Genomic DNA, 114,787 nt, shown 5'->3' with positions numbered 1-114,787 from the left:
AAAGAAATTCACACTCCAGCAGTGTTAAACACTGTCATTGGCATCTGAGAGAGACAGTGAGGGAAGGTGTCATTTTCCACATCACGTTACAATCTGTGATTAATTTGAGTTACTTGCTTCAAATTGTTACGTGGCGCCCCTGTAGGACAAAAACTTCACCCCCACCATCACCACCCGAGCAGCCACGGCCACACAAACTGGCCTCATGTTGGAAGTGAAATAGATCCCCTCCATGTTGACATGTTAATGTGTCCCTCGTCCTCTTGAAAGGAATCTTCAGGAAGCAGTAAGAGAACCATAGCTGCGCATCACAAGCACCATTTATAGAGGGCCCCTATTTTTAGCGAACAGATCTTTCTGCAGTGTCGCCACATTGTATCAGCACGGAGTGAGGCTCGGGACTGTACCGCTGCAACCCCAAAAACAGGCTGTGTGATGATAGATGAGAAGCTGCTCTCATGGGACAGTGAGTGTCCTCCAACACAAATTGAAAGGAAAAAAAAAAAACTTTGTTAGAGCTGGGTGATACATTCTGGTCTATATGAAGGGATGCATATGACAATAACCAGACTATAACAGATATGTCTCTGTCGCCCCTCTATGTTAGTCATCTAAGGCATAAATCCAAACTGACACCTACAATCCTGCTTAGGAAAGTGCAAATGTTACACAAAAGAAAGTTATAAAATAGTCTGAGGGCTCTTTAAAGTCTCCTTTAGCTGATGTTTAACTAAGAGGAACTCAGGTTAGGATGTGAATCGACTTTTAGAGTCATACATAAAAGGGCAGTCGACTCTTAATACACCAGCAGAGAATAAAATAGCACAAACCTTGAAGGGGACTGTAACGTAATGAATTTGTCAGGGATATAGTGGCCGCTCTTCCTTCGCTCCGAATATCTCTTCCTCTCAGCCTCCACTCACAGGAAAACAGCATGAAATCTCTCAGTTTGAAATCCAATGCCCCTTTCCTGGTCTTTGAAAAACCAGATCCGCCTCTGAAGGCCTTTCGCCTCGCAGCTCACCGCGATCTGAATCCTAATACCCCAATGAAAAAATCGATGATCTGTTTCGCATATCAAATATACACGACGTCACAGCGTGGCCCGGACTGGCCTGGCCCCCGTGGCGACCTTGCCGACCTATCCCACAGACCACCTGAACGTGCCACTCCACTTTCCCTCACAGATCAATAGCCTCAGATCCTGGCCCTGTTATAGACGGTCGATAACCAACATCCTCCTCTTGGATGCAAGTAACATTAAATCTTCAATCAAAAAGAAAACTCACTGCCACCGCTAGCCGCCCTCAATTACCCGGCAGGGTGCCTGCAGGCCTCGCATTTCCCACAACAGCTTCTTCGGATGAGACAGGTCTGACAGCATAATTACAAGCCCTTGTATTAGAAAATTGCTTCAAAAGCCTGTGGATTCTAGAGTGGGGAGAATTACCCCTGCTATATCATATTAGGGAGACCAGAAAGACTGTTATTCACACATGGAATAATAGAGGCATGATGTAAAACCAGGCAAACAGGATTTAATTCTCTCATACAATACATACAATATAAGGATTAGGTTCTGTTTTATACAAGGTTTGGAAGAGACCGTAATTCACTTCCCCCCTAACAGTATAAAATCCGAGGTGGTAACTGGCGTTGTTGCAATGTGAGAAGATGTCTGGATTTAGGCGCCGGATTATTTCTGCCAAGCCTGACGTCTGAGATGTAAAAATGAAATATGGACTTTATGTCTCTGACCCAAACTCTTACAGGGAGAGAGCACGTCTCCATGAATATCCAAGACCAACATGTTTTGTTTCTGCTCACTCATCTAATTTTAGATGGCTGACTGACTGAGGGTTTCATAAACGCCGGGGAAGTGAGCGGAGACGTGGCTGACTAACTGGGAGACTTAAGATCTTTCTCCTCAGGTTCACCACTTTGCGATTTGCATATTTGTTCATCGTGACAGCAAAAAAAAAAAAAGGTTCACTGAAAAGGTGTGAGGATAACTTATATGTTCAAACATCAATTTCATCGACTTTTATTACTGCTAACAGGGTTATTTTGCTCCCCTTTAAGCCACATTGTGCTCTGAGCTGTGGTTATGTTAAACCTGCACACTGTGTGCTCTTTCATGGGACGCCTGCGGGACGTAGTTAGAGAAATGGGAGCCAATTTACAGCCTTGGAGCACATTCGTGGGTCTTACTCTGGCCTGATTCTGCCAAGCACAATGTGTGGAAATACCAATGGAGCAGATTACAAATGTATCCGCAGGGAGGAATGACAAAACTCACGGTGAATGTCGTCACCGTTACCCCCCTGCAGGAAAATTGGGAGTCTAAGATGGGACTTCCCCTCAACAATGCAGGTATATTAAGACTGTAGGACCCTTGTCTGCTTTCAGCTCATCCCCAAGTCACTATTTTTGTGCTTTTGAGTGACAATTAATGACTACCAAAACACACATCCAAGCATTTGCTTAGTGGATTTGTCCCTTTATGTCATTGTCTTAGTAATCACTCAATGTCCATGCTGAAATCTACTTCAAATGCTAAACCACAAAAAAAGAGGAAAATTCTCACTTGCCTCCATTGCTGTCATGTCACACAAGTTTTATTTGTCCTGGTTTTTGAGATACCCATCCTGAGATTCCTGCTGTCACCCCCAACAGAGATGAATACACTTTTTGTTTTTGTTTGCTCAAAACTCCAAAGATTATATTTAAAAAATGCAACGGAACTTCTCCTTCCACAAACCAGTGTCCTAGTTCCTCTGGAGAATCGACAGGCTCTGCCGCGAACAGGTTTCTTTCCGCAGCTGCTTTCTACCGAGCAAGAAACAATCCCTGTAAGAACAGTTGACAGTTTGGTCTGTGGATTATTGAAGATATTCAAGGGAATGACTTCTGAATAGTGATTGATTTTCGGTGCAGTGTGCACAACAAACAAAACTGCACACGCTTCCATTGTATGGAGCTGGTGCCGGAAATCTCATCCATGGAGATCTTAACGCATCCGCATGGTGAGAAAATACTAACTTTGGGGTGAGATGGTGGTTAAAGCTGCTGTAAGTGATATTCTTCTGTTTTAATAAGTGTTAAATCCTGCCTTCATGGAGGGTCATATGTTTTTTGTTGAAACGGTTTCACCGAGTTGATTCAACTTTATTTTCTAGGCTGCAGTTTGTGGTGCCCTCGCGCTGAGTCGCACTATTGTGATTGTGGTGTTTCTGGCATTTTGTCCACCCCATCTACTATATATCATTGAGGGTAAACAAAAAATAAGATGTACCTGACAGTATAATGAAATTTAATTCAGGAAGGTGAAGATTTATTGCATGCCTGGCAACGGAGTATATTCATTTATTTATGAATACACACTCGAGGTCCCAAAACTGTGGGAGCCTTCCCTCAAACTGGATGCTGGGGAGTCAGAGGTGAAGTTACTCTCATCACTGCAGGTACACACACACACACACACACACACACACACACACACACACACACACACACACACACACAGTCCCTGTAGTGACAGGTGTCAGTCAATAGTGCTGACATCAGCAATGCATTGAGTCCACAGTGAGTCTACACTCCTTTGGCGCCCTACCTCCCCCCTCCGCTCGCTGCTCTGGCGCCAGCACCGAGGCACAACCAACACTAAATCATTCACCTCATCCTCAGACAGCCACTGTCAGCATTACGGCTAGTTATTTGTATCATCCGTGCATCTCCAGCCATTCTTGGACATTAGTCTGATTCCTGTGGGATGCATTCAGCTTCCTGTGCTGCACAAAAACACGTTCTTGAATCCAGGTGCGAGGCTCCTAATTGGACAAAATATCAGAGCACATCTCCTGAGCACCGAGTGGAGGAGAGTGGAGATAAGAGCGAGTCGGTTGCCTACCCTGCGTGGGCGCCCCTTGGGATAAAGCGTCCACCGGTGGGGGAAAGAAAGGGAGGGAAATGAGGGGGCAATAGAGAAGCCACTCCACTGCCTTGTTATGAGGTCAGGGAGGTGAACTTGAAGCTTCGCAGCATTTGCGCAGGTGCTCATAATGTTTTTTCTTTTAAACATTTCCTCTTGGCAGCTGAAAGGAGGCTGATTTACAGCCAAAGTGTCTTCCACTCGTCATTTTCCCCCTCATTACCTTATCCCATTCTCAAGGACTGCTCTGGAGAATATACAGGCTCAATTAAGCTGTTCTGACCGGAAATCCCATTGCTCATAAATCACCTCCAAGGGCTACTGATCAGCTCACAGAGCAAAGGAGCTCACAGTGGTGTGTGCTGCTGAGCAGGACAGCGGCTATTATAAATCAAAGGAAGAGTGCAGACTATATTGCAGGGGATAAAATATTGTAGGACACCGCATCATAAATCTGTAAAATAATCACTGATTGTCTGTGAGCTGTGATATCAGACAATGAGTACAGCAGGACAGGTAAACAGTTATGATGTTATGGACGAGGACTTATTCTCCTGCTTATATCCAGCCGGCCTGCAAGGAGGAGGAAATTACGTCGAGAAACCTTTCATGCTTTGTGTTTTCACGATGGAGTTTGTCAGGATGTTATTAAGATTGAAGAGTTCACTTTTGAGCCCCAGTCAAAATGTGCTGCACTCAGCTAATGTGTCGGCCTATGAAATAATCAGCAGTGGAGCGTTCGTCTTAATTCCTCCCAACATTTTTCCCAGCGCGGAGCAATTAGGATTGCATCCCCGAAACCATACCTTGAGGTGTCGTAGCTTTATAAACATCCCCAAATAGCTTCCGAGCACTTTTCCTTATGTGCAGGCCCTTTTTAGCATATGAGCGAGATAAAGACTTTGCTCGCTGTTAATTTCTTTCATGCCGTTTAACTAGGGCCTGGGGAGACACCCGGCGCTGAATGCATTACAGAGCTATCACTGCATTAGGAAATAATCTCTGTATTAAATTTAAGCATTCAATTTGACGTTGGAGGGGGAGCAGGTTTAATAAAACAAATCCTTCCCACGACATGTGTGATGTGAGTTCTAAAACTCACTGACGGAGCAAAAAAAAATAATTGTTGGGAGATCTTTTCACAGAAATCTGCAAAATTGTCAGTAATTGAAATCAGTTTCACACAGGAGCGACTCAGTCATCAGGCCTGGGAGGCGACACAAGATTCCCTCTCAATCTGCCACAATTCTTTGAATGTAATCCAATCTATTTTCAGTGGTAATCTGTTGTTTTTGAAGGGAGGAGGGGTACAGTACGACACAACAGAAGCCGCATATTAATGCCAAATATATTTATTTTCCCAGCCACACTCATTAAACAGCATTCTTCTCTCTGGAGGAGTAATTATCTTATTGTCACCACCCAGTGCAGGACAGCAGGATGTGTTTTTTTTTCGGGAGTCCTTTTTACAAAACCGAATGCATTATGCATGTAAAATGCCCCTCATATTACCCATGGAGCAGCAGATTAATCCTCCGAGAGATTAAATGTTGCACACAGATGGTGTTCATGTTGCATCCACATCGGCTGACCTGCTGCCATTTCTCTGTGATTATCAACAGTGCACTGTACATATCTGCACAGATTACTTCTCAGGAGTATCAGGCCTGAAAATAAGAAATCCAGGGAAGACGTTCTGCACACGAATATTCCAGTGTTCGCAGTGGTGAGTTAAAATAATGCACCGAGCTTCTTGGGTCATTTTGTAACAAATAACAAAGATGACGTTGGCTACACAAAGATAGATGATAGATAGATAGATGATGATGCCACAACAAAGAGAGTCTATAGAAAATGTGGCTTTTTTTTTTTTTTTTCAAAGAAACAGCTGGCTAGAGGTAATGCCAATTTGTGGACTTAAAACTTACACATGGTGGGTGTTTTACAGATTTCCTTGTTTTAGTTTTTTATTCCTGGAAAATCAGGGATGAAAATTAATTTAGACTGTCATGTTGTATGTAATTCAGTAATTAACTGAAACAAGACTTATACTCAGTCCAGTCACTGGGATAAAATGTTGGCAGTTAACATTTCTGCAAATCACAAATACGTTCAAATTTGTACGTGTCACAGACTTGACATTTTCACAAAACGTGACATATCACCTGACTTCATGTCGGCTGCAGATGGTGGTGGCGTTGTAGGCTTCAAGACTGCCAGTTCGGGACAGTGTTTCAACATTCGTAGGTGTGAAACCGATGGATTTCTTTGACAAAGGACCGTAGCTTTTCAACATTTGTAAACATTACACATCTGGATATTGTATTGAAGAAATCGGGACATCTCCAGCAGTGCTCTTGCCCGCACCACCATACTGGAATGAGATCTGGTATGGACTGTGGGATTCTGCATCCAGCGGACCTCCTTTCATAGGAAGTGTGTGAAAACTTTAACTTGTTGGTGGCAGGACTGTAAAGTCAGCGGTCGCCAAAGTCGGTAGGATCCCTCAACTACGGATGACGAACGCCTGGAAAACATCTCCTGACAAGCGAAAGATGAAAAGGTTTTAATGGGGGACGTGGACTCATGACCCTTGTATTTCTAAAATCCTGGCATATGTACTCTGTTCTTTTTCATCAGGACTTGTGCAGAGTTGATGCTAATACAGTGCAACAAAGTCGAGCAAGTAAATGGCTGGGAGGACGTGTAAACAACACAGAGCCGAGCAGAAGCTGTTTCCCTTGTAGCTATGAAAGTGTTAAGACCCCTGCTCTCTCATTAATCTCTATTGGCCTGTGTCACTGCTCAGAAAGAAAGGCGAGATTACTCCCATCCCCAGCCTCAGACTCTCATTTAGCCACATACTTCAAGCCATTATTCAGCCATCATAGGAAAGCCACAAAACAAATGGTATTTACCTCAAAGGCCATATTACCTCTGGGGGAGGGAGGGATGTAGGGAAGGAGGGAGGGAGGGAGGGAGGGAGGGAGAGGGAGCGAGGAGGCCAGGAGACTGGAAAAGGAAGTGGGATATAAACAAGAGTTTGAACTTCATCATGGAGCTGCAGCACATTCACTTCCTCTGCCAGTGTCAGGCTGTCATCTGTCATCTAAGAACATGACAAATGGCTGAAATGAGCTGGAGACAGATTTGACACAGATGTCTGACATCACCATCTAATCCTTCACCACGCTCTGGAAAACGCCACGATGGGACGGACTTGATTGCCATGGCAACAAACTCAAAAATAATCCTGCAGACCCTGAAAGCCTGGGTGATTGGGTTTGATTTTGATTGTGGCATTAAATCACAGCCTGCTCCCCGCACCAAAGAATGACTGATTTTCCAAATTAGGGCGCTGTTAATTAGTCACCCTCGCGGAGACGGCCCACAGTCTATCACAGTCCACAATCAGAGAGCTTACTCGTGTGGCTTTAACCTACAAGCTTCTTACACAGCTGAACCAAAGCTTAGCCTCAGAAGTAATGCTGATTAAATCTGCTGCTGCAGCTCCGTCTATCGTTTGTGTCAAAGGCTGAAGTCTCATTTTCCTGGGCGACATATCAACATCTGGCCAGTTGTTTTTGAAGTCACGAGAGGTTGTGTGCTAGTAAGAGGAGTCAAGGTGAAAGAGGAGGAAAGGCGAGTGCGGGTTGGTGATACTGAGCTGCCCTGCCAGTGTGTGTGTGTGTGTGTGTGTGTGTGTGTGTGTGTGTGTGTGTGTGTGTGTGTGTTTGTGTGTGTGTGTGTGTGTGTGTGATAAATCCTCAGTTTGGGTGCCAGCCATAAGTCAGGGATAGGTCTGCTATGTGATTAACTTTAGATAAAGGAGACTTCAGACCTGGCCAAGCAGGATCAGAGCACATAGAGACGAGACTTACATACAGGATGAAGTACGCCTCACTCTCTGCAGGATCATGATACACACACACAGATTAGAAATCTACATTTTTTTTGTCACATGGTGCTGCTAATGCACAGTGAGAAAAGACTCGAAACCATGACAGAAAGTGAGTATGACACACCAGCGTTCAGTTGCTGCTGCTGTGTGATTATGTGTGTGTGTGTGTGTGTGTGGAGGAGCCTTGAGCAAATGCACAAACTCCTCCAAGGGACCGGTGGCATTTCTCGGTTTTGTGCGGCATACAGATTATATCCACGGTTTAACAGGAGTCGTGATCTGGCCTCTAGATGACATTCAGTGTCACCTTAATCACTCCTGACACACTTCTCATCCCCGCCATGACCTCACCCGCCACTTATCTAAAAATGTCACAGCATAGTGAAGCTTGACTGACAGAAGAGCTCTAATAGCATTTTAATATTGTCAACGTTTTCCACATATGCACTCACCTTTTTCTTGTATCTTTAACCTTCATTTCCCCAGCAGTGATTTTAAACGGAGCGCCTGCATCACAAATGTGTTTTTGCAATGGACGTACGTGAAAAAACGATGAGGCAGAGGGAGAAAGGGAGAGGTTGCATAACCTATTTTGAATGCTCCGAGTCTTTTTCTCCAAAACTGATACCAAGCAAACAGTGTGACACATGTATCTGCCTACTGAATGGGAATTAGACACACACAAAAGCACATCAAAGGGTGTGATTGAGGGGGTTTTGTTCCACGGGAGATGAGTGAGTGAAACTCGGCCAGTCGTTTCAGCTGCAAATTACTTTCATCACCCGCACACATACGGCAGGCCATAATAATCATGTTACCGCGTTTACTTTGTGAGAGAGAATTTTCCTGTTCACACAGTCTTGAGGGACAATAAATAGAGGCCGACTCGTTTCTTATTCATAGGCCAGGCAGCGTACATGTGTACAGGCCTGCCTGGATTTTTGTCCTTCGTGGAAAAGAGCCAAGTCTTTGTCTGCAAGGCTGCATCACCTTTGAATCGAAGCTCTGCAGAAAGCATTTTTCAAATGTTGCTCTACTTAAAAGATGAATCTGGCATTATTTCCTCTTTTCCTTACTGTCAACAAATACAATGAAATGACAATGAAAAAACAACAGCGGGTTAGTCTCCAATACTTTCACATTTCTCCAACTCATCTGGGCCATTCAGTCCCCAGCCCATTTGTTCCTGACATAAATCTTTTAAAACGGGTCACAAAGGCACAGTTTCATTTGTAAAATGGTTTAGTCATTTCCTAAAAACAGCTTGGTGCTGTAGGTCTGGAACACTATGTGCTTAAAGTGTGCCTGATCTATCAGAGAAGGACTCTGCTACAATCTAAAGTGCCTAAATATTTAGTATAAAAGGAATTAGCTGAGTTACCCAACGAATTGCATCGACCATGGATGATTCTGACATCAAAAACCAAAAGTTTCTGTAGTAGTGTTCCCTTTTTAATTCTTAATGTTTATGTTTTATTAACCCTAAACATGATCTTTTCTTAACCTCAGTGGTTTAGTTTCTAACCACCAAACATACCGTAACCATATTTCACCACAATCTTTCACAGTCTTTATCAGTGTTTTTCAGTCCTGTTCCCAGGGGCCGCCTGCCCTGCATATTTTACATGTTTCTCTGCTCAGACATACAGTACCTGATAATGATCAGGTTGCCATCAAGCTCACACTGAAGTCTGATAACGACCCATTCATTTGACTCAGGCGTGCTGGGGCAGGGAAACCTGTAACGGTACATGTACACTGGCTTCAATGTTTCTGTGCTTCACAATTATCTACTATGCAAGCAGCCATGCAATGCATGCTGTTAGTGTATGCTGCATTTCAAGAGGTGGGGCAACGCATTGCATGCTCTGCATTTGCATTATTTTGAAAAACACTACTTTATGCAAATGAGGCGCGTGCAGTGTGATGAACAGCTTTAAAACACACTGTTAAATCGTCAAAATAAAGACAGACTCTGCAACATTGTGGCTCATTCCTGCATAAAATGTTCAAAACAACTAATTTCAGTAAAATAAGATAAAGTTTCCAAATCAGTGCCATGTCGGACACTGAGCAGACATCCCATGAGTGGCGTTCTTCCAGTCAAGTTCAGCCAGAACTGTATGTAAGCATCCAGTGTTAGGAAGCATCAGGTGCACTTGTGTCCTGTGGACATGTACCTTAAAACATGTAGGACACGGGGCCCCGAGACCCAGGATTAAAAAACACTGCCCTGTATTAACCATGCTGTTAATCATGTGCAATATTTCAAAAAGCAGAAATCGTCCATTATTGATGTACTTAAATGCACAGTATGTATTGTCTGCCACTAGAGGTCTCTCAATCAAAATGATGAAAACATCATGGGAGATGTTGTCTTCATTGGTAAAAACCCTACATGGCAGTTGAAAATCTGTCTGATGTGACTCGGGAGGCAGAAACCAGGTTCACAGGTGAAGGAATTTAATTATGTTTTATGTTTGTTGACATTCATGACTACCTTTCACTGTGTGACGTATCATCTTGAGTTAACTGGAAGTTGTAACAGCAAACGACCAAATAAAACGCACTTCAGTCACCTCTGGTAAACTTGTGGATTTCTCTGGGTTTGAACAATGTTGGAAACACTTGGGATAATTTAAGTGCAAAACTCTAAAGATCAAACTATATCAATCAAAACTATAAAACAAATGTACTTTTCAGATGTCTTAATGCAGAAATGTTACATGTTAATCTCTAACTGGCAATATGACTTAAAGGGACACCTCTCCAGATCACTGACGCAGCAATGGTGAATAGGTTTTGGACAACAGAGGAAAAAGCTCAGGCTGGAGATGCACAACACTAACTGGAAAAACAAAAATGAATTGTTGGTTTTCGAGTATTTTTTTCTTGCACTGGCGAAAAAACATTATATGCGGAGAATGGCAAAATGACCATTGTCAGATCTTAGATGAGAAGTTTGCGTGTTGAGATGGAAAGAGGCTTTTTTTTAAAATAAACAAGCAGGAAAAGAGTACAAAGACAAAACTCCAACTGCACCGGGCCATGCTTGATGTCCCCCCAACCTTGGAAAACAAAAATGTTTGGCTTTTTTTTCTAGGATCATTTTCTGACGTTAATATCCTTTTTTTTACCACCACATCTCCTTTATTTGGGATTGGATTTAAACTTCTTTGTGCTTCTCAAATAATTGGATCCAAGGCTCATGGGACGAAAGGAGACATTTTCAGTACTGTGCCACGGTGTTCTACTTTCCCATCAGGTTGGATAATGGACCACAGAGAGGAGAAGCGGTGTCCTGTTTCAGCTCTTTCATGCCAGCAAAGGACTGGCCAGACACACACGGCCTGATTCAGGGACTAAGAAAAGTAGGAAAACAGAGAGATAGGGGGCAAACAACAACAGGGCGGAGAGCAAGAGGGGAGGAGAGAAGGGGGAGACGCAAAGGCAGTCCCACAGGCAGTGAAGAGGCAGCTGGCACAGAGGTGTACGCGTCCTATTTTTAGTTTCCCCTCATGCACATCTCCAACTCAAACAGCTGCTGGAGCATTTGCACACCCAAAGACTTCGGCATCATCGTTCCCGCAGACAACGAAAAAAAAACCCACGCATCAGGTAAGAGCTTCAACTTCAGGCCCAGGTGTTCCAGCTGTAATTGGCTCAGAGGGGAAGACCCGCCCCTCAGGCCCACTTCCTTCCCTCAGGTTGTGTTTTAAGTGAGGGTGACTAGGTTTTTGACACAGAACGCAAAGGTGAGGTGTACCGTAAAGTCACACGACCCAGAGAGCTGCTGATGCACGCCGCCTGAAGTCTGACAAGCTGTAAATAGCTTGTGTCCCATGTGTGTAACATATGGAGGGGCGCAACAGTCAAAAGAGGTCAACGACATGATGGGCCAAGATGTCACTCCTGTGTCTTCTGGCAAGGCTGACGGGCATGTTGCTTCTTCTTTAGGCTGCTCGAAAAAGGCATATACACGTATACACTTTGACTCTGATGTAAAATATTGAAATATACCTCAGTAATGGCTCCAAACCGAACAGGAGAACCCCACAATTCAAAACAATTTTTGCTGTTCCCAGCCGAAAAATAAATGAAAACGTCCCTGAGCCAAACCTCATTTAGGCAATGACTGAAACAATGTCAGAGCAGCCATAATAAGCTCCTGCATACGTAGGTAGGGGAGCAACTTAGAGAGCTACCCAGAAGTAAGAAAAGAGGTTGTTTCATTTATTTATCAAATATGAAATATTTATAGGATTCAATCTGCTGGCAGAGGAGGACCCGGCAGAACAAACTGTGGGTGGAAGGACCGCAAAGTTGCTTCATGGATGGATGTTAATTAAAGCATCTGGTGGAGGACTGCCTGCTGCCCTGCATACATTTTTCCTCCTAAATTGCATTCCCAGGCTCTTAGGCGGGCATGTCTGAGTCAGCTGACACTGCGGGCCATTAACATATCGCCCTGGACCTTGTCTGTGAGATGTTGGGAGTGGACTGCTCACCTGCACAAAAGGTGAGGTGTCTGCATACACCCACACACACACGCACACACACACACACACACACACACACACACACACACACACACACACACTGCAGGCGTTTATCCAAAAACACTGCAGATGTTCCGGTTGGAGCGGTCTGACTGGAGTGCTGTGTTTCTCCTCCAAACACACACCTCACATGTTGATTTTGTGTGAGAAAGCTGCCATTTACGGATGTCAGTCAATACATGATTCAGAAAAAGAAAACAACTAAAGTGAGTCACCTGATCAGCACCTGGGACCTGCTGCAAACCACGACGGCGACAAAGTTTTGGCCGCAGGATTAGTTCCATCTGAAAGGGAGAAGTTAATTACGTGGCTGTGATGCACCCAAAGTGCTGTTCGATTTGTGCTTAATCCTCATCAAACCGCTGCACAAGGATTATGCATCTTGACTGGCACCTTGTTCAAATTAAACTGCTGAAACACTTCAGCATACACTGTGAGGAACATCTGCACATACACCACAGTCAAGTGATCAAACAAAGCCGCAGAAGACAGACAAGGGGGAGAAAGGGACCCACAAAAAACAAAACCAGAGGGAAAAGGCAATGCTGAGACGGATCACATTCAATGAGTTAGCAGCCCTCTCTGAGTAAGACAGCATATTAAATAAAACATGAAAGCGGGAGGAGAAGGCACTCCTCCTTATACAGCAACTTGTGACAAGCCATGATATTCTGAGAGACAGCACACCAAGCTCAGAGCCATCCCCGGGGACACCCTTCCCTCTCCATCAGATAGACTATACATCAGAACCATCAAACATGGGCCCACTTCCCACAACATCTCCTCAGTCGAGGCCAGACTGACCGTCGGGCTGTAAGCAGCTGACAAGCACTTATGCACTGACTTCCTCTGAGCAGCAAAGCAAACTGTCTCCTCGCAAGACAGAAGATCCATCACTCACAGATTGGAGCCAACATGGAGTCTCAATCCAGAAAACACAACACAGTCCAAAATCAAGTCCTGTTTAGGCTCCGCTTCACCCCCGCCAGAGCCATTACACTGAGAGAGGGCCTGAGAGGAAGGGCCTGTATCAACTTTGATATGAAGATGTAAATAAGTCATGGCTAATCTCCCCTCTCTTCCCCCCCTCTCTCTCTCTGCCTCTCTTTTCTGTTGCTCTCACTCTCTCTGTAAAAGCCTTATGCACATTTTTAGAATTCCCGAGTTCTGCTGACGTGAAGAAAGAGATGAAAGATTCATGCTTGTTTAAAAAATTCAAACAGATGTCCTGAACTTTCGCTACACAGCCAATGTGGATACATTATTTAGCCTCGTAAAGGGAATTTGTGCAATTTGGACAGTGCAAATAAAATAATAAATGAAGACTCTCATTATGACTTATCATCTCCGGCAATAACTGTGACTGCTCTGCACGACCAGGAATACAATCACAAATATCCAAGGAGGATGTTTTTTTACTTGATTTTCTCTTCCTCGGTTCTTCTGCAGCTGGACTGATGTGTGGACTGTGCTGGCTTCTTGTAGGAGAAGCTGCAGAGCTGGTCAGTGAATGCACCAGCAGAGGGAGACCATGTCACATGACAGTGCTGTAAACACCTCTGTGGTTTTATTTTCCCCCCTTGTTCCCCCACACGTTTTAATCAGCAAAAGTGATAATAATTATAGAAATAAAGAGACAAATAAATATCCCTAAACCTTCATTGGGCTGCATTCAGGAGCACGATGGAACAGTTTTAATGTATTTTTAAAAAATATTTATACTTAACTGTTGTATTAAAATGCACAACATTTTATTATTGTTTGACTCGCGTGTGTTATTTATTTATTTTTTTAATGAATTTACTGGATCTTCCGGTCATTAAGGTAACGAGGCTGTACGTGTGAGAGCTGATCAGCTGTGAAGGGTTAAACTCCGACATGACACTGAAACCCGACACATTTCCTGATGAATCGTCCCTGTTGAGCTGGAGACTTTGCTTTATACTTCATGTCGACAGGTGATCTTCATGTCGTCACAACATCTTTATTTTTTTTTTTTTGGCACGAGCTGTCCAGTGACACCAACGTAGTGCACGCGCACTGCCCTGCTCTCGCTGCTTCGCACCTTCCCGTCCTCAGCGCACTGCGTCATGGCGGCAGCGGCCGCGAAGTTACGCGTTCCCTAACCGGAGTTTGAGGACTATCACCCCGGCAGTCAGCACATGTAAGTGTTTTTATGCCTCTGCACTTTGTGTTACTGGGATAAATGTGGGAAGATTTCGAGTTCCGCGGATATTTCGTGTCGCTGTCTTACCTGTTCAGCCAGGTGAGCTGACATGACACCTGTAAGCAGCGTTTACCACAAAGCGCCTGTTCTTAGTCGTTCCACGTCATGAAACTCTCCGAAGTCTTGACTGTGTAGGGAGTCTTGTTGTTATACAGTAGAGGAGGACTTTGGTGAGTAGTGTTGTAACTCTTTCATTGTTTGATTTCACTGAATCAGCTTCTCATTGTTTTCCCTCCCAGTATGGTGGATTACAGCGTCTCAGGTGTGCCAGAGGCCCTGCTCCCTAACCGAGCTGGCCCCGTTCACATGAAGGAGCAGGCTCTCATGGCCTTGCTGGAGTGTCCTCTGTGCTCCAAGCGGCTGGATGCGTCGGCCAAGGTCCTGCCCTGCCAGCACACTTTCTGTATGTCCTGCCTGCAGAGACAGGAGGCAGCCCTGTCCCAGCTGCTGTGCCCAGAGTGTCGCACCCCCGTCCCAGCCAGGACTGTGGAGGAGCTTCCTACGAACCCCTTGCTGGTGCGGCTCCTGGAGGGGATCCAGAGCTCGCCGAGGCCCAGCAGGGACAGACAGACAGCCCGCTACTCACTGCCCTTGGCCAGAGGCGACTTGACAGTTTGGGAGGGCCAGCAGCAGCAGGAGGGTCAATACAGGGAGAAGCAAGGGTACTATGAGGTCAGTGCACAACCGGGGCCTAATCCTCTGCATCCATGAGAAGCAGTACTGGACTTTATTGCTTAATTTTTGGGGCTTATGACATCTTTTGTCAAACGGCAGCCGGGTGAACAGACTATGGCTGGGTTGGTGTTGTCTGTAGTCTCCTTTGGTCTTTGTGCAGACATCTCACTGATGCTCTGTAGATGGCCACCGTGAACCTCTGTAGATAATTGTGCATAATCTGGCAAATTTAATTAAAAAAAACCTCCAATATCTTTATCACACTGAAGCAAAAGCCATATAAAATGCAATCTGGGCGTAAATCAGTCCTGCTCGTTGATTTGTAACATTGCCCACAATGGTCACATGTTAAAGGGGACCTATGATAGTTTCACTGTTATCAACAGAATAAATGACACAAGTACAAGCAGTAAATTTGCAACAGTTGATGAATTTGCATGCCTCATGGTATTTATTATCTTCTCACCTACGATGTGTCACTGATTTTTCTCCTTATCACTACTGAAAAACTTACTCACCACTGTTTTTTCACAAAATTTAGGTGGGATTTTTTTCAACTGTGCGTGTGCGTCAGTGATGAGATCTCAGACCTGTGTGAGTGGCGCCTGTCGTTGCTCCGCAGAGGCAGCGGATGATTTGCTTTTCACATCATAGACAGCAAATGAGAGCTCGATAGTTCTTCAACCTGACGTTACCTGAGTGAGGAGAGCTCTGTCATAACTTTAAACTCCTACTATACATGTAGGACATATAAAGATAGATTATGTTATGCAGAGGATGAATATCTCAAACTGATACAGGAGTGTAGCAGATAATTTGATGGTAACGGATGATGAAGTTTAATTGATGGCAACGGACAGGATTAAAGGACCTATTTGTTAGAAAAAATGTGTCATTCGAACTGTCCTTCAAGCTCAAAGCGTCAGTTTTCGACAAGTTTTGAAACCCAGGGCGTCACAAATGTGAAGTTGTAATCATGACCTGCCAGGGGACTGCAGATGTAAATAACCTCTAAGGTAACTCTGGCACAGTGCATCAAATAGCAACATTTATGTTTAATATTGTGCACGATCTCTCTACAAATAAAATGAATTAAATCAATTTTTTAGTGTGTTGGGAATGAGACTCAAAAATCAACTTTTGTTACAAACAGACCTTTTAAAACAAACCAAATTGTTAATTTATAACATAAGAGACTCACAGATTTGAAAAATGCTCCTGTATTTGATGTCTTTACACTGAATCATACCATGACTAAGGCTTATTATTACTGTTCAGTATTAGTGTTTGAGCCTGCTCGTACCTGCCATTAAAATAAGTCTTGGGTGCTCCGAACACAAGTTAACAGCTCCAAGTCTGTCAGTTCAGGACTGGCATTAGAGTGCATCTCGATGCTTCTCGAGTGACAACTCATCATCAGATCTCACTTCCCTCTTTGCAGAATGTAGAAAAAGGCCCAGATAATTAAGAGTTTGTCAAAGGCAGTGATTCACAGTGACAAGAAGGCACAGTGAATGATGAAACTGCGAGATTGACTAGAGTTACTAGTTTAATGGCGAAAATCAGTTGCAGTGATCAAACACAGTCACAAAGACATAAAGTGGAGGCAGGACATTTTACAGTTCAACAATAAACTTTATTGTCTAACATGATCGCAGTGAACTGAAAGAGTAAGCTTCACTCTGGATATAATAATTATACATTACCCCAAGCATCTTTTTCTGCATTATAATCTGCAAAAAGAGAGTTTTCATATGAGCGCATATCGGACACCATCTATGCCGATGCCAATGTGTCTGGGACAGACCGATACCCGCATTAAGATAAAATCGGCCAACTGAAACATCGGTTAGGCCTCTCATACATGTGCTGATCAGATCACCATTGTGGTCACTCGGGGGTTGATTTCACTTGTATTCAGAGCCGATTAAACAGGGTTTTAATAGCCCAAGGGTTATGTTAATGTCAAGTACAGACAGGCTCAGTGTTTCACATTTGTTTATTTGTTTTTAAAATTGGCTAAAGGTCAAATGAGACACAGTTTTTATATTTAAAACGTTAAGACTGTTCTGTAAAATGTATTTTAAAAAACAAACAATGGTTGTATTCTCGTTTTTATTTTCAGGATGTAAAGGAGTTACAGTAGTGAGTGCGTGCTGCATGATTAAAAACCGTCCGTCTGTACAAAGCATGTCTGTTTAACACATCTGTTAGCTAATTCAAACTCAACAGAGATCTGAGATCACAAGTCAGCAAGTCATCAGATTTCATTTGATGCTGATCATTTAATTCTCAGAGGAGATGAGAAAACACAAAGATCTGCCTTCTCAGAAGTCCTGTGTTCGAACCCTTCAGAGCGTCTCAGGGTTCACTTGAGATCTGGAGCTCGAGTTCAGCCAGAGTTCGAATTGCTCAGCCAAGATCATGAGCTTGAGTTTCTGATCATTTTTAACACGGAGTTCAGAAACCTTCAGTTCAGACAATGTAAGATGCTTAAATTCTTCCACCATCGTCCTTTCACGAAGGCCGCGTGTCTCAGTAGTTAAATTCAGTGTTTTTATCTCAAAAGGAGCAAGCACATAGTTTGTCTGCAGATATGTTTATGTGGAGGAACCTGATAAAAATCCAGTGTAGAAATGATTTACTGCGCAGGAAATTCACTCCAAGAGACACTTATCTGCAAAATGATTGGTGTCCTGTAACTATGAGATAAATTACATATGAATTTTTGTTTTGTGTTTTTTTTTTTTAATTACAACTGTCCCAATCTAGTATGGTAATGACTGCATTTACAGATTGTCAACTTCATGATGAAATTATAAAAGTTTTTACTAATGCTGTATTAGACATAAAGCCTGATAATCACTGAAAAAGTGTAACTGAAAAAAAAAGACATTTACGGTAAAGCTTGAGTCGTTACTTGATATCATCTTAAAATGGAAAAAGGAAGTCTCTTATGAAACATATCTTCATATCGTGATAAGAAAATCACACCACATCATCTGTGTCTGCTCAGCAAAAAAATCGGATGAAAAGCAGAGGTTTGTAACTTTGCTCACTCGTCAACAAATGTCCTGACACCAGAATGTGTTGGGCTACTTGTGCCTGTATGATATGTCGAAGTGGGGCCTTTTACAGCTGTTATTTCCTGTCTTGTTAACCAGCGACAACTGCAAAGTGCCTGGTCACAGTTTGTCACAGGACAAAATAAATAGCTTCAGTGCAGCCTAGATGGTTTTTTATGCCCCCAGATTGTTAAAGACATTGATTTTACCATCATCATGTCAATTAAATCTATATTTTCTTCGGGCTGATATGTGATTTTCCTTCCCTTCAGCTTGCTCTCAGAGCTGCGATGCGCAACCAAAAAGGTGATTCGTCAGGAGAGCTGTTGCACAAGAGTGGGAACGGTATCGCCCTGAAACACAAAGCGGATGAGAGCTGGCACCACGGAAACGCCGGTGACGGTAGCGGTACGTCTGTCACTGCCAGCACGCTGCAGGCCGTCAGCCAGATGCCTCATTTGCAGCCCCTCCAGCAGTCCCAACCTTCGGCTCTCTGCAGGGCCCTGTACGACTTCAACCCCGAAGAGATGAATCTAGAAGACAGCAAATGTTGTCTCAGCTTCCTCAAGGTCTGACTGTCAAACTACTGACTTAACACAGCAGGAAAAGCTTATCACACTTGATCGTTTTCCTACTCTGAAATGAATGTACTCTTAAGAGTAACCCTTAGGAAATAAAACATTCACATTCAGGGGGAGAGGACCTCCTTAAAGGTCCCATATGTAGAAAGTGAGATATCCATGTCTTTATTTAAATGTACTACATAAATACTTTGAAAATACCAAAATGCTCAATCCACAGAGAAAGCCTGTATTCAGAAACTGTGCCTTTTAAACAAGCTGTCATGACTTCTGTAAGGTTGTGATGTCACAGCTATACAGTCACTGTCCTGAGCCACGCCCCCAACAAGTCCGTGGTTACAAAAACAAAAGCACCGGCAGAGCTGAGATATGTGGAAACACAATCAGCAGGGCTGCTCAGGCTTGTTAGAGCTGACCAATCAGAACAGACTCTTCTGGGGGGGGGGGGGGGGGGGGGGATTAAACAGATGAGAGCTAAACCAGAGCATTCAGACAGAAGGTGATTAGAGGACATAAATTGACATGTTTTTGAATGAGACAGACTTCAACACAAGTTTAACTTCATTTTGTTTTCTCAGTTCTGGTCACTTCTTTGATTTAGATATTTTTTCTCAAATATTTAATGGCCATTTCAGACTTTATTACAAAACGTTTTATTTATTTGTTGTTGTAAATGACCTTCACGACGTTCATGGGATTCACTGATTAAAGGAAAAATAGCGAATATTTAATTTCTCTCACTATCGATTATTCAACCAGTCTGTGTTAGCACAGATTTTTGTGAAAAACATCTATTCCAAATAACCAGAGACAAAAATCAAAATTGTTGCAGATTATTTTCCTGTCAATTGACTAAACAATTAATCGACTGATTGTTGGAACTCTAAGATATTTACTCTTTTACTGATTGGCAGTTTAATGCATTCTAGTTCTTCTAGTTTCTGTTAATTTCATCATAAATTATGACTTTCTGGATGCTGTCCGACCAGTTGGAGAATGTTAAGACATCACTTTAGATATAAATAACGTAGGTATTCACTGAAACATACTTGATACATCCCTCACTTCTGAAAACAACCCTTGGCTGCCTTTTTAATGATATTAATCAAATATCTGACATCCTCTTCAGTTCAGCGCATTAGCTTGACTGCTCCCATGTTAGAAAGACGTCGACTTGACACATTCAGCATCACACTGGTGTAGCTTTTTGGACATGAACTTGTAATAGTCCGTGATTATGTCTTGCAGAGGTAGCTCCTACGGATACATAATGGTCATTGCTTTTTGTTACTTTCACTGCTTTGAGAGACCTTTTGTAGCCTGAGGCTCAGACCTCTGCTGCACTGCTTGTTACTTGCCCTGAAGGATTTCTGAGGCAGTTATATAAGGGCCTCAGTACTTGTGTGTTGTCCATTAAAGCACACTTGCGCTTGACGTTCTTTTTTTTTAATGCAGATGGTCAAATGGTTTTTAGAGCAGGGGCTGGCCGCTGAAAGGACGCGGCCCGCAGACACAAATGGAGTTGAAGTCACATGCTGCAGGAGAAACTCAGAGCTCGGAGAGTTTCTGAGCTGAGTGCTCAGTCTCCAGGGCGAACACACTCCGGCACCCTGGCATCCTGTGTTATTCCTTATGTGCCGCTTATCTTTTCACCACTTCCATTAAGTACAGTTACTTATTCCTGGTTTACAGGGAGACATCCTCACTGTCCTCAGACGCGTGGATGAACACTGGATCGAAGCCAGGCTAGGGGAGAAAGTTGGAGTTTGCCCTCTGCAGTTTACAGAGGTGAGTTCTTCTCAGTCCTCTCCTTCTATCTTCGCTTCCTTCATTTTTTTGAATGTGGGTCGTGGCCTTTTCAGCGTGATCAAGGTTGACACCTGCCGTTTGGCACTTTGGTCTGATGGAGTAGCTTGTGTAATGAATTGAACCATAGATGTCGTCGCTGGATGTCATTAATTCCAGGTCACTGCCCGGGCGCTACCTTGATTTTCATTCAAATCTTTGATTCATCCGTAAATGTCACTCCTGCGCTGCAATGTGCTGAGGCAGAGGGCTAATCTGTGGAGCCCTGCTGTGTCTGCAGCTGCTCATTAGTGTGTGACTATGTGGCTTACTCAGGTTTGCAGTCCCTGCTTGGCTCGCTGACTGTCATTTGTTTTCGTCTGTACTTTCTGCCTCCAGGAATTAACTTCATCCATGCCGGGGGAGAATGTTTTTTGTCCCCGCAGTGGGGTTAATGTGGTGCCTCAGTCAGTTCTTGTTTACTTCCCTTACTTGTCATCTGTATTTTCTGCAGTTTTCCCTAAATATTTGTCTTGCGTCTCCTGTCCACCCATGTCCTCTCCTCGAGCCCCGCCTCAGCTGTGCTCTTCATCTTTCTCTACCTCTGTACTCTGTTCGTTCATCATCCTCTTTTCTCCTCTCCCCTCTCCTTTCCGAGCCTGCCTCTCCTCGTGTCGTGCAGCCAGGCGTAAAGACACAGTAATGCTTTCTCTGCTTGGGTGGCATAACGGCACATCACTGTGGGGAGTGAAAGCATTAACCCTGCCATGTCTGTCTGTCTGCCTGCTGTCTGTGCAGCTCCTCTCTCAGCACCAGTCAACTCTGGCCGGCTTATTGGCTGGTGCTTATGCTCCTGTCTGCCTGCCACCCTGCCTGCCTGTCCAACAAGTTGTAGGGGTGAGCGGAGTAGTGATAAGTGGGTGTATTTAGACAGCCGTTTCGCTGATCAGCAGGAGCAGAGGTTGACAGGCGTTAGTAGCAGGTAGGAGCCAGTTTGCAGAGGATTTTTCTTGACTGAGGATTGACTGTTCTTTGTGTTGGGACTTATCCCGATTTCCTCTGTGGTTTCTCTTTCATGTTTTCATCTGTTTCAGCCAAACACAGTGGCTGCCAAACTGCTAGAGGGGAAGAATCGGAAGGGGAGTGACTCAGCAGAATCTCACCATCGGACAGGGAGTGGGGACAAAGACAAGGCCACTGACGCATCCGGCAGGACAACCCATTTCGGAGTCCCTCAAGTCCCAACAAAGACACCCACCACCAATGCTTTGCCCCTTTCTAGCCAGCGAAAACAGCCGGCAGCCAGCAGCAACAACTTTTATCAGATTGCCAAAGGAGACACAACCAACATCCGCACCATCAACAGTTTCAACCATCAGGGTCCGTCACACCGCCTCACTGCGCCTCCTGCCGCCCGTGGCCTCTCTCACTCCTCCAGAGTGAACTCCCAGCGAGTTAAACGCCACTCTGATACCATACACAGACACCTGTTACAGGTGAGTCACGTGCCAACAGATCTGCCTTTACGCATGCTGCACTGATATTTAAAGTGCATTTATTTGCAATGCCAAAAGGAAATGCAAGTTGTTGTCACTTTATGCTAAGAAAAATATTTATTAAGTGCAGTGTTGAGGAGAAGCCCAGGATTCCCAGTGCCCGAGGAGAGAAGGGGCTTTGTAGTCTGGTGGCACGGCTGGGTGAACAGATCGTGGCAGAAAGTTATCCGAGTCTCCTTTCTCATAATCTTAGAGCATGTTTTGTTTTTTTGTGCCTGGTGCTTTGTTTTGATAGAAAACATGTGGCTAATGTGAGATAATTGATGTTTTTGTTTGAGTCACGGAGGGATCAGGTTGTTCTCAGGGGTACAGGGAGTAAACCATGACACCAAGCTTAAGGAATGAATGAGAGCAAGGCGTCGCCCTTGTTGTTTGACGATATGTGATTAAGTGGCTCTAATTAAGACAACGCAGATGTGGAAACAGCCGAGATTTGAAAGGTGGTGAGTGGACCGAAAGTCTGAAAATCTTGAGTCCTGGGACAAACGCCAGCATCTCTTACCCGATGGGAATAACAGTCTAACTGTGTGTGTGGGTGTGTGTCCTTGTTCTTTGTGCAGCTTGAGTTGTGTAAATGTCTTATTATTCCTGAAAAGCAAAATAGAATAGCCGGAGAGAAAAGAGGAAGTCTTTTGGATTTGAATTTAACGTTTCATAGAATGACACCGCTGAAAAACCGAGCTCACCGTTACTTCATTGTTTAAGTGCAATGGTCACAAGACAGCAGCCCGTTGTTTCTTGAGGCAACATTTAAGTTTTAAGCCATCAGGAAGAATTGCTCTTCCACTCATTTTATGTGACCATCGTGATATCTGCTGCGTATTTTATACCGCCTGTATCTCACGGATGGACGATGAGCATCCCTGTGAGACAATTTTGGATTATTTTGAGGCATTTTATATCTTTGAAGATGTCTTTAAATAACCATCAAAAGCAGCATGACAGAAACGAATGGCAAAAAAATACCTTTACCTGAAGGTTTTGATGGATACATTTAATATCTGCAATTTTATATATATATATATATATATATATATATATATATATATATATATATATATATATATATATATATATATTTACACACACACAGCTGGACACGATGTCATTCATTTGCATCAGAAACAATGTAAGACTGCTGTGACTACCGGTCAGTGCCTAAAAGCAGTGCCAACATAAAAGCTTGCAGTGTTTAATAATATAACCTGCTGCCAAGTGCTCTGCCCCCCCCCACGACAATGATTTCCTTTGATTTCTCTACCCTGCAATTATACACGTTGGAGCATAAAAATGCGAAACCCACATGCAGGTTGAAGAAAAACCGGGAGAGGAAGGGAGGAGATGTGAGAACAAGATCCAAAAAACAGGAAATAAGGTGAGGTAGGAAGAGGAAAAGGGTGAGTGGAAATACTGGAAAACTAAAAGAAAGAAAGAACCAGAAAACAAAATGTATGAGCTGCGAAAAGGCTAAAGCACAAGACGTAGGAAGAAGGAGGAGGAAAAATGAGAGATGGATGTAGAGAGTGGGAGGCTTGGATAGTCCCTCAGTGTGTCTGCTTATCTCTCTCATGCTGATGATGATGAGTCACTGGCGAAGTTGGTTACATAACAGACCCCTCTCTCCCCCTGCCTTCAAACTCCTTCCTCTTCACTAAGCAGGTAACACTCATTCTCACATCGGTGGGCCAGTAATAGCAGACAGGCCACGCACTTCCCTTTTTTTAAAGGAGCGCAGGGGCTCCGTCCCTCAAGCCGCGGCTGAGCTCCCGGCTGACCGAGCCAGCATGTGAGCTATTCTAAGTGCTGCATCCCATCAGCCCTCACCTCTGGCTCCGCTGCCTCGCAGAGAGATGCCGCTTCCCACCAACTGTGGATGAAATAATGCATATTACTGTGAATATTGGCATCATTATGTAAGAGAGGTGATGGAGATGAGCCAAAAGCAAAAAACCCCACCTTAGAATAAAACAAAGAAAAGGTTCGATTCCATATCATACTTCACTGGTACACTGCAACACTTGATGTCAGTGTTATGAAAAGCTTGAAGGTCCAATATGTAGGATTTTAAAAGGATCTGTTGTCAGAAATTGAATGTGATATTCATAATTGTGTTTTTGTGACTGTGAAACTAAGAATCATTGTTATCTTGTTAGAATGAGTTTTATATCCACCTTATTCCAAGCAGCCATAATACCTTGTTTGAATTATGGGCACGACTTCCGGTGTGTCCCGTCCCGTAGCCACTCGGTGACAGAATACTAATCCTTGTTCTTCGACCAGTTAGTGCGGCGTATCATTCATGGTGGAAGATCTAGGTTAGCGACTATTTTGAGTGAATAACGCTATTATTGCTTAGCCCACTAAGTTAACTCTTCTAAAGACGACTTTGTAATTAACGTTAATTCCGTGAAACACAGCCTTCCCAGAAGTCAAACCAAGATAAACCAAACACGGGCTGGAGAGACAGTCTTTTGGGTCTTTCAAGTTTATTGCCCACTGTAGGGGGGAAGGTGCGATGAGGGGTACACAGTTGTGTTCAATCTGCAATCTCAAGACCAGATGACACTAAATCCTACGCACTGGTCCTTTAATCATTATTATTAACCTTTAAAACCTGTGAAGTGACTAAATTCGAGCGGGAATTATAAGATGATTAATTGATAAGTCAATTTTCAGAAAATGAATCAGCGGTTATTCTGATAATTAGTCAGTAAGTCAGCAGGTTTATTTAAATTGCAAATCACAAGAAACACAATGTGTTTTCCAGTAAGAGAAAACAACAAGGCAACAAACCAAAAATAAAACAACTTGAGGATAAAAGTACAGTAAAGCATAGAAATTAATACAAACAAAAACACATCTAAACAGGTGGCTCTTGTGAAGCCTTTAAAAGGTGCATAGTATTTTGGCAGAGCACATTACAACCAACTGAAGATCCCGTGTCTCTTACAACTGCTGCTGCATAACTCTATTGTAGTCAGGTGCCTGACCATGCACAGCAGAAAAAGTCTTGGAGATCACAATAATCTGGAATTAAATTGTGGATCAGATGAGGAGCCAGTGAAGAGAAATCAACACTGGTGACACGAGGACCTGGTCTAAAGCTTAACAGCAGCCTATTGGATCACTCATAAGTAGTCCAGGGATCATAGAGGCTGCGGAAGAGGGCGGGAGGAAATCACGAGTTAATCATTTTTAGTTATTTAATTTAAAAATGCCTTTTGTTCCAGCTTGTCAGCTTTTCAAGCAAATTAAAGATGTCACCTTGGGCTATGGGAAATTGTTCAGGTATTTTCCACAGTTTTCCTTCATTTTACAGGACCAAATGATTAATTGACCGAAATGAAAATGATCCTTGGTTGCAGCCCTATCATATAATTAACTCAGTTTAAACTTTTGAAGTGCCGCTGTCCACCTACACGGGTGTTTCCACCTGCAGTGCCTGATTAGACCTTGGTCAGCCTGTGTGGCAATGTGCAGACTGTGTTTGATCATTTCCTGTTATATAAGATCCTCACCCCAAATAAAATGTTGATCAATCGTCCAATCTATTCAGCTTTTATTTACTCAGCAAAAAGTGTTTCTTTTAAAATGCAGCCCATCTGTGATACTGACAGGACAGCATTTATATGTGAGCCTCAATTTTTTATTAATTTTATGTAAAACAAAACAAAAATATGCAAAGATTCTTTCATGTCAAACTTCTTCACAACCCAAAATAGAGACGCTGAAGAGGTATCTCCACGATTATGCACACGCACAGGGAGAGGAAAAAGGAATACAAGCCATATACCTTTCCTTTGTTGACAGGACATAATTAGACCATCATGGCTTGACATCACTCTTTGCAGGTGTTAATTCATCACGTCACTTGTTACAATTAAGACAAAAGTTAAAGAAACACAAGTTGGTTTTCTTGTATCTCGAGTATTTAGAATATTTGTTAGGCTTGTGAGTGAGTCAGGATCAGGTTGGACAGAAATCTAACCATTGTGTATTGTGTGGTCGATCCTGCACATCTCAACAAGTCTAATGTTTACTACCTAAAGTGGTTTGGCGACTCCAGCAAATTCCAGCCCATCTCCACCCTGCTCCACCCTGACTAAAGATCTAATTAACCAGAGTAACTGAGAAACAGCTGTGAGGGTGTACAGAACTGATGTTGGTAAATAAATTTGGCACTTTTTGGCACAACAGTGTTGTCTTTCTGTGTCCACAACCGTATTTTATATTATTTTCTCAAACACGGAGTTTGGGAGATTTTTTTTATCATGAAATATTGTTGGTTGATTCTTTGTGATGAGTTACAGTGATGGTTACTATAGTTTTCTGATTGTAGGGGGTGTTTTTTTGTGTTTATGCAGGAGTACAACAAGCCGTCTTTGAGCTCTGTACACAGTTTAGACATTTGTTATGGTTACACTCAAGGGGACTTTTGTTCTGATTACTCAGGAACCTGGTCAACAGCTGATGCGTGAAGAGGCTCAGTTTCCTTGGTTTAACCAAACCTGTGGAGACTCGAAATCTTCAAGATTCAAAAAATAAACATTGTGAAAAAAAGATATCTATTACAGCTGCTCTTTTCCCAGCAGCCTATTGCAGGGGATTGTTTTTGATCAATCAGACTGAAGAGGCTGATGATCTGTTTAGATTAGAATAAACAGCCAGTCACATTACTGGTTCTGCACCTTTTGTCTTTATTCACAGACACCGACTGCAGTTATACAATAAAGCAGAGACTGAAATGAAGGAAAAACTGGACTTAAAAGATAACCTGTTAGCAATTATTTTATTTTGAAAAGATGTGGGATAAAATGTGACAATAAACTAGAGACTTATTTTCTAAGAAATAGCCAAAGATGTCTGGATCTGCACCAGAAGGTGATGGGGTCTATTCTGGGCTGGAGCTCATCCTGCATCCAAGTTTTATGGAAATCTGTTAAGTAGTTTTTTGTGTGATCCTGGTGATTAACAACCAAACAGACACGGATGAAAACATTATTTACATCAAACAGTTTTATTTATTTATTTTTTATGTTTTATTGATGTTTTTCATTTTTTAACTCTTTGAGCCTCCATACAAAAACTGCCTTCTTTTTATTATGTGAGACAAAAGGTTGCCGGTAAGCACTCTTGCTGGCAAAAGGCTGCCAAAAAGTGAACATTTTATATTCTGTAAGCTGATTTTATTTACAGCAGCAGAGATTCTGGCTGCAGAAGCCGAGAGACCAACAGTGGACTTTGTCTCTCCATGTAAATATAGCCACTGCTGGGTCACTGCAGCTGGCCATTGCGTGACTGCGGCGCAAGTGAAGCAGGCTCTTTGTATCAGATAAAACCTCAAACCCAGAATAGAAAAAGGGACACAGAGTAATGAAAATGAACTAAATAATATATGAGAAAAAGGTAGATGTCGGGCTTTCTTCTTGTTGCGATGTCGACCATTTTTAATCCAATGGGCATGGCTGCTTTTAGTGTGAATGTCATTTAAATGTCACAAAAGACACAGTCGGAAAGAAACTCTAGATGACGGTGATGCTCGGGCTGTTGTGTCTTCAGGACATTATATCACATCTTCATCTGGCTTTACTTCTGCCTCACAGCACCGCCTTTGACAAGCGAGGCTTGAGTTACAGCAACGGCTGCCTCTTAATTATGACTTCTTTTGTGTTTCTGTAAAGTACAGTGTGAAAGCGTTGCAGCCTAATGGTGAGAGAGCTGTAGGATCCAGGCACATGCTGTATAGAGGGAACCCTAGGCCAACAGGCAGCAATAACACTTCAGTTGAGTGGTAGTGCTGTAAATAGCAGCGAGCCTCTTAAGACGTCACTGGAGAGATAACAGACACTGTGGGGAAAGTGTAACAAAAAGAAAACATTATATGTGGATGATTTGTTTTGTTGGAGGAGAAAATGAAAAGGTAGAGCTCACTGAAAGGCTTTCTTCAGTATTTCTTCAGGATAATTAGGTAATTAGGGATAAATCTTCCCTCTGTGTCATTAGCAGTTGAGAGACACACCTCAGTGTCACTCCCCGTCTCCCAGTCTGTGTCAAGCCTGACTCATTACAAGCCTCTCAGAGTGAAAGAGGTCTGCCAGGTTATTATATTTTTACTGTTGCTGTATTAAACAAAACCAAACATGTATATGCATTGGGGATTTCAGCATTTCAAAAGAAAGTCCTACAGATTATATCTTAAATACAGAAGGGTGACAAATGGATGATGAGTGGATGAATATATCATGTAATTTTCTGTACAGAACACAAGGTTGACGATCGGTTTGATGACTATTAAATCATATTCTATAGGCTTTGCATTCACCAGATCTCAATCTAATTAAACACCAGTGGGGGAGTTTGGAGCGTCATGTTAGACAGCGCTCTCCACCTCCTTCATCAAAAGCACCAAATTGGGATGATTTAGTTTTGATTTAGTTTAGTTTATTTGACATAATGAGAGGGTAGGTTTCCATCTTTTTTAAGTACATCCTTCCCCAGACAATACACAAAGTTCTCAAATCCAAAATACAAAAGTGTATCTGAAGTAAATATATACGGCCTCTAAAATAATTTTTACTTAAGATGACCTGGTAGATCCAGGACTAGATCCCGATCAATATATGCGTTTGCTGATATTGGACAACCACAGATATATTGGTTTCCTAATATATGGTGTCTTAAATGTCCCGGTACAAAACATGTCCTTTTATAGTGATTATAATGCAGATAATCAGATTTGGGTGATTTATAATCATTACATTCCCACTGAAGTTTACTGTTTCAGCGCACTGGTGTCATTTTATACAATAAGGTTTGTTAGTTACATATCTTTGTCATTAGCGTTTGAGAATCACACTGGAGGTATCACTGCAAAAATGTGTTTATCAGCCTGTAAATCAAAATCAGAATCTTTAACTCCTTCATATCTGAATCGGCCTCGGCCACAAAAAACGAGTATCGGTCGACTCTAGTCTCGCCTGAAATATCTCTGTAACAATGAGGTGGATTAACCTGAAATTCTGACAGGATGAATGCTAAGATCTTTGCTAAATTTTTTTCTAGCACCACCAACATCTTCAGTGAATTGCTATGAAATCTGGTAAAACACTCATGTCTCACACATTAATTACAATAACTTTGATGATCCTGACTTTTCATCATCGTCTGGTCTCATTTTTAGTTTGTCCAGTACTTTTGGTGTACAAGCAAAGAACCAATGACATTCCCACCAACCTTGGCTGTACTTTGTTTTGTGCTAATCAGCAAGTGTTAGCTTGCTTACATGCTTCACTAAGACAGCAAACAGGGTAAACATTATACCCATTAATCAGCACGTTAGCATTGTCTTTGTGAGCATGTTAGCTTGCCAACATTAGCATTGCGCTCAAAGCAATCATGTGCAGAATTCTTGAATTTATTTCCGTTCAAAAACACTCTACTTACGCCTCAGGGGGCATTTTGAGACAAGAAAGTTTGCAAAGAGAAATGACACAGACAATAAATTTACACACACATAAAAAAAAATGTAAGTTTGAAAAATGTAAATGTAAAACTTTAAATACACAAGGATTAAATGTGGTGGTGAGTCCATAGCTGGCTGACAACATCCAACACCACAGAGCCACATCATGTCATCAGTGTCCAAAAATGTCAGAAGTTAATTTAGTCATAGAGGATGTGATGAGTCATTGTTAATCTTCTATGCTTACTAATAATGGAAGTTGGTGGTATTGGTTGGCAGTCTAAAGAGGAATTCAAGGAACAAATTCTTAGTCATGTCTACACCAACTCAGATAGACGTCTTTTTAAAAAAAAAAAAAAAAAAAAGTTTGTTCAATCTTATCTGCTTTTTGATGTTCTCAGTATTAAGCTGTACTTTGAATATAAGTTGTTTTGACAATATGACAATAACACCTTGACTTTGGTTGTTGTCCTTTTTTACAAGCAACGTAAGCCATGAAATATATATATATTTTTTTAAAACTAAGAGGAGTAAAAGGACAGTATGCACTGATCTACTCCACAGGGGTTTATGTAGGCTATACAGACACCGCTGAGCCTTTTTAACAATAATCTCTCTATTTTCACTAAATATCAACCTGTCACCAAACACAGTTCCCAAGTATTTGCAGGTCTGCACATATTCAACACGTATGCCATGAATGAGTGTTGGGAAAACAGAGCTGCTTGCATGTCTGTAGACTCTTAAAACATTTGCTTTGCATCGCCATTTGCGTTTCATGTGATGATCATTGTGAATCCATCCCTTTACAGAGTGAGAAGACGATGACCAGTGAGACTCCACCCACCATCTCCATGGCCCTGGTGAACCCCCAGATGTCTTCTGCCTCTGCAGACGGCAAAAACTCCTCCACACAGCAGCTCTCCATCAGCGTGTGAGTCACTGTTTTAAACATTATATTAAGGGTATAATGTTAATGTTGGATCACAGGTGCAACATATGAATAGAAAGGAAAAAGAAAAAGACAAAACATTTAACAATCGTTAAAAACGCAGCATCATCTGGAGGTATGTTAGAGAAAGTGTGGTGGTAACATAGGCAAACGCTCTGCGTGTCTCAGGTGTGCCGTGCTGTACTCCTACAAACCACGAAGGCCGGAGGAGCTGGAGCTGAGGAAAGGAGAGATGGTGGGAGTGTACGGAAAGTTCAAAGAAGGCTGGCTGCGTGGGTTATCGCTCAGAACGGGCAAAGTGGGCATTCTGCCCAGCAACTACATCTCGCCTGTGCTCAGGTAAGAAGCTGTGATGCCTGACTGCAGAAAGTGGGAGCAAACTGACATTTGGATTTAGACAGTAATTTCATGTGGGCAGGACAACATGTCAGCATGCGCACATTTAAATAATTCCTGAAATATAACACAGAGGCTGGTGCTTGGTTCAAATAAACTTTTAACTACAGTATAACAAGTAATGTACAACAGGTGCTTCAGCTCGCACTTAAGTGTCTTATTGCCTCACTGCAGAACCTCGGCCAGACTCCTGGAGACCAAGGCAGCTAGTGCGTCCTCACAGTACAACACAGTGACTGCAAAGAAACCCACAGCTGCCAAGAATCCTTCTGTGGTCCTTGCTCTTGATAGGGTAAATGCTGATGGAACGATACACTCAACAGGACACGTCCCATCTGTGCCAAATGGAGCACAGCACACAATGTCATCCACTGGTGCTGGAAAACCGTCCCTCTATGGGGGCGCACAAGGTTGGGACACAGTCAGACGCATCTTCAACCCTCATAGAGGTGAGAGTGAAACATCGACAGCTACCCTCTAACTGTTTGAGTACATTAGAGATGTTGCCGGGTTGTAAGAGAATGTTTTTTTATAAATGTTTTTTCAGGCTCAAACAATTTCTCCCACACGTCCAACATGAACGCCCCGTCCAACTCGCAACATTTTGCACAAGTGCAGGCGTCCGGATACTCACCTGCCCTGCAGAGGAAGAAGAACAGCGGCAGCATCATGTCCAAATCTGGCAGACCACTGGGCTGGATGACTGAGCCAGCAGCGCCCTCTGCTGCTGCAATCTTGAATAACAGGGACTTCACTGTTTCACAGGAGGCAACATTTCAGCATGACAGACAGCCGTCCAATGGGCCTCAATCAATCCTAGTCCGACCTGACTCACACAAGAACAATATAGACAAGGTAATGTCATACACCTGATGTCTTGTGGGAGGCGTGTCTGAAGTTAAGTCTTCTGTGTGCATTGTTGTTTTAAGTCCAGTGTGTAGGACTTGGAAGGATCCATCGGCAGAAATGGAATATTCTATCTATAATTATGTTTCATTGGTGTATAATCATCTGAAAGTACAAATCATTGTGTTTTCATTACCTTAGAATGAGCCCTGTATGTCCACAGAGGGAACGAGTCCTCTTCCACGGAGTCTGCCATGTTGCATCGCCATGTTTTGTGTGTTTTTAGTGCTTACTGTATCGGAGGTTGAGATTAGGGATATTTTGTTGGTTGCGATCTGCTAACTCATCACTAGATGCCACTAAATCCTACACACTTGACCTTTAAAGGGAGAGGTCACCCCGAAATCTAACCTGTAGTGCTATTTATCCATCCAGATTGTTTACGGTGTGCGTTGCCTAGTTTGCCATGGAGATGCCGTCTGTATTCTCTTAAATATAATGGAACTAGATGGCATCTGGTGCTTGAAGTGCCAAAAAATACATTTGAAAAAGTCAACAGCAACGTCTCTTTGTAGAAATCATGACCTGGTTACTCAAATTATGATCAATTGACCTGAAACTCAGCAGCCAACACCAAAACAATCTAAATGGATAAATAGCACCTTCCTGTGATCACTGTTATGCACGTGCCTAACGTTACATATTTTACTTCCCTAGCCAGCAAAGTCAGTGCGGTTCCTCACAGATGAGGACACTCCTCCTCTGAGACCTCGGACCTCTTCCTGGTCATCAGGAAGTCAGGTTCCCTCCAACCACCGCCCTGGCCCCCCGCTGTTAGAGGTGTGGGCCCCATCGCTGACCCTTGGAAGAGACGGACCAGGGATCATACTCAAAGAAGGAAAAGTTCCTATTCTCAGGAAAGGCCCGGAAACAGCCACCATGGATCTGAATTCCAACCCGCAGAAACAGATGCCATCACAGCCATCCCTGTCAGCCATGTCGGCTCAGTTCAGCCCCAGCAGGTACACTTGATTTGTAAGACTCGTTTATCGTTGAGAATGAAGAGCAGATTAATTAACAACTTGAACTTGATTTTTAACAGTCTGGACAAAAATCTGTGGCCTCTTTTCTTTTGCCCCCCCCCCCCCCCCCCCCCAGACACAGGGTGGCCTCCACACATTTAGCCCAGACAGACTCGGAGCTCAGTCTGCTTCAAGGAGAGCTCGTCCTCGTCCATAGACCTCGACCTGACGGACGGGTTCTGGTTACTCAGGAGAGCAGTGGGCAGACGGGCTTATTTCACTGCAGTGTTCTTCAAGCCCTCGAGAGGCTCAGCTGACTGTGTAGTGTGACTGTAGTAGTGTATATTTCTCTATGCCATGTGTTCAAACTGCCAAATGACTTGACTAACCTGCTGAACAACAACGATGCTTGTTGAGGTCCAAAAGGTTAATACTGCCAAATGACAATCCAATGAAGGAAGTGTTTATTTTTTTTCGTCCTGAGTGCATATGAGACTGCGGTTACATTCTCCAGAGGCATATTGTGTGTCCTTTAATGTGTGTGCATGTTTGTTACACATGTACTACTGTAAGACTTTGCACAAAAACCCATCTAATGACTGTTCCTTGTTTAATACCCTTGTTACATGCATTGGTTAGTGCCTTTGTCAAAACCCACAAAGAAAACAAACTATATTAAAGATATTTAGAGAATATACGAGATAAAATATCTGTTCTGCTTATGTGGTAATAAACTATACTTCCAGAATATTAGTAGTTTCGTGTTTTGTTTTAACTAACAACAGTGGTGATGGAGTATGCACATCATTTTCTTGACTCAAAGTAATTATCAGCAACATTTACTTACGAGTATCAAAATTGAAAGTGCTCATGACGCAGGAAATGGTTTTGGATTAATATCACTGTTGCATCAATGTGTGTGTTGCATTTTACTGCTGTAGTTGTCTATGGCTGAGCTTATTTCGACCTATTTAAATATTGTGCGTAGTTTAATCTACAGCAATGCTTTATATTCTGTGACATGATATGTTCGTTGTGCCCCTGTTCATTGAGAGCCGCACATTTCTATACAGCCACCTTAGCTCAGAAAAACAGCCTAGTGACGGTGAATTTTGCAGCTACTCAAATCATATTTTTGAACGTTTATCTATCTAAGAAGTAAGAGAATTTTCTCAACACGTTGGAACGCTTGATCCTTTGGTTTTTCCAGAAAAAAAATAATCCAAATCATCGCATTTAGAGATGCGTGGTTTTCACTTGACAGGAAGGTAATGGCAAATAAAAAATAATCACTTCATATTATGTTATGTCCTGCATGTGAAAACCTATTCTGGGGCTTCAGCCAGCATCAAAACTGGATTAGCTACAACCCCACCCAAAGCCACACTACTCCACTTGACTTGCGGTCAATCTGTGATCTACATAACCTCAAGTATTTCTTTGAGACTTCTCTATTGCAATGAGTTGCTACTTGTCTGGCGGCATATAATCTACACCAGATATATCTGCAATAAACTAATACCTGCTCGGCCATAGGTGTCGTAGTGACACATCCTCCTCACTGTTGTCAGAAATAGATTTTTTTTCAAAAGCACAATTTGTTGAAAACAGTTCTGAAACTAATCTCACACTGAGTAACGTTAACTAACAAAAAAGAACACTCTGCTCTCCATTAGTGCCGGTTAAAACTGGCTGCTGCTGATTCTGGTGCAAAATAATGGCAACATTTTAAATTCAGGATCTATATGTTCAGTATATTTTAAGGCTAAGCAACTGCCTACAACATGTGCAGGCAAACTCTTACTGTTCATTAGATGATAATGTGATCATACCCTGTCAAATCAGAATATATTACATTATGTGCACTGATGGCTACATAGCCAAAATAGCCAGATATTGTCTTACAGTACAGTGCTGCTCGCTGTATTTTCTAGTAAGTCCTCAGTTTTTCCTCTTGGACATTGTGCAGTTTGGGTTGCTACAAATCAGGCTACTAAATGACTACTAAATTAGGTTTTTTCTCTCATTACCCTGTAGCAGCTCCTGATGGAGGAAATTGACATGGGTGGTATTTGAGTTGGTGTGAAATAAAAGTATACAGGACAGTTTAACTTAACTTATAGAGGTAAGCTTGGTGTACTTTAGTCAACACTGTTTACATTAATCCTTCAGTTGTTTCTTTTATTGTCATATTTTAAGGCATTGATATTGGATACTGATATAACTTGGCTGACTGACATGCTGTAAATGTGGTACTTGGGTTTCAGCTGTGCGGTCAAGTATTATCTTACTGTCACTGTCACTTTCTTTACCGCTGCCGTTATCTTCTGTAAACCACATTTGATTCGTCCACCACGTTGCCTAAAATCACATATATTGAAGACCGTTTAGCATTTAGGGTTAGGGTTAGGGTTAGTGATCCACAGTGATCATAGAGGACATTTCAGTATGGGCCTTATGTGCCAATTAATGTGTGCATAATCAAACTGCAAGGATGGATGCCAGCAATGGAATGTCACAGAGAGAGGGGGAGTGTGGGCTTAATGGGGGCCCAGCAGCTAATTTTTTTTCTCTGGGGCCCTATAGCAGGTTAATCCCGACATGTCTGTCAGATGGACATTCAGTGGAGTTGTGCAACTTCAACACTCCCTGCCTCTTTACATACAGTACGAGCTACAGTATATATGTGTTGAATCATCCGGCCTCTGCTTCTGTACGCCCCCTGACCCTGACAAACACAGAAACACAATGATGCCGTCATGCATGTGTGCAGCGGTTAGCTGAAGACCACCGTCACCTTCCTCTGCCGCGCATGCGCACCCTGACCCAGACCTGACAACAAGCTATCGGATGTGAGCCTCTGATGTTATGGGAACTGCGCTGGCATTTAAATTCCTCGGATAAACTAGAGTCAAATGAACAAGGCTTTACAAACATTTCATTGTCATTACGCTTAGACTATAATCGCCTTTCCGCGTTCTCGCCATGCCGGTAAGTCGCCTCGCCTGTTTGCATTATTTGTTTTGTTTGCAGTCGGGTTCCTCCCTTCCTCCGACCTCACCGATGTGATGCTAACCGGTTAGCTTACCAGTTGGCGTTCCTGCAGTATACAAGGAAATGGCATTCTGTCCCCAACGTTGGGTTTTACAAGTCACAATAAATCAATTAACATGAAGTTTGAACAATACGGAGCTCTTCAGAAAATGCATTTATAAATGAGCTAGCTGTTTCCCGTCAGCGAGCGAGCTAACTAACGCTATCATCAACGTTAGTAACATTAGCGTGTACCTGCATAGCAACCGAGCAAACGGCCGAACCATTACGTTAGCAGATAGCGGTCAAGCTAGCTTTTGACAACGATAAACCTCATTTACAACAAACGTGCTGCACACAGACCACTTAGTGTTATTTACTGTTAACCTCTCGGCAGCTAGCTTTGCTTTTATGTCCATGTTGGTTAACTGAAAGTGCAGGTTGCTAAATTAATTGTCACTTTATATTAGCTTACATTCCTATGACGTAACTGTCTCTTATCACTCCCCCTTTTTAGAGCAATAAGCTTGACAAACCTGACAAGCAGGAGGTCAATGATAATGTGAAGGTGGTGGTGAGATGTCGTCCCCTCAACCAGAAAGAGAAGATGATGGGCAACAGACAGGCCGTCACGGTGGACGAGATCCGTGGGACCATCACAGTTAACAAACTGGAGACACCGCAGGAGCCTCCCAAGACCTTCACATTTGACACTGTGTTTGGACCAGACAGCAAACAGCTGGATGTCTACAATCTCACAGCCCGCCCCATTGTTGACTCTGTGTTAGAGGGATACAATGGTAAAATTAACGTGACATCACGTTTATTGATAACCCACTGCTGTAAAATCCGCATCATCATGAGTTCATCAACTGTGACATTATTTTGATACACACACATTCAAACAAGCACTTTATAGCCTTGTATCAATCAATTCCACAATGTTCTGTTCCCATTTTTAACCAGCGGCTATGATTTGTATTATTTTTTTGTGAGTTTATGTTCTGCTGTCAATTTCAGGCACCATTTTTGCATATGGGCAAACTGGCACAGGAAAAACATTCACCATGGAGGGTGTGAGAGCAGTGCCAGAACTCAGAGGGATAATCCCAAACTCCTTTGCTCACATTTTTGGTCATATTGCTAAGGCAGAGGGTGACACAAGGTAAGAAAGCAGTCAGTCAGCAAACGATATTGGGTATACACAACAAATGAGACACTTGTCTTTTCCTTCCATACACTCATCAGTCGACCAGAAGCAACTTTATTGTAACCTAGTTCTACTTTAAACTCCTATAAAAATGGAAAAACGATGGCGTAGTTGAAAAATATATACAGGACAAATACCTTTTAATTACCCCAACCTCCACAATGCAGCAGAGCAAATATTTACAATAGTGAAAATAACAAACATACTGTACAAAAAGAAACAAAACAAAAGCTGAGAAATACTCTCTGTCAGTTGTTACCTTCTCTGTAACCATGGCAAAACTGCCATACCAAGCCAAAATGGCCTTCTTTTAAACCAGGAGCCCCTCCCCTGGGCAATTACACTTTTACAGGATTTAATCAATTAACGATATTAATGGGCACATGAAACCTCTACAGGCCGTTTAAACATGAGTGTGTTTTACACACTCATTTTACCCTGTCCTCCAAACATTTCCCCATACACAAATTAAGTTATTTGGCCACACAATCAGCATTAAAATACTAAAACATTTTATTAATGGTGACATGACCCGTCCCACTGTTTTTAAGGGTGGAAATGATTTCACCCCCGTTTTGCCTGCATGGGCGTGGACAAGGTGAGTGTGAGCTGATTGTGTAAATATGCTGTGTGCATACGGCTGCCCACAGTTAGTGACGGAGCTGCTCTGTCACATTTATGAAACAATCCGGGGACAGATTTTGACACTATTATTGAGAATTTGCCTTGGTTTCTTACTGAAGCAACTGTTGCGTCTGAATGTACTGTCCCAGGTTTTTCCAAATTAAAGGGAAGCCCTTTGTTAATCAAGTACCACTTCAAAGATTATTATTTTTTAATAGAAGAATTTGTTAATAAGAGGAAATAAATACAAAGTTGGGCAAAGAACGTAAAAATGTGTGTCATTTAGACAGATGGTATTATTTTCGTTTTCTGATCACAGTTTTGCATTTTAGCGTTTAGCTCTGACTTTGAATCAACATTCAACTTCTACAGGTTTCTGGTCCGTGTTTCCTACCTGGAGATTTACAATGAGGAAGTTCGGGACTTGTTGGGCAAGGACCAGATGCAGAGGCTGGAGGTAAAATGATAACACTAAAACATGGAGTGTAGTGATTGGTAACTGCCTTTTAATATCTGTTGGAAAGGAAGATGGAAGATGACTAAATAGATTTGCTTATTTTAACTGTTTGATGCTGACAATAGTTTTCCATACTGAAGGTCTACTTTTCCATTACAGGTGAAAGAAAGACCAGATGTTGGCGTGTATATCAAAGACCTTTCTGGTTATGTTGTGAACAATGCTGACGACATGGACAGAATTATGACACTAGGCCACAAAAACCGTAAGCACAAACCACCCTCATTAACAGGGGAATGGAGCAATCAAACATTGATCTTTAGTTATCACCAAAATGTTTACCTGTGAATTTAAATGGTAAACCCACATGAAGAAATTTTGTGCAAAGATAATGATTTCATAACATCTTATTTTAGCTCAAATATTAAAGTTAATCACAGTCATTTTGCCTGCCTCTGTTTAGGGTCTGTCGGTGCCACAAACATGAATGAACACAGCTCCCGTTCTCATGCAATCTTCACCATCACCATTGAATGTAGTGAGAAAGGTGTGGACGGAAACCAACACGTACGCATGGGAAAACTTCATCTGGTTGATCTTGCGGTATGTATATCACTACAGAATTATCTGAGTAAAGACACTACTTCTTAGAAAACAAGATCATGCATGTAACTAGAATAAATGCCTTATCACCCACAAGTCATCTGCCCACCACAAATTAATTTGCGACCCCTCCCTTACAGGGTTCAGAGAGACAGGGCAAGACTGGAGCCACAGGTCAGCGTTTAAAGGAAGCCACAAAGATCAATCTGTCTCTGTCCACTCTGGGTAACGTTATCTCTGCCTTGGTGGATGGTAAGAGTACACACGTGCCCTACAGGAACTCTAAACTAACCCGTCTGCTGCAGGATTCACTAGGAGGGAACTCCAAGACCATGATGGTACAGTTGAAATTTAAAAAGAGTTCTGGAAGCATGTGTGCATGAAAAAAAACTATAAATGTGCAAATGGTTATTTTTTGTAAGCATTTTAAATTATATTCCCCCCCCCACATGCAGTGTGCAAATATAGGCCCTGCAGACTACAACTATGATGAGACCATCAGTACCCTGCGCTACGCTAATAGAGCTAAAAACATCAAGAACAAAGCCAGGATCAATGAGGACCCTAAGGATGCCCTATTGCGCCAGTTTCAGAAGGAGATTGAGGAGCTGAAGAAGAAACTGGTGGAAGGTAATGAGCCAGAAAGCAAGAAATTATCATGGGGTTTGGATAATTGTTTGAATACTGAATGTGTCTTTTCCAAATGTTTTGTGTGATTCCAGGTGAAGAGATCTCTGGCTCTGATTGCAGCGGATCAGAAGAGATGGATGAAGGGGATGATGAAGGTGCGGAGGCAGGAGAGGGCCACAGGAGAAGAAGAGGTAAGAATTTGTGATAAAGGCACACATAAATTCAAGTGTGAAATAAAACAAATGACTGAAATCTGCTGATGCAATCTTTGTGAGCCCTTTCATGCAGTTTTAATGCGTTTTGGTAAATGGATAGATAAACATCTGTAAATTGTGTATATCTAGTGTAATTCTTTCTCAGAATGTTATTTCTAATATGAGTCAGCATTCAGTTCCTCATAACTATGAAGTTGGTTCTACTCTTTGTTAACATGCTTCCATAAACAACACTATACTCACTCAGGAGTTTCCCTTGTATTCACACTTAGACCATTTCCCCTTAAATACGTTTCAATGCTGACACTAATTCTAATGAGATGCCATATTCTGTCCAGCGGATAGTGTTAGGTTACTCCTGAATTAATATTAACCAAATCATGTAGCCACTGAGTATGGGTATGCTGCTGTATCTGCAATTTGAATGTGTGAGCCCACAGCTCCCTCTTTTGTTAAATAAAGCACACATATTTTGCTTAAAGCTCATCAAGCCAGTGGCTCCTAGAGCGGTCCATTTAACCCTCTAACTATTTGTGACTGCGTACTCCTTTTCCAGACAGTGGCAGCAGCAACAGCAGCAGCAATAGCTCAGAGTTTGCCTGCTTCTCCTCAGTACCACCTTCCACTGAGGACATACCTCAGAATAGTGAGTTGGAGCAGCACTCTGCTCTACCAACCCACCTGCCCAAAAACCTAAGCCCTTTTCACACAAAGAACCTGTAAGATGGCAGCTTTGAGAGATGTGTGTGTGTGTGTGTGTGTGTGTATATATATATATATATATATATATATATATATATATATATATATATATATATATATATATATATATATATATATATATATATATATATATATATCACATATTACACACACACACAAGGCAGGGTTTTTGACATTTACACTCTTTACATGGAATATTCCATGCATTGTCATGACAAATCATGTTTTTTTTTTTCCCTTTAATGGTGAAAATTATTGACAGGATATCAAGTTGAAAAACCATATCACCAAGGATGAGTAGTGTATCTATTCTCTTGATGCACAGGCTATCTAGATGATTAGAAAGCATACTTTGCGGCTGATCGGCTATTTATCTCCATTACTTCATTGCTGATCACAAGCAGTGCTTTGGGTGGCTTGGGAGGCCCCTAGAGAGATGTTTCTTATCAATTTAATCATTAATTAAATATGATGGAGTCTACTTTACACTTTCTGCCACAAACTGTTTTAGTTAATAAATTAATTTCAACGTTTATTTTCCATTGTCTTTAATTCCTGATTTGCCTGCGTGCTGTTTGTTGCTTTTACAGCCTTTAGTTGATATCGTGTGAACATTTAGCTTTGATGCAAGGTAAAAGTTCAGAGGCACTTGACTGACTTGTTTAATGCGTGTGTTTTTTTTTCATGCTGTGTATGTAGGTGGTTTTCATAGGGGGATTTCCTGATGACTTTGATGTCTCATCCACAGCTTGAGTCATTCGTAATATTTCCTTTCTAAACTGTCTTGTTATCCTTGGGCTTAATATATGTTATCAGCTGTCTGAAGAGGGGTACACATGATTCATATTATAATACAGCATGCCTTCTTGATTTTTATTGAACTTTACATCAGAATGGAACAAAAAAGAACTTTTTGGTGAAATAATCTCTTCCAGGACAAGTCAAGGTACTTACGAAAGCGATAGAGTGGGATTCGGTATTAAAAGTTCTGTTGGACATTTAAAGGTAGAGGTATTTAATATTTGGTGCAGGCCCAGATCTGGGTGTGGAATCTTGAGTTGCTCTATAATGATTTATTTATATAATATATTTATATTAGGCCTTGGATCAGATTGACAAAAGTGGAGAAATGACAGGAAATGAGAGAAAAGTGAGATGGTTTATAACATGCAACAAAGTTCCCCAGTTGGGTGTGACTTGGCTCAGTACCTTAACCGCTAACCACCCATTTAAATGATTTCCTAACATCCTTTCTATATAGAAGTAGTGCTGTTGTGTAATAGTGTGTAGCAGCCCACTTCAAGCACTGCAGGTGTCTGTCGCTCTCTGTCACCATTTGTAATAATACATATCTTTTTCCAAATGATGGTAAAAACTGCTGTTATTAACATGAAACATTTTAATACTAACAACTTCAGAGTGTTGTGAAGCCTAGGTAGAAGAAGAATATTGTTAACTCAGATTTCACAGAAGCATATCTTTTTTTAAGAACAAACAACCTTGTCTGTTAATGTTGTCAATTTATTTGACGTACAAATTGTTTAAGGTCCTCAATAGGCAAATTGCCAGAGTACATTTTCAAAGAGCATTTTTGAATTTCTTGCATGTGTGAAAGGGGCTTTATTCCTTCCTGTGTCACTACCATTCCTGTTGGCTCACAGCCCCGATCCCCCACCACTGCTACTGACCACACCCATTAAATTGTATATCCCAAATATTAACATTAACATGAAAATGATTGTGAAGGTTCCTGGTGTGCATGGTTGACAAAAATGTGTTAGAACTGAGTTAAAATGAGAATGTTGAAGTGATTCATCCAAATGTTGGACACAATTTAAAAGTAAATTTGCTTCTACTTTTTTTTTTTTCAAGCATGACCTAATTGGCGACACTTTTCAAATAGTAAACTGTTTCTGCACGACAATTTCAGTTTCAGATTACACCTCTGCCAGGCTATAGTGCATACTCGGTTACTCCCGGCGCTCAAAGATGCGATTAACCCGCATCATGTGTCATTATATGAAGTCAGTTTTTTTTTTAGTTTTTTTTTTATTTGTTGCCTCATGTCCATTCACCTCTCCTATGACATTTTGTTGATATAACAGAAATGTCTCATTCTCCTTTGAGCTCCCACTCCTTGTGTCGTATGTGGTGTTCCATTCTGTAGAGTCATAAGACTTTCAAAATCACTCTGTAATGTGTTGCTCTTTGTCTCTCTCTTCTCCTCCTGGTGCAAATGCCGCCTGTCTGGCTTGCTTTACACCTCTTATTTCAAGAAGAAAGAGGTTGGTGTAAGAATATACGTGGTCCCACTGTCTTTTAGCAATCCTACTCGCATTAATTCTTGAGATGGCCGCCATGTGTTTCGGTTGCTATTTCACTGTGTGTCCTTACGTTGCTGCTACCCACAGGTTTCACATTGTCCATCCTCATAACCACCATGCCATTAGGGGAATCGTGCACTTAATATAGCTTGTCTTATTTTCATCAATTGCTTATTCTAACAATAATTATTTAATACTGTGCATTAGCATTCCTGAACTTTGTGCACCTGAATCTCACTGGCAGGACTGAGGTTCCTTTTTAAACAATCTATAAATTTGACTTCAGTGTGTACTAAAACTGCACATATTAAATAATACTAATGCTAATAAAAAACCATAGCTTAAAATGACTTAATCTGCACTTAAAGCATTCTAACCTATACACAGATGAGTGCTTTGTCTGGGAAGATGCATCTAAAACAACCTACCTATCTAAGACACTACGTTTCCCTGTGTGTCTCGCTAAAGGGAGGAAGAAGGTTTCCCCCGACAAGATGGTGGAGATGCAGGCAAAGATTGAAGAGGAGAGAAAGGCCTTGGAGGCCAAACTGGATATGGAAGAGGAGGAGAGGAACAAGGCAAGGGCAGAGCTGGAGAAGAGGGAGAAGGACCTTCTTAAAGCCCAGTGAGTTCATGAAAGCAAAAAATACTTTTACTTTCCATAACTTCATCAATGCAGTATTTGTGACGATACAGATTAAATACTCTTATGTTTTCTTTAATTGTTAGTGGACATGCTAGTGTGGTAACCACTAATTTGAAACTTTATCTAACTTTTATCACTTAGGCAGGAACATCACCTCCTGCTGGAGAAATTGTCAGCCTTAGAGAAGAAGGTGATTGTGGGCGGGGTTGACCTCCTGGCCAAGGCAGAGGAGCAGGAGAAACTTTTACAGGAGTCCAACAATGAACTGGAAGAACGTCGCAGGAGAGCGGAGCAGCTGCGGAAGGAGCTGGAGGAGAAGGAGGTAAGGATAGATGACAGTTAGCATAATTGGATCCTCCCAAAAAACATTCGGACTTCCAAATACTTCACAAATACCACTTTTATACAAAAATTTGCATGTACATGCAGGCTTTTTAAACACGTATAAACCTGCTCAACTTATGCGATTGATTCCTTACCTATGATCAGGAGACAAGTTTGTCTTTCTTTCTTTTTTTCTTTTGTGTTTGTATTGCGGCTTTAGTCTCTTGTGTCTGTAGTACAGACTTCAATGAACAATTTGACACTTCCAAAATAAGAATAGTAACATCTTCCGCCTTTCATGCAACATCAGCCATCTACACCTCTGCCGCATGCCACAGTGGGTGAGGAAATATGACATCAGATACCACAAAGTCTATATAGAGTGGGAATATGGCTGCATCACTGATGTCAGACAAGTATGGTTAGATGCTTTTAGTCGCTCTCTCACTTTCTTTGTGTTAATGTCAATAAGCACTGTTCAAAGAAAAGCTGTCTACTTTCGGTTTGGAGGGATGCAAACGTCAGAATTAAGAGTTTGTTTTTAACTCTGCACCACATGACTCACAATCACTGATCACTCTCCCTCTTTAAACAGCAAGAACGTCTGGACATAGAAGAGAAGTACACAAGCCTGCAGGAGGAAGCTCAAGGAAAGACCAAGAAGCTGAAGAAAGTATGGACCATGCTGATGGCTGCCAAATCAGAAGTAAGCATGAAAGTAACACTCTGAGAGATTATACATTTAAATGCCCACATAAGGGCAACAGGGTGGTGTAGTGAGTAAAGATAAACATACTTGATGTAGGCTAATTTTTTAATTCCTAATGAGAGCTTTCCAACAGATATTTATTTACAGGATAGATTATCATCTCTGGGAAGCAGTAAGGTCCAAAAATGCACCTGCAATTGCCGCTTCCAAAAATCTTTGAGATTGCCACTTTAAACTAATAAGTTAAAAAACTTGATCTGTGTGTAGTTCAATTTGATAGACCAAGGGATGAAAACAAATTGATCCACTTGATCCATCCATACACTGTGGTCTTCATGTCCATTCTGTTAGATGGCAGATTTGCAGCAAGAGCATCACAGAGAGATTGAGGGCCTTCTGGAGAACATCCGCCAGCTGAGCCGAGAGCTGCGGCTCCAGATGCTCATCATAGACAACTTTATTCCCCAGGAGTACCAGGTGTGTATGTGGATGCACATTTATGCAACCACTGTCTTGATTTTACAGTGCATTGTCTCTGCTCAATACGTATGACTTGTATTGTACTCTCACATCTGTGCACACAAAAAAAACAGCATTCAACAAAAAAAAACTGCCTTGGTCCCCAGCTATATTTTACTTTATTTAGGTTACTGTTTTTTCTATTTAGTGCCTTGCTCAAAGGCACATTAGTGGTGGTAACAAGAAGGGGCAAGTGCTGTCTTTCATTTATTCCACTGGTCCAGGAGATTGAACCACTATCACAAGCTCCATTCTCTAACCGTTAGACCACCACTGACATAAGGAAATTATTGCATTATGAGATCCCCATAGTAAAATAATCTTTTTAAAATGTTTTTTTGGCCTTGCATTAGTGACATTGCTTATATTTATCCATGTTTCCCTGTGTAGGAGATGATAGAGAATTACGTGCACTGGAATGAAGACATTGGAGAATGGCAGCTGGTGAGTTCAATTTGCAAGACTCATGCACACACTGTGGTTTGATTGACATGATTTGAAAGATGAAAAGCAAGCTTTAGACCACATCTTAGTAATGTGCGCCTTTGTACTTTTATGTTCCGTTTTTCAGAAATGTGTGGCATACACTGGCAACAACATGAGAAAACAGACCCCCGCACCTGACAAAAAAGAAAAAGATGTAAGTTCTTTGTACTTTGTTGTTCATGCTTGAGTTTGTTTTTGTGTAATATTTCTCTCTCCCTCAGTTATAAAGTATTGTTGACCTTGCTCTTCTTCTGTCCACGCCTCCTGTAGCCATTTGAGGTGGATCTGTCCCACGTGTATCTGGCGTACACAGAGGAGAGCATGCGGCAGTCACTGATGAAACTAGAGCGACCCAGAACATCTAAAAGTGGCAAGAGTGGCCGTCCCAAGACAGGGCGAAGGTAATCTATGTTTCAAACAGACCACAGATAAACAACATCCTGTTGAGCATCACTGATATACCGCTGTATCGTGTAGTTTCTCACAACTCGTTTCTTCTGTCAGTCTAACCCTTTGTCATACGAAGAACCTCTCATGCGGATGTGATTTAATACACTTTCATTTACACTCAGCTGCAAATATGCATCTCTGTTGCTCAGATTACAACTCCGATCAAATCGTTCTTGTGTCCCCAGGGTTATGTGCAAATCTACTTCAGCCTCAGCCTAGTTATGCACCTGAAGCTGTTTTGTAACTTGAAGAAATGCAGGAAAAACAGTAATTTACACAGTTTAGCCGGCTAGTTAGTAATTATCTATTGACTAATACCACGTGTGATGCACATGAGTTCACTACAAGTGAGTCTTCTGTCATTGATATCTCCCCCTCATACAGACTATTCATTGGTTATGCTGAACACGGATAAGATTAATGCTACAACAGCACTTTTAACGCCTTTGTTTTGACTTATAACGTTGAAATTGAGAGGTGTTTTCTGCTGCTGTGATCTCTCTCCCTGTCACATGATATGCTTATCGTGTGAGAGATTGCTGATTGCAGCATAATTTCAACATGGTTTGGCTTCCATTATCACAAGGAAGTGTCCACTTCCACAGACCTTTCACTGGTGCAATTACACTTGTGATGGTTGTTAATGGATCGGTCTCTCCAAGAGACACACACATCATCACACACACACCTTTTTCACATCTGGCTAGAGCATGTCTCTACTACCCTCTGTGGCGTTTAAATGATCTGATTGCAGTTATATCTAATGTTTCTGTGTTGCATTTCTACTCAGGTTTTTTTTGTATCAGATCTTTATCTGGTTTGCTGAGGTAGCCTAAGGTGACTCCTAGTCTGAAGAGCAAAAACCTGATTCTGGAGTAATCTTCTCTCACTTTTAGCTGCTTATCTGCAACTTAACTTGCTGGTAAAATTTTAGCCTCTCACCATTCCAACTTATGGTTCAACACAGTTGTGCATCTGTATTTTAGACTACATCAAATACTCCTATGAAGAAACAGTTGTTAGTTGTGGATGTTTGGCTTCGCTATATGATTGAGTTTATTTATAGCGTGTTGATATGAAGCGTTAGCATTATGGTATTTGCTGTTATCATGATACACTGTCATTCTGAGAAATGTAGAGACTGAAAGCTTCCTGAAGTTGTCGATAACAATTAATCGCGTGCTCATCTCCACACAGGAAAAGATCTGCAAAGCCAGACGCTGTGATCGAATCCCTTCTGCAGTGAAGACAGCAAAGAAATGAGCTTCGTATAACTGCAACTCCTATGTTACTTTAGGGAAAGAAGTCATTAGTCCAGTCTGAAGAATTTATTGTTAAACATAATTTAAAACATTATCTGAAAACACTGTAGAGCTGGTAAGGTTTTAAATGTGAATGAGCTGCACCTATTAAGACCTCTTGGCCAAGAGGACCTGTTATTTGTATTACTGTGTATGACTTCTTTGAGGACGTCCAACATTTTAATGTTGCTTGAGAACACATTTCAGTGGCATCTGCCTCTGTTTAGATTAAGAGCTTTTACATAAGCACTTCTAGCATTAAGCAGCAATTTACCATGAATTTATCTCACTTGAAACATCATCGTTATGTGACCAACAGCCTGAGTTATAGATTTGACAGTATGTTGAAAATGGAATTGAGGACATGAACTGGACACTGTATTCATATGTTTTGAAATATTGCTAGTGTATTTAACACTCAGACTGTTTTGCAATGAACACCACAGATTAAGTGTATTGCGGATTTCCTGCTATGTGACAAATGATTGATTGAAAGGGCCCCACGCTGATATTTTTTTGATATCATTTCAATTTTATCCTGATTAAGGCTGCATTTTCGCTGAAATTCAAGCAAACTTTGCTACACCTAGTACAAGCTGCAGCTTCAGTGTTTCTTACAATTGAATACATAGAAGCATTAACATTGAAAGAAACAAAATTAACACTAATGTTGAGAGTATGTAGTATCATAATGTAACTGAAAGGTGCGGCTAATACTTCATCCGTTAGATCAGAATCATAGGGACATGCATGCCAGCCAGCTCTTATGTTAGTGCCATTTGCTAAACTAAGCAAGTCATCTTTTTATTTATTTTCAAATGTCAGAACACTCTGTCTTATATTGAAATACCCTATACATACTGTATGCCTTAGTATAATGCACTAGTTTGAGGTTTTTGTGGAGATTATTTCATTTTACAGTGTTCTGTAGTGGAGGCAAACTGGCTTTTATTTTGTATTATAATGTATGTCAAATGTTTACATCCACCAAACCCCTGGATATTTTATTTATTAAATTATTTTCCATGTTCTATCTCGCATTTCTGCTGCATTTACCTGTTTCATTATTTAATCAGTGATTTTCCCAAATGTTTGATGCTTTCAAAGAAGTTGTAATGACACAAACCAGACATTAACAGCTTGTCAGTAATCACATGTTGGAGAACCTTTAAACCCAGAACGTAATGGGTATCTTTGAAAAAGCACTCCTGTATTCAAAACTCTCGTTCTTTAGCTGTTACTGGTTGACTGAACAGATACCTTGAACATTGTGAACAGGTGTTGAATAAGAATCTTGAACAACAAATCCACTGTCACATTATAATTTATTGAGGTATAAATACAAATGCTACAAAAATAAGAATTAGAGAATAAATTAGACAATTTACAATAAATAGAAATAACTTATGTATATGATACTTAAGTGATACATATGATCACTTCTAATAACTCTTGATTGATCCTGTTTTCCGGGAATGTTCACGGCGTGGCACATTTCTTGATCCATCTCAGAAGTTTTATTATAGAAAATGTGCCGTCAAATGCTGGGTCACAGGTGATATTCATATGCTAAAAGAAAAACAGAAATTGAAAATTTTAAGTGCACAAAGATCTCACTGGTTGCAGAACATGTGTGACTTTAAAGCAACAGTATGTAACTTTCTTCTTTTAAGAAATATTTTTTAAGAATATATTAGTCGATCTTCAGTTAAAGGACAGATAAACAGCTCAACAACCCACACACAATGGCTCAGTTATACACATATTATTCAACACATGAAAGACTAAATAAAAATAATACATAAATAAATACACAACAGTATGACCTTTCAGGAAATCCTTTTAACATAATGGCAGAGACGTTGTGGTCCAAGTAAATCAAATAAGGTTACCAAACTTGATAAAATTGTTTGGATTTTGAGTGAACTATACATGTCAAGTATTCCAGAGGCACTAAATCGAATGGCATCTTATGCCAGCACTTAAGAGTTGGCCCTTTATCACTTATCCGCTAAAATAAAATATTCTTCCTAGTTGCATATGTGAGAATACAGTACAGTCTTTAATTTGTTAATATAACGTATCTACCAGGAAGGCCTAGAAAAAGAGACATTGGATCTGTCTCTAACATCAAATCGTAGTAATATGTAACTTTCTGGAGAAATATAGCTTCTGGTTGAGTCGTGTCCCCAGACGGTCAAACTTTTGACCTTTTGATATGGTGGCCCGGATCCGATGCCAACCGTATGACAGTCTGGGGATGACAGCCAACTATCAGCTATCTTTCTCCAGAAAGTTACATATTGTTGATTTCAAGAGCAAATTCATAGTTAGCAGACATTTTTTCTGAGACATTGTAAGACATTTAAAATGTTGTTTTTTCCTCTTTACCTTGTTGTACCGACACAAGTGACGAGTAAGGTTTGATGTGTCCGAAGTATTGTGTGCTTCCAGGGACTTCTCAGCAAAACAGAAGAACTCCTTCTGTGAAGAAAAATGCACAGTTAGTGATGGAGTCCAACAAATTGGAGTTGGGACAGAACAAGTCTAGAGAAACCTGCAAAACGTAATCTTCCATGAAACATGTGGAAATTAAATTTACTATGTCTGACAAATGTGAAAAGCAGTTGTATCCAAAAATCACAGAGTATAAAATCCTTCCAACGTACCACACATGTTGTCTCGTCCAGTCCTGGTGGCCTTTTAACTTGGAAATGCAAATTCTCAAAGAGAAAAAATGAAGGTCAGTAAATTGTATCATACAAACAAACAAGCAGACCAGGTGTGTTTTTGTTGTCGTCTTACCCCTTTGTCCAACAGTTTTTTTGCGTCGTCACGAATGTGCCCCAGCAGAGTTTCATTGTAAAGCTTGGTTGGTGCTGTGTAGACCATCACAATCACTGCTGTGAGCACAAGACATAAAATATTGAAGTTATTCATGTCGTTGGAAGAGACTGTGAGCCAGCACTGTCAGGGTTGAGCAGAAAATGTGAATACCCTAAACACTTTAAACTGTTGTACTTTTATATCGTCATCGCGGTAACACTCAGAGACCACATATAGAAACGTCAGCGAAGGAAGACACCATATAAGGACTCAGGATGATGGTTATCTCTCTACTATCAAATGTTCCACTAGTTGCTTAGCTATCTACTATGAAGGAATTACCTAACCCTTATCTACATAAACTCTCACCAAGAACTGCCGGTCATCATCTTGTTTTAACATCTTATGGAGGTTGGTCTAGTGGAGAAAAGATGGCAAAAATTAGAGACAATAAAAAGAACATGATGACCAAATAGTATGATTTCGCTGTGGGAAACTGTCACATTCAGACAGCTGTGAAACTGAGATGCTAATGGCACTTTTTCACACAGTTTTGAGTTTTTGCAGCAGATCAAAGGGGAATTTTATTGATGACCCCCGTCCTATTAAAAAGTGTGACAGTGAGCCAGCATGTGGTCTTTATTAATGTAATTCATATCACTAGTAACACCTGCTCCTTTACGGTTATGACATGTCAAGCTGTCACGCTGAGTAGGCACATTGGAAATATTTTGAGTCAAGCTTCAAACCATATCCCACACATCAGGAAAAGGAAACTGTGACTGACAGAAAAAAGAGCTATAGTTTAAGAAATAAAGAGGCTAAATATTATGAAAACACATTTTTAATAAAGTTATTTCGGTTGACTGATAAAAGAGTCAACAGTCAAGGTTCACTTTAAATACAGAGTGTTGACAAGACAGGCAGTGTGCAAAAGTGACTGTTTTATCTGATGAAGTTTTCGCTCACATCTCTAACACATACACATCTCCACATTTTACATCTTTTGATCTATGCTGCACTATTGCACCACCAGTTGACAACATTTGAGTAAGAGCCCCATCTTCAGGTAATATTTATAACATAATGTAGGAGTCACACAATATTCACTAAGGTGCATTTAATTTAGAGGCACCCCAGTTTATTTACTTTGGTTACATTTTCTCCGTCAAAGTGTTTCAACTTATGAATGAGTTAAGACAGTGGTTCCTAATTTTAATGCTCAATAAATAACTGTGTTTTTTTTGTTTATATTTATTAACTATTTGGCATTATTACAGGTTCATAAAGACAAGTGTCACTAATTTGCTGTCCCGATTCAGCATCATTATAATATAATAATATAATTTTTTGAAGCTGTTCTTTTAATATGAAAAGGTTACATAATGTTCCTTTAAAACAAAGTCAGACAAAGCTAAATTTAAAATTAACAGTCATCATATATACATATATGTATATATATATATATGTATATATATATATATATATATATATATAGGTATATATAGAGAGAGATAGAGAGAGAGGATAGAGAGGAGAGGAGAGAGAGAGAGAGGAGAGATAGAGAGAGAGGGAGAGAGAGATAGAGATAGGAGAGAGAGAGAGATATTATAGATATAGATAGAGAGATATATATATATATATATATATATATATATATATATATATATATATATATATATATATATATATATATATATATATATATATATATATATATATATATATATATGCATCTCAGTTCAACATTTTGGGATGGTCGGTTTGTTTGAGTTCCCTGTCTGACGATGAGAGGAGGTGGCGAGTCACTGAGGTTGGATTTAAACAGCTTTGTTGCAAAGCCAAGACACAGTTGATATCTATCTATCTATCTATCTATCTATCTATCCACTGAGACATTGGTCTGTAAAATGACAATGTAGTATAGTGTGTTACATACGTGTCTTTGTATAAATTTGAATCGCCAGGATAACTTATATCAAATAGTTATCAACAAAAATGTGTAACACTTTGAAAACAGAAGAAAGCATATGTGAAGACAACATACCGTACTATACGTCAAAGTAGCCACACCAACTGCGGTCGACAACAGAAAGCAGATGCAGAGGAATTCCCCAGACTCCCTTATAAGATTCCTCAATTTTGTGTGTAGTTGTGTTGGGAGACACTTTATTACTTTGAATGACGTTTACTATGATGAATTCTTAACTTTTTTGTCCTTCTTGTAAATAAAAAGTGTTATACATGAATATAGACATCACATAGTGGAGAGAAGCATATGTAACACGGCTCTGCCTGTTTGTGACGGGTAACAGAGACCTCAGACTGCAGTGTAGTTCACACACTTAGATTAACTATCAAGTAACATTAAGCTCCAATATCAAAAGGAAGTTTTTCATACCATGTGGATATTCAATTAAATGTTTTTTAAGGCATTTTTCAGGGGGGTGCTGCAGCCCCCTCAGCACCACTTCTTCCCGTGTCCATGCATCCATCCATCTTGCTACATCAAGTTGAGAGAAGGGGGCTTGGATGGAGAAACAAAACAGCGCGCCTCTCTCTGTATCAACAAATGAATGAAATGGAAATACAGCCAGCAGCACTTCACTTCCCAGAGAAAATAATTCTGTCCTCGGTTAAACGAATCAATAAGCTCCGGTGAGCCTGGACCACTCAGAGCGGGTGAGCTTCTGAAGCGGTCGGCCAATGGGAATGCTCGCAGGATTTAGTCTAGATGCGCCATTTTACTGCGTCCAAAGCCATCCGGCAAGATGGTCCCCTTGCTTTGTCTCCCCTGACCGGAGTTGTTTCGGTATTCTGTGTCCATTCTTGCTTCCGTATCAAAAAAAACCTGCACATTGGATCGATCTGGGTCTCCTGTACCACAAACGAAACGTATCTCTGTCAGTCGAGAAATGACGTCGGCGAAAAGCAGGTAGGAACACTGTTTATCCGGTTTGTTTAGACAAGTGAATATTGCATTGATTACTATGCTACCTCCGCTAGCGGCGAGCCGGGCCATGAGTGCCTGTACTGCTAGTTAGCAAGCTAGGCTAGCTGAGTTGTAGCTGTTAGCTGCGCAGCCGGCAATTTTTAAGTTCGCACGCACGCAGACGCGGGTTTGCATATGCGTATTCCAGGATGCTTGTCCATGTAATCAGGATTCAAAAATGCGCTTGTTTGTAAATATGCAATGACCTGGTTTGTATTGAAGCTCTTGAATGTGGCATTGCTAGTTGGGATGCTACTAGGTAGTGCCAGGGTGCCGTTAGCGCGATGTGGTTCGTGCCCTGTTATCGTCAGAGAAAGGAAAGGCCCGCAGATGCATTCTCCGGTGCATGTCCATGCACTGGAGCTTTATGCACCGCCGAGATTGCAATGTTGCCAGGGCAACGTGGGGCAATGTGAGGAAGTAGTTCTGCACCAACGGCGACGGTTGAAGCTGCCAATGTTAGCAGGCATTAACTTGGCATCCCCGATAGTCAGGAGTTCCCGTCGTGTCAAAACACAAGAAAGGCTGCCTTGCGGATAGAGGAAACTGCAAATGCAGTAGCGTGCGCTGCTTGTCAGTCGAAGTGGGCTCTTTTTATTCGACTGACACGGGATTTGGGGTGTATTTTAGGCCTGGTTGCTTGCTGGCGGCACTGAGTGACATCTCGACTCGGCTCTTGCGATCTAATCAGCACATTATGATGACGCAAAAGGGCAAAATAAACAGCGGTGCCTCTGTCTCAGGAGTGATGTGCTCCAGATACATGCACCTTAAAGCATTGTAGGTAACGAACAGATTTGATATAATACAGTCACATCAGGCTTTAACCGTGCTCTTTGTGATCTAGTCATTAAATATTCAGTGAATTTATTTATTTATTTGTTTGTTTTTTCCAGTATACAAAAAACGCAAACATTGTCTGTAACCTTTGACATTGCCAGTAACTGTCTGGAGGAAACACTTGCTTTCACATCCTGAGGAATAAAATTCAGTGTAAACATACTTATGAACCGGTCTTTAAACTTATTAAATGATTATAACAACTGTTCATATAGCACTGCTTTGTTTATATACTTGTCATTTATAATGAAAACAAAAAATAGGTATGTGAATTTGAAGAAGGAAAAAACAAGATGATTTAATCTACTGCTGCTGTTTATTTCCTTAATGATTCTCCTGGGCTGGTTGTTTTGCTGCCTAAACAATGTGTGTAATTTCTAGCTTATTCAGCTTCAGCATAAGACTTCAGCCTTGTGTTTCAGAAAGTCTTCTGCTTTTAAAGAAACACAATCTATGAATATACAGACACTTACCAGTATGCTAATCAGGAAACTCGTCTCCAAATGTCTCCCCAGGTAAAATGAGTCTGGCCTCCTCTGAATCAAACTTAGACCAAATGGCAGACAAAGCAGAAGAGGTAAGTGTGCCGCCTCTGAACGCTTCAGCACTGAAAAATACGTAACTAATCCAAAAAAGAACATAGTTGACTGCTATTTTTATTTTGTTAAGCTTTTAAAATAAATCTTTTGTTCTCCTCAGCCTGGTAGCTCATCAGAAACTATGAAGCCCTCGTCTTCTCGCAACAAGAGGTGAGGTTCAGTTTTCCTAAGTGTGGCTGTTATTGTTTTGTTTGTAGTATTCCTGTTCTTAGGAGTTCTTTCATGACTCAGCTTAAAATAGCAAGCTATGTGCTAACTCATTTCAGGAAGTCCGCTACTGTAGCTAAGCACACTGGACCGAATGAATCCGACGCCTCTGCCGACAGTGAAAATGAAGGTGCCACTTCTGACAATCCTTCAGACAGTAACACAGGCAGCGCATCTAAAGGTAAGAAGTATGGAGGTACTTGAGCTTTATCAATATATTGCTGATGCTGAATGAGGTACGGATTTCTCGTAATATTTCCTCTGATTAGGCACTTTAGTGATGAGGCCAGCTGGGAACGAAAATAAAGGCGCCATGAAGCTCAGAGTGGATTTCAAACTGAAAAGTTCAGGTGATTTAATTTTGTTATTTGAGACTATGTATGTGTTTGGTATGTTATTGTTCATAAGTGAACTATATATATATATATATATATATATATATATATATATATATATATATATATATATATATATATATATATATATATATATATATATATATATATATATATATATATATAACTCATCTCCAAATGTCTTTGGTTTGACTGAAAGTGAGAAGATTTGACCAAAAGTGAAAAAATATGAAAGACAGAAAGGGACAATTATTGATTCATATTCTCTTTATTTCAGATGATACCCTGCAGAAGAAGGTGAGCTGCACTGCCTGTGGAAAACAAGTAAACCAGTTTCAGCGCAACTCTGTGTATGAGCATCCTGCGCTCAAAGTACTTATTTGCAAGGTATGACCAGTGAAGTTCCAAAAAGATGTTCTATTCTTTCCATTCTTGACATATTGGTGATCACAGTGCTTCTTCCTCCTCTAGTCGTGCTACAAGTATTACACGAGTGATGACATCAACAGAGACTCTGATGGGATGGATGAGCAGTGCAGGTACGATATTGCACACGAAGACCATCTAAACATTATTGTTCATTTGTTAAAGTAGAGAGACAAAACATACACCATGTAAGTATTAATTTGGGAATTTTTGCATTAAAGGCATCTCAAAAGAACATGACATGACTTTGATTCAGCACGGTGGTTTTTGTATGACACTGGGTTCACGAAACAGCTTGTTATTTTGTTACTGTTGTGGTTGTGTTTAAAATGTATGATGTATACAGCTAACAATGTCAATGTCTGGTAGAAAACAACATTACATGAAATATTGAGAGTATTTCTGAAAACTTTTCACTGTTCTTTTTTTTTTCAAGACAATTTGAAATTTAAGATATTTTTTAGTGTTTAGGTATATTTTGGCTCAATCCTTACCCAAGTGCCAGTAATTTTAGAAACCTTATTCGATTGTATGTGCGTCTTCAAAATCTAAAGCTCAGCTTCTCCTCCTCAGGTGGTGTGCCGAAGGTGGTAAGCTCATCTGCTGTGACTACTGCAACAACGCCTTCTGTAAGAAGTGCATCCTGCGCAACCTGGGAAGGAAGGAGCTGTCTGCCATTACTGATGAGAACTCGAAGTGGCACTGCTATGTCTGCAGGTCAGAGCCCCTCCAGGATCTGGTCTCCAAATGCCACAGTGTCATTCAAAAACAACTAATTCAACAAAATAAGGATAAAACAGAGGGACGAGAGAGCAAGAGACACAAGAACAAAGCAGTCAAAGAGCACAAAGCAATTGTCAATGGAAAAGAACACAATGAAGGCTCAGGGACCATGACATTCTCCTACAAAAAACTGCAGGTACCCAAAGAACTCATAAAGAAAACAAAAAAGCTTGTTGAAACTACAACCGGTCTGAACAATACGTTCGTCCAGTTCATCCAGCAGGCAGCAGAGGAGCAGGGAGATAAGTCTATCAGGTATCGCCATTTGAAAGCCTTCAAGGCCGTGCTTGCCGATTTGAAAAAAGCCCACAGTGCTCTGGAAGAGGCTCTCGGCCCAGAATTTAAAAACATGGAGATGCAGAATGGTAACGAGAGGCAACATATTGTGAGAAAGAGCACTGATGTTTTGGCGCCTGTAGAGAACGAACACGTGGATAATGTGGAGGATGTAGTTGATGAGGCTGACGGAGCAGAGGAGGAGGATGAGCCGCAGGACGAGGAACAGGCAGAGGAGCAGCATGTTGAGCAGCATGCTGAGCAGGCTGTGGACAATGATCAAGTGTCAGGTGACACTGAAATGAAAGATGACCAAACAGAAACTGATGACACCAAAAAAGACATTAAAACTGACGTCTGTGAGGATGGGCTGGTCTCAGCCGGTGAAATGTCCCTAGATCATGACATTATGTCTGTGCCTCCCTCAGTCCCGGAAGAGCTTTTTCAGATGGTGGAGAGTCTTGCAGATTCCACCATGCTGTCACAGACTGAGAATGATTCGGTCACAGACGCTGAAAAAGACACTGAAAATAAAAAGTCAAATGGTAACACAACAGACGCTAAACGCCCCCAACCGAAGGTGAAGAACCTGATAGTGAAACTGACTCCTGTGCCAGTCGTGACAACGTGTGGGTCAAGGTCCTCTCGGTCCAAAAACAAAGAAAAAGATGAAGGGACACAGAAAAAGCCTAAAGAAGAACCAGAAGATCAAGGAGAAGAACAGAAGGACGTTGCTTCTGATACAGTAGATGGAACAAATAGTCCACCACCTAGCCGTCGATCTAGTAGAGTGAAGACCACTCCCTTGAGGAAGCAGGCTGAGAATAAGAGCAAGGAGGATTCCTCTGAGTCTGAGTCTGAGGACAATAGTAAGGACAAGGCTAAATCCTCAAAGAAATTGAGTAACACCAAGAAAGAGGATGAGAAGCAGAGCAGGGCTTCAGTGAAAAAGACCGTGGACTCTGACTCCGATGAAGTTCCTAGCGCACTGCTGGAGAAAGCTGCAGCTGGCCACAGCACAGACGAGGAACCGGAAAGCACAAGTGCTAAAAAACGTTTATTTAAACTAAACAACACATCCACAGACAGTGCGTCCAAGCGCAAAAGGAAGTCTGAAAGCTCCGATTCAGACTTGGAGAACAAAAGTAAAAAGACGTCTAAGAAGAAGAAACGGAAAGGCTCAGATTCCTCTAACTCGGATTCTGACCAGGAGAAGGAGACAAAGAGGAAAGGGGGCACAGCTAAGAGGAGGTCCAGCCGCGTGAAGAAACAAGATGGAGCTAAAGAAGACGGCTCACCTGAGAAGAAGGCAGCAGACCGGAAAAGGTCTTATGAAAAGAAGCGCAAGGGAAGGAGCTCCAAATCAGCCTCAAAACTGCAGTCGTCCTCCAGCGAGGATGAGGAGGAGCAGCAGGCTGACTCTGGGGAGGACAGTGATGCACAAAAGATCAAACCCATTGTGGAGGATAACGTGATGGAAGGAGGTGGACCTTTCCATCAATCCTCAGGTAATCTGATCTAGAAGGAGGATTGTTTGGTGGTGAGCAGCTGGGCAATTGTCTAATTATTACGCAACTGAGCCAACCTGGCTTTTCCATGAGTTATAGGACAAGTTCCACAATGTATGAGCTGTCCTCATTCACCTTCTTGTCACAGGCTGATAAGAGGACTGATACCACTCTCATGTTTATCTACAGTTCATATCAGAATCAGAAATACTTTATTATGGATATGTAACTAGAGCCAGCAGCAGACTACCTTAACTTAGCATAAAGCTAGCCTGGCTCTGTCCAAGTAACACAATCTTACCAGCACCTTAAAAGCTGTTGTAAACGTGTTATATGATTTGTTTTGGCTGTACAAAAGCTGCCGTGTAAACAGTAACTCCTGGCAAAAATGTACTTTTAATGGCTTGAAATGCTCTTTCATTAACATGTGCACTATTTTGTTGTTTAGGAGACGAAGTGGATGATAAAGAGAAAGTCTCTCGTGTTTGTGAAGATGATGACGACGATGATCCTGAAAACAGGTACATAGAACATAACAAATTGCGAAGATACTCTTAATTAAAGATAATTGATCAAGAAAAACATCTGCATCATTCAGGGTCAACAATGAATACAGTGGTTAAATTTTGACTGTGTTTTAGTCAAAGCTAAAAGCATTTGATGTGTCGATTAGGCACAGCTGTTTGATATGTCAGTTGGGTTCTAGTACAAAGCTCAATGAGGCTACCCTTGCTGAAGAATTTTATTTGATCAATTTTGTATTGTATATTTTTTTTAATGCTTCGGAAACTGTTCTCAGGGCAGTATTCTCTAGTTTATCCCAGTGAATTTTGCCCAGTAGCTCCCATAGCAATGCCATAGTATCATGGTGTTTCTATAGGCTGCCTTTGTTTCCACCTGTTACCTATTCTCAAGCTGCAAGGACAAATTCATATCGTGATCCTTTAATATTTCAGTGTAAATTGCGATGTAGAGATGATAAATGGTAAAAGGAGCCGAAATTAATATCAAAGTTTTGTTATAAGCAACATGATTCTAGCAAGAAATATTATATTAAACAGGTTTTCACTGATTTCTTTATTTCCCCCCATCATTTTCAATACATTTGTAGAACACATTTTTATTATGTGATTGATGTGACCCCTCTGTGTTTTTCTTTTTTCCCTTTTCCTAAAGGATTGCAAAGAAAATGCTTCTTGCCCAAATAAAATCAAATTATTCTTCAGGAGCAGAGAGCTCCTCTGATAATGAAGGAGCAGATAAAGCTAAAAATTCCTCCAAGAAAGTTAAAAGCGAGGATGAGGATGAAGATGAAGATGAAGATGAAGAAGAGCAAGGTAGGATACATTTGCTAAATATACCCAGATTTATGTTTTTTTCCCCAATAAGCCTCTTTATTTTGTATTGTCTCCTAATATTTGGTTTTCTCTTTGAAGACGAGGATTCAGAAGACTCAAGTTCTGATGTCGAAGTTAAGAAGCGTGGCAGAGGCCACAAATTGCTTCGTCATAAACTCTCGCTGAGTGAGGGCGAATCAGGAGAGGAGAAAGCTGAAAAGAAGAAGGGGGGCAAGAAGAAGTCACAGAAGAAAGGTTAATTCTGAATCTTTTATTTGCCCTGTGTGTGAAGTGAAACAATATGGACTTAAAGTTAAACTCTCGCCATAAAGCAACTGAGGCTTTATTTGTGAATGTATACTAGTCAAATCTTAGTGTAAAAGCATAATTACGACAAAAGAGGCACAAAAGAGATTTACCATACTTTCTTTTTCGGGCAAGCTAATTTTCGGGGGCACTTTTACGCTAGCATCAAAATCGCTAAAAAGAAGGTTTTTGAACAACTCACGTTAGCAGTAGTATCTCCGGAGCGCCGATGTCACGGCAGACAAAAAGTGTCGATCCCAGAGTGCGACCTAACAGGAAGGCTTGAGGAGCGGTCCACCATTACTCTCCTGCCTGTTAGGTCGCACTCGGGGATCGACACTTTTTGTCTGCCATGACGGCGGCGTGCCGGAGATGCTACTGCTAACGTGAGTTGTCCAAAAACCTTCTTTTTAGTTAACACTGTGTACACAAACAATGTTCTCAATGCTCGTGTTGTAGAGACCCTGGTGATACTACAAGCAAAGTTTCATGTTGTGTCGAGCCTTCTTAGTGTTTTAAAAATTGCGATTTTGATGCTAGCATAAAGGTGCCCCTGCACTCCATTGAAAATGAGCTTGCCCGAAAACGAAACTATGGTAAATCTTAAAAGTGCCTCTTTCATCATAATTATGCTTTTACACAAAGGTTTGACTCATATTTAATCACAAATAAAGCCTTGGTTGCTTTTTGGTGAGAGATTCACTTTAAATATTCTGAACTTTGAGAGAAAAGAGACCTTTGTTTCTTTATTTGTCTTCTTCACAGTGGACAGCGATGACTCTGAAGATTCCGACTTTGAGAAATCAGAGTCCAGCGCCGAGTCGGGGATAAGTGAGGAGCTTAGTGAGTCAGAGAATGAGGGGAAGCGTCGAAAGACCAGGTGAAAAGAAAGAACTCCAGCCAATCAATGGCATTAATGTATCACTGCCACTGGATTTGCATTAGTCTCTTGCTGCTCTTGCTTATGTGAGGGCTTGTTTGGTGTCTGTAGATCTTCGAAGAAGAAGGATGAGGAGAAACAGAGAAGTTACAATCAGAAGAAGAAACGACGCAGGATCAAAGTTCAGGAGTCCTCTTCCAGCAATGAGAAGGTTTTTAAAATTCAGAGCACTTGGTAGTAGTCTTGAAATGTTTTTTTTTTCTCATGGCAGGATTTGCCAGGTGGAGGAGATGGACCCATGTAACGCTTACTAGTCAAGTCAGGCATGGCACATAAAATGTTATTTGAACTTTCCCCTGGAGTGTGGTTGTGGGGATTATTGAGGGCACAAATTAATCATAGGATTGCTTGGCTGCTGATCATAGGAAGTGAATTTTTTTTACCTAAGGGCTGAAGATCAGAGGGCTGAACTTAATGTTCATTTCCACAGAGCGGAGAGGAGGGTGATGAGGAAGATCGCAAAGGACGCAAAAAGCTTCGCAAAATTCTGAAGGACGACAAACTGCGGACAGAGACGAGAGACGCACTGAAAGAAGAGGAGGAGAGGAGGAAACGTATAGCGGAGAGAGAGGAACTCAGGAAGAAACTTCGTGAGGTAAAAAAAAATAGTGTTTGAAGCCTCGGGCTGTTACATTCTCAACAGTAGTCTTGGGGAGTGTCCTGATAATACTACACGCCAGGCAAAATTGTAAAATTAGAAGAGGTAGTGACTGGCTGAGCAGGGTTGTATCATGTATAAGCTAAACCAAATAATGGACACATATGGATGAGATATGAAAACAGTGAGGTTGATAGACTGAAATGAGTCCTGCACGATGCTTTACTCTGATTTTTACTTGAAACTGGCAGATATTTGATTAGAATCCATTGTCCTAGGCTTTGGTTCAGTACGTGCATTACAGTTCTCTATAAGTTTGTAAAATGACAATTTTTTTGTGTTTTCAAGTAAAAAGTTCAAATGTGTGACGTATTTGGATTGATTTTGTTAAATTAAAAGCGTCTTCTTCACCTTTTAAATCCCGAAAATTTGTGACCTAAATATATAAATGTATCTGGCAAGAAGGATAAGAAGTCAGATATTTAGCTGGCAGCCAGTCCTAAGATTGAGTCAGGCTAAACAATTGTCCAATGTTTGAACATGGGTTTTATTCAACAAAAATTTTACCATTAGCTTCTTCACAACAAATAAATTTGGAAAGCATGCATGTAAAAAATAATGGAAATTTAATCTACTTTTTGTGTGCGTGTAAAATTCCTATCATACTATTGGCTTCTCTGCATGTATAACACTGTAGATTTGCTTATCGGAGTTGAGCACTGGCATTTGTTCTTTGCATAATAATTCTGTTCAATATGAAGCCTGCTATTGTGCTCATTAGAAGAGATTAAATCATACAGTGTAATCATACACTTCTATAGATAGATTTAAGGTGACCAGTTATATTACACTTGCTGAATTATGGTTGTTTGATAGTGTGTATCACACAAAAAGACACTGATTTATATATAAATATATTTTTTTCTTTCAGGTGATAGAGGTGGAAGAGTCTCCCCAGGTGACCTGTCCCATCACCACCAAGCTGGTGCTGGATGAGGATGAGGAGACCAAGGAGCCGTTGGTGCAGGTGCACAGGAATCTTGTCACAAAGCTTAAACCTCACCAGGTGGATGGTAAGGACAAAGTAAATGACTGTAGCTGAAGAGCTAGATCATGTGTGTGAGAGCACTGAGATGTTGTGAACTAATGCCGACCACTCTATGATAATGTTTGGTTTCAGGAGTGCAGTTCATGTGGGACTGCTGCTGTGAATCTGTGAAGAAGATCGAGAAGTCTGCTGGCTCTGGTTGTATCCTCGCCCACTGTATGGGGCTGGGAAAAACTCTGCAGGTACTGAGGGGAGAGCAACATAAAAATCTCACTTAAGCTCTGCAACAAGAGAAAATGAATCTTAAACTGTTCATATGTATCCATCCCCCTCAGACAATTTGGTACTTATCTGCCATATTTACATGGAATGTGTTATTTAATCATAGATTCATTACAGCTACTAACTTGTTAAGATACAGAAATTAAAAACATTTTTCTTTATAGCACTAAATTAGAAATACTTAAAGTGTAAGTTGTCAAAAAACGAAATAATAAATAATATAAAATATATTTTATATACTGTGCCCTTAAAATGATATGACGTCTCTAAATTACACATGTAGTAGTAGGATTTATAATATTTAAAGTAGGAAAGCTATGAAAAATAGATCGACAGTCAGATTTTTAACGCAAGGCTACACAGATATTAATGCTATCACAAATGTTATGGTATGTGTTGAGTGAGTAGCAGCGCTGCGTGAGATTTGTTTATGTTAAAAAATACAACAGATACATCCTATTTTGTGTGGCTTTTTTGTTTTTTTTTGCTTCTTTTCCCATGGTATCAAAACGGGTATCAAGTATTGTTTTTTTCTCTCCCGTTTATATCAAACTGTAATTCTGGTATTTTGACAACCTTATTGTTCCCTGCTAATGCTAAATTTACTGCCGATCATTTACAAACTGGCAACTGAAGCTTCATGCAACATTTTTAGGTGCCACAAACCTGCAATCGTGCATGAAAGAACTGTGAGAATTTCATAAAGTGCCACTTGGAGCCTCTTAAACCCAGATGAGTGAGTAGACCTGTGTGTGCGTGTGTTTATCATACTATGTTTAACTGTAGTTCTGCTTTTGCTCTGTAGGTGGTGACATTCCTTCACACTTTGTTGCTCTGTGACAAGCTCGACTTCAGCACAGCCCTGGTGGTTTGTCCCCTGAACACTGTCCTTAATTGGCTGAATGAGTTTGAGAAGTGGCAGGTGGGAATGAAGGATGAGGAGAGTTTAGAGGTACGGGGATGCTTTTGTAACCTTGATGGTTGTTCCTATTTGTCAGTGGTAATGCTGTTTTATTTAGTTTTCTTGTGCATGTGTCAACCTCCCAACTTATGGCTTCTTTTTATTAATTGCTATCTGTCTTGTGTTTACCAGGTAACTGAGCTTGCCACAGTAAAGAGGCCTCAGGAGCGAGCATACGCCCTCCAGCAGTGGCAAGAGAATGGCGGAGTTATGATCATCGGCTATGAGATGTACAGAAATCTTACGCAGGGCAGGAACATTAAGAGCAAGAAGCTCAAGGAGACCTTTCAGAAGACACTGGTAGATCCAGGTACAGTGTTGTGTGTTAACTGAAAGTTAAATTATGTAGTCCTTATTAACTGTGAGTGTGAACAGAAAATGTGTAATTGATGTTTTAAATTGATTCTCACCTTCTCTAACTGAACTCTCATATATTCTAATTAATGCCAATTTGAATCTCTCCTAGATTATACTGATTAGCTTTTTGGTCCAGCATGCTTTAGTATTGGTGGAACTTGTTTAGGGAAAAAAAGGATGGCTTTGATGGGACATAACAAAGTTTTTACATGATGATTTATCAACGCATGACTGGTCAGTGTCAGAAAACCATGTCATGCAACTTCACAGCTGGCATCAATTATGCATTCAAGTGCAAACTGACCAACATGTGATGCTAGTCGTATCAGTCACCACCAGCTCATAGCATTAAATTGGCATTTCTTTTTTTCACATGTGTCCAGTTGTACTCCAACATGTGCAAAGCTTTTATCTTTTGCTTTCACCAGGTCCAGACTTGGTGATCTGCGATGAAGGGCACATCCTGAAGAACGAGGCGTCCGCCGTGTCCAAAGCGATGAACTCTGTCAGGACGAGGAGGAGGGTTATACTAACTGGAACTCCTCTGCAAAACAACCTCATTGAATGTGAGTCTACCTGCTTTTACAGAGGATGTTCGTGTGTGGAAGATTTTGTGTGGTCTTTGTTGTATGTATCTAAAACTTGTGATCTGTCTACTTATCAGACCATTGCATGGTGAACTTCATCAAGGAGAACCTGCTTGGTTCAGTCAAGGAGTTCAGAAACCGCTTCATAAACCCAATACAGAACGGTCAGTGTGCCGACTCCACATTACACGATGTCCGGATTATGAAGAAGAGGGCTCACATCCTCTATGAGATGCTGGCCGGCTGTGTCCAGGTAATAAATACACAAATGGCTAAAACAACTTCAGTGGCCTTTGTTGTTTTACTTTTTGCATGGTTAACAGACTGATTTCTGCTTCTCAGAGGAAAGATTATACAGCGCTCACCAAGTTCCTGCCTCCCAAGCACGAATATGTGTTGTCGGTGAGAGTCACTCCAATCCAGTGCAAACTCTACAGATACTACCTGGAGCACTTCACAGGTGAGAACGCGGCTTGCTTGCTTGGTAAAAACTTCTCAGAACTTTTCAGGTGTCTGGAGCAGCAGAGCCTCTAGGGGATGCCAACAGGGTTTTAACGGTGTCAGGTCTGATTGCCCAGACAGGGATTTAGCCTAGTCGTAAGCTAAAACGAAATTCCGTTGAGACTTCCACTGGGATACATGCGCAGTATAGGACTAGGCTAAATCCTGCTACAGGAGTCTTGTTTCTCCTGAAAGTGCACTCCTGACTGGATGTCATTTACTCAGACAAGGTTTTTAGATAAATGGAAGGCCTCTCTGGTCTCTCACTTTTTTGTGCTGCTTTTTTAAGTCCTTTAGTGGACTTTCCTCTCAGAATGTGGCCCAGGACTTAACGTGTGTGTGTGTGTGTGTGTGTGTGTGTGTGTGTAAGAGTGGCAGCTGGCAGAGTGCCGCAGGCAGGGTTTAAGCCCAGTTTCCCACGTCTCCCTAATGAAGAGCTCTGGGAGAGAGGGAACAGAGGGTGGGGGTTTAAAAAGGGGGGAATGTGGGGGCATAAAGGAAAGGGAAAGAAATTTAGAGGGAGGAGGGGGCCAGAGGTTTTACACCAAAAGCGAAAACAAAGAACAGGAGAGCCGGTATGTAAGAAGAGGAGTGATGGGAGGAGGGGGTTTGTGGTGGTATGTGCTGTGGCTCATTAGGCCGGGTTGTCCACAGGGCACAGGGCTGATGTTGTGACTGTGGCTCTGGACCTCCACAGTGGTGTCTTTGGATCCAAGACCACCAAACAGTCTAAGCATGTTGCTTATGTAAAATCTACCGTAACTTCTGACCTCCCTGGTCAATGCAAGCCAACACACAGAGGAGTTACAAAATTAACATTTCAGCAGCTGTCACTCACTTCTGTTCATAAATCTACTGATTACACAGATCAGACCACACAAGTTATAATCTGGATATTGCTGCTGAATGGCTTATGTCTGCTAGATATGATTTGTTTCGTATAAATAATATTTATTATTATTTTATACATGCATTTTCCATAGGATCCTGTATGTATGACGAGATTGAGGGCACGCTGACAACTAAATAATGCAAACACACATCCATCTTCCTCCTCACACTCTTTCCCTTGTGTGCAGGTGTGGGGAATGCTATGGAAGGGGGCCGGGGCCGCGCCGGGACCAAACTCTTCCAGGATTTCCAGATGCTAAGCAGAATCTGGACCCATCCATGGTGCCTTCAGCTGGACTACATCAGTAAAGAAAACAGGGTAGGGCTGTGGAAGACGGGTTGAAACCACACTAAACACCAACTGAAAAGTGGGAATACATTAGCACAAATCGCACACACTGTGGGAAAACAATAGAAATGTAGTGCTGACAGGTCGTGCACCAGGGGAGAACAACACACACATTGCCACTGCAGCAACATTTTCCCTTATGCATCATTTCTGCTACCCACGATCCAGCTCTGGGTGTTTGGTTGACCTATATCATCACATAGTCGGGACTCACATGAGCACACTCTCTTGCAGGGCTTCTTTGACGAAGACAGTATGGATGAGTTCATCGCTTCAGAAACAGAAGAATCATCCATGAGTATGACCTCTGAAGACGAAAGGACGAAAAAGTAAAATATCTTGCCTCCATTTGTCCTTTTTGTACTCCCTTTGTGTCTCTTGCATCTGCTACTCTTGCTGACCCTGTTTTCTTCACCATCCCTTCTTCCTAATAGGAAAAAGAAGCAAGGGAAGGGGAAAAAGAAGGGATCTGATGACTCGGACAGTGATGACGTGGAGGTCATCAAGGAGTGGAACACCAGCTCTCGGGGTAGAAACGGAGAGGGTCGAAAGAGAGAACCGCCTGTAGAGGAACGTAAGTTCAGTCGGCTATCTTTCTCCAGGATTGATTTTTGCATACAAAATTAGTTTTGTTTTTTTACTTTTTTACTGAAGTCTCTCTGTCAAACAAAAGCAACACAACTCCAATTGAAGCATGTCTCAGAGCTTCATCAAAGAACATGGATGAAAAAGTATTTTTTCCTGTAATGTTCTGAGCCTGAGCATATCACCAGTGTAACTGCTAACTTCTGCTAACCGTGTTGCGGTTCACGACTTAGCTTGATTAGCTGTGCGTCTAGAGGTCCAGCAGCAGGGGAGTGGTGGTGTTTACACCACTAGCATAGGACCGTTGGACCGGAACTGGCTGTTGCTGGCTGGGTAGCATGCCCTTTCCTCTAACAAATTAGCTGGTTTTAAAGGTCACTGTGTCCTCCAAGTCTTGTATCATTACATATATAATGATGTCAAAGCTGGTTTTCTAATTCAACAAATTTAAATGCTTGAATAAGCCCAAAAATAAATTAAAATAACGACAGCAAGCACATGAAACACAAAATACAAAGGAAATGACACTCAGCTTTGACTACCAATATCAGCACACAGTTGTAAAGTAACGTTGAAACTTTCTCTTTGTTCCAGTTTGTTGTTGTGAAATCATCCTGCCTACATGTAGACTAATCTGTTACTTTCTGCAACCAGCACCTCCACCCCCTAGCTCGACACCAGGAAGTCCCACTCCTGACTGGCACAAGGAGTTTGTGACGGAGGCCGACGCTGAAATCCTCGAGCACTCTGGAAAGATGGTGCTCCTCTTTGAGATCCTGCGCATGGCCGAAGAAGTAGGAGATAAAGTGTAAGTGTGTCTGTTCTTGACATGCAAATAAAATCTTTTCTGGGATGCAGTTTGTACAAATCAATTGCAGAGTGACATTTAGCTGAAACCTCTGTCTTCAGGTTGGTGTTCAGTCAGTCTCTCATCTCTCTGGACCTGATTGAGGATTTCCTGGAGCTGTCTACAAGAGCTAAAGATGATGAGGAAAAAATCTCTCCGTACAAAGGTATGTTTTTAGTGCAGTCTCGCATCTATTCAAGAAGACCTAAATGATCTCACAGTTGCCTCCCTTTTAATTTTACATTTTGAAAAGCTGCTCTTATTTTCATGATGTGCAAAAATCACAGAACATTGTTGAACATTTTAAGCCAGCTTCTGACTTATGGGGCTTGAGGAGCCCAGTTTTCTGTCCCGGTGTTGATTTTTGTGGTTTTACACTGTGGTCTTTGAACTGATTAAACTGTGTGTGAGTTATATAAAAAGCAAAAAAAAGCTAACATTCGTGCTGGAGAAGGCTGAAGTATTTTCATATGGAGATGCAGGTTTCACACTTGTAAGGCAGCCCACATGCAACATGTATTCTTGTACACGCTGGTGTGCTTATTATCCTTAAACACACACAGACACACACATGCATACCGCCGCTGGTGTAAGGTCATGTTCCTAATTAAACTTCAGCAGCTGTTTTTACTTTCATTTTGAAAATGATTAGACCTTGACTTTTTATTCCACAAAAAAAATGTTTGCTCAAGGGTTTGTAATTTGTAATGAAAAGATCACAGTGCCGTAATTGGAAACATGCTGAAATGCTGGTTATGAAGGTTGGTTACGGTGGTGGGGGGTTGTCATCTTGAAGGCTAAACACGGCTGGCCTCCAACCAACACAACCGTCTATCTGCTGTCTGCTAATACCCAAACTAAATCCTTTTGACAAGGAAAAAGGCCTCTGTGATGGAGACACTTGTTTTTATTTTGTTGAATAGTCATAGTCATAGCAGATTTCTTAGCTGTAACATGTCTGTGAAGGTGACGGAATCTGGTACAGGAACATCGACTACTATCGCCTGGACGGCTCCACTGGTGCCACCACCAGGAAAAAGTGGGCTGAAGACTTTAATGACACCAGTAACACAAGGTAGTTTATTTTTATTTCAAAATCACATTTTTCAATGATGCCTAAAATCTAAATAGTGCATTTCAATATACTAACTTAACACCCTCTCCTGCTCTCTTGACTTTCCCAGAGGTCGTTTGTTCCTCATTTCAACACGAGCTGGCTCACTTGGCATCAACCTGGTGGCCTCCAACAGAGTCATCATCTTTGACGCCTCGTGGAACCCTTCCTACGACGTCCAGAGTATCTTCAGGGTCTACCGCTTCGGTCAGCTAAAGACCGTCTATGTGTACAGGTTCCTGGCCCAGGTGAGCTGATAAAACCACCAATCATCAACCAAAGGGGATCAAACGTCATGGCTGACAACTTTTTCTGCTGCTTGATCTTGATCCTTATAAACTTTAGTGTGAAAAGATTTTGATGGCTCAATGATAATCTCCTGTGTTTTTTGACAGTTCATGAGTTGATTTAAATTATTAAACTTATTAAATTTTCTTCCTTCAGGGTACAATGGAGGAGAAGATTTATGACCGGCAGGTAACCAAACAGTCTCTGTCATTCCGGGTGGTGGACCAGCAGCAGATTGAGCGGCACTTTACGACAAACGAGCTGGCCGAGCTCTACACCTTTGAGCCGGACATGCTGGATGATCCTTCAGAGAGGAAGAGCAAGAAAGCCACGCCCTTGCTCCCTAAGGTAACCATGCATACCAGGGTTCTCCCCAGAAATTTGTAGTGTTGCGGCGCACCGTCTGTCGGGGGTGGGGGGGGGGGGGGGGGTGCGAAGGCTCGTCAACATCAGTCCGGGGGGGGGGGGGGGGGGGGGGGGGGGGGAAGACACGGACAGACGGTCATTAACTCCGTCAGCCGGGGGACGGACGGACACTCGTAGCCGTCAGCCGGGGGACGGACGGACACTCGTAGCCGTCAACCGGGGACGGACGGACGCTTGTCAACGTCACGCGCGGAGTATAGAGGCGCTGATCTAGGGGTAGCGCCGCTGTTCCACCGTCTGGGGAGAAACCTGCTTAGGCGGGAGGCAAAAATGCTTGGGCGCCACGCCTAAGCCGTATAATGGCAGGGAAAACCCTGCATACATGTATGCCATGCATGTACTTGGATTGTTCTTATATGCTTCTACGACTGACCAAGAATATTTTTGTAAATTCAGTTCAGAATAAATCGTACGCGTTATTGTGATTTGACAAACCATTGACAGAGATTTCATGGTTTTCTTTTGACTGATCCTCAAAGGAAATGAGCAAAAGCAGCCTGAAACCAATTAACAGTAGTGCAATAGCTTTTCATTCCTTCAACAAACATGGCACAGAATGCCATTTTAAATGCCAAGCTTGTTTTTCCAAACTTGCCCAAGTAGTATGTTCTTCCTTTTGAAGTTTAGCACTTCAGTGATAAACTGTTATTGAGACTTGGTTCCAGCTTATATCCTGCTTGGCCTTTCCGGGATCTTTCTGTTTCTTCTCATTTCCTTTCATAATCATGCGCTTGCCTCTTCTCCCCTTAATGCAGGTGCTCTGTCACTATTTGGGCCCCCTGGGGTTTAATAAGAACACACAGCCCTTACATGGGCCATCCAACCCCGCACAGCTGCACAGATTTGTCTGTTTACTGCTATTTACTAAATAGTCTTCTCATTGCAACACTGCTGCTGCCCAGCTATAAACCTGCACTCCTCTTTTTTCTTTTTTATTCGTTCCCTCTCTGCTGATCTTTGATTTACTCCCATCTTTTCCCACTCCTTCCCTTTTTGCGGGCTCTGGGTTTATTCAGATCATCTTAAGTGGTTTTAACTCTTTGTTTTGGTTTGACCTGGGTTACTCTGCAGATATCTGTAAACAGAATGGATAAAAGAAACACTGTATATCCAACCCGCTTGCTCTTTGACCGGACAGTCAAGAGACTTTTAGGGGACCTTAATGGAAAATCTGTTTTCCATTTACACCGTCGAAAGATCTATCTCGCTATTCCCTTCATGGGTATTAACAGGTAGCACTGCATGAGTCCACTCAGCCGGCAGCTGATATCATTGCTCTCACCTTCCATATTCCTCTAAGCTGGGACTAGTGGACTTACATTGCAGCAGAGCACAGTTGGAGATTTGAAGAGGAAAGATGTGTTCATTGAGCCGCAGCCTGTTAGATGTGTATGATCTTTAACGAGCCCAGTGACATTTATGTGACACAGTATTAAAGACGGAGAGGCTGACAAGCTCTTTAACAAGCCGACCTGTTTTGGCCAGGGGGTTAACTGTGATGTGGCAGCAGGACTTGCAGTATTATGGAAGGAATTTGCCGTCTGGAATGATGTGAAGATGAGTCAGACGCCCTCCATCAGTTTGAGCCAACATCGCTCTGCACAGAAGGAGAGAGTGATTCGAGCCACGGCACAGGGAGTTTTGTACTTATTCTCCTCAACTCTTTATGCTGGGAAGTGCTGTATTTTCAGCCAGAGGGTATAGGGTTTAAAATGTGGGTCAGACAGGCCACAGAGGTACTGGTTATTTCAGCTGAAAGCGAAAGTTTGCATATGTTTACCAGATTTGTATAATTACAAATGTAGTAACTGTAGTAAACTAGCATGTATTCCTTGCTTTAGGGCTGCTGTAGCAGTGGCGCAGTGCATTCTAGTTGTTGTAGGTTTTCTACCTTTTGAGCAGAAGGGAATAAAAAGAAATCACATGGACATGCACCTTGTCTTTTCTCTGCTATCACTCCCACATACCTCCCCCTCCTCATCAGTCCCTCTTTCGGTCCTCTACATGCTTAAATCCTGCATTGGTTATTTCTGCACCACCCTCACTTCCTATTCTACTTTTATTTGCACTTTCCTCCCCTTTGTCCTGACTGATGTCCTCACTCTCTTTCCCGTTCGCTACTACCCCACCCTGCCTTTTACCCGCCATCGACCATCTGTTGCCCTGACTCGCCACTCTGCCTCCGAATGTTCAAAGCGAGCTCAGTAAAGTTGTTTTTCTTCTTCTCCCTCTGGCCTACGCTGCATGATGAAGGGTCATTATTTAAAAACCCTCTCTTAAAGATGTCTCTCCGCTCTTCAGGGAAACTAATTGGAGACAAAGGAAGCAGGCGCACTTCCCCCTAATGACAAAGAAGGTCCCTGCAGCCCAGACATGAGTTTTTGACTCCCCACCCACCCATCCTGAGACACCCTCACCTATTTCCTGTTCATCACATTCGTCTCTTCAGTCAAACATGCGAACACATGTACAAAAAGACTTAAACATGGTAGATTTTTTTTCTATACAACTATGCAGTATTCTCTGCAAAGGTTGCAGCATTGTACTCTGTCGGTCAAGCTAGCAGGCTGTGGGCGTACCTCCAATGTATGTGCTCTCAGCAGGTGATGGCTGCAGTGGTCATTAGGCTCTGTCAGGTACACTGAAAGGCTGTGGGGAGGCTGCGCTTGAGCCACAGTAGACTGGAGCAGACTGGAGCAATAAGCCACACCATGCTTGTCTCATTAGTGGTAGGAAGTCACTTTGACCTTTTTAAGAAAAACTCCCCCTTGAATACTCTGTAAGCATTATATATCATCAGTCAGTGATTTTCTGTGGCTTACAGCAGATATTATAAGTTTTGTAATAAGTTTTTGGTTGCAGTCACTCTCATCTTGCCCTGTCTATATTGACTTCGGTAAGTGGTTTCTCATACTTCCCAGAATGCTTTTTGCCAGCTTTCAGGAACCATGCCTGAGCTTGTTACAGTGCAGGTGGAGAAACACTAATGATAGTAACAGCAAAAGACTGAGTTGCACAGGTGAGAAAAAGCGAGAGCCATGGCCTCATTTGCTGCATTTGTGTTCTCTTGAGACTACTGTCTGTGGAGATCTTGATGCATTTTGTGATGAATCTCTGCATGGTTATTGAACTTCAACAACATGCAAGAAGATGGTTGATTAAAGAAGCTCTTTACTGAATGTCTAGGCTGTGGTATTACACTGTGTGCAGGATAAGGTCAAACGCACCACTAGATAACAAAAGCTGAGAAATGCACAGGAAACTGACAGTGGCTGTTTTTTAGACATGGCTTTAATTTAATTGAAGGTATTAAGGTGCAAGTATACTCCCTCAGAACTATGAATGTAATGATCATCACCTTTGAGACCCCCTAACACCTCCCTGACATCAGATTTTGCTAAGTTGGACACATCATGGCTAAGTGTCGAAATAACATGAGCTGCATTTTTCTTTTGGATAAAGGCAAAATGTGTTACAACAAACTATTATAAATGAGGCATTGTGGTGCTACAGAGATGCCCTGGCCTACGAATTATACGGTCCAGACCAAAGGGAACATGTTTGTTTTGGTTGAGCATTTGGGTCACTGGGATAAGCTATTAACACTTTTGATATCCGACAGCGTTAAAGAACATATAGTACAAACTACATCTTTTTTTGAGGGCAATCAGGTCCTTATTAAAACTGAGCATGCTGGCAACTGTAGGCCAGTCCACTTTGTGGAGTTTGGGGATCAGCCCCTTGTATCGAATTTGTACTAAACAACACTTCTCCACTTTCCCCACTCTGTGATCAACTACCACAACTAGTGCACAACTTGCTTCTGACTTAAGATTTATTCCTGAACCATGTTTTGACTTGTTTCCTGCTTGGTGTATCCCTCTTGACCTGCTTGTCCAGCTCCAGCTGCCTGGCCCTTGTAGCAAGCTTTCGTAGAAATACCCCTTGTGCTCTTACCTGCTGTGGGCTGAGGCTTGTTTTTATAGGAATGAGTTGCATTTATTGTCTTTGTTTAGCCCTTTGTGACACATGTAATTTTGTTTCTTTGTTAATTGACTGACAGCTAGATAAACCCTTTGACTTGTGCAAGCACCGGAGGGTGTAAAGACAACGTGGTCCTGAGGGCAGGGACGGCCTCCTGATGTCAGGCACAGTGCCCGTGGTTAAGTGCGTTTCTGCAGAGAAACTGTTTAGAGCAGCCCAGTAGGGTTATGTGTATCACTTGCGTGCAGCTGGAGGAGAGAAGAGAGTTTTGACTGGCTATGTTTAGGTATTACAAATATCTGAGCCACTCGCATTCCTGCTGTCGGGATTCTGCCTTGGCCCCCTCTGTTGCTGTAGTTAATGCACCTGTGCCTCTAAAGCAGTTTCTGGCAGACACAGCACCTTTGAGTACATTCAGATACTCCTAGATTACTTGAGAAATTAGCTACATTTCTGAGCATCCCTGTGACTTTCACATGTATGTGGGTCTGTTTTACCTTCCCATCTTGCCTTCTTCTGCACAATGAATTCCTCCTGTGTGGCTGTTCTCTGTTAAGTATAGGTTAATTATAGTGGCAATGACAGAAATAAAATTAAACATTGACCGTGGAAGCATGGTTAACGCATTCTCGACAAAATAAGTGGTCATTTAGGTGCAGGAAATTGGGTTAACATGGTTGAGAATGTTCTCAGCTCAAGAAAGTATCTGATAGCACAGCCAAAAATCCTGCTTGTAGAGAACTCTGAGCTATTAATGCAAGAGGGTGTTTAATTGCATCAGACCTTTTACAGTTAAGCGCCACCTAAAGTCTATTGGTAAAGTGCGTGTTGGTGCCTGTGCCAAGTTGTAAAGTCTACATGAGGCCCACTTACGTCGACTCCCAGTTTTTCATCTTTCTGATGTGAGAGCTGCCGAGTTCGAAAACTGCTTTACATCATTTATGGACTGCTGGCAGGTTGGCCATTTTCATAATACATACATGTACAAGAATTTGGCTTAAAGTGGGCATAAATTGTTCTCTCAATGGAAAGAATGGAAAGGGTTTCATATAGTGGTAAATGTCAGGCATGTTGGATGCCTTGAGTGATTAGTGTACCAATTCTTACTCAAGCTTTTTTTTCTCTCTGCTGACCCTTCGCTTTGTTTAGCAGTCAGCTGAAGCCAAGACTTCCAGCTTAGAGCTTGTTTTACATTAGCAGCACATTTGCAGACCCTTTGTTGAATAAAAGGCACAAAAGTGCTGTTTAGAATCAAGACGGCAGATTATCAGGCCCTCATTGAGACTGAATCTGCTGTGATTCTGTGGTCTAAAGCAGGGTGGTCCAATCCTGTTCCCAAAACTGGAAACTAATGGTGGGCTGTGGGCCAAAAGAAAGCAGCTACTTGATTGAATATTAGGATGCAAAAGAAGAAGAATCTTTACTTTATTGCATACAGTCATACATTGTAGTCAACAAACATAAAGACCAACTTCAGATCAAGGCTACAGAAAGAGCGGACGTGAGCCGGCTTGGTCTGTAGTCTATAGTGTGCCTGCGTTAAAGAGCCCAGAAAGCAAAAGATTCAGGTAATTTTACACCCAGGAGGCGATGCTTGATGTGTCACTGAGCAGCTTTCATAGGAATTAATTGTAGTCAACACTGTATCCAGGTTTGAATGTAATGGCCTTGCACTAGAATTAGGCCATTACCTTGGTCAAGGGCACTGATCTAATATACGTGTGTTTAATGGTGGGAGGAAACGGGAGCAAACTCTGAACTGAAGGGCAACGGTGCTAACCACTGCGTCACTGTACTAGTAAGTGAAGTGGAATGATCCCAAGTTTCCTAAATTGACTGACTTTATGCGCAAATTGACTATCTGCCTGACATGCTCAGATTATGAGAAATAATAATAAGGGAGCCATTTGAGAAACATTTGGTGGTCTCATGGTGGGCCAATTTTGGTTCATAGGCCCTGCTTTATGCAGCCTGTAGTCTGGAGCTTATCTTCCAACAAGGACAGCCACCTCCATTATTACATCTGAACAAACACACATGCTATGATGCCAAATGCCCAAATTCCTCCCTAAATGTCACCCTCTAGTAATACTCGCCCTGCCCCACACATTTTTCTCTTGGAGAAGGAAAAAAAAGTAGAGTGGGGTAATTTACCTCCTTCTCTCTGAGCATCTGCCCACCTAGCGTCTCTGGCTTTCTTTCTTCCCTCTGCAGTAAAGTGATAGGCCTTACCATACACAATAGCCTAGGTCGATTTACCTACAGTGATTAGTGCTGGCTGAGGACACACACAGACGCACACACACACACACGGACGCACACACACACTGAGCTCAACAGGATTGGAGTTGGACCGGACCACCCCAGAGCCATTACTGGTGGGGATTACTTGAGTAACCCAGAATGCACTGGGTTCCATTGGTAGTGTTAGTACCGTCATCTGACCTGCAGTTCCACTGACCCGTACCCCGGTTGACAATCAGAAGTCCCCCCCTTGCATGCATTGCAATAAAAGTTGCACACACTTTCTACATGCTCAACAGAGTTTTTGTTTTCTCCATGCATGTCTTAAACTTAAAGTTAAATGTGATGAACTACAGCATTAACAGGGAAATGAAAACAAATTCCCATGTCTGGACTTGTTAAGCAGGGATTTATCAGACGCGGTTTGCGGCCTTCTTCATTGTATGACAATTTCTGTTTATGCCAGCAAACAGGTGAGAAGCTGCCAGCTCTTGTTGTGGTCTTGTGCTTGTTGGCTGTAGCTGTAACTGACTTAAAAATAATCCAGCTCAGTCTGTTTGATTAGGAATCCACTGCAGGTTGTGCAGAAGTAGTGCAGGAATTAGTTTGACATTTTCAAACAATGGTAACTTCTGATTCAGTAATTAGACAGAAGTAAACAGAAGAAGAAGTTTTGTTTGTTTTTGTGTCATAGTTAGAAGTGCCTGCTAGGGTTGCCAGTTTGTTTCAGCATGGATATCACAATGTGGGCATGTGCAGTAGGCTGAAAACATGGCTAACAGAGTCTGTCGCAGGCCACATTGCGGGTGTTGTGGTGGCTCAAAAACTGACATCCATAGAAAGGTATGCTCTAATTTTGTGGAGTGGTGTGGAGAGTGCAAACCAACTGTGTTAAGATCCACTTAAAAAAGAGTGGACCCTGGGCAATCCTCATTGTCACCACTGGGTCAGATTTGGGCTTTGCCATACCTTGTAGTCATAAACATGTTGCATCTATACCACTGCCAGTGTAAGTGCCTGTGCTGGCATCATCTATGGCCTTTATTTGACCGTGTGCTCACCTATTTTGGCAGAACAAACTACAGTGGATGCCTTTTATCTGAGTCAGGCCAACAAGCTCTTCTGTGCTTTTATGTCCTAATTAGAGAGCAAAGCAGCGGTCGAATTGCTGGCTGTGCCGCCGCTTCAAAATGTCTGGTTGTTCAGGGGTGGCCTGGTTTTGTCCTGATTAAGTGTGATGGCTGGGAAACATAAACATGTCTCATAGAGGGGCACAATCAGGTCCAGGGCCCAAGTGTTGGAGGTTGATGGGTGTGAAACTTGGTGGCTCTGTTTGCTCCTACCTGTTTCAGCCACCGTATCTGTCACTGTCTGCAGTTGTGAGGCCTAAAAATAGGTTCTCATGTAGTTTTCTTGCAGCGCACTTCTACCCCCACCCGTCTCAGGGATCCAGTTTCACTCCATCTGGTCTGGTGTTTATTTTCTGTTTATTCAATACAGATCTGCAATCACTGCTTAATTTCATAGTTTTGTCTTTCTGTTTTTGTCTGTTTCGGTCCACCTTAATACCAGTGACATCTATGATTAATTTTGTTTGCATCCTCACACTCATTGTTGGTGTTCAAAGTGAGGCAGGGGAGACGACCAGCCCCCCTGTGAATTGGCCCGTGTGGAGACTAATGATGCAACTTCTGCATGACGTTGTTTCCAGATCACAGATTTCCAGTTTAATGTAAAGCGAAGTCGAGACAAAGAAAAGCAAACGTGCTGCGAGAGAGTAATTTAAACCATGTTTGTGTGAGCAGAGCCTGGCCTAGCTCTACTAATTTTACTCAGGTATTGTTTTCAATAACAATGTAGTCATGGAAACCAGAGTCCAAAAAAAAACCCTTTTATCATTTATTTATGTTTGTTAGATTTTTTACATGTTCTCTTAATCCTTTTACAGGCACATCCAAGTTTTTCTTTCTTGTCTGAGTGTTAGAAGAACTTAGATCTTAGGTCCGTTGACTTGTTTTTATCGTTTGCTGCAGCAACAATGCAGGTGCACACGTGCTAAGTGGTGCAGCATTTTTCTGATATGAATACAAAACTGCAAACTGCAGGGCAGATAATGAACCTCACTCTTAGAAACATGCAGTCATCTCATTTCTGTGCAGAGCTCCTGTCGCTGAGGTTGTTTTGTGGAGACAGACAAACCATTACACTCAGTTTTAGTGTTACATGTTGCATTGGTGAGTGACGTTCTCAGCTCACAGAACATTTTATGAAGAAACACTTTGTTTTGATTCAGCAAGAATCTACCTATGTTCATGAGAGTTCTTGTTTCTTGCTTTGCAGTGTGGGTGAAACCTTTTTTTTTATCAAGGATGTGCTCACAGTTTTAAGACTTACTACAGCAACGATGACGGGTGCTAACATGAACATTTAAAAAGGTTTTCTGTTTAAAATGTTTTATTTATACCATAGAATTCATACATTCGGTTGTTTAGTAAATAAACGTCTTTAGTATTCGTGGATTATTCATATGTAAATAAGAAGCAAGAAAGAGAGCATGACATTTTTTGACACTGTCCATGCTAAATGATTAATAGGAAAATAATTGTCTGATTAATGTATGATTAACATTAGTTGCAGCCCTAACATGTGCTGTTGGTCTGAATTTACAGTAACCTCCATTTCTCAGGTGGCCTCCTTCACCTTTTACAGAGCCTCCTCCCCTTCCAACGTTTGCTTTTATACCACTGTGACACTCTCTATCTTTTTGTCATCTTCGCTGTTGTAGGATCCCTTCCTGGCTGAGATGCTGCAGAACAATAAGGACCAGATCGCATGTTACCATGAACACGACTCTTTGCTGGACCACAAGGAGGAGGAGGCCTTGAGCGAGGAGGATCGCAAGGCTGCCTGGGCCGAGTATGAAGCAGAGAAAAAGGTAAGCAAGGAGAAGAAAAGTGCGCGCAATGCATGCATGCATATCCATCGGTTCCAAAAACAAAAACGCACACAGAAAGCACTCAGCCCTTGTGTTCATCGTTCTCCAAATCATTGACATCAAAGTGTAAGGTGAGTTAAGAGAGGCCCCCCTTTTTTGTGTGAGTTGGTGTTGGATCTGTACAATCCTTTCATCACTGGGACTAAGCAGATGACAGCCCCCCTCTCCCCTCCTCAGTGATGGGATTGTCAATTTGGCCCACTTTCAGGCGAGTGACCTGCTGTACAAATCACTGAGAGGTTGTCCAAGCAGTGTCAGTGCTACTTACTGTAAGTGCATAGGTCCACAGAGGGTTAGGAACTCCTCCTCTGTCTGTCTTACGCTTTTCTCTCTCTCTCCGTTGTGCCCTCCTCTGTCTTCTCTTTCTTGTGGGACAAATCAATGGGCAATTAGTGTGGTTTATTTGGAGAAGTGTATTTGGAGGGGTTGATGTCCTAAGAGAGTAGGAGCAGGTCTCCTCTCCCCCCTGTGTAATCCTAGATTCTAATTCACTCTAATGATTATTTTTCCAACACACTCTCCCTCCTCTGCCCTCTGTGTGCCTTTAAGCGGCTTTTCCCTCAGAGCTCCCCTGCTTTTTAAGAGAACAGAGGGTTCCCAGTTGCAGGAAAAACAGTGGTGCTGAAGTTGAATGTGAGGATTTCATTTCTGCAATCTGTCATACACTAAAGATGCACAAGTAGGCACTTTCAGCCACGGGAGGCTGTTCAGTATCATGTTGTATACTCAGAGCTTTGTAAGGGAAACAACTGGAAGGTAACCCGGCCTCTGCTAATGTCTTCACAACTTAAGGGTTGGCCGGTGGTGGCCAGGAAAAGCTATGTGTATGAATATCAGATTTGCAACTCAGGAAATGGGAAAAACTAAGAGAACATGATCAGGCGCTCAAAACCAAACTGAACCCAGGAGCCCTCGGTCTCACTGGGATTACTTCGGCTCGGTGCGGAGCTCAGTGAGGCTCATGTCATAAATTTAGATTTCAGACGCTGACTTTTGGAAAGTCTAGTCTAGATTCTGTGACTGTCTGTCTGAAGATGTATGAAGTCTGCAGAACATCTGAGGAGGCAGTCGAAGTCCAAGGAGTGGCTGCTTGTTAACAGCAGACCCAAAAAGTGAAGAGAGCGTTGTGATTTCGCAGTTGTTTTGAGGTTTTGTACTGTTTAGGCCTGCACACCTGTCTATGACCAGGTCCAAAGACCCCCACTGGCCCCTAACACACATACACACACACACGCACACACACACCCACACCCCTACATACCGGATGGCCAGATTACAGGGCACGGGAAAACCATCTGCAGCAGGGGCTCAATTACACACAAACATCGGCATCCTGCTGGCCTTTACTGGGACAACACGGTACTTCAGGTCACACGCACACACGCACGTCAGGCAACTTGTTCTGCCTGCAGAATTATCTGTGGTCTCTGGTCACAGCGATGGCACCCCATTATCCTGTGGTTGCTCTTAAAACAAAAGCTGTTGATCAATCAATTACTGCTGTCGATTAATCTATTTGACAATCGGCCAAAAAATAGTTGCCAACTGTTTTTATAATCGATTGTTTGTTCAGTAATTTTTTAAGCCAGGATGTTTAAAAACTTTTGGCTCAGGGAAATCGATTACTTGATTAATCAATAAGGAGAGGAATCATTAGTTGCGGGCCAATTTCACACTAGCCTAAATTGTGTTTTATGAACCCTGCTCTTCTGTTGGATGCCTCCTCACTTCACCCCCTCTTTTATCATTCAGGGTCTGTCCATGAGGACCAACTACCAGGCATCATACGCCCAGATGGACATGGGCTCCACCAGCTACTTCTCCTACAATGTGGCGGCTTTGGCCTCCATGACCAACCAGCAGCTGGAGGTAAGTAATGAGCTCCACATGCCCCTCTCCTGCCTCTCACTCCTCCTCCTCTTCCCTCACTCTCTTCCCCCCACGGCATGGCGCCCCACATTCCTCAGACCCCACTGCTAATTGTGACAGTCTAGTAGCCAACGTGCCCAGCTCTGCCCCGCTCCTCCACCCGACAGTTCGTAATACTCCATGTCTGGGGCAGCAGCTATTTATACACAATGGCACATCTGACTGAGGGAAAGGACAGAAGGTGCAAGAGTCGGCTTGTGTTTTCCAAGTCAAATGAGTGTAAAAATACTGTTTGGCATTTGACAAATGCTGTTGTTGCAGCTGTGTCTTTGAATGACTCTTATAAACTTGTAAAAGTGATTCAATAACTAATTTCTTGTCTTCATTGTTTCATGTTTTCCATCTCCATTATTTGTGCTCAGGACCTTGTAAACCAGGGACGACAGAAAGTCATCGAAGCAACAAATGCATTGAAGACTTTGTCACGGGAGACACTGGAGGATATTATTGCCAGAGTGGTGAGTGTCTAAGCTTATCATATATTTGTGAAAAGAAGTGCTTTGAATGAAGTCTTTGTCACTGGACTGCGACATAGAAGTGTCAGTGGTCAAGGTCAGTATGTGTAAGCTCTCCCCTTTCTCCTCACAGTGGAAGGAGAACCCGTCACTCACAGAGAGTCAGGTCCAGTCGATGGCTCTGGGTCGACAGGCCAGCGTGGAGCTGGAGTTCAAGCGCAGGGAAGTTGTGTACAGGGACGTCCTCACCAGGCAGCAGACGGTAAGATCTGCTTTCTGAACAAGAGTTGAAACGCAAGATCTGCTGTCAGGTTTTAACAGGCTATTTTAGCAGAAAACTAGATTGTAGCAGGTAGAACTTATCATATCAGATAAAACTTTATCGACAAAAACAGTTATCACAATATGTTTCACTGGCAGTATTTAATGGATTACACTTAAAAGGTATATGTATACATGAGTAACTGTAATTGCATGATGATTAATAACATGAATATCATGACCAAGCAGATTGAAGCATTAATTTACTCTTGAAAAACAATTTGGTTCAGAAATGTCTATAACTTAAATGGAGCACATTTTGTTTGACAAGAAAGAGCAATTATTAATTCATATCACTCAAACTATATATCGTCTTTGATGTTAGATGTTGTTATGTCATGATGTGGCAGAATGTTGTCTTTTTTGGTTTTAAAGACTGTCCCACTTGTTCTCATACCTGCCTTTACCCACTTAGTCGTTTATCCACATTACAGATAACTATTTATCTAAAATTCCATCATGTTAATATTTTGTGAGGGTACCAATAGTCATCCCTTCAGTATTCTCTTAATTCTCTTTGGTCAAAAATAAAGGAGAGATATGTGAAAAGCTTTTGAGATTGTATAATATCACAATAATGTGTATTTTGATATTGCCTAAAAATAACGTGATATATAATATCATCCTAAATCAAAGCTTTATCTTGTCAAAAATGTGATTTAAGGCTCTTTTTGTGGGGGTGCTCAAGCACACCAATAATTAATCTCAGCGACCCCAAAAATCAAAAGTAATTCTAAGCAATTTTCTTCCCTGGCAACAGCTCAACATAATTTTGATGGAAGTGTCTTGTAATACAGTGAAAGGTATCTCTGTCTCAGCCACTCTGCCCCCCTATCACTTGTTTCTGCGCTGTGTGACTTCAGTGAGAGGGCAGGCTAACAGTGTTACAACATTAAAGGTGCAATATGTAAGAATTCAAGTTTAAAACATTCAAGAATGAATTAAAATGATCCAACAGAATGCAACCTAATGAGAGTTATGACATTATTTCAAAGACACTGATGTATTTTGATCTTGAGATACCTCCTGAAGTTAGCAGGCTCACCAGTCAGCCCTAGTCCTTTTTCATAATTCCTCCCCTGGCTCTCAGTCTGGACTGCTAGCTGCATGGCTGACTGATCTAGCTGGCTAACGGCAGCCACAGTTAGCTGTATTTGATGCGTTCTCTGGTGGTATACTGCGCCCTACTTGTTTTGCGTTTAAGAGGCAGCCAGTTCTTGCATATTGCATTGTTTATATTTACAACAGCAAAATCACTATAAACTCAGTAATATTTCAGTGGAAACAGATCTAAACTGTCAGTAAATAATATAATATTCCTGACATCAAAATACTGAGTAAAGTTTAGAAAGAATGAGTACTAGCTACTTGAGGAATTGTTTCAGCCCTTGTATTCTGTTTTCTTGTCTATTCTTTTCTTATGCTTTTGAAATAACAAGTATAGTAGTGATTTTATATATATATTTTTTAATTGTTTCGCCATCTGTGTCTTCGCAGCTGATGATGTTCGTGCAGAAGCTGATCACCAACAGGAAGGTGCAGGAGCAGCAGATGGCCATGGCCAACCAGGCCAGCTACCTGAACCAGCTGGTGCAGAACAGCATGTTGGGAGGCAACCAGCTCAGTCAGATGGACCTGCTGGGGATTTACCAGCAGCTCCACGGCCTGGGTAAAAATCCTGGGCCCTCCAAGGGCCTTTAGGTCAGAGGGACTCTCCCTCAACCCCCACTCAGCTAGCCGGCTCCCAGTGGCCCAGTCCGAGCGAGGTCCAGTTTTCTGTAACAAACGTGCTGTGAGACCGCTCTGAGCTCAAAGTGAACTGGTGCACCAATCAGAGGGTGGAGTAGTTTTGAGACTAGGCTGCGGTCCACTGGGGCCTTAAGTGGGATAGACTCTCAGTTCTTTATTCTGTAGTTCACTGAGAGAAGGTGGATATAATGTATAAATGACTGTGTGAAAGGAGTCCAGTAGGAATTTCAACAGTAAAAAAAAAAAAAAAAATGTATATACCGCCTTAATGTTATTCAAGTTCTATATCTTCATTTTTCATGTATTTAAAGACAAAAAGGTTCTACCCCCAATGCTTTTAAGCATTGTATTGTTCTCCCCTTAAAAGAGGGTTTCCTCATTATTTAAACTCAGTTTTTTATACTGTTTTAAATGCCGAACTGAAGCAGAGTGGGACCAGTGTCATTGGTGACAGGGCTCTATGATGTAAAGCTCTACATGATTATTAGCCCCAGTAGATTCCTTCACCAATATCGAGCAAAGCAGACAGCTAATGGTGCTGCAACGTCCTGCTCTTTTTAGGAGATGGAAGAAATTGATAAGTAGACAAAAACAGAAAAAAAAAAGTTAAAAAATATGGCCTTATATTAATTTCCTAAAAAAAAGCTCTGTAAAGTTATGAGATTTGAGATTTGTTGAGAATCTTTTGTATTATGCTCTTAAGTGTTTACATTAGTTGTCGCTGAACATGGTAATGGAATGCTTGTGTTGTTCAAAACTGCCTGCCGGTTCCTAGGACCTTTTTGTAACATCTTTCTCATCGTCACGTGTTGTCTAGCATAGCACTGTGCGTCCTGTTCATTGTTTATGTTCCACTTGTGTTGATCCCAAGCTTTGGGTGAGTGACTGGGTCTCACAAAGCATAACCACATCAGCCAGGTGTCACAGGGCCCAAAGCCTTTCCTTTTACTCGTCTGTCAAAGTTTGAAATGTGTGTTTCATGCTGGAGTCGATGGAGTAAAGAGTGGAAATGTTATAATCAGTCTGGCTGATCTGTGTTTTCTACTTTGTGAGAAATGCCTTCTGGACACTGTAGTCTCACCAGGCAGGCCCCCCCAGACTACCTGTATTCTACTTTGGCACATTTTTTGCTTCTAACGCTTAAACTGGTGTAGCTGTTAAACATGAGCAATATGTACATTTCTCATGAAGAGATGCCTGTTGTCTCTAGTTTGCTCCTGTGTTTGCACAAGGTGTATTTCATAAATGTAGAGAAACTTTTTGGCCCTCCTTTAAGAATGTTCTTACATTAGCAAATACACCCACATGTTTTGCCATGAATCTGATCTGCTATTATCTTGATAAGTATTTAATATAACATTTAATAAAGTGACCAAAAGGATGAGCAACTCTGTGTTTGAGTCATTTGTTTTTCAGGACTGAAACCATTTACAGAGCATTCCTTTGCACTGACTGAATTTATAAACGGGGATGTTTGTAGAAGGTCAGCTCCTTTTGGCCACCTTCTTATTTTTTGTAGGTATTAGACAGAATCAGTATTGTACACATGCATACTTACATGTGAATCCTGACCGATATTTAATGCTTTGTGGCTTTGTGCCAAAACTGATATTTGAGAGTCTAAAAAATCTGTAAACAAAATAGGTATTTTTAGGGCATTTTGTACCTTTTAATCAGACATTTGACGGATAAATTGAGACATGCAACAAACGTCCTTATTTGAACCAGAGATGCTGTGGTTCATTGTCAGTGCCGAAAACCCCTGGGGCTCAGAACATGGAGTCAAACACGTGAATGTTAACAAGGTCCACTTAGATTTGATTAGAAAAAGAATTGTGACCAAGATGTGTCTCAAGTAGGAAATTAGGGCTTCAAATTAAACTCTTTGAAGAACTATTTATACAACATGGTTTAGAAATTAACTCCAACATGTTTTTTGAACATATTTGGTATTTACAGTTTAGGCCTACACAAAGTAAAAGTAAAGATATTGTGTTAAAACATTACTGTGATAGAAGTGAAACTCACCCATACGGGTAGTACACGAGTAAAAGTCTTTAAGTCTCCAAATTAAAGGTACATGAGAATCAAAATAAAAGTAAATTACATATTTATTTACATTTATGTGTATACTGTACATGTGCTGACCAATTATCTGATCTAATATCAGTGTAAGTGTTTGCTTTCATTTGATTGCTAATAAAATAAATGAATTTATCTGTTAAGTAACTAGTAACTAAAGTTATCAAAGAAATGCAGTTCAGTATACGTACAATATTTGTCTTCAAAATGTGGAGTGGAACTGTAAAGAAGCGGAATAACCCTAACTGCAAAACGGGCGGGATGTTAGCTCACACAACACTTACATAAGCTTTAAAGGCACAGTATAAGATTCTGTGAAATACACTTAGGATGTTTTTTCTTTTTGCTAAGCAATAGACGAGATGAGACGACTCATGTCTTGTCTGGTGAATACAAAGATACAGCCATTAACCAGTTAGCCTAGCTTAGCATAACAGTTAGCCTGGCTCTGTCCAAACGTAACTACAAGTTCTATGTTTTCCAGCCCACCAACGGAGACTCCCCAAAGTCCTAGACGAAGAGCAGCACAACCCCGCTGTGGAAACCACTTCTCGATTTTCATAAGTTACAACGTGTTAGTCAGTGAGCTAAATTTAAGGCTAGCTGTTTCCCCCCTGCTTACAGTCTTTATGCTAAGCTAAGATAACCGTCTCCTGGCTCCATCTTATATTACAGTGCAGTAGGAGAGCAGTATCTATCATCTAGTTCTTAGCAAGAGATCCGAGGGTATTCACAGAAAGTTTCACACAGCTGACACATCCTGATGCGGCGTCCCTGTATTTCACACCCACAACACTAAGTGCCTTTTGTCCCACTCTCTTCTCCCTTCAATCTTTCATCTATTTTTCCCTCTCCCGGTATTGTTTTCATTTCTCAGTCTGCCAGGGTTTTCCCCCTGCATGTCTTTGACTTTTCCATTCCCTTCCCCCAGGGGAGCTTGCTCTCACAGCTTACAGATATCTGCCAGTGGAGAAACATTACAACTATTGCAGATGTTGAAATGTTGATCCCATCCACTCTCAGCCCCAGATTACCACCACTCCAGGTTCGCGGCACATCCCTGCTGGTCCTGTGTGCAGCAGGCAGCTGTTTCTGTCCATTGAAAAAAGGCGGCCTGCTGCAGACTACACTGCCGCGGAGTCTGTGAGGCCCCCGCAATGAACAACCAATCACCGCCCTAAATCCATGCTGATGTGTAAAGCCAATTAGGGGTCAGGATCCAGTTGCATAAGGAATCTGATTTTGTACGGTGGATGTAGGCTGACTAAGGCTTTGTGGAGACAGAGAGGTTCTGTGCACATGACTTGGTAAAGGGTTTATGAGGGCAAATTGGCATGGAATAGGACTGGTGCTCTCCTCTGGGAAAAAAAAATCTGCTGTATCTTTTTACCTCATTTTCTCTCTGTCTTTTGGACAGCAGGAACCAATACAATGTGGTCACTGATTTTGAAGTGAGTTCGATTTGAGCTGTTGAGGTATTTTAACGAGAACACCAGCAATTTAACTTACCTGCAATGCTGTATATCCATCTAGATTGTTTTGGTGTGAGTAAGTCTCGGAGAGATGTCTGCCTTCTCTAGAACATATTGGAATGGCACTCAAAAAAAAAAAAAAGCATTTTCAAAAGCTAACAGCGATGTCGCTTTCCAGAAATCATGGCCCAATTACTCAAGATAATCCACAGGACTTGTTGTGAGCAGATTCATGTAGGAACTATTTTCCCCTCTACCAAACTACAGCCGCCAACCCTCTCACCATGCAGACGGAAGCGTACAATTTAAAATGTTTGAATTGCTTTTCTGGGATCTGAAATATCCAGGAGTCATAATTGACCTTGTTGGCAGTTCCAGGTATCCTGTCAGGAACTCTTTTATAATGGCGGTCTGTTGGGAAAATGCTTTTTGGGTCACATTTCTGATCATTCAGGTGATCACAAAGGTGTTTTTAAGGTTAGCCTGTCCGCTAGCTTAGCTGGCATCCTTTAAATTAAAGGTCTGCATGTGCCGCACACATCACAGTAGAACCAGTCAGCCTTTCTCTCTATCGCTGATTTAAATCCCTAACTTTTCACAAGCCGTTGTACGTCAGTCACTTTAATTTTTGCCAGTGCTTAAAAGCGCCGAATGTAGAAAAAAGAGCCATAGCGACCTAACGTTAGCACGTGGCATGCTAACAGTTATCTATCCAGCTAAAAGTTGGAAACACTATATACAAAAACAAACGGTAAACTAATAACAATATGAAAAAAAGAAAGAACCAAGTATTTTAACTCAGTTATGGATTAAAAAAAAAGCACTAAGATAGCTATAGACGTGTACTGCAGAGTTGAGCTAACGTCAACACCGTGGCGAAGGTCAAGTTGGGATTCACCAAAGCAGTAAGTATTCATCCGCTAGTGACCGAGAATGACTCGACCAACATGTTGGGGTGACCGAGCGCTGCTGGCATGACTGAAAACAAAAAGGAAAGAAATGCAACATTGCACATTAGACTCTTTATCTGGTTTTAATTGGTACATCACATTTTTATCCAAGCAAAAATAGTCTCTCACAATGAGTTCTCGATAGCAAGACAATTTTATTGTCACGTTCATTGCAGTTGTTTTTGTTTGTTTGTTTGTTTGTTTTTTGGTGTATTTTCAGTAGAATCTACAGTCCAGATAACTTCAAGTTCATTACAAAATAAAGTCTTTGCAATAAATAAATATATAGATTTATATTTATACTTTATATGTAGAAAATAAATATATTGTACATCTTATAAATAGGATCACCCATATGTACACCTCAGCTGCTTGCGTTTTTTTTTTTTTAATAATGTTCCTGACGCTCTGAACATTACAAGTCACCAACCTTTAAAAAATAACCCATCGCTTTACTTTTTACAACCGCAGTCAGAGAAGTGCTTCCGTCCCGAGCCCGATCGCTTGTCTAGCGTACACTTCCTACAAGACGCTGCTTGGTATCCTTATTAAAATGTGATGAAGGAGATCTTTACTCTGACTCTGGATGATATGGGACAACAAGCAAGCTTACAGCTGGGACTGGGGGGGTGGGGTGTGTGCAGTAAGTGCTCTTTTCATATATCACACATTCATCTCAGACATTTTATCACCCCTCTTTCATCTTAATAAAACTCCAGTTCTGCCTCACAGACATTCTCCTTACAGACTCTTTAGTACCTGACTATCCCAACCTGTCACTTAGCAAGCATGTCGCACACCTTTCTTCTACTATCCGTCTCTGCGTATGTGGATTGTGCCCTTCCTTGCATTTACCATGACTGTTTATAGTGCGTGACAAATACACAACGTGACATCTGCTTTCTGTCATTTGACGCTCCTAAAAGTCTCTCCTCGGTGTCCTCATAGTGATAAATATTGATTTTTTTTCTTTGTCCACGCCAGCTCCAATGGCAGAGGGCTGCGACTCCATCTGTCGTCGCGCGTTGCTTCAGTATCTACGGTTCTAGTTGACCTCTAACAAAGTGATTATTAGGAAAACATGGCACCTGATTGGATCATCCACAGCTGGGGCGGTCACAAAAGGCCTCTTCTGCCCATGTCCGCAGTGGTTTTAAAAGATCACTTTGCCTCCACTGCAGACGCAAAGAAGTCCAGGAACATGCACAATGTTTATGTCGGTGCTGCTGTAACATTCTCAGCAGTTGACTGAGGCGCAAACATGGTGACCTCTGGGGGAGTTGAGGGTGAATAGTTCTGCACCCGGTCCAAAATATCCACAACACCCCCTCTGTCCTCTTCTTGTATTCCTGTTCCTCCAATCGTAACCAGTTCCCCCAGGTTAAGCACTGGTCACCTATACTGGAATAAGTCCCTGTACGCCTGAGGGATCTTTTCAATCTCCACCGGCCTGGGCAGGAAGTGGGTGAGTTTCTGGTGTTTTTTAGTCCTGTTGCCCTCTCTGGGCGAGCCGTCCTTGTTTAAGGCCACGTAGTAGAAGCGCCCTGTGTCTGTGTGCTTGTACAGAGTTGAAGCGTAGGTGTTGTACCAGTTCTCCTCAAACTGCTCCCTGAACACACATTCTGCTGTCAGCTTCTTCTGCAGGAGAGAAAACAACACATTAGTCATGTCCTGCTCACTGGGTGTGACAACATGCGTGCAAAAAAGCAAACTGCGTACGAGCGAATGTAATTCACATGTGAAAAAGCCCAAATGTCCAGTTCACACAAGACATTCTTTTATTGTCTGGTGTTAAAATTTTGGTTCAGAAAAGGTCAATTTCACATGTGAATTATGTTCTTGCAAAAAAAAAATATATATATATACGATTTGCAGTGCACATGTGACTTTGCTTTTTCTTTCTTAACATGTGGATATATTCAAACAGCCAATCGCGAGCGAAATTGTGGACTTATCGAGTAAAGGAGCGATTTAATGTGTCACATTTTACTTTCACATGTCAACATTTTTAATGTACGTATGAAAATGTACATTTCACATGTGGGAATTTTCCTTCACATGGGAAACAATGTCCAGTTCACATATGAAAAGTGATAAATATGAGTGGAAATATTCAATTCAGAAACACGTCATGTGATTTCATGTGATTTCATGTGATTTCATGTGTCACTTCTTATTTGCATTCACATACAGAAATGTAAATTTCACATGTGGAAATGTTTAATGCAAATGTGACGTTACTTTCTTTCCATGTTAAAAGTTTGGCTCAAATGTGAAAAACATCCACATGTGAAACTGAGCTTTTCACATGCGAAAAATACATTTTACATGAGAGTTTTTCAAAATTCACACGTGGCAGAAAGTCACAAATGGCTTCACTTGACAGTTTCCTTTGGGAGAAAAGACAACAGCAACACCAGCAGCAGAGATCGAGCTTGATGATGTGCAGATACCAACTCTGCCTGCTTTTTTATACATTTCATGAACTATCCCGGGCTGCACTTAAAGGCTGAAGTGAACCAGTAGAAACTCATTCGGGCAGGTGCTCATTACGACAAAAGGGGGGAAGTCATTACGGGCGGCTTTTCACTTTATGCCCCGCACTCATTCCTCAGACCTGTTAACCTCTCGTTGTGCATGGAGAATCGCCTCCCTCCCTGTGATGCAAGAAGAACAGCGAGCAGGCATACAATCCTCCCTCCCTCTCTCTCTCTCTCACACACACACTGCAGCTCTCAGAGCCTCGGCCTTCACTGACAGCGCAGCATGAGCGATGGCTGTGGGTTCAGCAGGTGAGAGTGTGCTGGCTGAGTGAGTGTGTGAGAACAATAAGAGACATCGGGGTTTGAGCTGCTCTCCTGCCAGGACCAGTCAGTCGTGCAGCCATTCTGAAAGAGGGCTGAACCTCAGTCGAGCCGGGGGTATCGCAGAGGACCAGGGGGCTGAATATGCACCCCCCCCCCCCCCAAGACTAACCTTTTCTTTGCTTTTGTCTCTAAGGATATGGCTTCTCTGCAAAGCAGCGATCAGTCAATCTCCTCCTTTAATAACACCACGTTAAAGTGGGTGTTTGTGCAAGAGTCTCGGTTTTTATTCCAGCAGCAATTTTGTTGATTGGCTGTCAGGCTCTGCTTGGCTGCGGCTGTGTGGTGAAGCTGTTGTCTGTAAATACAGCCCCGAGGGCACATGACTGGGCCAGCTCCATCCTAATACACACACGCACACATACGCACACACACACGCGCACACACACACACGCACACACACACACACACACACACTGAAAACCTCATCGGATCAAAAGCTTGTCAAGGTCTGGTGGTTGAGGGACGGAAGCACCCTTCTACCTGTTCCCCTCCCCCTGCATCTCCTGGCCTCTCAGCCTCAGACAGACGTGTCTACCTCCCTGCCTCTGTCAGTCAGGTGACTTAGTCAGGTGTGCAATTACCCCCACCCAACAAAATCACCTGCCCCCACCCTCAAACCCCCCCCCCCCCCCCCCCCCCCCCTCTCCATCAGCTCTGGGATGCCAGACTCTGATAGCACGCAGTAACAATATCTGCACTTTTCAACATAATGGCCATGCTTAAAAAGTAGCCTCTGTTCGAAAATGTTCAGAGCCAGGGGGGAGTTCAAGCCCAGAGAGGCCCCCAGGTAATGCCCTGGGACACCTGATACAGGTAACCCCCACATACTTCCCCTTCATTGTCTTTATCTGTTCCCTTTCCTCTCTCGCTGTCTCCGGATAGCAACCACACGTGAGACAAAAGTCAGCCAGGATGAAAGGGATATTCTCTACGCGCTACTGTGGAAAAGCAGCAGATCTTTCCTCTATATCTAACACTTGCCGACTCGTCCAGCTGTGCACCGAGAGGTCATCTCCGCCACATTCGCCGACAGAGCGACTCCAAATTTTCCCCTCTCCACTGCGGGGGAAAAAATGTAAATATTTCTGCATATCTCAAAACTAAATAAAGAGGTTCGTTTGCTCTCTGAATCTGCTTTTTGGGTTTGAAAACAGGTCTTTTTTTCCCTCTTTTCTTTGCAACCTCTGGTGTTTTTCATCCGAAAAGCCCTCGTCATTTGCTGGCTCTACCGTCGCAGCAGGATAGGGAAAGCAAAGAGAGTGCGGGACCCCGTAAAGGAAACACACGTTTGTTTTGTCTCACTGTGGTTTTCCCATCTGCCACGTACGGGAACCTTGATAACAGAGGTGACTCTCAGATTCCCTTCCGAACACTTACTTTTGAGAGCTCAGCGCGTTTTCCTCCGAGAATGGCCAGAGGAAAAAAAACGCTGTATTCTGCAAAGCAAGTCATGTGTATCGACTGCCAGATTTGTTGTGAATGAGACCCTGGACTGCATGGTGAGGGCGGGGTTGTGAATGAAAGAATGAAAGGAGGGCTTTTTCTTTTCTTTTCTTTTTTTTTTGACTCACCGACCCATAGAGCTCTCCTTTCTCATTCATGCCGAGGTAGAGTCCAGCGTCGACCCCTCTGATGCTGACCAGACCCACTGCCAGACTGATGAACTCCAGGATGCCTGAGGTCAAACAATGCACACACACACACACACACACACACACACACACACACACACACACACACACACACAGAGAAATCCAGTCAGGTAAACCCACAGATACACACAGCGACAAGTGGATGTGAAATATGCTCCAGTTAGGCATCCTCTCGCATCACACCAGTCTCCATTTGAAAAACTGCTGTTTTAAGGCCAATAAATAACTCTTTCTTTTTCTTTCATTGATTGCAGCAGAAAAAGACAAATGGGTTTGGTGAGAGGAGGACCAGATGTAGATTTCTTTGATTTCCTCGCTTACGTCTTTTATAGTCGGGTCCACAGAACATATTTCATTCGCTCAATCAAGAGTGGCTTGTGGCGTCTATAAATATGCTCATCCTGTCTTTAGAAGTTCCCAACTGGCTACTAATACAGACCGAAAAGTGACTTTTATGACGCTGGGATGTGGGTTAGCAGTTGTTTAGTGGGCTGCTGACTCACAGGAAGTTACAGTAAAGTTGAACATGCACTTCAAAGGGGCCAGGGGGAACAACCGGTGAAATTAAAAGCCATTGGCTGTTGTGATACAGAGGTTAGTCAGAGAGGATCCAGCTGGCTGTGTTGACTGACTGGCTGACTGACTGACTGGCAGGCAGGCAGGCAGAGGCCAGCTTACAGCCACCTGGTCCCCATCTCATCGACCTCATCCGATGCCAGAGGATGACAGAGAGCATCCCTCTAATTTTTCTTTTTTGCGGGTTGAACAGTGTGTTTCATATCCCTCTAATCAAAGCCACGTCCTCTCCCTGACAAAGACCTTAAAGCTGAGTGAAGCCAGGAACAAACACGGCGGACCACCCATCCCTGTAAACCGGCTCGTCTTGGCTCCGATCTCGAACATTTGTCGGTCATGCTTTAATTTCGGGTTATTCCGCGCGCCCGGGCCCGCACCTGCGCGATGACTGCATGGACACGAGGCGCGACGCATGTTGCGTATCTGCCCTCTGACCTCATGTGTTTATCGCCTCCTCTCCTCCCGCCGAGCCGCACCTCGCCCCGTTCACTTTCACGGGACCGAGTCTGCGAAAGCGCCGGCGCGAGGTGCTTGTTTGCCGCTGAGCAGAGGACACCTGCACCCCCACCCACTCCCCCACCTCCCTAACGCGCAGCGGGGATTACCAGTTAAAGGTGTGTGTGGCGCTGCTCTCCAGAGCGCCAGGTGACAGTGGTGTGACGCACGGATGCGTATTCACGGGGGACGCGCGGCAGGAAAGAGCCACTTAATTACACTTCTCACCTCACACAGTGTTGGAGCGACGGCAATGGAAATCTTACAGATTGTAATATATATATATATATATATATATATATATATATATATATATATATATATATATATATATATATATACACAAGGCAGTGGAAGATATTAAAAAAAACTAAAATTAAGTTAGTAATATTGCTTCACCAGAGGCGACAGTTAACTCGTTTCATTCAGACTTCTCTGGCAGAAACTGTGCGTAATAAGTAGTTTACTGTAAATCAAACTGCAGGCAAATAACATGACACAGTCTCCAATGTTTCTCAATTTCTCATGGTATAAAAAGTGTCAGGAAACAAAAACAAAAACAAAAAAAACCCTCACCAAATCTGCTGTGGTCCTGTCTTGTCCCGTGCACCGTCCCGTTGGGGAATATCTCCAGCTGGAAGCCGGTCCTGCAGTAAAGCTGCCGCCGCCTCAGGATCCCTTTGAGGTGCCCGAAATCCGTCGGCGACCCCCGCTGCAGCCTCCCTTCGATCTGCCCCAGCCGCTCATTCAAGCCCACTGGAGACTCCGGCAGGGGCATATTCCCGAGCGCAGGAAAGCTTTGTAAATCCAAGTCGATTGTCCCCAGAAAACTCCCGACCTCTGCCATTGTGTGCACAGCTGTCAAATTAAGCGACGGCATTTAAAAAAATCTACGGTGACTCAAGCGGGGTGAAAGAAGTTGACACAAGTCCGGTTCCATGCACGCATTAAGCGTACCCAGCGCGCCTCCCGAAGTCACACGCGTCCCCCTTCACTTCTTTATTGATCGTCCTCCGCTGCAATCATCAGTTTGATATCTCTGTTTATCAGATGGAAGGACTCTTGTTATATACATACTCCCCACGCATTCTCACATTGGATATTCAAACACAAGCCACGCCTGGCTGGCATCCCTTCTTACGCGCATCAGTTCCCCTTACTGAACGCGCACTCTTCAGTCCAACTTTTTTAACCGCTGATCTACAAGTTTCCGTCTCACAAAAGCTCAGTCTACCTCCCGAGCCACCACATCCGCGAGTCCACAGCTGTCCTTCTCTCAGAGCTCCTGCGCTCCTGGTCGCGGTCCGAGGCTGTCTGATAAAAACCACATCGCCCCATCCGGGGGGGGGGGGGGGACCGTGGCAGCAGTTAGCGGTGCGTTAAAAACGCGACACAGATGCTGAGAGAACCATCACTGGTGTTTGAACACAAATGGAAGCTGACACGAGTGCGAGAAGCTCTCATAAACTGTGACAACCACTCCATAATTTAGCTCTATACTCTGGCTGGATTTTTTTTTTTTTTTTTTTTTTGGTCACACCATTCTGCTCTGGGAGGGGGAGAAGAGAAAAGAAACAACAACTGAAAAACCACAAAACATCGAGCGAACGTTTCCCCCCCAACGAGATTATGAAAAACGACCTGTGCGTAATCTCAGAGCAAATCCAACCTCCCCGCACAAGTGTCAGTGCCAACCGGTGCAGTTGGAGGTTTTTTCATGGGAGCTTTTTCTCCACCTCCTCCTCGTTGGAAGCAGGTGCTTCCTCGCCCCTCTGCACAACGTTTTGCAATGTGCTCCTACGAACCGGCAGCTCAACCACTTGTACTACTGGCAAGGAGGGGAGAAAAAAAAAAGAAAAAGAGAGAGAAATCCAAATGCTGATGACGTGTGGATCAAATCTGACTGAGGGCAGAAACTGTATGAACTTTTGAAGTCATCAGAGGTGCTTTGAGATGTGTGTGTGTGTGTTTTCAAACATTAATCCCCTAAAATGTTGTTTTCCCAGTGTTGATCCAAACGAGCTGCAGCCTCTGCTTAGTAATTATGTAACTACATGAAAAGGAGAGGAGGCACCACACACTGCGAGGAGAAAGAGTTACAGGTATATATTTATCGACCTCACTGCCATAATTTGAACTTTTGTGACATTTTTTGAAAAGATGATCACACGGCTCGTGCGAAAAATCCTAATCTGAAAAGTAGCGACGGTTGTCAAATAAATACATTCGAGCTGAGAGTCAAGCGTTTCCCCTCTGAATTACAGTGAAGTGCCTCAAAAAGGTTAGTTAAAGGATAAGTTTGCCTGAAAAATGAAAATTCAGTCATTCTCTACTCGCTCCCGTTTCGATGGTAAGTCGGGGGGGAGTTTGGTAGTCCACGAAGCATTTATGGAGTTTAGCGGTGTCGGAGCGATCTCCTAAACAACTGACGTAGCTGGGGACTTGTTTTTAAACTTACAAAAAAACAACTGAAGGAAAACATAAAATGGCCCCATGCAGCTCGTCCGGCGTAATCCAGGTCTCTGGAGGCCCCCGACATTGCAAACTGGTTTGAAAAGATTGTAATTTACATCCTTTTTAAAGCCGAAATCTTCACTGTAGCTGCTAAACTAGTCTTAAGTTGGTGCACAAGCTTGACTGCACGCCGCTGTTTTCTTTCAGGTGTTTTTTTAACGCCCCAAAGCTCCAGATTATTAATAAACTTCACTATTAAACCTTTCATCAGCGCCGCGTTCAGCAGATTAGGACTGAATTTAGTTTTTTCGGGTTGAACTTGGGTGAAATGTCCTTAGTTACTCTCCACCGCCGCCTGACACGTCACGTCTCCGCCCCCTCCTGTCGGCTGAGGCCAAGCTACCTCCACCGACGTCGAGCATTTTGATGTTTCAGGTGCTCGGTGAGCTGTGCCATCATGCACATGAAAGAGAACACAGAGAAAAGCCACAACAGGAATAATGAATAATAGGTGTAATTTATGATTGAATGGGGATTTTTTTTTTGCATCTCTTCTGTGCACGTCGGGGCGACGGGTCCCAACTTGTGACTTTGCAGGAAGAAGAAGAAGAAGAAGAAGAAGAAAAAACAAAAAACAAAAAAAAAAAACAACGCAGCTGTTTCATGGAGACTTTATTTCTGTGTGAGGAATCATAATGAAAACAAACTCCAGGAGTGTTTTAATTAGTTCACTGTTCTTGAGATATCAGTGACAGCGGGACAGGGAGGGGAGGCATGATTACATCAATAACACCATTTAACTATTAGGCATGTTATTTTAGACCTCCTTCAAGCTGCCTGCGGAAAACCCCGTCCTGAGGGGGAGTTCTCACCTCAGAGCTGCTCATCTCAGGCAGCAGCAGCGGCGGCAGCAGCAAGCAGCAGCCTCCCCTGTAGAGAGGTGGGATTTATGACAGGGCCTCGCTCCCATGAATGGTGACAAATAGTATGTTGAAATTACCCGAAGTATGTATGATTGTTTTGATGTCACTGTCGGGCTTTGATGAATTTCTTGGCTTCTTGTTTTTTGGCTAATTCATCAACTTCTGCGGGGGCGGCTCCATCTATTTTGAAGCAGATGTGAGCGGCTTTCAGTGGGATACAGTATGATTGACCCTCCAAAGCACGCAGGCCTTTTTTCACTGCTACTAATTATGCCACTATAAATCTTACGGGTGTGTCACGGCTGCATTGAAGTCAGAGGAGGGACAGTGGCTTTCAGCTGGTGCGGGATATGAAAGGTGGTGGGGGTGATGAATGCCCATGGGCCTCCGCTTGATGAATTGGGCAAGGGGTTGACGAGGAGTCAGGGATGGTCAGGCTTTGTGCGAAACAGACACCAGGGCCCTTCGCTGCAGAAGAGGATGAAAGGAGGATTCGTCTCAGCTAAAAGGGTGGAAGGAGAGGGGATTCAAGAAAAAGACCGAAGGGGAGAAAGAAACGAAAGAGACAGAGCAAGTGAAACAGAGTAATAGAAAATTAAAAGGAAACACCCAACCCCCTTTTTTTCTTCCCTCCCCTGAGCATGTTCTGACTTTTACTCACTGTCCATCTCCTGCGCACAAAACTGAAATCAATCTTAAAAGCCTATTAAGTGTTAGAATAAAAAATCTAAAGGTGGTAAATTTGATTTCTTTTTTTTGGTAGCTATTAGAGCTACATCTGTTGCTGGTCAGATATATTTTATAGTTGACATGGCAGATTTATGGCTGCAGACACACGCACGCGCACAGTCACACGCACACGCACACAAAACCCAGAGTTAAAATGTTCCCATATGCTGAGAACCTGCAGAGGATACAGAAATGAAGATAATGACCTCAAGTGCATGGCTGCAGCTTTGAAGTCGCTCTCCCATGAGTCACAGCGGGAGAGTCGGAATCGAAAATGAAGTTACACTTGCGGCGGGGACTGAGGGCTAATAAGTGCCTCACCTGTTTGTTTGCATTAGACGAACTTCATTTGCGTCCTCTTCCGACGGGTGAGCAAATGTGTGCTCGGACAAACACAGCCGACGCATCGCGCTGACTGAGATGTGTTTGATTCGTTTGTGGAACATGGCCCGAGGTTCTTGTCTGTGTTTTTACAGTCGTTTTAGGAAATCCCCGCTCTTGCTGAGAGTTTTATGAGAAGATTGATTCCGATCTCATGTCTGTGCGGTAAACATGAAGCTAAATCATCCAGCTGGTTAGTTTAGCTTAGCAATAAAGGCTGGGATCAGGGAGAAACAGCTGTACGAAAAGCTTGGATTAGTTGTCAGTCCACCATAGGAGGCTACAGGAAGCTACTACCTGTTGGGTGTGAAGCTTGGACGCTGTGATAATGTTATACTGCTGTGTTCAAGGTTGCAGGTTGTATGAACGTAAGGAATCAGACAAATTCTCATTTCATCACTCACCGGTTGAGTAGCAACTGAAAAGTAACTGTAGAATAAAAATCTAGTGTGAATTTGGGCCATAATTTGAGGTAAAACTAAATTTTCGATAACCCATTAGCTGACGTTAGCATTCAACCACTTCCTAGCTAACACTACCGTTTAATTACATCCAGTTTGTTTCACTTTCAGGCTTTTATCAATGTGTCCAAGCTATGGATTGATATTCTAGAACTAATTCGTCGTTATACAGTAACGTTAGCTAGGAAGTGGTTGAATGCTATCGTTAGCTGTCAGCGTCCCTCCGGATCCATCATATTTTTTAGTTGTTGATCAACCTGGAGGCAGTGAAATGATACCAATCAGTTAGATTCCCTATGTTTTGTATGCAGCAGTGCCGCTGTTGAGCTCCCCGCCCTGAGCGTAATGTCAGAGGAAAATGGCCGCTGATAGAATATGGTCAACAGTCTGAAACAAGAAGTAATCTGGCATGTAACCTGCCTGTAAAACGGAATTTTCACTTCAGTTTTCCGACAGATGAGACAAATAAAATCCAACGTCTTCATTTGTGAGCTTCAGAGGTGCCAGTTGTTGTATGTGTAGGCCTTAGGGCTACTTGTGTCGCCCTGTTCCCCGTCTTTATGCTAAGCTAAGCTAACCAGCTGCTGGTGATCGCTTCATATTTGACAATATCAAGCTTCTCATTTTACTCTCGGCAAGACAGTGAATAAGCATATATCCCTGAGTGTTAAACATTTCCTTAAAACATGTTGATGCTTTTTGTTTGTGTTATTCCTCAAGTAAGATGCTCAGAAAGTCTTGTAACAGTTCTCCCCCTCTCATGCTGGTTTGTAGTGGAGCCAGCTGCAGTCTCTCTCTCCTGTGATGGATGCCCAGTTTAGACGAAGGCCTCCTGCTGCTCCTGATGGCTCACATGTAATCACCAGATCTGGGATCAGGTTCCTCGAACCCCTCTTAACCTCAGCCGAGTGCGGGCATGAAGAAACGGCTGACTCAATGTCAGCAGCTATTAGGAACGAGAGCTTGTATCTCATGCCACCCGGTTAACAAGGCCACTAAAGGACCCGGAGCTGTGCGTCTCCTCCTGGCTGGAAAAGCAGCACAACAAAGTGTAAAGATGGTCGGGTGTAACTGCAGAGCAGCGCTCCAAACTCCCGGTGAGAGAGAGAGAGAGAGGAGAGAAAGGACATCATCTGTTCTTATTTTACCTTTTGTCAAGCAGCATGTGGAAAATGATCTTCACTGTGAGTTATTTGCAGAGCTGGATTCCGTGTTATTTCATTCCCTAGCAGAGACATAACAGAGAGGGTCTCCTCTTTCACGCAGGTGGTCCTTCGGCCTTGTTCAAGGGCGCCGTGTGCGCTGGGGCAGGGGTGGGAGGGAGCACAGGAGGGGGGAGGCAGACAGATGCATGCGAATTTAGGTAATGGTGTAACATTTCAGCACATGCTTTCCTTGGCCACGCCATGTAAAGATAGTGTTAATTAATTTGTTTGCTTTGCTTTCAAGCACTAACAAATGGAGTCCTCCAGGTTTTGAGAAGCCACTAGTATGCAAGGAACACGGCCTAAAACCAACATTTGTTGTACAAATTGCTTGCATATGTTCTTGGGAGAGGGAAAAAGATCCTTGTCATGACACACCAGCAGAGATGTCCCACTGTTTTTTTTTTTTTTTTTTCTTTTTTTTAACTCGATGGGAAAACCGTGGTTGGAATATTTTAAGTTTGTCTCCAACATTTTGGTTTAGCAGTTAATTATCCGTACTCCAAACTTGTGGTCTAGCTGTTCTCATCAGACGGCTGATTTAAATATAAACTGGAAGACTGAATGCTGCATTTCATGGTGCAAACTTCCCACTTATCCATGATGTAAAAAAGGACTTGTAACCTGTTTTCTTGCTGATTCTTATGGGAACTGCACTTAATCATCAGTGAGTTGACATCTTTGGGTTTGCACAGCAGTGATGCTGCTAATGAGTCTAATTAACTGCAGCCTCACATCAGTCTGCTCCTGCTTCGTCTGAGCGATGTTCCACCTGTCCATCCACGCTGATGACTGAGGGGCGGTGTAATAACATCAATAACAGCACGACTACGACTGCGGTCTGACGTTAGAGAGTGTATATGCGTGATCATGATCCTGTCTGATGAGGGAACAGGCCCTCAGAGCGAGACTATTATTCTTACAACAACACAGAACAGGAATCTACCCTCAAACAGATGTTAGGAGCCCTTTGTAGAGCCTTTGGCTCCGAGCCCAACCCTACCTATCTGCACAGCTATTTACATGGCAATCCAGCTGCTCAGTCTCTCTCTTTTTTCTTCTCCTCTCTCTTTTCTTTTTCATTTGCCCCCTCGCTCTGCCTGCAACCATACATTTACACCCCCCTGCTTTCCCCTCCTTGCCCCCTCCTCTTCTCCCCTCGCCGTTTGAAATCAAATACCCGCTCTCATATAAACTTTGATCAATCAAACGCACTAATTTGTTTAGCTGAGGAGACAGTGACATACTGATGCAGGTTCAGTTACACAGAGATGAAAAAGGCCAGACGTCCCGTATCTCAGAATATCTCGCTGCTGACGCAAACCTTTACCCCCCACTTTATATTTAGTCATTCGCCTTCACAGAAAAGCCAAATATATCCCAAAAATTTTCTACCTGCTATGCTGAGTTATTGTCCCCTCCAGTCCAAGCAGATGTGGGAGGGAAGGATTTATAATGATAACTGTTCCTGGAATCAGAGTTTATATTTGCTTTCTCACTAATCTTGTGAGGTGATGTAAAATGCTTTGCACTTCTATTTTAGCCAGCGTGGCCTTTGATATGCGCATACCTCCAGTAAAGTCATTTATTTAATTTTATTTCACTCGTCCATCAAGTTCAGAGTACTTAAGGGACTGTACACAAATGATTGGAGGAGGCAGAAGGCCTGAACCTTATGTTTCTCTTCATAAAACAGAAAGGCCCTCCCCAGCATAGATGCATTTTTCTTTGGGCACTCCCCTTGGATGAACTTTCCTTAATATCTAAAGGTAATAGCACAAACAGCACAAAAGTGGTAGTTATTTCACAATTCATAGCTAAAAGTGCATTTAGATTAATTAAGATACTCAAAATACTTTGATATGTCAGTGGAACAATAATAATAATTCCATAATAATTGAGATGTCTGCCTTCTCTTCAATATAAAAACCAGCAGCAGTGTCTCTAAAGGAAGAAAGTGCTGAATGAAACGTGAGTTTTGTAATTGTGACAATGCAGGTAGTTGATATTAATGGTGTCCTCCTTGGCTGAGTTCTAACATTAGTTAGCTTAGTTAGCTAGCTTCTCGTCCATGAGTAGATGCACGCTTCCTCCTGGTGGATGTAGTTTGATAGCCAGAAAATAGCTCCGGTGGATTATCTTGAGTAACAGGGCCATGATACCTGGAATGAGACATTGCTGTTGACTTTTTGAAATGTGTTGGCGCTTTGGGCACCACAAAGCGAGCGCCATCTAGTTTCATTTCACTCAGAGAGGGCAGACATCTTTATGGCCGTCAGCTCCAAAACGCAGCAATTTACACCAAAACAGTCGAGATGTATAAACAGCGCCGCAGGTAAGAGGAAAAATATGTCTTTATTTTATTTTGGGATGAACTGTCCCTTCAAATTTTGCAGTAAATCTCACAAGGGAAGAGAAAATTAAAATCTACCATGAGATTTTCCCAGTTCTTTCAAAGACATTCAACGTTTCCCTTTAATAACCGTGTCCCTAAGAACAGGAGCCAGACTGTGGCTGACGTGTGGACAGACTATATTCATGACTGTATTTATCCGCTTATTTAGGACCAACCCCTGAATGTGTCGCCCTTGTGTGGCCCTGACATTTAACAGCATTATTCTCATTATCGCAGCCCTTACAGTTTAATAAAAGTTACAACAGCTTAAACGATGCAAAACAGCACTGAGTTTTCCAGGACGGATCTGGTCCTCATTAGCAGGCCGCTCTGTGGCATCATTATCGTCCGATGATAATTAGACAAGCAACCTTCATGCAAATGAAAGGAAATGAAATCAAAGTCCGCTGGGGCCCTGAAGCTGGCTGGCTCGTCAGTAGAGGGTGCTGATGTTTTCCCCTCTGAGAGCCCGGCCAACATCTCAGATTGCCTCAGAATCATGCAATGTCACGCTATGACAAATGGAGATACATTAGTTAATTAAAGTGGGGAGTTCAGAGAGGGGTGACGCAGGTCGTCCTCTTCTTGCCTTCATTCTTAAAACATTCCTCGTGTCACGATGCGAAAGCAGAGCCGCGGCCAACTCTCTGACTCCCCTGGCGTGACTGGATGACTTCTTTTTCAGTTTCTGTAATCAAGGCCGCTTCGGCTTCTGACGTAGTTTTTTTTGCTGTTGCTCTCCCCTCTGTTGTTGACTTAAGCAAACACTCAGATCTGGTATATTAGTGGAGGTAATTTACTGTCTAGAGTGATTTACAGTTCGGGGTTATTGTGTGTGCCTGTGCATGTGAATGCTTAAGGCTTGTTTACCAAATAGAATTAACAGAAGGCATGCTCATGGACATTAAGCAGTTTCTCTACCAGCGATGTTTCAATTGACCTCAAGTGATTTTTGGCAAATGGGGAAATGCCAAACCAACTTAATGGGGGCAGCGGGTTCGTTGTTGATGATCTGTATTTGGAGGCTAAAATGGAAAAGAAAACAGAGAAACCCACTGTTTTCATCTGAAGTCCGTCTTTGATGTTATGGGGGCGAATAGTTGTTAGGTTGAGACAATCTCTCCGCTGCCAGAAACAAGGCTAGAGGCTGAGACAGGTGCACCGCGTTCATCACATCCTGATGGAGGAGACCGAGGGCCAAGATGTTGTTCTCAACATGTTGGAAGTGTTTGTTAACAGATGGAGACATGTGCTGGCAAACGTTACCTCACTTTGTCCAGAGAGAGGGGAGAGAAAAAAGGATGGGGTGGAGAGCAGCGTTTTAATTTCCAATGGCACGAAGGACAGAGAGAGAGAGAGAGAGAGAGAGAGAGAAAGATAAGAGAGAAATCGCAATGAAATTAAACATAACACATAGCAGTAGGAGAGCAAGCACACAAACCTGTATTACACTTTTATTTTAACTGTCAGTCCGGTTTGAGAGGAATTATATGGGACTTGGTATATTTCCAGGTTTTGACTGTAATATCCAGCCGCAAATTGTGCAAAACCACAAGCAGGTTAAGGATTTTCCCTCAGGAATGTATTTTCTACCCGACGTCTGTCATACTTTTCGAGCGCGTCTCGGTCACATATGTTCCTCCACAGTCCAACTCCTATCTGTGTTTGTATCGCAGCTTTATTTCTCTTGTAAGGTCATGCAGCTACAGCTGGCATCAATATGGCAGGGCTTTTTTTTCTGTCTGAGTCCAGTGCTGGAAAGTTATATTCATAGGGCTAATCAGTTTAAAAGATAATGAAAACAGAGATTGTTTACAAAGATTAGGCCCTTGGAAATGGAGTAATCAGTGCTTTGAAAGGGCACTGACAGCGGCAGGCTGGATTACTGTCTGTAGAAACTGAACAATGCTGCTCGAACTCTCCATCTCTAACAAGCTCTCGGAGCCCTGATGTCATCACAGATAGAAGATAGAGTACCTTATCCTCCACTCCTCTCCATTTGCTCCTCTTTGCTGGAATGAAATTACTCAACACGTAACAGATGGGGCACCTGTCAGCCAGATGTGTTTGAGTAATGAACAACGTGTAGGATGAAGTAAGCGTTTTGACAAAAATGTCCACAGAAAAATTAATCATGGGCTTAATTTCTTCACAACCCCGTTTTTTAATAAACTGCATGATTTATGTGGCAGTCGATTGATTTATATCAGAGCAGAGAGGCTGGATTACTGTAGGAAAGTCAACCGAAGCTCATGATATATTTGTAACATTTCATGCTTTCGTAAGCATATGGATTATATACTTACTTTGAAATAAACCACATTACGTTTAGGCCAACTATTGTGTTTATCCCTCTTGAGGTTTTAATTTGTGTGGCTTACATAGTGTTGTTTGTTGGCCGAGCCATTCGATCCGGTTCCCATTTTATTGATTGGACAGACACATGGGGCCCCGGTTTAATTGGGGAGGGGTTCCCTCATAAGAGCTCACCCCAGCAGAGCCAATAAAGTAATGATCAGTATCTCGGATCTCATCTCAGCGAGGGGCTGAGGAACATATGTTTGGGATTTGGACTTAAACATGGTTGCCCCCTTCACCAGCCAAACAGAACATGTCTCCTCTCACAAACTGGGCGCATGGTGCGAGTACGAATGTAGCAACATGTCTTCGGATGAAAAAAAAAAAAAAAAGATCTAGGAGACGGATAGATGCATGGTTCGTGTCCAAGAAGATAGTGGGTGTGATGTGCCAGGGCGAGAAGTAGAGCAGCTCGTTTTTGGCTCAGGATTTGACTCAACATTTGGCTGTTCTCGAGCCTTTCCTCTCGCTGTTGAGGGAAAGGAGAGGGGGACACCAGAACTGAAAACCCACCGTAATTCTTGTAATTTGTGAGCATTTTCTGCTTTTATAAAAGCGTTTGAGATCGTTTAGGAACAAGCAGAACACAGGGCGAAAACAAGCGTACTTGGTGGCTTTGTTCTGGTCGGGAAGACTTAAGGGAAAGGATTCTTCTGGAGAGAAGACGATGGGTGTGAATCTTTTGTCTCGGTCTGAGTCCACTTTTGGCGACGAAGCGCTGTCAGTTGAGCAGCCCAGCGAGGCTAACCCCCGGCCCCTCCGCCTCTGACCAATGGCTCTGGCATCCTCGGCTCTGGCACTGCAACGTCCTGGGGGAATCTTTATTCTGATCAGAATACAGGGCAGAAACCTCCTATAAAGTCACACAATAAAGTGAAACAGAGAAACTCTGGACTTCACTGGAGTGGGGACAGATCACCATAAAAATGCCATTTATCTTCGGGGATTCTGCTTTCACATATCACACTGTCCTATTTTTCCTACAAGATACCGTTCTGTACTTCAACAAAGAGCAAGGAATTCACTTTTTTTCTGTTCCTGCTGCTGCTGTCACATCTTAAGCCATCTTAAGACTGATGTAAAGGTTTGGGTTTGTAAAGCCCTGCATGTATTCCAGTGGTATCCATTAGTGTAATGCTGTTGTTTAGGAAATATGGCCATTGATTGTGGAGGAGACTCTGACAGTGTACTTGACAAACAGTCGGCTGATCCATTTCCTTCCCAAAGGGGAATGACGGGGGCTGCCTTTGCAGCGAGCGGCCCCACTGTGCGCCTATAAGAGCCGAGAGTTGGGTGGTCTGTCCATCAACGGCAGATTTGGGGTTAGGCCTGAGAAAAGCAGCTCACCCATATCGGTTTCAAAGAGTGAAACCCAAAGCGCCGGCCGCTCTCTGCCCGCTGCAGCCGTATATGCACAAAGACACCTGTTGTTCGGCTCTCCTGCAAAGGCTTAATCAATTTAGGTGTTTGCAGCCAAACAAACACAAATGCCATCTTCCATTCAGTTTGTTGAGTTTCACCTGATTAAAAAAATGTACATGTTTGTTTTGCTTTTGGCCACTCGCAGTGATTAGATGCCAAAGCGCTGATTACAGCGCCGTTTTTAACGTTGGGTCTCACAATACTGCGAAACCATTCGAGCCAGATATGATTTTCCATCCACTGCGGATAAAACAGCAGTGCAGCGCTGAGCTGTAGGTCGTACGTAGTGAGGTGATAAATTTTCTGAGCAGGAGGAAACTGCAGCGCTGCAGGAGACCGGGATGTACTCGCTGTCCTCAAACTCACAGGAACTCCCACAGAAAAGGACTCTTCCAAAAACTTCTGGCTGCTGTGATGCGTCAGAATTATGACTGATAGCATTCCTTACAGACATTTTGATTCATGCTGAATAAACCTGTTTGATTTGTTGGAAAAGTGTATTTTCTCGTAACACACCAGGGAATTCATTTCAGCAAAGCAAAGCCAAACTGAGACGATGTTTGCTTGTTGTTATTGCAAAGACAACATGGTTCATGGCTGCTTGTCCCTCTTACTTCTTTCTTTTTTAATAAGAAATGACATGCACAGTAATTTTATTGATTATCTTTGGTCAACACTAGCCGATTGTGTTTCTACTCTGGGGAGCAAGAAGTCGGCGTCGCCAGCTCGTGTAGGCCAAAGATGAAACTCTTATTCAGCAAATCCAACGAAACAGAGGTTTGACAGAGTCCGGCTTCAAAATCAAGCAGCATTAAATACTTTTACAAACACATGTTTTTGGGCTTCTTGTAGAAGTTTTGTTGTGCTTTGTCCAAATATTTGGAGAGTTTGCATTAGGAGCGCCTTTCCTCTACTTCAATTCGAGACATTTATTTCAATAAACAAGGTTGTAATCTACAGTTAACTTTGTGCAGTGAAGTGTAAATCTGTTTTCCTCCCCTCTTACTGGTGTAAACATGTCAGGTAGAGCGCAACTAACTGAAAAAAAAAAGTAGGAAGCCGACAGCAAAGGATAGTGACAAACTGTGATCCAACAGCTCAAAGACAGTCAAAGGTAAAACAGTTATTTTCATTGGAGTTAATATAATAAGAAAGCCTAATCTCACACCTGCTGGCTGCGTTTCTGATGCCTTTCAATCCAGTAGTCAAACAGTGAACAATTAAGAGAGACTGAGGGTTGCTGAGGAATGATGGGATTGGTTTCTACCTAAATCTTTCCAGTAGAGGGGAGGCAGATATGAATAGCTGTGGTAATTTGATGAGGCGCTGCCTCTCTTCTGGGATCACACACTGAGAAGAGGCCTTGTTTAAGTGCCAAATGGATTTATGGAATCAAATAGAAGTTTTCATTTCCGTGTTTGAGTCGACGTGCAGGGGATTAGAGGGGGAAAAATGTGGGCAAAGATAAAAGTAGTTATCAGACACACTGTGGTGGAACAAAGGCTCTTTGGTTTACCTGTCGCTTGTTCAGATTTTCCATTTTGCTTTGAACACTGTCTTTATGAAGCACTGTTGGTTTGGAGAGTCCAAGAGGATTAAGAGTTTTATTTTTTTCCAACTGAAAGATTAGTTCAGTTTATTTATTTGCGCAGATAATGAAACACAAAACATAAAACATTAAAGGATTGAAAACTCATTGAGCTGGTGAGCTATTAAGCCTCAGGAGTATCTTGTTAAAAAGTGATAAATCAACTTAAATTAAACACATTGAACAAAGATGATCATTGCGCAAATGCAGTAATAAATCACGAGATAATAAATTGAACTGATTTATTGGTAACTGCAACACTACACTGTATGTGCTTTGTCTGCTTATTACTTGTGTATAGTGTTGACTATATGGCTTTAAAATGTTCTAATCTTGGGGGGGAGGCAGCATTTGACCAGAGTGAATGCTAAATGCTGCCGTTAGCTAGTCAGCTAAGTTAGCCGTGCAGCTAGCGGTCCAGACTGTGAGCTTGGGGACCAGGTGAGTGTTGGTGTTTCTACTGCTCTCACAGGAGCTTGGACCCGGGACAGGCTGAGGCCAGCTGGTTAGTGTGCTAACATCTCTGCAACACAATACATAAACACCGCAAGTGTTCTTTCTGCACATTCTGTCGATCATTTTAGTTAATTTTTGAATGTTTTCGAATAAAATTCTCATACATTCTAGGTGCTGTATCGTGGATTCACCATGGCTGGATGACTGAGAACCTTCATCAACTTCTCACACCTTTAAACTGTGTCCCGATAGATGTGTGATTCTAGTGGGCAAATATTTAAGGCTGTTATGTAACAACTGCCTTTTTTTAAACAGCACTGCCCTCTTGGCCACTTCTGTGTGGTTACAGACTCTTGTTCACATCTTTAGTCTATTTTACAATCCAGAGTTGGAATCAAACTCTCACTCAGACTGCTCTTTGTGGTTTCAGGGGGCACCGGTTCAAATCTGTCACTTTGAAAACACAGCAGCCCTTTCTTTTGAACAGCTACTTATGCATAGAGATGTAGCACACGTGTCTGTTTTCAGCTCTTTGTATGCTTTCTTATTTGCGTGAGACTGACACTCAAGTCCACAAGTGGTTTGGTCTCTCTGCACCTTTCAAGTTCTGTAAGTCTGACAGCATCCCCTGATGTTTCCAAAAAGTTAGAGCATATCAATATGATCGAGAACACAACATCAGCTCTCTACCAAGAACACTAGATTGGATATGAGACTCTGCTGGCCATCGGAGAGAAAAACAGCAACTTCAACATGATGAAATATGGAACTATTTGTCATGGCATTGTGTGTATTTTGACTTTGAACATGCTCTTATTGGCTTTGGTGTGTAAGGCACAAGTGAGGTTATTAATTATCACAGTCTCTCAGCTCTAGTAAAGGCAACAGCTGCATTTCATAGAGGACTTGCAGGCAGCTTTGTATATAAAGAGAGGGACAGAAATAAACCTTTGCGCCTCAGAGTGATGTGTTTCACACAAACCGCAATTTCATCAGAGAGCTGAGAGGACTGAGACAGAGAGGGACAAGGATGTTGATGAAGCACCTGATTGATTAACATTTACTCATCTTTCCAGTGTCAAACTTTACCCCACTTTGTTACTGTTGCTTCAAAGTCAAGCTTTTACCTTTGCAGTTTACAATTATAACAGAGGTGATTTACAATTATAACAGAGGTGATTTACCATGAAAAACCTTTTTAACTGATGTTAACGTTAGCTAGTGTTACCAACTATAACCTTGTCTAGCATTAGTGATTAGCCCCCTTGCCCACATTTCCCCTCCCCTACCCATTGTCCAGTTAATGGGCACAAAGTCACCTGCTGATGTTTGTTTGTTTTCCATCTACAGTGTAGAGTACAGAGTGTGGGCTGTGCATGAACACTGTGATGAGACATTCACCGAATTTTACAAATATTAGAATCTCTGATCCCACCTTTAGTGAATTCCCACCACATATACTTTGTTTTTTTTTGTCTCCGAACTCTATAAATGTCGCTCTTATTACAGTCTTGTGCACACAGATTCAACATGTGGAGAAATCCAAAGCTTGTCAGACTTGCCATGTTACAGTTGCCAAGCTATGGTCGGACAATTGCGGTTCGGGGTAGGGATTTAATGAACAGTCCATTTGCAATAAAGAGAAGTACTGATAGTAGGGGACTTTAACATACTGTGGGAAACAGAGGAATGCCTGGTGGTCTGTTTTAGGCTATTAAGTACATTTCCTTCTGTTGAATCCAGTATTAGGATGATGGAGACAGAACACACACAGCGGCTGCTTCTTCGGAAGATATGAGCGTAACCTTTGAAGTGACTGGTGACAGTAGTTCATATATCTGCCGATGGTTTTGTCAGGTGGACGGCCGTCTATAAACACATTCCAGAGGTCCAGACATAAGCCATTTTCCAGAGAAGGTGGAGAGCGGCGATGTTAAAATCACAGGCTTGTTTAGGTTTTGCCGAGTGATCACTGCATTATGAAACTTTACATCTCTGACCTCGGGGTCTGGAAATGCCCACGTGGACACATGGCTTTTTCATTGTCCTCACAAAGCCTGTCTATTGTCTGCCTCCTCTCTCTGTGTCTCAATCAGAGACTCTGACGCTGCTCTGCGGATGCACCTGGCCCATAAGGTTTCACTCATAAGTCCTCCGCCTCGGAATATTAAAACTCTGACAAAAAGTTAAACTGAGCGGTGCTGTCGTCTTTTAGCAGACTGCTCTGTGGTGCAATATTAGGTGCTATTGTGTGGACCAGTCTGAAAGATTTGAAAACAGCATGGTCTTTATGGGGGGATATCATGTTTTTGGGGGGATGAATGCAGGATTATTTGAACTGGATGGGCTGGGATGAGGGGGCGAGGTGTGAAAGAAGTATGAAGGTGGCTCTGACTTTTGCTTTTAGTCTCAGCTCCAGTGTGGGGGCATGGACTCGGCCCAGTCATGAGCCTAACAGATGTGGTCCTCTCTCTGTTCCTCGTCCAGGCTGCCATGGCAGTCGTTCAGTAATTCTCTGTCAGAGGTTCAGCCCAGCGAGTACAGGTTCGGGCCTTGCGTGCGCCCTCCCCAGTGTTTACCCTTCATCCTGTCAGCATGGATGAATCCTGGCTAAAAACAGCCAGCAGCTGATGATGCCCAGGACTGATAAAGGTATCTGCTTTCATTAAAGAAGACTATATTAGCCGATGGTGTGAATTTAACGTTTGTTCTTCGAGGCCAAGCCTCAAATAAATGAAGGTTTATCTATAGCTCTCTAATTGGAACCACGTTGGCTGTTGCTTCACGCTCTCCCTCCATCCCACTCCGCCTCACTAGTGAGTGATTTCATGACTTTTGTCCATTGCCGTCACAAGAAACAGATGTGAGCGAGATTCCTGCTGGTTTCTGTTTTCGATAGAAAACCTAGTAGATGGTTGGATTGATGACATTTTGTTTGCCTGTGAACATGTTCTTCATTGGATTTATGGAGTGTCTCTCCACTTTCAAAACACCTGCTGCGCTGGGGCAGATGTCAAATCAAAGTTGATACTCTTATGTCTCTGACATCGCTGTGCAAAGGAAAGTCGAACTGAAAAATAAATAAGGGCACAGCACACGAAGAGAAAAAATCTTTTGGTGGACATTTATTTTGTGATACTCATAAAGCAGATGAATGTCTGCCATAGAGGCCACATTATACAAGAAGGAGAAGCATCATCCATCATTAATTCATGCACTTTAAAAAGGTTTATCTTGACAAATTATGCAATCTTTAGAGCACTCTGCGATTAAATATCCCTCGTATATCTTGTTGCTTTATTATTGCAGCCCTTATGATTCAGCCCTGCATCAAGTGTTAAATCTGTCTCAAAGTGAACAATATGACATACAGCTGAGCCTTAAAGAAGTTTTTCCTTTCCCTCAGTTTGTTATATAGGTTCTTATGCCTGTAAAAGATCTTTAAAGTTAAAAAGGTCTGCACCGACAGAAGCTCCTTTCTCCCACAGAAAACTATTTCTCGTCAGTAGTCCCACCTTTGATACCGTGTCTTTGTGACATCAAACTACGTCACCATGTCACACATTTGGCTAGCTTATGCATAGTGGCTACTTTTGCACGTAAGAATTAATTTAGCATAGCTGCTTTGTTGTTAGCAGTGCTGACTCGGACGTGTGTGAGATGACCAATCAGAGGACACTGGGTATGATGTATTCTTTGAGAATCAAACCCAAAATAAAACGATTAACCTGGAAATGAGCATAATATGCCTCCTTTAATGTGTCATGTTACATTTCTTTCATAATTTCTGGCAATAAAATACAGTGGCATTTGATTGCAGTTTAACTTGTCTTGTAGGAAAGCAATTAATATTGGATCTAAGAGTTTTCCCTGATTTGTATTTAACCTGTGGTTAACCGGATAACTCCTAGAGCGGCTCTGGAAAGTAGAACGATCCTCTATTCTTTCCCCGGCTTCAGAGGCCCTGTCACTTTACATTAGCGCTAACAGTCAGCTGCACCCCGGGCTGCTCGGTCTGGCAATCAGCTCGGGAGTCTGAAACACCTGCTCATGTTAGGCAGTTTCCATGGAATAATGCAGTAATTCCACCAGGAATTGATTGGGATCGGGAAGAAAGAGGCGGGGGGAAGGGAAAACAAATATGCGCCTGCACATACAGTAGACTCGATTGGAAAGAATGCCACTGTTTGTTTTTTCAGGCTAAGGAAAAACCTCTCCTCTTTTACCGCGGGGGGATCAAAGGGGTTTTGTGATATGAGATGGTCTGCATGCACCACTCCGAAAGTGAATTACGCCCCCCTGTTCCCCGGGTGACGTCTGCAGCCCCCTTTGATAATTGTGAATAAAATATGAGTAGTGATATCTGCTCTGCCGCCGCTTCGGTATCTGTTTTTATTCATAGGAAATGAGTCAAAGTTCAGACATGAGGTTTAGCTCCAAAAACTGTTGCTGTCTGAGACTCTCTTCATGTCCAAGAACTTTAAATCAAAAGTGGAAAATTGACAAGAACAAATTACACATGAAGGCTCTCAGCTCCTCACACAGCTTTATGTCTTTGCAGTATTTCCTGGATCATACTGTTAGCTGTTTTTGGAGGACATGAGTGTCTTTTAATTCTTCCCAAAGCCCAAAGAACTCCCTTCTCTTCAGAGAATTTACAATCCTTCAGGATTTCGTCTGACTTCTCCTCCACTGTTTTTCATCAGCGGTATCTCTATTGACACACAAATACACACACGCTCTTCCAGTTCTGGTTTTAGCTGCTGCAGGAGTGCGCCTTCAAGGTTAGCGCCTCAGATCTGTGGGAATCATTCTCTCTCTGGCAGCCATGTTCGCACCATTTTGACAAACACAAGTATTCCCACTCCTTCCAGAGGGGAGGATGTGTTGGTGCTCTTGCCAGGGTCCAACATGCTGCAGAGAAGAAATCAAAGGACTGGGGAGGATTTGGAGAGTGAGGACGCACACTCCGGAGAAACACAACTCCTCACACATCCATCATCTCACTAAAGGCACCGTTGACTTCTTCACCGAACGGAGGACGGAGCTTCTCGCTCAAGCTGGATTCGTCCCTCCGAATACGCGATATGAATTCCTTCATTCTTTTCAGAGCATCCCTCTTATAACCTCGTCCTTGGGCGTGTGTTTTCTTATTTTGACAGGCTGTACCTCAGAGCAAACACCGGCCTCTACTGGTTGCCACAAAACACAGTCATCTGATGTGATTGAAATGATCAAACAAATTGCATGTCTTGTTACTGATTACACGTGGAACAAAAAAAAGTTTTCCATTCCATTGTACTTCGGTTTTGCAGCTGGTTCTTCCGTGCGATGCATCTTCTGTATCAAGGGGAGTGGTAATGACTTAAAAAATCTGATCTTATCTGACAGCAAAATCTAGATTAACTGATGGAAAGCGGTGTGTGTGAGGTGGAACTTTCCGCCTGATGTAGGAACAAGTTGTCATGTTCCCGCTGTGCTAACCCGCTGTTTACTTTGTCTTTCCAACCTGCTAAGACATGAGATATTGTCTTCCAACTCACAGGTATTCTGCAAGCTGTCTCTCCTGAGCCTGCACACACACACACACACGCACACGCTCACACACACACACACGTGCGTGCACAAACAATTTCCCCCTGTGATGACGGCTGAGCGAGAAAAACATTCCTCAGTCAAGAGGTGGAGGTGCCCTGAAGGATTGTGTGTGTGTGAGAGAGGAGAGAAAGACAAAGGAGTCATTTCACAGCAGTTTTTTACCCGACAAGACGGTGGACACAATCAGCTGTAATCCATCCTGTTGTAGTGCAGTAGACACCGTCCTGCATGCACACACACTGTCAACGACATAAGAAATAAGAAGGCTCCCCTCTTGTTCTGACACACTAAGGCACCAGAGACCCACTCGTGCTGCGGAGCGAGGCCAGGTGGATTACATCAGGAGTTGGGTATTACTCCAGGTGATGCCTTGTCATCTGCAGGGGTGTTGGTGTTGCACATGGACTCTGGGGAGAGGCATTTTGTCGAGGCGAAGGCAAAACAGCAAGAAATAAACATGTTGTCAAGGCAATATCAAGCGTGTTCCCTCACGCCTGTGACTGGCAGCGGGAGTATATCCGAAGCCCTCGCCGCCGCTGTTTCTCTACTTAAACACCTGTGACACATGATATGAGCAAAGCCTGGGAAAAGCATGGTTGTGGTCCCCTTGGGGGAAGCTGGGGGAGGAGGATGAGGGTGGGAGCCCCGAAGAAGTGTGTGTTCCTGGGGTGTTTTGCCATGCGGCTCGGTGTGTGGAGCTCGGGGCTGCTGGGGACTCCGGTGTGTGTTCAGCTGGACCTGCAGGATGTTTTTATAAGGGAGGCGATCCCCTCCTGCACAACGCACACATACACACACACACACACACACACACACACACACACACACACACACACACACACACACACACACACACAGGTGCTTACAGGCTTTTGCTCTGACGGCGCAGGGTAACGTGGTCAGTGCACCATGCGTCACTGCGCAATATGTTCGGTATGCAGAGCGTAGGTCGGTCTCAGTGCAGCGGCGGGGCCTTTCCTGTAACCTCTGTCTGATGTCTGCTTCGTGGCAGCCAGGCTTGTACGCCTTCTCCTCTCTGCTGTCAGTCTGTCAGAAGGCTTGCTCAAAAATCTGGAGGCTTTCTGTCCGGCCCGCCAGGCCTCAGAGGGACCTCCACTCACACGTTTCCCACAGGCAGCAGTAGGAGGAGGAGGCTTGACGCTCGCAGCCAGTTTCATGTAGTTACAGTAACTGTCTGGCTATTCCCAGCCAGGAAGAATAAATAAATAAATAAAGGGAACTCCACTTCATAACATTTTAATTGGCTTTGGAGGCTTAGCTGTGGCTCGCCTGTGGTTACCGCGGTCAGGCAAGTATGGAGCGCAGCAGCTACTGGATGTTTTAGGCTCTCAAGCACACCAGCGCTCTCTAAGAAACACACACACTCAGCAACTACACTCTCTCCGACTCTCACTTACTAAAGGCCAAGAGTGCTGTACCACAGAGGCTGGCATTTCCTTTGACGAAACCACTTGTCGAAATCCAACTCCCTCATTACGCCGTGTTAGAATCGCTGCACGCTGCGGCGAAACAGCCCTGTGAACCCACCGATGGTCCAAACTTCTCTTCCAAACAAGTCAAATGGGACTGTAAACACTGCCTGT

General features: G+C 42.5%; 4 protein-coding genes and 1 long non-coding RNA gene across 12 annotated transcripts; 3 read left to right on the top strand and 2 right to left on the bottom strand.

Annotated features, from left to right (window-relative positions):
- Positions 1-14,246: 14,246 nt before the first annotated feature.
- On the top strand, positions 14,247-33,706 carry sh3rf2 (SH3 domain containing ring finger 2). Of its 2 annotated transcripts, XM_030397157.1 has the most exons (12): positions 14,247-14,555; positions 14,858-15,290; positions 18,631-18,750; positions 18,796-18,927; positions 20,632-20,727; positions 21,819-22,220; positions 30,555-30,676; positions 30,863-31,033; positions 31,265-31,539; positions 31,638-31,945; positions 32,654-32,958; positions 33,095-33,706. In XM_030397157.1, the coding sequence occupies exons 2-12, from the start codon at positions 14,859-14,861 to the stop codon at positions 33,273-33,275; spliced, it is 2,544 nt and encodes an 847-aa protein (XP_030253017.1). In that variant the 5' UTR covers positions 14,247-14,555; position 14,858; the 3' UTR covers positions 33,276-33,706. The 2 variants fall into 2 exon arrangements, with proteins under 2 accessions (XP_030253017.1, XP_030253016.1); XM_030397156.1 differs by having other exon boundaries at positions 18,631-18,927.
- Positions 30,574-32,655, bottom strand: LOC115569196 (uncharacterized). Its single transcript, XR_003981519.1, has 3 exons — positions 32,133-32,655; positions 31,725-31,916; positions 30,574-30,684 (listed from the first exon to the last, which is right to left on the bottom strand). It is a non-coding gene; the product is annotated as an uncharacterized LOC115569196 (long non-coding RNA).
- A 2,055-nt stretch (positions 33,707-35,761) lies between the features above and the next one.
- Positions 35,762-48,252, top strand: kif3a (kinesin family member 3A). 5 transcript variants are annotated; one of them, XM_030396741.1, is made up of 19 exons: positions 35,762-35,949; positions 36,509-36,791; positions 37,012-37,156; positions 38,198-38,282; positions 38,442-38,547; positions 38,746-38,885; positions 39,026-39,223; positions 39,341-39,515; positions 39,608-39,706; positions 40,287-40,376; positions 42,733-42,738; positions 43,246-43,402; positions 43,565-43,745; positions 44,343-44,453; positions 44,808-44,933; positions 45,366-45,419; positions 45,547-45,615; positions 45,732-45,862; positions 47,109-48,252. In XM_030396741.1, exons 1-19 carry the CDS (start codon positions 35,944-35,946, stop codon positions 47,155-47,157), a joined length of 2,211 nt encoding a protein of 736 aa, XP_030252601.1. In that variant the 5' UTR covers positions 35,762-35,943; the 3' UTR covers positions 47,158-48,252. The 5 variants fall into 5 exon arrangements, with proteins under 5 accessions (XP_030252601.1, XP_030252600.1, XP_030252603.1 ...); XM_030396740.1 differs by having other exon boundaries at positions 42,730-42,738; XM_030396743.1 differs by lacking the exon at positions 40,287-40,376.
- Positions 48,253-52,653: 4,401 nt separating this feature from the next.
- On the top strand, positions 52,654-84,507 carry atrx (ATRX chromatin remodeler). Of its 3 annotated transcripts, none has more exons than XM_030396736.1 (34): positions 52,654-52,973; positions 54,386-54,447; positions 54,570-54,619; positions 54,736-54,857; positions 54,946-55,026; positions 55,310-55,419; positions 55,504-55,571; positions 56,032-58,025; positions 58,474-58,546; positions 59,202-59,362; positions 59,462-59,617; positions 60,434-60,548; positions 60,660-60,759; positions 61,039-61,203; positions 62,138-62,279; positions 62,387-62,496; positions 63,342-63,488; positions 63,630-63,807; positions 64,283-64,420; positions 64,519-64,694; positions 64,784-64,901; positions 66,022-66,152; positions 66,417-66,511; positions 66,617-66,756; positions 67,422-67,575; positions 67,677-67,780; positions 68,581-68,689; positions 68,799-68,976; positions 69,173-69,364; positions 78,456-78,605; positions 80,418-80,534; positions 80,957-81,052; positions 81,183-81,311; positions 82,868-84,507. In XM_030396736.1, exons 2-34 carry the CDS (start codon positions 54,391-54,393, stop codon positions 83,069-83,071), a joined length of 6,060 nt encoding a protein of 2,019 aa, XP_030252596.1. In that variant the 5' UTR covers positions 52,654-52,973; positions 54,386-54,390; the 3' UTR covers positions 83,072-84,507. The 3 variants fall into 3 exon arrangements, with proteins under 3 accessions (XP_030252596.1, XP_030252599.1, XP_030252598.1); XM_030396739.1 differs by lacking the exon at positions 52,654-52,973 and adding an exon at positions 53,621-53,810; XM_030396738.1 differs by lacking the exon at positions 52,654-52,973 and adding an exon at positions 53,621-53,814.
- A 3,183-nt stretch (positions 84,508-87,690) lies between these two features.
- On the bottom strand, positions 87,691-94,508 carry fgf16 (fibroblast growth factor 16). Its single transcript, XM_030395739.1, has 3 exons — positions 93,790-94,508; positions 92,062-92,165; positions 87,691-89,261 (listed from the first exon to the last, which is right to left on the bottom strand). Exons 1-3 carry the CDS (start codon positions 94,091-94,093, stop codon positions 89,016-89,018), a joined length of 654 nt encoding a protein of 217 aa, XP_030251599.1. The 5' UTR covers positions 94,094-94,508; the 3' UTR covers positions 87,691-89,015.
- Between the last annotated feature and the right edge of the window lie 20,279 nt (positions 94,509-114,787).

Source organism: Sparus aurata, chromosome 18 (assembly GCF_900880675.1).
Source record: "Sparus aurata chromosome 18, fSpaAur1.1, whole genome shotgun sequence".
NCBI classification, from domain to species: domain Eukaryota; kingdom Metazoa; phylum Chordata; class Actinopteri; order Spariformes; family Sparidae; genus Sparus; species Sparus aurata.
The sequence above is the reverse complement of the archived record's forward strand: the minus strand, read 5'-3'. Positions and strand labels throughout refer to the sequence as shown.

Bases quoted from the DNA above. Each gene is read 5' to 3' on its own strand.
- sh3rf2 (XM_030397156.1), top strand. From the start codon at position 14,859: ATGGTGGATTACAGCGTCTCAGGTGTGCCAGAGGCCCTGCTCCCTAAC. The intron at 31,034-31,264 runs GTAAGAAGCTGT...GCCTCACTGCAG, and splicing joins TACATCTCGCCTGTGCTCAG to AACCTCGGCCAGACTCCTGG. The intron at 32,959-33,094 runs GTACACTTGATT...CCCCCCCCCCAG, and splicing joins GCTCAGTTCAGCCCCAGCAG to ACACAGGGTGGCCTCCACAC.
- kif3a (XM_030396740.1), top strand. The intron at 39,224-39,340 runs GTACAGTTGAAA...CCCCACATGCAG, and splicing joins GGAACTCCAAGACCATGATG to TGTGCAAATATAGGCCCTGC. The intron at 43,746-44,342 runs GTAAGGATAGAT...CTCTTTAAACAG, and splicing joins AGGAGCTGGAGGAGAAGGAG to CAAGAACGTCTGGACATAGA.
- fgf16 (XM_030395739.1), bottom strand. From the start codon at position 94,093: ATGCCGTCGCTTAATTTGACAGCTGTGCACACAATGGCAGAGGTCGGG. The intron at 92,166-93,789 runs GTGAGGGTTTTT...GTTTGACCTCAG, and splicing joins ACAGGACCACAGCAGATTTG to GCATCCTGGAGTTCATCAGT. The intron at 89,262-92,061 runs GTGAGTCAAAAA...TCTCTCCTGCAG, and splicing joins AAGGAGAGCTCTATGGGTCG to AAGAAGCTGACAGCAGAATG.
- atrx (XM_030396736.1), top strand. From the start codon at position 54,391: ATGAGTCTGGCCTCCTCTGAATCAAACTTAGACCAAATGGCAGACAAA. The intron at 54,448-54,569 runs GTAAGTGTGCCG...TGTTCTCCTCAG, and splicing joins TGGCAGACAAAGCAGAAGAG to CCTGGTAGCTCATCAGAAAC. The intron at 62,280-62,386 runs GTAAGGACAAAG...GTTTGGTTTCAG, and splicing joins TAAACCTCACCAGGTGGATG to GAGTGCAGTTCATGTGGGAC.